The 133,820-nt window shown below is 35.6% G+C and overlaps 6 protein-coding genes across 9 annotated transcripts; all 6 read right to left on the minus strand.

Moving 5' to 3' along the window:
• Positions 1-2,150: 2,150 nt before the first annotated feature.
• On the minus strand, positions 2,151-4,207 carry LOC138314672 (protein yellow-like). The gene has a single exon (XM_069255129.1). It carries the CDS (start codon positions 4,083-4,085, stop codon positions 2,706-2,708), a length of 1,380 nt encoding a protein of 459 aa, XP_069111230.1. The 5' UTR covers positions 4,086-4,207; the 3' UTR covers positions 2,151-2,705.
• A 9,712-nt stretch (positions 4,208-13,919) lies between these two features.
• On the minus strand, positions 13,920-30,185 carry LOC138316474 (uncharacterized). The gene is made up of 6 exons (XM_069258167.1): positions 30,074-30,185; positions 29,229-29,585; positions 23,507-23,764; positions 22,261-22,352; positions 21,822-21,906; positions 13,920-14,939 (listed from the first exon to the last, which is right to left on the minus strand). The coding sequence occupies exons 1-6, from the start codon at positions 30,183-30,185 to the stop codon at positions 14,701-14,703; spliced, it is 1,143 nt and encodes a 380-aa protein (XP_069114268.1). The 3' UTR covers positions 13,920-14,700.
• Positions 30,186-35,297: 5,112 nt separating this feature from the next.
• On the minus strand, positions 35,298-53,746 carry LOC138316475 (sodium- and chloride-dependent GABA transporter 3-like). Its single transcript, XM_069258168.1, has 11 exons — positions 53,655-53,746; positions 53,175-53,307; positions 52,720-52,854; positions 52,497-52,600; positions 51,820-51,944; positions 51,330-51,442; positions 41,002-41,136; positions 40,455-40,557; positions 40,112-40,212; positions 36,940-37,110; positions 35,298-35,465 (listed from the first exon to the last, which is right to left on the minus strand). Exons 1-11 carry the CDS (start codon positions 53,744-53,746, stop codon positions 35,376-35,378), a joined length of 1,302 nt encoding a protein of 433 aa, XP_069114269.1. The 3' UTR covers positions 35,298-35,375.
• Positions 53,747-64,323: 10,577 nt separating this feature from the next.
• On the minus strand, positions 64,324-95,668 carry LOC138314673 (multiple epidermal growth factor-like domains protein 6). Of its 4 annotated transcripts, XM_069255130.1 has the most exons (59): positions 95,588-95,668; positions 94,885-95,076; positions 94,065-94,175; positions 93,665-93,769; positions 93,254-93,355; positions 92,411-92,521; positions 91,999-92,103; positions 91,608-91,712; positions 90,856-90,960; positions 90,583-90,690; positions 90,106-90,207; positions 89,539-89,771; positions 89,215-89,320; positions 88,069-88,170; positions 87,602-87,703; positions 86,870-86,971; positions 86,442-86,543; positions 86,102-86,203; positions 85,630-85,731; positions 84,972-85,073; positions 84,432-84,533; positions 84,003-84,104; positions 83,652-83,753; positions 83,306-83,407; positions 82,967-83,068; positions 82,680-82,781; positions 82,326-82,427; positions 81,885-81,992; positions 81,196-81,428; positions 80,651-80,762; positions 80,056-80,157; positions 79,373-79,474; positions 78,997-79,098; positions 76,694-76,795; positions 76,029-76,130; positions 75,682-75,783; positions 75,319-75,420; positions 74,938-75,039; positions 74,696-74,797; positions 74,499-74,600; positions 73,754-73,855; positions 73,128-73,229; positions 72,908-73,009; positions 72,616-72,717; positions 72,239-72,340; positions 72,013-72,114; positions 71,793-71,894; positions 71,103-71,204; positions 69,768-69,869; positions 69,166-69,267; positions 68,733-68,834; positions 68,381-68,482; positions 68,037-68,138; positions 67,561-67,662; positions 67,266-67,367; positions 66,842-66,946; positions 66,268-66,369; positions 65,530-65,634; positions 64,324-64,560 (listed from the first exon to the last, which is right to left on the minus strand). In XM_069255130.1, the coding sequence occupies exons 1-59, from the start codon at positions 95,655-95,657 to the stop codon at positions 64,412-64,414; spliced, it is 6,447 nt and encodes a 2,148-aa protein (XP_069111231.1). In that variant the 5' UTR covers positions 95,658-95,668; the 3' UTR covers positions 64,324-64,411. The 4 variants fall into 4 exon arrangements, with proteins under 4 accessions (XP_069111231.1, XP_069111233.1, XP_069111234.1 ...); XM_069255132.1 differs by lacking the exon at positions 74,938-75,039; XM_069255133.1 differs by lacking the exon at positions 69,768-69,869.
• A 14,567-nt stretch (positions 95,669-110,235) lies between these two features.
• Positions 110,236-113,357, minus strand: LOC138314674 (major royal jelly protein 1-like). Its single transcript, XM_069255135.1, has one exon. It carries the CDS (start codon positions 113,318-113,320, stop codon positions 112,004-112,006), a length of 1,317 nt encoding a protein of 438 aa, XP_069111236.1. The 5' UTR covers positions 113,321-113,357; the 3' UTR covers positions 110,236-112,003.
• Positions 113,358-130,950: 17,593 nt separating this feature from the next.
• On the minus strand, positions 130,951-132,298 carry LOC138314675 (protein yellow-like). The gene has a single exon (XM_069255136.1). It carries the CDS (start codon positions 132,282-132,284, stop codon positions 131,031-131,033), a length of 1,254 nt encoding a protein of 417 aa, XP_069111237.1. The 5' UTR covers positions 132,285-132,298; the 3' UTR covers positions 130,951-131,030.
• Positions 132,299-133,820: the final 1,522 nt, after the last annotated feature.

The raw sequence follows: 133,820 nt of genomic DNA on the forward strand, positions 1-133,820 counted from the left end.
GTATTGACATTGGATCAGTCAGATAATGCGACAGGCGGAGACTGAAATCAGCCGATGTGTGTTGGAATTCTGAGCGATCGCGCTAAAGGTCTGGTTTAATTTATTAGGTGTAGCGTTTTATTAACAGCCAGCTTCATGTAAGAACAACCTTCCAATATTTGAATGTCTGTATGTTACAGGCGATTGGTATATTCCTGGTGTGTCTCCTTGTAAAAGTGGGACCCATTTTTATAGTTCTATCTCACTGACACAAGCCATCGAATCCTTTTTGGCCTCATTCTCTTTATGTAAAGAGCCTCTCTGGAGCTGAAACTACCATTTTTGAACTATGGTGCATCTCGACCAGCAGAGAAAACCCAGAGACTATCTCAAAGGGGAGAGCTCACTGTTTCGTAAAATAAGAATGATAGCTAGAGTGAAACACTTTAAAATCTAATCACATGAAATATAATTGGGTTTATTTATATGGCTGCATTAACCAAATTTTGCTAATATATTATTACTAATATTATTTTTCCTGCCATATCTTTCCGAAATATTACATGTGTTACAACACTTCAACAGAAGATAATAAATACATAAATTATCTTAAATCAGTGTTCATTTCGTATAACATTTTATGAAAAGAGAATCAGAAGTTAGGTTTTTATTTTATTTTTGCGAACCTTTGCGAGAACAAAAATATGGATTTGATCACATAACTATAACAACATGGTTTTTTTTATTAATAAACATCCTATTAACAACCTCCGTCATGTGAGGATGGCATCCCATGTATGCAATGTCCTGCGTGTATGAAGTGTATGGTGTTTGTTTTGGGAGACTGCGGTATATTGCTGTTGTGTTTTCTTGTATAGTGGAACTCTTCCCTTTTTAGTTCTATATCACTGAAGCATGCCTCCGAAGACACCAAACAACACACTCCGCCCGGTCACATTAAACTGACAACGGTTGAACCAGTCGTCCCAATGTTTAGCGCTTAGCAGGAGCAAAAACTATCAATTTTAAAGACTTTGGTGTGTCTCGGCCATGGGACAGGGCCCAGAGCCTACCTCACAAGGGCGAGCGCTCACAAGTTCATGCAATAGGGCAGCAGGTATAATTCTAACCCCTTATGATACAATTCATGTTTTCGATGTGTTATATAAATATACGATTTTCATGTGTTTGTACGGAAAAGGCATGTCTCATATGGTAGTCGCGATCGATTGTGATTGGGACCAGCATATTGTAAACTCCGTCGTACCGCCAAAATCTACACTTGACAAAAGGTGGTGATATAACGGGGATAGTTACCTGACTCTCTATATAAATGTAGATATTGTCGACTGTTTTCACACGAAGTTGCTTGAAAATCAATATATATATTTATTACCTGATTAGTTAAATTATCTCATAGTTAAATGTTGACGTCATAAACACGACCGTGCCGGATCGACCCAAATACTGGTATTCTTTCGGCAAAAGTCTTTCTCACAAGAAGCTCAGTGATAAGTTCAAGATTGCAGTTCAAGTACTGTTGACTAAAAGGCATGAAACAACGGTATAATACAAATCCTTAGAAACTATTGACCGGCCAATAGTTTGCGCGCGCTCAATTGTTGACGTCACAAACACCGGCGCGCCGTACCCAAATTTTCGTTCGACGAGCGTCATTCTCAACAGAAGATGCGACAACTTTATAATTGCGTTAGAGACTTGATGAAATCTCGGGCCGATGATATTTTTTTGTTACGGAAAGTAGAAGTGCTGTAAATACGGAAAACATCATTCATGGAAAATAAATGTACAACTTCGCACGGCGTTGTACGATACAAATCTAGCGAATTTACAAGTCCATTGTTTGCTTTATTGAACACCGATTCGATGTTTCTGGACTATTCAGGTAACACAACAGTTGTTTCATGCTTTATCAGTCAACTGTCAAAATTCTTTCCCCTCGGCCTCGGAAAACAGTTCATAGGGTTGGTTCCAACACCTCGGAAAAAGAGTTCTGACTTTTGACTGATAAAGCATTAAACAACTGTATACTACTAGTAACAGTTGTAAGATGGAAATAGAGAAATAGGCAGACCCATGGAAAACAGCAGACGACAAAAGGAAATTATACACACAAAAACAATGTGCAAAGGAATGAACAGAAGCGGCAATTTATGTTTCTTTCTTTAATTCATTCACTAAAAACTACATATCCTACCGACAATACATACATGGATCAGTATAGGATAAAGGATTTCTTGACATAAACGAGAAGCTGATTTATGGGAAAAGTATATATTTATAAGACTCAAGCATACAACACAGTATTTAGGTAAAGCTGTGTACTTTAAGGGACTAGACCATAGTTTGTAAATACCACATTATAATGATGAAAAGATTCATACAAACAAATATACGAGAAACCATGAAGCAGAAATAGAGAAATTTACGACGCCTAGGTTGACATTAAAAAGCCTTTCATAAACAAATAACAGTTATGCAAAATACATCGTAGATCGACCCATACACTCAATGTTTACGTAAAGACTGCAATGGTTCTTGATAACGATTTACTGTATTACATTTTGGCCTTTATAGTATTTCAAAAGAATATGATATCATTATTAAAGATAGCATACACGACAATTATTATAAATCAAAGGAGGTTTAGTATTTGCTATGAAAAGAAAAGACGAGATAATGATTCAAGGTAAACAAGTTAATCATTAATGGAATTTTCTTGCAAACACATATCTAAAAATTGAGGTGTAAAATCGACTGAGAGAGTCAGGGAATGCATTAATATTAATTTCAGGTAGCTTTACGTTCCTTCGTCGATCTAAATAGCCTAACTCTCCTACATAAATCTTCCATATAAGGACATTGGGCCCATCACTTCCGGTAAAGTCCATGGATTTCAGAACGTACTTGTGGAGTTTATTCACAGTGAACCAAAGATAGCCTTCTGTGTCAAACGTTAAAATGTCAACAAAGTTCATACAGGTGTCGCTCCTTAGAATTGGCGATACAGACTTCATCATTACGTTTGTAACGGACTTCCGTTGACTTTTTCTATCACGGTTAATGTCCCACCTGAATATAGAATTCAACTCAAGAGCAGGAAAATACAAATGGTTACTACGGCTGTACGCCATCCCTGCTGCCTGAGACGGTTTATTCCCGACTTTACGGACATATCTTGCAAATCTTCCACGCGGCTGTCGCACAACTCGGGAGGGAACCTGGTACAAACTGTACCCAGAAACAGGTCCGTAATAAACATACATCATGTCTGCTGATAATGCTAGGCCGTTGATACCGGCTGATACAGACAGGGTTTCTCCCAATATGGTGATGTTTCCATTGCCGGGCTCTGGTAACATTGACGGGTGCGAGAAGTAGTGAGATCTGTTCCGTAGTAAATCATATACAACCATCCGATATGCGAATGCATCCGAAATAACGGCATATCTCGCTCGTGATCTCCTGTACATTACCACAATATCATTGAGGAATGTGACGTTACGGTTTGCTACGTAGTTAGGGAATACGTGGCGGGTCACTTCTTTCATCTTTTTCATATCGTAAATAACAATTTTGGCCGGACAGAGACTTTGCGTCGGTGTACCATCAGCAGCGAAGAAGTTGATTCTGCCAGTATCAATGATCCACATCCAGCCAGTGTTTGGGTCTATCTCCATACTGTGTACATATTGAAGAGCATGACAGTTCCCGATCTTCTGCATCTCCCAGCTTGGGAATGGTTGTAGCACTGACTTTCCTTTTATCTTCACAACTTTGTTGAGCGTTGAAGGGACACCCCGCCGCCATCTTGGAACGGTTACATAAGCATCACCTTCAAATATTTTTAATCCACTTATAATGTTATTTTCTGGGATATATTCCTCATTTCCAATCGCTACCTGACGTTCTGTCCAGTTAGTCCATACGTAATCAATGGTTGTAAACGAATTCACAATTCGTTTGTTATTGCAGTTTGAATGAGGAAGATCTCTTGGCGTGGCTAATGTCCTCTCTAGTAGTACCAAGACTATTGTCAGTAACAGCTGTTTGAAGTACTCCATCCCGTGATGATTTTTAAACATGTAAACATCACTAGCGTTCTGTGCTTTATATAGATCCCTCGTTTTAAACAATCCCAAAAACAAAGGAAATTATGCCCCGAAGCACTGTCTGTGATACCCTTTCTTACGTTATGTAAACACGTGTTTGGAAATTTTCATTTGATTTCCTGCGTCATTCCTCTGGTAATACCAGTACGAACTACGTATGTGGAGACCAACAAGTCGAGGGATTGACGTTTTACGTACGTGCTGATATTAAAGGATAAAGTTGCGACCAATGCATGATTCATGATCTTTAATTGACACTTGTTCTATCATGGTGTACATTTCGTAATTACCGCACTGTATGCAAACGATATATATAGGAGTTTCACGAAAAAATACAACTACTATCCATATCTGAAGTGTGTTATTCATGGAAACAAAGGCCAGATTTCAACTAAAGAATCCAAAATAATATGATGACGAAAATTACTATACATACAAAATGTCATTTATGTGCTCAAAAAACAGTTAACACATCATGTTAAATACGAGGCAAATATAAACGCATTATACAAATGTAAGCCTAAACATTATGACTAAACGAGACAAGTTTAATGTGTCTTCAGTTATGTTGACATGGAATTTGCATTCAACGTAATGATAGGAATCCCCATAAAACAATGAAAGTGCATGTAACACGTAAATATATCAACTTAAAATACAGAGTATATTATGCAATATGCAAATGCTTTATTCGCATTTCAAAAGAATGTAGAGATTTTTATCTGTCGAATTGTGTATGTCTATTCGTTTACAACAAAGCATATTGTTTCAGTCATTTATTCGTTTAAATTGGTGTCTCGTACACATATGGTCGATAAATTATGGTCAGAACATTAAATAAAATTTAATTGAGAACAGAGATTAAATGTAACAAGATATAACATTTGATAGTGTTTAATATTAAATACACCACTTCATATATATGCAATTTGATTACATATTTGGTAAAACAATACAATTGTGTTTAGTATCCATTGACAATAAAAGTATTAATGTTCATCAAATCATATCAAGACGTTTATTTGATTGATTAAACGTCTCATTAAAAGCCAGTCGTGATGACCTTCCTTGGTGTGTAGCGTGTGTGAACTGTGGTATGTGTTTTGGTCTATTCGCGTTATGTATTCTGGTATAAGTGGAACTCTTGCCCTTTTCATGGTGCTATATCACAGAAGCATGCCACCGAAGACACGAAGCACCACACTTTAGACTTGTTTCCATATATACGAGCGAGTACAGGTAGTAGCGTATCTTTTCCAAGGTCACGACAGGAAAGTGTCTGAACGCATAAAGGGAGGTAACTTGCAGTCAGTATTTCTATTAAAGTTCATAATATATCTTAACGTCCATGAGATTTTGTGATACATAAATAGACAAGAGGCCCATAGGCCTTAACGGTCACCTGAGTTCACATATAGAATGAAGCAAATACATATAAACACTATATACTGGCCCTTGACGTAGGTCAGTGAATTTATAAATTTGACTTTGAAGCATATTTGCTTCCATCGATCCTTGAACTCAAAAGTTTTCTGAAATTTTAGTCATTTTGACCCTGTTTTGTCCCGCCCCCTCTGGTCCCCCAGGCGGTCAGCGAGGACCGATATGTATATTAAACTGCTATATCTCAGGCTTATAACTATAACAAAGTTTGACTAATTTATATAAGATATGAAAATTAAGCAAAAAGTGCTCATTAATGTGCTTTCCCTATATAAGCTATAGTAAAACTGACCCCTCCCAAGGGGAAAAAAAGATACCCCATGGTCATATAATTCACAATTTTTGTAACGGACCTTAAGACCTTTCCATCTATGAAAATTATTTGATTCTACTATTTCCAGAATTTCAGAAGAAAATTTTGTTGAATTTTTAGCCTATTTGACCCTGCCCCTAAGGCCCCTTGGAGTCAGTCATGAACAATTTGCTAAAAGGATTCAATGGCCATCTCATACCGATAATTCTGACAACATTTTCCTATTTCCCTATGTAAATGATAGTAGACCTAACGCCCTCCCGAGGGGGAAACTTGAGACTCCAGGGTCATAATTCACAATAATTGAAAAGGACCTAAATATCTTTCTATCCTTGAAGAGTATTTAAGGTAGACCGTCCCATCTGGCTTCCTCTCAAGGATTTCGTTCATTTTGATATATTTTGATTTTAGGTATACCATGATCAGAAAAACCGCATAAAAGTCATTTGTCACCAGGTTATTGCATCAAAAGTCATGTTTTCTTTTTTTTCTGAAAAAAATGATCTCAAGGAAAATCGTTTTTTTTTTAATTTCCATGAAGATTGACTTATTTTTTTTAATTTCCATGAAGATTGACTTATTTGTAATAAGAAAAGCCAATAAAAAGTATACCTCATCGCATTATTTTTCAAAATATGACCGATTCCCTTCCTAATACCCCTTACATTTTTGCCTGAAAATGTTAAAAAATAGGCGAATCCGTAGCACTTTTCAACGTTTTATGTAATTCATTTACCCTTGTTATTTTTCTATATTTATCATTGTTTGTTTGTTTGATTGATTTATTAACGTCCTATTAACAGCTATGGTCATGTAAGGACGGCCTCCCATGTATGCGGTGTGTTGCGTGTATGTTGTGCGAGGTGAGTGTACTGGGAGACTGCGGTATGTTCGTGTTGTGTCTTCTTGTATAGTGGAACTGTTGCCCTTTTTATAGTGCTATATCACTGAAGCATGCCGCCGAAGACACCAAGCAACACACCCCACCCGGTCAGACGGTAACAGTTCTGATACGGGATTGTACAATTTATATTAGACATTGACAAATTTATTGAAGAAAAACAAAACAAATTTATTGAAGAAAAACAAAACAAAACATGGTGCGAAAGACCGAAAATGACATGAAAACGCTAGTAGAGTTCTTTAAAATTCAATTGAAAGAATGTCGGAAAATTTAATCAATTCCCCCAAACCATCTATGTAAATTGTTGTGTATATTTTTCATGAATTTGAAGAAAAAGGATCGCGATGATTACGAGCGAAGCACTATCCGCGGCATTGTTGCAAGTGTCGAAAGATATCTTCGTCGACACGATTATGGCATAAGTATAACCACAGACACGGAATTTTCAAAACTCCAGAAAGTAATAAAAACAAAACAAAAGAAGCTGAAACGTATCGGAAAAGGCAATTTGTAAAGACGAGCAAATCCAATAAATGATGACGACATAGATCGTCTGTTTGCTTGTGACCAGTTGGGAAATAAATAACCAGACGCGTTGCTGAGAACAATTTGGTTTCTCAATACAATTCATTTCGGTATGCGCGGAGTTACCGAACACCATAACATGAAGTGGGGAGATGTAAGGTTATGTTTTGATACTAGTAATCGCGAGTATCTTGAGTATTGTCCCCCTATGACAGGGGCGACACCCACAAATCCCCAACGATGTCCTGTATCATATTACAAACTATGCAGTGACCACCGCCCGGCACCATACAGTGATCCAGAAACTCTATTTTATATAGTCACAAATACAAACACCACGAAGTCTGATAAATCGTTCAAATGCCAGCCTGTTGGAGTCAACAAACTGTCCAAGTTTATGCCTTCTATGGCAGAGAAAGCAGGTAATTTCTAATCTAGTTGTCTCCCTTCGACCGAGTTGTAAAATAAACAACTTATCGTGTTGCTTTTTGTCTGGATGTTTACTGTACTGTAATGTTAATACACATTTAACACTATGAACTAAATGTCGTATAAAAGGTTTGAAAACCAAAGGGGAAAGTGGGAAACGCCTGACAAACCAATCGGCTAGGAAATACCTGGTTCAGAAACTTTACGACAGCGGTGTTCCGCCCACACAGATCATTCAGGTATTGAACTTGAAATACATGTAGAATGACTGCTAAATATTAAAAACGTTTTGCTGACCTTTATTCAGAACATATATCCCAACAAATATTAATAAAACACGCCAATTTTAAGAATTTTGGTGTAGATATCTATAACATTCTTCCAACAACATAATCCTTTTCGTGATTTTTTACTATGCGATGAAAGCATTTCACAAATTCGTAATTACGTTATTTTTTACAGATATCTGGTCACAAAAACGTGCAGAGTATTAACGCATACTCCTTAATGAATCCCCAACAACAGCGAGGCATTTCGAATGTATTGGCATCAGGAAAATCAAACACCGGTGCCTTGTTCCAACCGGCCAGTTCAAACAGTTTTAGTAACGCCATAGCAGTTTTCAACATTCCACCGTTACAGAGTCCACAGGCCTGTCAGCAAAATCCTCGATGGCCCTGCAGGTAGGGCGTTAGAATTGTACCTGCTGTCCCTATTGCATGATCGTAAAAGGCAACAAGATTTAGGATCTTATCTTTTCTCTTCTTCCTAACCGACTTTATGTTTCCTAATGCCTCCCTTGGCACCGTCTCACTTTTGGCCTTGAGTTGTGCGTTCGCGCTTCTGAGGAAGGCTTTGGGTTCTGTCCCCTGGCCGAGACACACCAACAAAGTCTATAATAGTGGTAGTTTATGCTCCTTAGCGTTCAGAATACGGGGAGTGTCTTTCAAAATTTGAAAATAAACTAACTCGAGTTAGATAAACATGTTAAACAACAGTCATTTGTTGGGGAACCTCTATGTATTGATATCAATGTAATACAGCCTCAGACGACGTAAGTTTATTGCATGAGAACGTCAGAAGGTAGGAGGGAAATACATGATTGATGGTGATATAGCCAATGGCCCAAACAGAAATCACAGAAACCAGTTTCCCGACATAGAACAAAACCTTATGTGACAAGGAGACTGGTCAAAAGAAACATTACCACCACGTTTGAATTGTGAATGTATTTATTTCCCATGCTATTCCAAAACTAGAATTTTGTCAGTATCCTACAGATCCCATGTTACCTATGAAAAACGTGTGTTGAATACTAAAGCATGTGCCTTATTTTCATAAAGTGTAGTACAAATCTTCTACCAGCGACCAAAACTAGGCCATCGTCTGAAGCTATATATAGAAAAAATGCATCACGAAAATCCAATTTCTATTTGGGAACTTGTAAAATATCTAGTTTTGATTACAATAATATAAACAGGTTGGTGACACGGCCATCGATTGTTTATCTGGCGAACTGCAAATATCGGAAAATAGTCTGCAGATGCGCACGAATCAAGCAGAGATGGGTCCAACACGCACCTATCTTAATAAAGCCGCTTGGCTCAGCTATAAGCGGCTTTAAAACAGTTATATGCGGCAATCGATAGTGGGTTTCATAATGTATAAAGTGAGGTGGCGTCAAGGCGTCCTAATAAAAAACGCCCTGCTGGGCGTTAGAATTTGTACCTGCTGCCCCTATTGCATGATCGGAAAAGGCGACTTAATTTATGATCTTATTTTTTCTCTTCTTTCTAACTGACTTTATGTTTTCTAATGCTTCCCTTGGCACTGCCTTACTTTTGGCATTGAGTTGAACGTTCGCCCCTGTGGATAGGGGTGTGATACTTGATTTCTTCGGCGGCATGTTTCAGTGATATAGCACTAAAAACGGTAAGAGTTAACCCTATACTTTGATTAATTAAAGCATTATTAAAAGCCAGTTTCATGTAAAGACGGATTCCCATGTATACGTTTTGTGGCGTGTGTGTGTGTGTAGCTCGAGGTGAGTGTTTTGGGAGACTGCCGCCATGTTCGTGCCCTTTTTATGCTGCCGAAGACACCAAGCAACACACCCCACCAGGTCACATTATACTGACAACGGGCGAACCAGTCGCCCCTCTCTGTTAATGGTGAACGTTAAGCAAGAGCGGGTACTAACTACTTACTTCAAATATTTAGCCTACATCATGAGAATGCTTTTCTGGCCCTGAAGGTAGAGCGTTAGAATTGTATCTGCTGCCCCTATTGCATGATCGTTAAAGGCGACTAAATTTAGGATATTATATGTTCTCTTCTTCTTAACTCACTTTATGTTTCCTAATGCCTCACTTGGCACCGCCTCACTTTTGGCCTCGAGTTGAGCGTTCGCCCCTTCGAGGAAGGTTCTGGGCCGAGACATCCAAGCTATAAAAATGGTAGTTTCTGCTCCTGCTTAACGCCCAGCATTCAGGGAGTGGGACGACTGGTTCGCCCGTTGTCAGTATAAAGTGACCGGGTGGGGTGTGTTGCTTGGTGTCTTCGGCGGCATGCTTCAGTGATATAGCACTATAAAAAGGGCAACAGTTCCACTATACAAGAAGACACAACACGAATGTACCGCAGTCTTCCAAAACTCGCACTTCGCTCAACATACACGCAACACCGCATACATGGGAGGCATTTCATGACCATAGCTGTTAATAGGACATTAATTAATCAACAAACAAACTTGTTGTGAAAATTTATTGTCTATAATGTCACTTTTCATTACATCGCCGGAAACCCACGATTCATCGCTATACGTTTGTGACCCATGGAATGAAAAAGAACCTCCCGTTTTGGTGCTACAAATCGTAGACAATCATATCGGTTCTTTTATCTTTGATATTGGCCTTCGGTCATAGAATATAGCAACAAGTACACTTGTCCCCTTTAGTTCAACATCATGCGTTTCGTCGGGAAGGAAAAGTATGTACAGTTGCATTAGGAGCAACATCTGCCCTGCAGATAGGGCGTTGGAATTGTGCCTTATGTCCCTAGTGCATGATCGTAAATCTTTTCTTTTCCTTTCTTCCTAACTGACTTCGTTTATCCTAACGTCTCTCTTGACACCGCCTCACTTTTGGTCTTTTGTTGAGCGCTCGCACATGCGAGGAAGGTTCTGTCTCCTGGCCAAGACACACCAAAGTCTATAAAAGTGGTAGTTTCTGCTCCTTAGCGTTCAGAATACGGGGAGTAGAGCTACTGGTTCGCCTCATGCAGCATCTTTCAGTGATTTAGCACTATAAAAATGGGCAATAGTTCACTACACAATACACAACATGAACATACCGCAGTCTCCAAAAACATGACCCTGGTTGTTCATAGGTTGTTAATTAATCAAACAAACAAACAAAAATACTTTAAAAGGGACAACAGGGCCACTATACAAGAAGACATCACACGAATATACCGCACTTTCCCAAAAGACCCACTTCATACACGCTGCATACATGGGAGGCCGTCCTTACATGATCATGGCTGTTAATAGGACGTTAAAATTATCAAACAAACAAGCAAAGGTGCAACATGTTCTTTCTTTTCTAGCACCTCATCAGCTAGATGGTTGTGCACCTTGTCACCGGCAATGCGATGATGGTGTTCAAAACTTAGCTTCTAGTGAATCATAAGTATGTGTGACTTACGATTCACCTGTAAAACTTCATCCACGTACTCCATTTCTTGCTGAGCACCCTCCCGACAAGCAGACGTACATGCAACTCTTCCGTTCCCTTCATGAGGATATTATTTCCTATTTTCTTAAATAGATGCAATGGACCCGGTGTATCCATGGAAGATGAATTGCACAGGTTTTTTCCCGAATCAGTTGATGGTAGAGAAAAATGAGTTGATGGTACGGACGATTCAGTTGATTGTACGGAAGAATCAGTTGATGGTTTTAACTCTCATTAAATATATGTGAGACATATAATTACCAAAAGATATTAAAAGTAACTTCTAACAAAAAAAAGATGAAATATCATCTTATGCGATATCGTGGCGTCCATCGTCAGTCCATCAACAATCCAGGGGTCAATTTGGCTATTTATTTCCATATAAACAACTTATCTGGAACTAAGCTTAATGAGATAGCATGCATAATACAATGGTAGCCTCCTGATAGAGATGGGATCCAAAATTGAACAAATCATGGGGGCTGCCCCAACTGGGGACTGATCAGGGGCGGAGCCGAAATGGGTCAAATTTACTATTTTCATACATATGACTTCTTATCTAAAACTAAGCATTGGATAGCACTCATAATTCAATGGTAGCATCCTCATAGGGTGGGGATACAAAAATTATAAAAATGGTTGGGCCGACCTCCCTCTTGTTTGTTACATGATCATATTTGCACACTCAATATTTTCGTAAAAATGGTCTAATTTCAAAGTGAAAAGAAGCATATCACCAACTTCCGGTTCATTGAGTGTCCCACATTGTTTATAAAGTAGGGATAAGCTATAGGTTTTTTTCAAACCACAAGCAGACGCCTGTGGTAAAATATGACCGGATGGGGTGTGTTGCTTGGTGTCTTCGGCTGCATGCTTCAGTGATATAGCACTATAAAAAGCGCAACAATTCCACTGTAAAAGAAGACACATCACATACATACAGAAACACCCAACCTTAAATTACCACGGATAATAATAAGACGTAAATATCTTTACCAAACCAAACCTATTAAATGTGAAAGTCGCTAAAAGATTGTAGTTCTCATCCATTGAAAATAATCTGTGACATCTCGTGAAAAGAAATCAATTTTATGCTAATACATGTCTCATTCAATAATTAGTTCAGGTGATAATGCATCGTCTTCGAAAATTTATAGCCTTGTTTTCTAGATACCGTTCAGATCCATTATAGATGTTGAGTTAAATTCTAACATGTGGACTTATTTATTATTCGGCACGCTTCAAGAGCCAAGGACAAAACTTAGTAAAGTAATTAAGAACGACAAAAGAAATCATTAAGTTGTTGACTCATTTTAGCGTGAAGGTCGTTATTGTATTACTAAGGCCATATTAATAAACAATTAAGGCTAACATTTAATTATTACGTGGGGCTTCAATACCCACATCAATAAACCATCACCCTAATACTCCACTCCGTTGTGCCAAGCTTCTACATGTACTTGACATCCTACTCTGCATCATCAACAAACAGTATATGTTGTTGATATATCGCTGCTGCTATATTACCATAATATCTCCAGTCACCAACCAGTGTCAGGAAAATTGTGATTTCCATGTTGTCCCGAGGCACCCGTTCCCTGCAAACAAATGTAACATGACGAGGTCGTGGCCCAACCCAACGCAGCAGTCTCCCATTCATAGTGATATTAGTAAAAACTATAAACTAATATGTTTCATAACTTTTAATGTTTTATTTTTCTCGAAAAAATTACCAACATTTGGAGAATGACAATACGTACAATGCATATGTTTTAATTTTACATGTACAAAAGGAGCTAAAATGAGTTTCGCACTATTGCCAAGCATCATACAGTTTAGTCTATGAACCAAGATATTGTCTAAAATGCATTACACATTTAACATTTAATTGTTAATAGTAATTGTAAAGCGATTTATCTTAGATCAAATGATGGGCATTAACGCATCAAAACAGATATGCAACGCTTATATTTACATTTAAAGTAGTCAGTATCATTTAAAAAGAAAACAAAAATTAAAGCATGAAAACAAAACTTGTACGTCTGCATATAATGTCCTGCAGGTGAGCGTTCGCCCCTGTGAGGAAGGATCTGGGTTCTTTCCCTGTCCGGGTGCAGTGTGTTGCTTGCTGTCTTCGGTGGCATGCTTTAGTGATCTATCACTATGAAAAGGGCAACAGTTCCAGTATACAGGAAGACACAACATACACGCAATATACGGGAAGCCGTCCTTACATGACCCTAGCTGTTAATAGGACGTTAAAAGGGCAAAAGTTCCACTATACAAAAAGACACAACATGAATATACCGCAGTCTCCCAAAACACGCACCACGCACAACATACACGCAACACACCGCATACATGGGAGGCCGTCCTTACATGACCATAGCTGTTAATAGGACGTTAATTAATCAAACAAACAAACAAATCAAACAAACAAATTTTAGAAGAAGTTCAAAATGTGTTTTCAAGATGGTGGTTGTGGCGGGTTTTTTGGACTCCAGATTGACCCAAAAAATAAAAACACTTGGTCGGGAACCTGTCAGGATCATTTCCTGCAAGTTTCAGCAAAATCGCACTGGTAGAACTTGAGAAGAATTTGAAAATTTGAAAAGTTAACGTACGGATTGACGAAACATGATGACTAAAGGTCATCCTGACCCTTCGGTCAATTCTAACTATGAAGTTGTGAAAATTTTATCTGCTGTAAATTTGGGATATTTTTTCTTTTTCAACCTAGTGATTTACTTCATTCTATAGATCTCTTGACACCAGCATTGTTTAACTTTTGGCCTAGAGTTTATATTTTGGCTTTGTGAGTTCTGCCCTCACATCGTACTCTTACATATGTGTCAGTTTCTGCTCCTGCTTTGCATAAGGAAGTGGTACAACTGGTTTACCAGTTGTCAGATAAATATTGTTCATAGTGGCGATGTGCGTCAGTGAGATAGCACAACTGAAAAGGAATATAGTTCAGTTCCAATATCACAAAGAGTCGCAGAACACTGACTACACATGAGTCCGACCTTAAATGGCCCGGGATGTTAACCAGATCTTAATCTTATCAACCAGTAAAACGTATAATGTGACATGTTGTTCGGAGTGTTTGAAGTCATATTGCACAAAAGAAAAAAGGTAAGATTCCCAGTTTTACAAGACTACGAACGAGCCATTGTCTCCCATATATAGACATTCACACACGCATCAAACTTAAATGACTAGATGCGAACAACATTTAGTTTAATTTATCACGTTTTTCTTACATAGTGGGGCTTGAGTCTGCGCGCAGTTGCAGTCATCCCATAAGAAATTGTACCATGACCCAATACACATGCAGTCGGCGTTGCTCCCTAATGCACCTTCATCGTCCGGACTGTCCTGATACCAGTCATCCATATTCACAGTCGAATTGGAGGTTGCCCACAACCAGGTACCTTCCAAAATGCTATCCGATCCACTAAGCCAATAGCTGCCGTCAACTAGGGAATAAAAAACAAATACAACAGGTTAATGTTTGTTGGGTTATATTATTTTAACGTCCTCTTACCAGGCAAGGACGTGCCAGGTGTGTTGGTGGAGGAAAGCCGGAGTGCCTGCAGTAAAACCACCGAACGATCAGTACCTGGCATCTAAAACATGCATTTATGAATGGTATTACTTTTTTAGATTAACCCCGTCTTTATATTCTCCTTTTGAGGAGTATGTTGTATAGAATCTTTGTGGATACTTGTTTCAGTGAGATAGCACTATAAATGGGCAGCTGTACCAAGACTATACCAATATAATGAGACACAAATATAGCGCAGCCTCACAAACATAGACATTTACAAGCGGAATACATTGCATGAGGAAAGATCTTTCTTCAATCGTGACAATCGCCTCACGTTTATGGCTGTATGCAATGTACTGCGTGTGTTATGGGAAACTGCGGTAGGATTGTGACGTATGCATTGGTCGGGTGATAAGTCCTATTATAAATGATTTCAGTTGAAACTTAATATGTCACAATAGATTATTTACAACAGGCACTGGTTACAAATGAAAGACATTAATGTACAGACCTTGTTCCTCCATTGTTGTCCGTGTGAGAATGACCCTGCGGTCAGCGTACGCTTTCTTTATGCAACGGGCTAAAATTAGCCGTAAATTAATGTCTTTCTTAACCAAGTAACCTCTTCACCGCAGTCAGCATCAGCTACAGTAATGCTATTGAAATACGACTTGTAAACAAACAACTTAATTAACTTGACACTTAATATATACATTTACTAACCGTAAATAACTTCAAAGCAATGTAACTGTAACATTCATAAAATACATTAAAGTTTAATTTGCATTTAACGCTATTTAAGGACGACCTTCCCTGTATGAAACGCGCCATGTGTATCTTAAATTAAAATAGAGAGAAGCTCTTACTCTTGAAAATTTATATAGATGTTGGACTGAAAACGGTTTTGATGCTTCAATGATTTTTGGTACTATAAAAAGCAATCTAATTAAAATACATATTCTTATTATAACTACGTTTGATAAGAGGATCCGACAACATCCCATTAAAGGGACATGAACCTTAAAAAATTTGTTCTGTATGCTTAGATATGGTTTTCAGATGTTTATTGAATATTTTATTACAATGATTGGTTATCTAAAACGACAGGAAAACGTGGGGAATAGTCCGAATACCTACCTCAAAAATGATAAAAATAGACCGTCATATCTATTTTTGGAACACCAAAAGAAAGCTGGCCGAAAGCGAGGTTATAATGAACACACTTGCTGACATAGCAAGGAATATTTGTTTTCCACATTTTAAGATTATTTTCTAAATTGCGATGGTTGGCAAATGAAGTTTAAGCCATATTTGTTATAAAGCAATTTGTATTTAGCGTAAGAATGATAAGTCAAAAGTCAAACGAGACTTTTTATTCGACAACACCGCGAAGTGAGGTTCCTGACTTATTGCACATATGTACATCACGCAAGTATAAAGTGGGGAGTTGCTCCCGTCTCTTGCATTTCAGCGATCCATTTATATTTACCTACTTTTCAAATCGCGCACGTAACTGACTCTTGACGTACACTGTTTCCTATCAGAATTCGTTTGTGTTCGCTTCACCCACGTTTTTTACCCACCATTTTGTTTACATTTGTGCAGTGCATTGTGGGAGGTCACTAAAGTTCAACACTATACTATCGTTACAAAATGCGACCGGGTCGGTTCATGTCCCTTTAAGGGTCACGTCCAGATGACCTTTGGAAATGGCAATAAAATTTGCATTGTCAGACTAACACTGGGGACAAAATAGTTTGAAAAAGTTGTCCGAATTATTTTCATAAACGTAGTCATCTCGTCCAAAGATCGTAACAAAGTAAAACGTTTATGTATATTGGGACGAATGGCGTTATCAATTGACGTAGCAATGTGTAAAAAATGTCATCCGAACACCATGTATGGGGTGTGATATTCTCTATTGAACGGAGTGGTTATAAGGATCTGTATTTCAATTAGATTATATAGAAATGGCAAGAGTTCCACTATACAAGACGATGGAAGATTTTGTTTGAATAATTAACGTCCTATTAAAATACAGCTATGGTCATGAAATATGAATATATCAAATTATCTCCAAGCACGCAACACTCGCGTTATACACACTACACACCGCATACATGTTAATAGGACATTATTTGAATCAAACAAGCGAATTCATCTTCGCCCACTTTAACCACTTATCGAGACCAACGATGTAAACAATTAACACATGATTGAGCAAACTTACAGTGAGTGACCATAGCTGTTAATATAGGGCGTTAATTAATCAAACAAACAGTGAGTGATGCAAGCATCACACGTCCCCTGCCATCAATTACACTTTTCTAATATATGGTCAGATGTTAGTCTATTGACTGCATTGTATGAAGTTTGAACAAATTCTGTCCCAAGTTATCGTCCGGAAACGAGAAAACAAACTATTTTTAGTTACCGTGACTTTTTGCCCCCAAATTCAATCCTAAGTTATGTTTTCACCGATGTTACCAATGTATGAAGTTGAATAAATTCCGTTGATGTGTTCTTAAGTTATTGTCTGGAACTAATATCTTGTGAAATAATCTATTTTAGGTCATCTGACTAAAGTCCAGGATGACCTATTGTCATCGTGTTTCGTCCATTGTCGTGCGCCGCTTGCGTAAGACTATTTCTACAAAACCCTATTCCTCCTTAACCCTTGAGTGGATTACATTCATATTTGGTGTGAAACATCATTGGGGAAGGACAATTGTATTTTATATAAATGAGTTAGGTCCTACCCCTGGGGACGCGGGGCCCAAAAAGGGGAAATTTTCTTATTTTTAGCTTTAAAATCCTACTCCTCCTTGAGCATGGATGACAGCCAAATTTGTTTTGAAACATTGTTGGGAAAGGGCAATTATAGTTTTTATAAATGAGCCTGATCAGACCCCTAGGGCCTGTGGTGTGGCCACCCAGATGGGAACATTTCTTAGTTTTAGATTTAAAATCTTATTCCTCCTTCATCCTTTGATGGATTTCAGTCATATTTCGTATGAAATATCATAAAGGTAGGACAATCATATTTTATATAAATGAGCCTGGTCGGACCCCTGGGGGATGGGGCCCATAAAGGAGTTTGTTTGTTTGATTTATTAACGTCCTATTAACAGCTATGGTCATGCAAGGACGGCCTCCCATGTATGCTTTTGTTTGATTAATTAACGTCCTATTAACAGCTATGGTCATGTAAGGACGGCCTCCCATGTATGCGGTGTGTTGCGTGTATGTTGTGCGAGGTGCGTGTTTCAGGAGACTGCGGTATATTCATGTTGTGTCTTCTTGTATAGTGGAACTTTTGCCCTTTTTATAGTGCTATATCACTGAAGTATGCGGTGTGTTGCGTGTATGTTGTGCGAGGTGAGTGTACTGGGAGACTGCGGTATATTCGTGTTGTGTCTTCTTGTATAGTGGAACTATTGCCCTTTTTATAGTGCTATATCACTAAAGCATGCCGCCGAAGACACCAGGCAACACACCCCACCCGGTCACATTATACTGACAACGGGCGAACCAGTCGTCCCACTCCCTGTATGCTGAACGCTAAGCAGGAGCAGAAACTACATTAATGTACCACTTTTATAGATTTTGGTGTGTCTCGGCCAGGGGACAGAACCCAGAGCCTTCCTCACAGGGGCGAACGCTCAACTCAAGGCCAAAAGTAAGGCGGTGCCAAGGGAGGCATTAGGAAAGATAAAGTCATTTAAGAAGAAGAGAAAAGATAAGATCCTAAATTTAGTCGCCTTTTACGATCATGCAATAGGGGCAGCAGGTACAATTCTAAAGCCCTACCTGCAGGGCAGAAAAATTGAGTAGCAGAGCGAGGTCATAAAGGAGAAAAAAATCTTTATTTTAGTTTTAAAATCCTATTCCTATAATGGATTTAACCCATATTTGGTGTAAAACATCATTGGCAAAGAACAATCATATTTTATATACATGAGCCTGTTCAGGGACTGAGAGCCTACTCCTCCTTAATCCTTGAGTGGATTTCATCCATATTTGGTTTGAAACATCATTGGGGAAGGGCAATCATATTTCATATAAATGCACTATGTAGTCTCCCAAAACATGCACCTCGCACAACATACACGCAACATACTGCACACATGGGAGACCGTCCTTACATGACCATAGCTGTTAATAGGACGTTAATTAATCAAACAAACAAACCGACCCCTTTGGAGGTAGGGCGCAAGAATTGTACCTGCTGCCCCTATTGCATGATCGTAAGAGGCGACTAAATTTAGGATCTTATCTTTTCTTTCTTCCTAAATTACTTTATTCTTCCTAACGTCTCCCTTGACACCACCTCACTTTTGGCCTTTAGTTGAGCGCTCGCCCCTGTGAGGAAGGCTCTGGGTTCTGTCCCCTGGCCGAGACACACCAAAGTCTATAAAAATGGTAGTTTCTGCTCCTGCTTAGCGCTCAGCATAACGGGAGTGGGACGACTGGTTCGCCCATTGTCAGTATAATGTGACCGGGTGGGGTGTGATGCTTGGTGTCTTCGGCGGCATGCTTCAGTGATATAGCACTATAAAAAGGGCAACAGTTCCACTATACAAGAAGACATAACACGAATATACCGCAGTCTCCCAAAACACGCACCTCGCACAACATACACACAATCACTGCCTACATGGGAGGCCGTCCTTTCATGACCATAGCTGTTAATAGGACGTTAATTAATCAAACAAACAAACAAACAAAACAGATGGGCGGAGCTTAGATGGTGAAACTTTGATGAAATTTGGCTTTAAAATTCTACTCATCCTTAACCCTTGAGTGGATTACATCCATCTTTGGTGTGGAACATAATTGGGGAAGGGCAATCAAATTTTATATAAACGAGTACGGTCCGACCCCTGAACACGCGGGGCCTCTATTAAATCCTACTCCTTAATCCTTGAGTGGATTTTATCCATTTTTAGTGTAAAACATCATTGGGGAAGGACAATCATTTTTTTATAAACGAGTGATAAAATTTGGCTTTAAAATCTTACTCCTCTTTAACCCTTGAGTGGATTACACCATTTTGTCCCATTGGAGAAGGAAAATCATCTTTTAGTAACAGTGACCTTTGTAGTTGACTTTTAACCCCAAATCCAATCTCAAGCTGTATTTTATCATATGCTACCATTGTGTGAAAGTTGATTATGTTTTTCTCAAGATATCGTCTTTAAAAGAAAATAAATTTTTTTTGTAACAGTGACCTTTGTAGTTGACCCAATTGAAAGCTGTATTTTCCCATATGCTACCATCGTGTAAAGTTTGATCAGAAAGCATTAATATTTTCTCAAATTATCGTCTGGACACTAATATTTTGTAAGACAATCTTTTTAGCAGCAGTGACCTATGTAGTTGACGTTTTGACCCCAAATCTAGTCCCAAACTGTTATCCTCTGTGTACCTTAGTATGAAGTTTGAACAAATTCCGTTGATGCGTTCTCAACTTTCATCCGGAAACTAAATGGATTCGTAAAACAATCTATTTTAGTTACAGTGACATTTGTAGTTGACCTTTTGACCTCAAATCCAACCCGAAGCTGTATTATCTCATATGCTACCCTGCTGCCCCTATTGCATGATCGTAAAAGGCGACTAAACTTAGGATCTTATCTTTTCTCTTCTTCCTAACTGACTTTATCTTTCCTAATGCCTCCCTTGGCACCGCCTCACTTTTGGCCTTGAGTTGAGCGTTCGCTCCTATGAGGAAGGCTCTGGGTTCTGTCCCCTGGCCGAGACACACCAAAGTCTATAAAAGTGGTACATTAATGTAGTTTCTGCTCCTGCTTAGCGTTCAGCATACAGGGGAGTGGGACGACTGGTTCGCCCGTTGTCAGTATAATGTGACCGGGTGGGGTGTGTTGCTTGATGTCTTCGGCGGCATGCTTCAGTGATATAGTTCTACAAAAAGGGCAACAAGTTCCACTATACAAGAAGACACAACACGAACATACCGCAGTCTCCCAGTACACTCACCTCGCACAACATACACGCAACACACGGCATACATGGGAGGCCGTCCTTACATGACCATAGCTGTTAATAGGACGTTAATCAATCAAACAATCAAACAAACAAACCATTGTGTGAAACTTGATCAAAATCCGTTGATGTTTTCTCAAATTTTCTTCTGGAAACTAATATTTTGTGAAACAACCTATTTTAAGTAACAGTCACCTTTGTAGTCGACCTTTTGACCCCAAATTCAATACCAAGCTATATTTTCCACATATGCTACCATTGTGTGAATTTTGATCAAAATCAGTTTATATTTTTCTCTCATGTTATCGACTGGGAAGGAAATCCGGAGAGACAGACAGACGGGAACAAACGCTAATAGTCCCTTCCGGTTTCAAAGGCAGGGAACTTACATGTATTACTAAAGTCTAAAAAAGAGATAGTTTCTGCTCTTGCTTAGCGTTCTGCAGTAAGGAAGTAGTCCGTATAATGTGACCGGATGGGGTGTATTACTTGGTGTTTTCGCTTTATAAAGACAAGAATTCCACTATATAAGAAGACACAACACACATATACCACGGTCTCCCATAACACACACATCGCACTTCATACATGCGTCCTTACATGACTCAAATTGTTAATATGATAAACTAAACCAATGAAACACGTGATTAAAACAAATTTGATTGTGTCAGCAAAATACAATACGTACACGTGTGATATAAACTAATGTAATTCAACAGTTCACTTCCACTGCGAAGGTTATTTATCAATTTAAGACTATATGTATATTATGATGTGGTAGTAGAATACACGTAATCGTACTTACGACTAGTCGCAATGGATTTAATAAATGTTGTCTCTTCTGTACTGTCCATTTCTGCTAACCTTGCATCCAGTAACTTGCAGTATGCCTAAATCATATAGAAATGAAAAAGTACTATTAAAAAGGGCAAGTCTTCCATTATAACCAGGATACAATATAACAAAAACAATTCCTTTCACTCGTAAACCAGATTAATGAAATATTAAGGTTTAAAAATGTAAAGTTACGTTGTCAGTATACTGTGACCGGGTGGTTTTTTTCGCTAGGTGTCTACGAGGCATGCTTCAGTAGTATATCACTATGAAACGGACAATATTTCCACTATACAAGAACACAACACAGATATACTGCAGTCTCCCAAAACATGCATATGAGGCGGTCCTTACATGACCCTGGCTGTTTATCGAATATTAATTAAATCGAACAAATAAAAAGAACTTACCATAGAATCATCCCACGTCATATAAACATCCGTGAAAAGAAAACATGATGTATGGAATCTGTACCATCCACATGGGCAGCCGTTATCTCTCACTGAAACGAATATATACTATATAAAACTCATTTTAAATTTTCCACATATCAAATAAACAGACTATAATATGAAACTATTCTTAATGTTCTAATTGTGCAGTTTTCTTTGTTAACAATCTTAAACATGCATGAATTAAAGATGCTCCACTGCTGACAAATGACTTTTTTTTTCACTATCAAAAACACGAGCAGACGATTTAGTATTTTTCTTCAGTTACAAAAGTTACTTACTTTACACCATTGCCACCATTGAAAAGTCTGAGCTTCTAATTTTACTTCAAGTTATTAATATGAAGAATAATTAATTGCATCCCGAAAAAATTCTGTGGCACTATATCCTATATGGAATGAAGTACTGATTGAGCATGCACCAAAGGCGAAATAAATTATTTTATATTATTTTTGTGTTAATTATGCATATATATACACGAGTAAACACCAATTATTGTTCATATGAGGAATATCATTTATGCTCTGTCGGCGGTGGAGCATCTTTAAGCATATGAAGAACTTTAAATGGTAAAATGTTTACCATAGCAACTGTGTAACTGCAATGATACACGTCCATCATAATATTAAATATACTCTCGTTATTTGAAATTAAACATTAAATCGCTAAATGATAGCTTTGGAAGTTTTACGGGGAAAAAAACCAACAAATTTTATATGTGTAAACAAAAACTTCATCACATCATCAATGTTACAATGTAAATTTCGTTTAAACAAGCATTTCCGAAATATCAAGCATACCGCACAATCAGTATTAACCTGTTACCATAACAACCAAACACGTGCTTTTACGTATATCGCTGCCCTTCAGGTAGGGCGTTAGAATTGTACCTGCTGGCCCTTTTGCATGCTTGTAAAAGGCGACTAAATTTAGGATCTTATCTTTTCTCTTCTTCCTAACTCACTTTATCTTTCCTAATGCCTCCCTTGGCACCGCCACACTTTTGGCCTTGAGTTGAGCGTACGCCCATGTGAGGATGGCTCTGGGTTCTTGTCTCCTATCCGAGACACACCAAAGTCTTTTAAAAGTGGACAGCGTTAGTGGTAATTTACTTCATTTTTAACTCACATATTATATTATGACTTATACATATTAGTTATATTAAATCGTCACATTCCTAAGTCCTAAACAAGAAAACCCGTACCAATATACCAAATGGCTGTATAATTCTGGGATTGGATTTCCGACATACGAAGGTGACGGTAGCAAAGCGAGGCAATCGCTATGTAGGAGATGAAACAGCATTCTTGCGTTCGTAGGCATTGCAGCATACAGGAATACATGTTGGATTCTGTTGTTATCCCTTGGTCGGATGTTGGTAAATAGTTTTGTAATGATGTCATCTCTTCCCAGTAGCCATCAATACAGTTGTAACATGGGAACATAGAGTGCAGTAGAAATCCTATAACAAAAAAGGTGTCTTTTTTGGCAATACTCAAGCTTTGTGTACGGTTACTTTTTCACCTTAACAATATTGCCCTGCAGGTAGGGCGTTAGAATTGTACCTGCTGCCCCTATTGCATGATCGTAAAAGAAAAGATAATATCCCTAATTTAGTCGCCTTTTACGGTCAAGCAATAGTGGCAGTAGGTACAATTCTAACACCCTACTTCCTAACTGACTTTATCTTTCCTAATGCTTCCCTTGGCACCGCCTCACGTTTGGCCTTGAAATGAGCGTTCGCCCCTGTGAGGAAGGCTCTGGGTTCTGTCCCCTGGCCGAGACACACCAAAATCTGTAAAAGTGGTAGTTTCTGCTCCTGCTTAGCGCTCTGCATACAGGGAGTGGGACGACTGGTTCGCCCGTTGTCAGTATAATGTGACCGGGTGGGGTGTGTTGCTTTGTGTCTTCGGCGGCATGTTTTAGTGATATAGCACTATAAAAAGGGCAACAGTTCCACTATACAAGAAGATACAGCATGAATATACCGCAGTCACCCTAAACACTCATCTCGCACAACATACACGCAATACACCGCATACATGGGAGGCCGTCCTTACATGACCATTGCTGTTAATATGACGTTAATTAATCAAACAAACAAACAAACCTTAACAAAAGCACGGAATATTTCCAAAGTTTGGTGAGAAGTTTGATTTGGAGACGGATATCATATTTTATATTAACTGCTAAATTTCTGATATCTCTTCTCTTCCTAACGTTTCCCTTGGCACTGCCTCACAGAGTTTTGATCTTTGCTAAAATAAATAAGATCTGAGCTATACGAAAATAATATTTGTATTGGTAATCTATTGAGAAAAGTAAATTTGTATATGAGAAGTAATATTACTTGAGTCAAAATTCCAATATTGCACTTTCTAATCACTTGTTGAATTGTAAGATTTTAATTGAATCATACTTTTGTTATCATTAAAAACCGTTCTGATCATATCCCGTTGATAGTTTTCATTTAAAAATACACACAAAAGAACGTACCAGTAGTCGTAAAATACGTGAAGGTTTCTTTACCTTTAAGCGGTACTTACTCGGTGTTATCTCTTATCATGGAAAAATTGTGTTATGTTCACTATTTTGGGTTATATATATGTATTCATAATACAATAATTAATTTTTCTTTGTTTTCATACCAAATCTGGCTTTCTGATTGGCCAATATTTTTTTTTGCATACCACTATGGAAAGAAAAATCCGAGAATGGCGCGAAACCCCGACGTTATTGTGACGTCACAATAGAGACATTGACGTTGCGTATTGATTCGGAAAAAAGAATCCCTTGAAAAACCACTATAATGTTATATTTAAACATACTTTATTTTATCAAATAGAGTATAAGATTAATTGGTAGTATTGATGTCACTTTGTTCTAATTTTTTCGTGTTATGAAAAAAAAATTGTTTGCAAACTTTTGTAAGAATCCGCTACACAGTTTGCAAACAAACAAAAAATTTCATACCCCGATAAAAAATTTGAAAAATAGTGACATCAATGCTTAACTCACGATAAGCACTTTTATTCAGAATTGATTGCTTGATTTAATTAATAAATTATGCAGTAATGATTTGTGTGTAACTTAGAAAAACAAATGCTCTGTATTACACTTACCCGCACAAAAAAGTATATGATAGATCCATGTCAGTCCCTTCATGTTTGTTTTTCCTCACAAGGGTATAGTTCAAGTAGTATTGTGGAACCCAAAAGTACAGACGGTATCGAACACGAAACTAGTTTAGAGTTTAAACTTGGAATGTCAAGCGTTATAACCTTCGCTCAGGTAACAAACTAATAACTTCTGGTAATATAATACTCATCAAGGCGTTATATTGTATCAGGTCGTGCATATCTAATGTTAACTTACTAATGGTCCATTTAAAAGGTGGATCTGCAATTTTGTACTATTGATTTTAGCTTTAGCCCAGAAAGAAAATAAGTGTATGCTTAATAATTTAACGCTCCTAAAGGTAGAATAGCCTTCTTCCTTAAAAATGTAACATTATTATAGAGTGTGACAGCTTGTTTATAAGAAGACTATTGGTATAGTTGAATGTAATGCTGTCAAATGACGTTGACAATACAGGGATCTGAGAATTAGTTAAAGTTCATATCAATATGGACTCACAGTGTCAATAGGCTATTTTAGACGTTCCAAGGTTCTATATCACATACTTGTACCATGCGTATATATTGGGAAGTGTGTAAAGCTCCCAGACACAAATACTATACCCCACCTAGCTTTACCGTCTACACTATCATATTTCTGGTAATAAAAACGGTTACTACCATTGGAAAAGCGATGACCTTTTTTTTCAAAATCATACTACACAACTATACAAAGTGCCGTCAATAAGACGACAGCAGACTCTTGTTGACAAGCATTACACAAAAATTACCTCAATCGATGTATTAATGTATTATGCACAACGTAGAGCGTAAGCATTGTATCTACTTCCCATATTGCACGATCGTACAGACGACTAACTTTAGAATCGTATCTTCATTTTTTTACCTACCTAACTTTATTCTAATCCTAAAGTTAGACGTCCTTTACTTTACGATCGTGCAATATGGGCAGTAAATACAATGCTTACGCTCTGCAGGTAGGGCGTTATAATTGTACCTGCTGCCCCTATTGCATGATCGTAAAAGTCGACTAAATTTAGGATCTTTTCTTTTCTCTTCTTCCTAAATGACTTTATTCTTCCTAACTACTCCCTTGACACCGCATCACTTTGGCCTTCTGGTTAGTATTCCCTTCTGTAGATTTTGGGTTCTGTCCCCCGGCCGAGACATACAAAAGTCTGTATAAGTGGTAGTGTCTGCTCCTGCTTAGGGCTCAGGATACAAGGAGTAGGACGACTAGTTCGCCCGTAATCAGTATAATGTTACCAAATAGTAGATGTTGCTAGATGTCTTTGGTGGCGGCATGCTTCAGTGATATAGAACTATGAAAAGGCCAATAAATAAAGAAAAGTACTCATGGATATTATAGAAAGTGTGTGAGTATGCTTGGACAGAGTAACATTTGACATAGTGTAGCCCTATTGCCGCCCTATACATAGATATATCAATGAACATCAAGATACACAAACAAAAAGATTGGGCGACAATCCCTGTGGACTACAAGTACATATACTACTATCAGACATGCTTGGGTACAGGTGTTAGAATTATAAACAAAACCAACATAGCAAACGGGTGAGAATAAATAAAACTCTCGAAAGAAAACAATATATACAGAAACATTTAAAGGGACAATTCAGTCTAAGAGAACATGAAAATTTGTACATATATCGGAAAAAACCCAGTTCTAATGGAAATTAGATCAGTTGGTTTTACTGTGATATGCCTGAAAAGTCCATGGTTGTGACATATGTGTAGATGTTCAAACTCGCTCGTGTCCGCCATTACACATTGTGGTCGAACTTCTTGTATGCCGAACCCTGTCCCTTGCTCGTAGAGTAATGCAACTTTTGTCTAGAACTGCTTAAATCGCTCTGACAGTAGTGTGTTAACCTTATAAGGTGAATTGTCTTGCCTAAAAATCATTTTATCACCTTCTCAGTGGTTATGTAGTTTATTTGTTTAACGTGCCTGACTTTGGCTCGGGTATGGGTACAGCGTCCATATTGTACCTGCTTAATCGTATTGATCAACGATTTGATATTTCAACGATATTAATTAAAATACTAAACTTTGACGTGGAATTTGTAAATATTTTATGTTATATGTTTCATAAGAAATGTAGAACAGTACATTTATGCCATATTTTGCTTCTTTGTTATGTAAAAGAATTAGCCTGAGTGAATTGTCCCTTTAACTCGACTGAAAATTTTAAACGCAATAGTTATACAATAAATTAAAGATGCTCCACCGCCGAGAGAGCATAAATGATATTCATTATTTGAACAATAATTGGTGTTTAATCATGTATATATATGTCTAATTAACATAAAAAATAATATTAAATAATTTTTTTGCCTTTGGTGCGTGGGCAATCAGTACTTCATTCCATATAGAATATAGTGCCACGGAATTTTTTCGGGATGCAATTAATTATTTTTTGTATTTTTAACTTAAAATAAAATTAGAAGCTCAAACTTTTCAATGGTGGTAATGGTGTAAAGTAAGTAACTTTTGTAACTGAAGGAAAATACTAAATCGTCTGCTCCTGTTTTTGATAGTGAAAAAATATCATTTGTCAGCGGTGGAGCATCTTTAAACTTACTGACAATCTGGTAACAAAATGAGAGTCTGAGAATTGTTAATATATATCTAGATATTGATACCTGGTGGATGTTGACACGGTAAACATATCAATACATATATAATGATACCTTAATAAATGATGACATGGTTTGTTTGAGTTTTACGGCCCATCGACAACTAAGGTCATTTAGGGACACGGTATACATATCTGTATACTGATACCTTTCTAATTTACGACACGGTATACATACTGTATCTATATACTGATAACTTTATAATTAATGACACTGTGTACATATCTATATATTTACATTTTCAATGCAGTCCCACTATGTAACCTTACCGAGCGCAGTTGGCAGTCATATAGACAATGAACTTCAAGCGCTTATCATGACATAATTATCATTGTGACGTCACAATTGCCGTGCCAGTGATCACGGCTGTTCAAATGGCTGTTCCATCCATGACGATAACGAATGATTAATTCATTATAGATGCAAAATTCCTTGGGATTTCGTCATAAAATTGTAACCAAATGTAAATATAAGCATTGGACGTCTTTCATTTGTCATTCATAGCCAATATGAATGCAAACTGGACAGAGGCAAATTCAACATGAAGCGCTACCGCGCTTCATGGAATTTGCCTCTGTCCAGTTTGCATTCATATTGGCTATGAATACCAACTGAAAGGCGTTCAATGCTTAAATACTGATAATTGACGACACGGTATACATATATATATTGATACACGGTATACATATATATACATATACATTTATAATTGACGACACCGCATACATATCTATATACTTATGATTTTGTAATTGTTGACATGGTATACATGTCTGTTAAAATCATAATCGTTGACACGGTATACATGTCTGTATGTACATTACATTGGCTTACCATCAGATGACACATTTTATATCTACATGTATCTGCTATTAGATGACACAGTTAATATCTACATGTATCTGCCATTAGATGACACAGTTTATATCTACATGTATCTGATAATACTATGATGATTACACTAAAAACACACACATGTGTAATGACATGTATATGACTATGTAGATAGTTTAACTCTAGGTGTTTAGTTTGTCTATTTCTTCATGAGATCGAATGAGAATTTTGGGGCTGTTGGTGTTTCGCTTAACGAAGATGCGTCCGTCCATAGACCAGAATGACACGACGTTACCGTCCATCCGAGATTGGGAAAGGTGCTGAATCAGTTCCTGTCTGGCTTTTGTAAGGTCTTCAGTGACGAAGATTTTATTTGCATTGTTTTTAAGAAGAGATTTTGCTTTGTACATTTTGTTCTTAATTTTCCAGTTCCGAAATCTACATATGAGTTGTGCTTTCCCTGCCTTGTTGATTTTACCGATGATGTGGGATCTGTTTATGTCTTCTTCATCAATTGTGATGGCGACGTCTTCATTGTGAAGATTTTCATTAACAAGCTTTACAATAATAGAGTCAGTTTTACGTAGATCCTCCGTGGTGAGAGGCACGTTGTGAAGACGTAAAGAGTTACGGCGCCCATATTGCTCAAGTTCTTCAAGGCCATCAGATAACTGCAATACTTGTTCTTGTAAAACGGAGTTGTCGCCCCTGTCTCATCGTTTCATCAACAGACTCCCGGAAGTCAGCAATGATAGATTTTCCAATTCTAACTGTTCCAATAACGGATTAATGGCCATGTTAATAGCTTACTGAATACTGGCTTTAATAGATTGAGATAATGAGTCACCGAGTAATTTGACGAACTCTGGACTGGTCACTATGCACATAATTATACTGTCCAGATTATCGGGTAGCTGCACTATAAAAAGGGCAAGAGTTCCACTATACAAGAAGACACAACATGAATATACCGCAGTCTCCCAAGACACGCACCTCGCACAACATACACGCAACACACCGCATACATGGGAGGCCGTCCTTACATGACCATAGCTGTTAATAGGACGTTAATTAATCAAACAAACAAACAAACAAACTCGGGTAGCTGAATATCGGGCGTACTATCAGGCTAAGTAATACCAGATAATGACCCGGCAAGTTTAATTCTGGGAGTAAATCTGGTGTCGTCGAGAGGACTTCTGTCCTTACGCTTATTGCTGGGTATAGTGTTATCATTGGAAATTGCTGCCATGATTGGAGTTGTATGATAACTAGTATACTAGCGATACAGTGTTTACATGTAACGGGTCACTGCTTATCAGGTATGTGGTAGCACGTGAGTTACACACACCTTTACAGGTAAACAATTTGGGGTGCGATATAGTCACTGTATACGTGCATAAACGTGTGCCATACAAAAAACTTCCAGGGATTACTTAAACAGTTTCATAGAAATTGTTCAACATGTACAGACTGTGTACCTTACAGACAAAACCATCGTCACCACACACCAGGTTGTAATGTCAGTATTCAGCTGTTTCAGTAGTTTTCTTCCCCTCCGATATAACACGTCAGACACTACCCGCGGCCATCTTGAAATGTCCCCATCGGTATCTTGATGTACTGTACACCTTTAAGAACCAAATCTGACGGCCGCGTCATAAAGCACTAGGTCAATAGATTTGGACCTTTAGACGCAACTACTTTACAGTAAACGTTTCTTCTATATCCGATTCTGCCCTGCAGGTAGGGCGTTAGAATTGTACCTGCTGCCCCTATTGCATGATCGTATAAGGCGACTAAATTTAGGATCTTATCTTTTCTATTCTTCCTAAACTGACTTTATCCTTCCTAATGCCTCCCTTGGCACCGCCTCACTTTTGGCCTTTAGTTGAGCGTTCGCCCCTGTGAGGAAGGCTCTGGGTTCTGTCCCCTGGCCGAGACACACCAAAGTCTATAAAAGTGGTAGTTTCTGCTCCTGCTTAGCGCTCAGCAAAAAGGGAGTGGGACGACTGGTTCGCCCGTTGTCAGTATAATGTGACCGGGTGGGGTGTGTTGCTTGGTGTCTTCGGCGGCATGCTCCAGTGATATAGCACTATAAAAAGGGCAACAGTTCCACTATACAAGAAGACACAACATGAATATACCGCAGTCCCCCGAAACACGCACCTCGCACAACATACACGCAGCACACCGCATACATGGGAGGCCGTCCTTACATGACCATGGCTGTTAATAGGACGTTAATTAATCAAACAAACAAACAAACAAACCATTCACGAAAGAGTTTGTAAAATTATGCACATTGCATGACAGGTGTACGTTGCACGGGGCGTTTTGTCCCTGGTTTAACAAAGGAGGATTTTAGAAGTAGATAGATCTCTGTTGATTGGTGATAATTACTTAACATATATACAAACATGTAATGACAACACAATTGCTCCTTAATATAGACGTTGGTCTCTCTAAAGTTGAAGCAATGTTACATAAGAAATCGGCAAACAGTGTTGAATCTTCTTGTTCGGCGAAAATCACAGCAGGAACACTTAAGTTTATACAAAGTCTATTGTATAGAGATATATTTGACGTGGCCCAATGATAAGTCACCTGGGAATCAGCATACATAGACAACTGTTCCTTGCTTAATCTGTTCGTCAATTTAGCTTACCTGGCCCTAAGGGACGGTGAGCTTATATCATGGCACGGCGTCAGTCTGTCGGTCAACCTTTCCTTTGAATCGTTACTAGTCATAGAGTTCTGCATGGAATGTAACCAAAGGTGGGGTTGCGAAATCCGCCCACGCTCCGATTTTTTTTCAAATTTTTGTGTTTAATATCTAGGTAGATGTGTTTTTTTTAATCTATTCTATAATTATGGAAAAGCATAAAGGCCTATAATGATGGCTATTCAAATCGCTTTTTGTCCGTGGTCCTTCCGTCCGTTAATAATTCTTGTTACCGCTATTTTTCAGAAAGTACTGAAGGGATGTTTCTCAAATTTTATATGTAGGTTCCCCTAGGGCCCTTGTTGTGCATATTGTATTTTGGGACCAATCGGGCAACAAAATGGCCGACAGGCAGCCATCTTGAATTTTGATTGTTAAAATTTGTTACCGCTATTAGTCAGAATGTACTGAAGGGATCTTTCTCAAATTTCACATGTAAGTTCCCCTAGGGGCCTAGTTGTGCATATTGTATTTTGGGACCAATCGGTTAACAAGATGGCCGACAGGCAGCCATCTTGGATTTTGACAATTGAAGTTTGTTAACCGCTATTTCTTAGAAAGTACTGAAGGGATCTGTCTCAAATTGCATGTGCAGGTTCCCATAGGGGCCTAGGTGTGCATATTGCATTTTGGTACCAATCAATGAACAAGATGGCCGACAGGCCGCCGTCTTGGATTTTGACAATTGAACTATGTTACAGCTATTTCTCAGAAAGTACTGAAGGGATCTGTCTCAAATTGCATGTGCAGATTTCCCTAGGGGTCTAGTTGTGCATATTGCATTTTCAGACCGATTGATTAACAAGATGGCCGACAGGCCGCCATCTTGGATTTTGATAGTTGAAGCTTGTTACCACTATTTCTCAGAAAGTACTCAAGGGATCTGTATCAAATTACATGTGCAGGTTCCCCTAGGGGTCTAGTTGTGCATATTGGGGAATTTGCATTTTCAGACCCATCGGTGAACAAGATGGCCGACAGGACGCCATCTTAGTTGAAGCTTATTACAACTATTTCTTAGAAAGAACTGAAGGGATCTGTCTCAAATTTCATGTGCAGGTTCCCCTAGGTCCCTGGTTATGCATATTGCATTTTGGTACCGATCAGTGGACAAGATGGCCGACAAGACGCCATCTTGGATTTTGACATTTGAAGTTTTTTCCCGCTATGTCTAAGAATGTACTGAAGGGATCTGTCTCAAATTGTATGTGCAGGTTCTTCTAGGGGTCTAGTTGTGCATATTGCATTTTAGGACCGATCGGTGAACAAGATGGCCAACAGGTAGCCATCTAGGATTTTGATAATTGAAGTTTGTTACTGTTATATATCTCAGAAAGCAGTCAAAGGATCTTTTTGAAATTTCATGTGTAGTAATATGTAGTAAAAGCTTGAAAAGCAGAGAAAAGATCCCTCTTTCCTTTGTCAGACAAAGATCGTTCTTAGGTGGGCGCCAAGATCCCTCTGGGATCCCTTGTTTATAAATACTTCGGGTATATGGCAAGGGGACCCTTTTTGCCCTCCTTTTTATCATATTTCTTATTTTCTAATTATTTTTGTTGATAAAAGGTACTTCATTCTTTATTTTATATCCATTTTTAATGATATTTTCTAACTATTTTTTCTACAAATTGATTATCAAGCAAAAAATATCATTTTTAGTCAGGATCAAACTTCAGGATGTTGGGTTTGCTCGACATATTTGGCATGTTATCGATTTTGCCCACACTTTTAACCCTTTTTTAAAAACGTGGTGTCCGTCGTCCGTCAACAATCGACCTCTTCTCCATAACCGCTGGATAGATTTCAACAAAATTTGACTGGTAGCATCCTTATGGGCTACTAACTGAAAATTATACAAATGATGGTGCTGACCCCATGGGGGCCTGAGGGGCGAGGTCAATTTGGCTATTTCCATTTAAAAGACTTCTTCTCTGCAAGTAGACATGGGATAGCACTCCAAATGAAATGTTAGTATCCTTATAGTGTGGGGATTCAAAATTGTTCAAATGATGGGACTGACCCCAACGGGGGCTGAGTGGCGGGGTCAAAAGGGATTAATTTGGCTTTTACCATATAAACAACTTCTTCTCTGCGCAACTAAGCATGGGATAGCACCCATAACGCAATGGTAGCATCCTTATATGGTAGGGATTCGAAATTGTACAAATGATAGGGCTGATCAAACGCCCCCCTGAGGCGCGGGGTCAAAAAGGTCAATTAGGCTACTTTTTTCATATAAATTACTTCCTCTCTGAAACTATTATTGGATAGCATATTTGTATGGTATCTATAGCACTATATGGTTGGGATTCAAAATTGAACAAATTTAGGGGTCAGTTTTTCTAATTCTTAGGGTCTTTTTCATAATTACTAAAAAAAAACATGTGAGCAATACAGGCCCTCCGGAAATGAAATACGACAAAAAACCATTTTATAGGCTGAAATTTAGCCAGAAGAATTTTCTAAAAAAAATCAATATTTCAACACCATAATAAAACAACAGTCAGGGATATATCTTTTTTAAACTGACATATATACTCTAAAATTAGTGCATTTTATTCTATTTGGAAATTCGGAGTAATAAGGCGAGAATTTAACTCACGAAGATCTATATTTCTTTGGAACAACATGAATAGGGGATATACAAATAGGCGAGTTAGTTATTTCAATAGCGTTTAAAGAAAGCAATGATTTAATCTCGGAATCAATCAAAACTAGATTTTTTCTCAGAATGTTTTAAATTTGGGATGTGAAACGGATACACAGGAGAATTAAACGGTAATTTAACACCTGTTAACCATGTAAACACCTTATCACAACAACCTATTTCGGACCATTTATCAATGTTGTCCTGAATGGTACCGAAACAAATTGAGTAGTAAATCAAGGTCCTTGCTCTTAATGGTACTGGCTTGGAGGAGGTCGCTATGCTGGTCGACTATTAAAGGAATCAAAGACATCCCAACGCTAGCGAGGTTGATAATACCACAATATCCAAAGGAGCTCATTCCTCGTGAAGCACTAGGCCGTTGAGAATCTGCTGAAAATATCTGTTTTGCTGCACTAATTTCCGCCGTAACTTTGAGATTATCCAATGAATGGCCACTTAGAGCTGAGGTATTTTTCTCCAGACATTTGAACAAATTGAAAGTTTACTCTTACTCTTTACGAATAATCCAGCAACCTCACTTTGATGAAAGGCTATTTGGTGTACAGTCTGCCATGTAGTTCGAAATCCTTAGAATTGATTTCTTTACAATAATAAGACGAACCTTTGAAAAAGGCAGCGGTAGTATCGACAATGGTAGGTTGATTTTGGCAAACCGAACAAAACATATAAGTTTTTTCGTTGTGACTTTCAAATTCAACCCACGGGAACTCTTCCGTCTATGCTGTCTGAAATGTTCTTACTCGTTTTGTTTCGTTTTTTGTTTTAGCTTCATATTTGCTCTTTCTTTTCATTCTTTTTTCCAGTTATCTTCCTCCTTCTCAGCCTTTGGCTCTTTGGCCAATTTCTCTATAAAAAATGTGTCCATTTTACTCGTAGACTGGCGGTTGCTAAGCGTAACTAACATGGGCTGCGTCAATGTCTCACAAGTGCTTGAAAGCAAGCGCAAATTTTTGACAACAGTAGATCTATTTTAAGATTATGGAATTTTTTTATTCGATGACTTGGGGTGCGATTGTATTTACGTACAACTGAAATATTCTACGGTTTTACTGACTAGCATCGGTTTTGGCGGCCACGCCCCAGCTAGGATGGATCTGATGCTTCTTCAGGATGGGTTTAGTCACATTCCGCCATCTCTGCAAAACCGAAACACGCTGAATTTAAAAAAAAACTGTTTTGTTTAATGAATTTGGGATGGCATTGAAAGGATAAAATTATACAAACACTAAAGTAAAAAAATATCTTTAGTACAAATTTCCGACTGACCAAAGGCTGAAAATAGTGGGTTGATTGAATCGCTATTAGAGTATTTGGTCGCTGAGAAAATGATGTTTGCTGCTAATAGGACGTAAGTTTAATCAAAAAGAAAATTATGTATATAGATATATAATTGTATAATAAATCGAGGAATTAATGATCTCGGTGCATTTCATTATCCATTAAATCTGAGTTCTATAATCAACCATAGCCCTGCAGGTAGGGCGTAAAAATCATACCTGCTGCCGCTATTGCATGATCGTAAAATACGACTAAATTTATGATCTTTATCTTTTGGTATCGTCAGCTCCAGTCATATAACACTATAAAAGGGGCAGCAGTTCTACCTTAAAGAAGACACAACACGAACATACCGCAGTCTCCCAAACCACTCATCTTGCACTACATACAAGCTACACACCGCATGTATGGGAGACCGTCCTTGAATTACCCTGGTTGTTTATAGGACGTTAATTAATCAAACAAACAAACCGTAATAAACCAAACCTGGCCTGACCTGCTATTGGGGCTGTAACCACAATTAATGACCCTGGCTTTCATTCAAGGTCACAGGGATCAAATTAAACATCTTTAAACGACTAATTGTACCAAATGATGTTTTTCTACTCAATAAACAAATGACAGTTTGGGCCTATTGTTACTTTTATTTTTTTTTAATTTAACTTATAAGGCATATTATTATATAAATGTGCCGTGAAATCAGTACATGAGTCAGACCATGTAGCCATGTTGTCTACAATTTATATTTATATTTCTATAGTGTTGTTAGGAATTATAAAGTGATTTTTGCAGTTCCATATATCATACATAAAGCATGAAATAATAATTTTACAGTGTATAAAGTATGCGTTGTAATTAATGTTTTTAAGGCATTACACATGTGTGTCCGTTTGAATGATTTTCACAGCTTCTTCCATCACTTTATGGTGTTCAATATAATACCAAATAAACAAGTCAATTAAATGCTTGATTTCACTTTGCAATATCGACGTATTTTAAATTAATAAATAAAAAATAATAACATCGCTTCATATATATAATTTGATCATTTTGATTAATCGGTTTGAATAGCCGCACTATTCTGATGTCTATAAGAAAAGACACAATAGATGTAAACAAACATGTAGACGAACACGTTGTGTTAGTGTTATTTCGGACTGAAGAAGGCCCTATAGTGGCTGAATATATATTCCATAGAAATGATTTTGATTTTACTTTGAATTTATTTTGGCCTTTTATTTCGGATTATTGATATACTAGCTTTATACCGTTTTTCCTCATTATGATATAAGAAAATAATATAACTGAAACTAACACACTCACAAACCCTACCTGAACAAGTGATCCGTTGGCAGTAACCAGCTTATAGAAAGCATAGGATGGGATACACAGCATGGAGGAGAGAGAGAGCATTAGACCACAGCCCTGGGCCCAACCAGGGTACTCGTATGTCCTGTTATACTTGATAGGTCGGAACATTATAATCTGCGATAGAAATAGTCCCTGTTGGAAAGAAACGTGTATGAGTATAACGTAAAATTAATCAATATGATGACAATCTTATATATCAAACAAACATACTTGATACTGAAATATCTTATTGAGTATTTAAGGATCTTCCGAACAGTGATCGAATGCGCCGTTCGCTCGGACCTCTTCGGGTCAATGAATGCATTCGAAACTGCACATGAAAACTCTTTTGTAACTAAGATTATGAAGAATAGCGATCTTTATGTTATCCGTCTAACGATATCTTACATTTTAACGTTAAAAATAGGATAGTATAGTCGATAAACGGCGTATTTGTCGATATTGTACTTAGTTTGGTTTGCCAAAAGCTTGATACCGGGTGAAAATCAAAGTTTGTACGGTTGGTGTAGGTTTTAATTTGGCTAGGCTAATAAAACATGAAGCTACATGTATCTTTTGAGAAGCAAATTACGTAGCTCATAACAATCAAGTGATAAAAGTATTTTCTGTTCATCTTCTTTAAACTGTGAATATTTGACACTTAATATACATGTATATGTTTTAAGGAAGATGCATAATGAAATCAAAATATTCCAATTTTGCCGACCAATCCTCTAGTATAATACTACAGATACAGAAATATTTTCATCTCTCAATCGTCCCACCCCTGCTTTTCGTTCAATTTGTATAAGCCAGCATATTTCATGAATATTGCGTATGTAGATGTCTACATGTATCATGTTAAGCTAATACCATTTTCAATAAGCACTTACAGTTCGGGAAACAAGACTCCCTTTACTGTATACATGTACGATAAGACATAACTAAGCTAATGTATTATTTAGATGTTGAGTGTATTTCCTGTTTTGAGAAAATGCATGGAAGTACTCTGATTCAGTTGATCAAATACTATCTTACGAAAAAGCACATGTAAAAGCTAGTGTCAGCAACAGTATTATATCTGTGATATAGAAACTAAACATGTACATGAAGGCATAGACTAATTATTTTCCTATCTACAGTAATCAGCTAAAAGTAGATCGAGGATTCAGAATAAGAGGTTTTTTTCTGAGGCGTACACTTCGAGTACAGGTAATCTTGAGGATCCAAAACTCTGTTTTAGTTTACTTCGGATAATAAATATATATTTACATGTATTAGATATGCAGATATCTCCTCAAAAACATACAAAGACATACAGTTGTGTATGATGACATCGATCTTATTGACATTTTTGTGGTCAAGTTGAACTTCGATCGTTGTCACGTAGACGCTTTTCATGGCTAAAATTTTAACGCCAAATTCAAATTTTTGCTTGAATATCTGCCTCAAACGACTACTGAAGCTACGATATCTTGACAATGGAAAGATAGATTTTGATAAAATATTTTCCCGCTAAAACAATCTAAAGGGTAATTGAAGTGGAATCTTTACACGGAATTTTCCATAATAATTAGGGCCCCGCATCGAGATGCGGGTGCCCTATAGTAATCAGGTTGTCCGTCCGTCTGTCTGTCCGTCCGTCCGTCTGTCTGTCCGTCCGTCCGTCTGTCCGTTTTTTTTCTTTTGCACATTAATGATGGAAGGGAGTGGAGTATTTTCCCCATATTTTACATGATGATTCCCCATCCATCCTAGATCTGCTTGGTAATTTTTCAGGCTGAAATTAAATTAAAAAATCGGCCATCTTGGATTTTAACATTTAAAAAAATCACAATGTTGTTGCTCTTAACTGATAAACATTTTGTTATAACATTATGATGCAAAGTTGTTCAGAATTAAACAAGGAGTTGACTGTCCAAAGGTAAGGTCATGGGCCAAGGTTACTAAGTCTAAGGTCAAGGTCAAATTTATTTGAGTTAATTGTATGCTCTTAATGTAATGTTAGCTTGGAATCAGGATTCAAGTTAAATACTTGGAAGACTTTTTCCAAAGAATTATAATAATGTACCATCGTCAGTTTCCCAATTAATGTTGACATTAATTATTTATTAGCAACATATAGCTAACACGGAAGAATTCATTGTCAAAATACTACTTTTTCACTTAAGCACGTCAGACACATAGCGGGGCCCTTTCTGACGTGTCAGTGTTCTAGTTTTTCCAGATATATCCAGGCAAAATAATGGCTTATTTGTGCCATTTCTTAGCTTTGTATAGCATCGAATCGGTGGCATACTGACATAAAATCAACAGTTGCAAAAATTTATATCATTAGACTACTTCACTTTATAATGTTGAATATATAAGATGTACTTTATAAAAATATTACCGCCCGATTTCGATCTAATTATATAATTGTGAAAGGGGTATAGAAAGGTTAATTACTCAAAAATTCCGCGGTCAATTTTTTTATATTCTTTAATCGTAACTCGAACAACTGTCTAATTATGTGGACAAAAATAAAGAAAATTAAACGACACAATTATTTGAAATTAGGTATTTAGGTTGAAATTCAAATCTAAAAAATTACTCCTTTTTAGGCCTCATTTATACGCAATCGCGTAAAAAATTCACAATTAATTATTTTTAAGAGTGGAAACGACATAGAGGTCATTGATAGCCATATAAACTTACATATTAAAGGGGGAAAAATTGTTGTTTGTAATATTTCAGTCAATTACCACGCTTTGAAACTATGTGTGTAAATTTGTGTTTTTAGAAAAACAGACGGTAAAGTAGGGTTATTAAGAGTACAGTATTTCCAGAAACGCTCGGTCAAATTTCAAATAAAAGCCTTAATAAACAGTTTATCAACAAATCTTTCAGTGAGCAAAGTTTAAAGACAATTAAACAAGGGGAAATTTTTAGACCGAACTGTATCGAAACACCTTTATATTCAATACTATAAATAGTATTTATTATTCAGTACTAAAAAATAAATCATTTGAAATTTACATATATCACTGTCCTTCAAAAGCAGTATTGTTTGATTGTTAATTAACGGATAATTTGACATTAGAAAGATAGTCTATATAATCATTTCTAATTAAGTTTCAAATGCAACTTTGTTGATTAGCAAGAGGAAACTTACCAGACAAAGCAAAGGCGATATGTACTTCCAGCAGAAATATAAGAAAGGGTTGATCCGGTAACCAATCATTATTTCTATGGCCTCATAGAACCTGTCAGCGCCTGCGGAGAGAAATCAACATTACGTTAAAAGTTCTGTTATAATAGGTAATTGACTTCAAGAGTCGTTGTGCAAATAATAATAAATCCTTGAGGCAGTTATTTGCAATGTTAAATCATTACGCTGTTTGAGAAAATGAAAGTAACACACTTACATTTATTATGTAATTGCATGTACCGGTCAACTATCACATTCTATTCTGAATAAACATGCTATATATTTAGTTGTAGAGTATTAGGCCTACCAAAACCCCAGGATATAGCTATCGTTTCAAAGAAAATGATCCAGAGAAGCACCATTCCACTGGCGGAGTAGTAATCGAAAAGCTGGAAAATGTATATCCCTCCCTAGAAAACAAGAACAACCCTGTTATTAAACTATGGTTAGCATTAGTCATTGTCTATTGTAGAATAACAATATAATTGAATGTATTTCTTGTGCTATAACGATTAAACTGTCTGCATCATAAGATATAAAGTAGATATATCGCATTAAAATTGTTTATTATGCATCGCTTCACAAGTCGCATATTAACATTTTCTTTAGCAGAATAAACCTAAAGTTAAGTCGATTAAACTACACAAAATAATTGGGTTTTTTGTGATATAGTTGCTCAACTATAACTTTAGTATGTTAGATTTATTGTTATATTAATTATCTTAATTCCAAAGGATACGGTAATGGTTTGATATAGAAACACATAGCAAAATGATAATTTGTTACGGGAAAACATTGCATGATAATTTGATTCATTAATGAATCGCACTCGTCACTGCACATGTAAGTCTTACCCTTGAAGTCAAAGACAGTCCAATGAGGAAGGCCACAAAGCAGTAAAGTGCCATTAGCACCAATCGTCTATATCCGAGTCTCAAACGTGGGAAATAGTCTGTTATGGAGCTAACCATTGCCTCAATCGCAACAAACTACAATGGATTAAAGATATTGCAAATCACTCTTAAAACGACATCTTGACAAGAAATTCAGAGGACTTAGCAGACAGTCAGAAACCAGTATTGTGTTCTGCCGCGTCTCCTATTTGAGACGCTGGTCATTACGACTTTTTGTAGTATTGCAATCATCTTTCAGGTCCAAATACATATATTATATATGCTAGATATTGCATATGCGACAAATACTCGATAAATGAAATTAATAAAACTCCAATCAAACTAATTTAAAGTATTTTACATTTTTTCCGAAATATTCTGAATAACGGTGTTTTGAAATTGGCGATTTGTCTTAAATCACGAAGAAACACAATACTCCAAACAAGTGGGGTCGCACTGATTCGTATTCCTACCATTTTCTCTCGCCGCGAACGTTTCTAAATATTTTCTTAGTAGCTATTAGGCTGATCATCACAACACTTTACAGACAATAGAAGAGTTGTGCATTGACTATAAGAATTCCACGATAACCGTCACATTCTGTATTTGTTGAAAATTCATACTAATTTTTCTGAAAAGATTAGTTTCCATGGTAACGATATAGAGCCCTGTATTGACATTTTGATGTTGTTCGACGAAAAAGATAAGATTGTGTGATGGGTGATACCAAACACAATTTCGTTATGATCCGTTGCCATGCTACATATAACAACATGAACGCCTGTGACTGGTCAACATATAAAAAACTATAACGATACCTAGATGTTATGAGCGAATACAATTATATGACTGTGGTTGTTACAATCAGTACAATTCTTTTTATTCTTCAAAGAGTTTCAAAAATGCATAATGATATTAAAACATAATATCAACATTCACACAAGAAGGATTTTTTTTTCAAAACCTAATTTTAAGAAATCTTTAACAGTTAACATTTTTTCATGATACTGGATAATAACAAACAGAGAGATACATTGAGGTAGGGGAACACTTTGCCATATGTCAATACTGAGAATTGACCATAGTTCACTGCAGAAATATGCAAGCATATATGCATTAACCTTTCACCTTTACTATATAAACTAACCATCCCAACCTGAAGTCTTTGACACAGACACCGAAAACGTGATCAATATAACGTATTTAATGTTAACACGGCAACGTCAAATGATCTCCATCAAAATGGCTGTCCTATCTTGTGGAGAATATTGTCAATGAGAAACGGTTTCTCTAGTCTTTCTTAAACAATTGTAATTCATTAATTCAGAGACTTTTAGTTAATTAGTTGATAATGTAAATATAAGCATTAAACTTTCTTCCTATGCCATCTATCGTCAATTTAGATGCCAGATGCTAGCGCGCGTCATAAAATTTGTCTGCATAGCTATTGCATCTTTAAAGACCGGATCCTAAGAAAGTTTACGATATACGAGAAGGGTGGAAAGCCTTAGACTCCAAATTTCTAGCCCTCCTACCTTTTGTGGCTATAAAAAACATTTCCAGTATTTTAATTAGATGGCTTCAAGATGTTTGTCATAATGGGGCTTATATCGCCTTTATGAGGGCACTTTGTATAGATGTATAGGAAGATTTTGAAAGGAAAATTATCGCTCATTCCAACGGTAGTAAGCTTTTTTATGACGATGTACTAGAAATATGTTTTTATATCCGCTTAAGGTACACGAGCTAGAAATTTGGAGTCTAAGGCTTGCCACCCTTCTCGTATATAGTACCATGTAAAGTATGACTTTTATCGTTTTTTTAATCTAGACCTCTTAAACGTCTAGAAATGGCCTTAGGGCACTCTGATGAGTTCATGATTATATAATCTGTACCTAATTCTCAGATCGCTGTGATGTAAACATCTGGTTTAATAAATATATTGTTTAATAAACAAAGTAATTGCATTATCAATTTTGGTATAGATTTATGTTTTGCTTTAAAACGAGACTGGTCAAAAAGAGATACTTCTCTACATTCCCATAAAATATGGAGAGTTGTATCCCTTTCGTTAAGATAAAGCACTATAAAAGGGTAAGAGTTTCATTATACAAGAAGACACAACACAAATATAACACAGTCTCTCAGAATACATACCTCTCACTTAACTTGCACAAGACACCACATACAGGGGAGACCATCCTTACATGATCCTGTCTCTTAATATTTGATTATGGGTCATTTTTCAGAAATTGTTTCTTTTTGAAAAGAGAAACAATGAAAATTCATTATATTTGCTTTAATGAACAAACACTTAAAAAGTAAATTCCTAAACACATAATCTACAATGGTATAACTCAAAAATACTTTCAATTTTTATAGCAAAAAAAACTGCCTTTAAAAACTTCTCGTGAACTTCAGGTACGTTACTTTCACAAATAAACATATTTGAAACTGTAAATGCATTAAGTAGATGTTTAAGGTAATAACTGTATTGAATTAGAATCCACGACGGCAGAAACAATGTGCATCAATGACGAATATCTTTGCCGATTCATTTCAAAAATGGCAAGTCGTATGAACCCTAAAACGTTGCCCTTGCAGGTTTGAAGTGAAAATATTGTACATGGAAACTTATATCGGCGATTTGGCCAAAAATAATCTTAAGTTAAATATGATCACTGTCCACGATTCCTAATTCTTAATAATTAAAATAAATCACCGTGAATTAACTTGAACTAAATGACAGAAATAACAAACACAAACAGTTGCGGGGTACTAAACACACGTGTTTCGTAGCATCGTATCTGTAGGATAGATAGAGGTTACACAACGAGTGGTTGTTGGATATGGAATTTGTTCCACACGAGTGAGGTATTTTTCAAAAGTTACAAAAGATACGAGCTTTAGCGAGTGTCTTTTGTAACTTTAAAAAAAATAACTTACGAGTGTGGAATAAATTCCATATCCAACAACCACGAGTCGTGTGACCTGTTTCTACCACAATTATTTCCTCATAGCCGATAAAAATACGACGAAGATAAGTACGCTATCCAACAGCAGTTTTGGCGCCAAGCAGCGATCACAGCATAGCAAGACGTCATTCGATTATTGATGACGTTGACAAATGATGACACGACACTGAGAAAGACGTAGTTCGGTCAAAGTTCATCGTGTCAGCCAATCAGATTGTGTACTGAGTTTATACCACATGTGGTATAAACAAATTGTTAATCAACAGCTGCATCGTTTATTTGGTACCCTGAGAGTTGAATAACACCGCCTATTGTGGTAGAAATTTTTTAAGATTAATTAGCAATCAAAATTTGTTGTCGCAGCGGCTTTTCATGTCATACTGACATACTTCTAGTTTAATTTCATTATACAGCTTTTGTAGCATATGAAATTCAATCATTTTCAATAACCATGCAACACTTCTAGAAGTTAGATATAAAAGAAGGGGAAGTGGTCGATGTTTGGTAACAGTGTGGACTTTCGCTTCAATTTCACTTAAAATGTATTATGCATGAACTATATACAGCAAGTTTGAACTACAAATGAATTGGGAGTAGTAACTTTAAAGATAATTCCTTGTTTCCAATGCACATTATGTAGATTACAACAATATATGATATGGAAGTCATCAAGTGTCAGAAATGTTTCACATTTTTGTTTCTTTTCAGTTTAGTTCGACAAGATAATGTACATTTTGGACTTTCCAATCTTCAGTCGGTCAGATATCACATACAAAAACATATACCACCACTGATCTTCCTTACGAGGCCAAATGTCTTTTCTCCCGCGATATGTTTCATACACTCCATAAAGAGTTCCTGTTCAGAGACGTTTGTTGCTAAGACTTTTCCAGGATACGTAACTTGATCATATAACAATACCACATGTGATCTAATGTTAACTTTGTCCAATGTAAATGTTGTTTCCTGTTGACAAGTGTCAGTACCACCGGTACCATCTGTTTTCCCTTGGTTTGCATATTCTGCATCTGAGAGGTGCATTTTTCTATTTTCACAAGACCTCCATCATCTGAGGTATCAAGACTAAACTCATCTGTGCTCTCATTATTCAGTGGAATATTGTCAATTATTTCAATTTCAGCCTGTCAGATTGGTGTATTGCTCATACTCCAATTACTTTGTCAACGGGTCACGTGGACAGAGAATGGTTAGGAACCCAGTGTTTTGTAGTCATATCAGTACGAGTAGTGCTTCACATTATAACAGCTGTATCTACAGAATCTTGTTCTCTGGGGAGTATTATTCTATACAGGCCATCTTGAAAACATTTGAAATTATTTTCAAATGATACCAGTTGAATTTTGTTGAAACTTTCCTGATGTGTTCCTGACATGGGGTTGTTCCAAAATCCAAGATGGCCACCATGACACCATTTTTAATTAATTACCTATACGGCTGATGCTAATGTTGAAAGATGACCATTATGGCCCTTGTGCCTCTTGGTTCAAATATTCACTTCTTTTCTAAAGATCATCATCCCATCTTAGCGGTACCGTTTCTGCTTTTCAGTGGCACTGTATGACATGTCAAATCTGAAATAGAAGAACATTCCTGTGTAAAACTTGAATGTGTTTTTAACAAAACCAAGACTGAGGAGGAGATCAATGTGCAGAATGAAAGAAGTTTTGCTTAACCATAGACAGCCTAAACTGAAAATTTGGTAACACTAAAATGAATGAGTTTCCGTGCTATAACTTCTTATATAGTATAGTATCTCTGTGGTGTACCCGATCTGAAGTGGATATTTCAAGATGGGACCGGTTCAGAACGAAAAAGGTAAGTGTCGGTTACAAAGTGAGTTTCTGCAGATATAAGTAGCCGATTTTTCCATAGCATAGCTAAATTTTGAGAAAATTTGACAAGGAACACGCACATCCATTCCTCTTGATCCATCATTACGTTTTATGGTTTTATCACTGCTCAGAAGTGGGCGTGAGTTGCGATTTAAAAATCAAAGCGTAACAATCATTGAAAACATGCGATTGTTGGATGTTTTGATGCTTATATACCGTTTAATGTTTCATCACTTATATCACAAAATGGCGTTTCTACTTAATTCTGCCGAAGCACAATTAATTCGGTCAACTCATTAATTACTTGTTTATGTTAAAACAATTTCGCATTGACATGGAGTGGACCCTGAAAATTAACGACCTTTTAATCGTGGACTCGAAATTTTGGACACGGAGTATACTTTTTGGATATGGAGAGGATACATTTGGATACGGAGTGGATTATTAAAATTGTAATCGATAATGATTACATCCATTCATGTGTACGGTATGATATTCATATCAGTTGTATTAAATTACTTTCGTTTAACAATCATTGTATTTATTAATAATTGATGTTTGTAGGGACCACGAGTTCGATGCAGTAGAAAGGTCAAGAGGTGCGAGGTAACGAAGAGAAGGAAACGTGAGCAAGCCAGATGAACCTTCCCGAAAACCGCTTTTTAGTTTGGGATTTTCACCGAGCCAACGACACCAAAATCCTTTCAGATGTTAGACGTGGACTCTTAAAGACAGTGACTGGTTGTAGTTATGTCCAAATCGCAAAGACTCGCAAAGACATGATATTAAAAAAAATACTCAGTGTTGATCGATACTATGAAAGAATAAATAATTTCATTTGTGAAACAACTTGGTTTCTTTATCAAGTAAATTAACATACATGTACATATGTGATTAAGATTTTTTAACAACAGCAACTTGGTACAAGAAAAAAAGCTTTTTCTTTTTGAGACATGAAAAACTCTTGAAAATACTTCGTTAGACTATAAAGCAATAAAATATTTCAAAGCCATGCTAAAATATGTCATTATGATCCATTATTAATTGTGACGTAACGTAAACTCTGAAAATCAAATAAAAACATAAATTATATGTACAGACAGTCATCAAAGTGACCTGATGTCAAAAAGAATAGTAAAGGACTAGCTATATTTCACTAATAAAAAACTTCTGTCCTGCAAATGTTCCACCCAAATATGTAGATAATAATCATGGGATAGGGTGTTCTTTCGAAATATGTCTTCAAAGTCTAGGGGCCCACCTGTGCTGCTTATCGCAGTGTCGACATGGATATTTCATTAAGCGATGGACACGTCTCTGCTATCGGCCATAGTAATATTTTGTCACAGTTCGGACACTTTAACATGCTTCCTGTCTGTGGCTTTCCATGTGCCTCTTGGGATTACAATCGTCAACTCCGTATCTAAATGTGTCCACTCCATAAAGTATACTCCGTACCCAAAATTTCGAGTCCACACCGTAATTAAAAGATCGTAAATTTTCAGGGTCCACTCCATGTCAATGTGAAATTGTTTTTACATCGATAACTTATCAATGAGTTGACCACATGAGCTTTGATAGAATGAAGAAGAAACGCCATGTTGTGATATATGTGATGAAACATTCGGCATATAAGCACCAAAACGTCCGAAAATTGCATGTTTACAATGATTGTTACGCTTCGATTTTTAAATCTCAACTAACGCCTACTTCTGAGCAGTAATACAACCATAAAACGTAATTATGGATCCAGATGAATAAATGTGCGTGTTCCTTGTCACATTCTCTCAATCTCTAGCCATGCTATGAAAAAATCGGCTACTTATTTCGGAAGAAACCTCGCTTTGTAACTGACACCTACCTTTTTCGTTCTGAACCGGCCTCCATCTTGAAGTGTCCTCTCCAGATCAAGTACACCACAGTGAGTATTTGCATGGTATGTGCTCATAAAAAATTACAAATAGTTATAATTAACTTTTTATGCCAAAACACCTCATAAACTTGCATTTGAATAAAAGTTCTTTCATTGAAAAGAATGATTATTAAAGAAAACATTTTTTGTGCTGTTACCAAGATATACCTCTCCTGTTACTATCAGGCTTAATATATCAATTAATTGTTTGTTATCAGCAATCCTCTCGAAATAAAGGTACTTTCAACAACACTGACATCAGATTACAGCCACAAACATATATGGTTTAAGGTATTTAACTCTTGTATAAATATATTGAAATAAAAACACATTTCCGTACTGTTACTTTATGTCATCTGTCTTGTTACCATCATGGTTTATTTTACAATTTTCTTGAAAGGCAGAGTATGATCATAAATATAACTTACACTAATAAGTTAGTCAGCAGCAATGTTTGTTTCAATTATTTGAAGGCTTTTAACATAAGTATTTAAACATATAGAAAGCAAAACTAAACGATATAGTCTGTTTTGTTACCATATACATGTTTAAACATTCCATTGCGTTTATAGGTCATTTGAGACGAAGTATCATAAGTGACCTTTTCTAATCGCCTTTTGTCCGTCGTCGTCCGTCGTGCGTCTTCTGTCGTATGTCCGTAAACAATTTACATTTTCGACTTCTTCTCCAAAACTGCTAAAGCAATTTCCATGAAATTTTGCACAAAAATTCTAAGGCATAAGGCCAATCAAAATTGGAATTATATGGTCTTCATCCCACCCAGGTGGCTGTGGGAGGGGCCAAAAGGGGGTAAAATTGACTAAAATTTAAAAATTCTTCTTCTCCACTCACAGATGTGGTGGAATCAAATACTCTTCATAGATAGAAAGGTCTTAAGGTCCTTAACATAAAATTGTGAATTATATGACCCTGGGGTCTCTCGTTTCAACCTGGGGAGGGGGTTGTTTACTGACCCCCAGGAGCCTTAGGTGCGGGGTCAAAAGGAGTCAAATGGGACAATTTCTGATACCGACTCGTATATAATAAACTTAACCAATATATCTGAAAAACGCAATATGGATCGTTTACAATGCCAATTTTGTAGCATAAAGATTCGTTGTTATACAGTTATGTTTAATGCTATATATATTGGACCAATTGTAATTCATTATTTCTTATTATATTAAAATCAATATCATTTATCCATTCCGATATGTCCTGATCATAGTCAAAAATCAATTCCCATTTGGTTTGAGAAGTTTTTTCAGAATTACTTGTGTCTTGTAAGATTGTCACTGTGTAGGTTTCTACTCTTGGTTAGCGCTCAGCATAACGGGAGTGGGACGACTTGTTCGCCCATTGTCAGCATGTGACCGAGTGGGGTGTGTTGTTTGGTGTCTTGAACGGCATGCTTTACTGATATAACACTATAAAAAGAGCAACAGTTCCTCTATACAAGAAGACACAACACAAATATACCGCAGTCTCCCAAAACACGCACCTCGCACGCATGCACGCAACACACCGCATACATGGGAGGCCGTCCAGTCATGACCCTGGCTGTTAAAAAGACGTTAATTAATCAAACAAACAAACAAACCATTAGCTGCTTCATGTAATATGCTGTATGAATTCGAGTACCGTGCCCCATCAAACAAAAAACATAACAATTCATGTTTCAAAATAATATAGCAAGTTTCATTAATTATTTTAACCGTTTTTACAAAGTAATTGTTAAGACGCATATTGAAATATTGATTTTAATAGTAGTCCTCGGAGAAAAAAAGTTATTAGTGGAAGCATGACTATTTTAGACCCAGTTTAGCTAGGCAGAGTAAATTGTGTAAAACAAATAACACAAAGAGATTTGACTAGCAGGAGGAAGAGAGGCAGGATGAGTTAAACTTACAATGCTGTGACTATTGGCTGTGGATGTACACATTTTCATACTTTTTTGTGGTTCGGCAATGTCTAAATATCCGGTATATTCGGCGTTACTTATCATCAGATAACTGTATGACTATACGGAATTTTTGTTCTTGTGACCAGACTCATTCTTTCCACTTGCAATGTTTTCATACCACACACTTTCATTCTCATCAAAATGTTACTTAATTTTCTACCAGATGTTGCTGTTTTCAGGATGCAGTTTTCCAAACTGATTCTTAAATGATGCCACCGGACAGTAGGGATTTTCTGTAAAAAAAATTCTTGTCAACAACCTACACCAAAATTAGTTTTAGAATGTCAATATTAAATGCAAGAAGAAACCAAACCAACTTTTCATAAAATACTGTCAATTGAGAATATGGTACAGCTTGAAATTATCTATCGTTGTACAAAAATGAATTTGTCTTATGCGGCATGCTTCAGTGATATAACAATATCAAAAGGGCTATAGTTCCACTCTACAAGCAGACAACACGAATACCGCAGTCTCCCACACTTCATACACTCAACAGAACACATACATGTCAGGCCGCCCTTACATGACAATGGCCCTTAATATGACGTTTATTAAATCAAACGAACAAACAAACCTGGAAATGAAAAGACTACAATTTCTATAGCTGGTCAACCGTGTTGATTTACTTATTTCTGTAATAAACGTACCTGGTTTGTCATAAATCCTCTGTTGTTTGTTATCAACGAAATGGATGCCGTCACCTCTGTGGTTCGATCTTTTTACTGACGACATACCCACATACCCTTGGCCGAGGATGAAGTGTCCTTTTTCAATTTTTAGCATCCGTAACAAAACATGGTATTCAAACATCACCTTTTTCCTGAAGCCATCTGATGTACTTGTAACAAATGCTATATTGTAAAGGTTTTTGCAAGTCCTCCAGCGAAACGCCTATTACAATCTTTCCTCTTCTTTCGTCAACTGGACGAGGACTGCCTTGAACATTTCGTTTGACTTCGTGTGAGTACGCTGAAAATATATTTGCAGTCCATATTTCAATGTGACCATTTCGTCACATTAATTATCGTCTTCTCTCAAATATAGTATAAAATATCTACAGTAAGCTGTTGACATCGTAGAAGCAATTTTGACAACTGTCAATCATATCCAATTCAAGCTTTTACCTCTTGCCTCCAAAAACCCAACAGATGCTTCTACAGTTCTTTTGGCAATAGGAAACGGTCATTTTTCTCCCGAAGACACTTCATGTCATTTTATCTAGCTCAGAAAACCGTGACAGCGTCATTTCAGTGAGTTGTCGTATGCATGTAGGCGGCGCGTTCGGTATTAGGCTCCGCTAGCGGGCGTCATAAATTTCTCGGTAGCAAGCCCCGTTCATCTCGAATCTGATTGGTTCGACGAAAATACCCGAGTGCGGATGTGCACTAGCTTCCAATGGTGCGTTAGTTCGAAAGACTAACACACAGTCGAGAGAGACGTTTAGTGAATGTGAATGTTATATAGGATAAATCATTACGTCACTTCTTTGGGATGCATGTCTTTATGTAAATGGAGAAAGACAATGTAGCCTTTTTGTGTGTGTTTTGTTTTGATTTTAATTGATTACATCAAAACATACCTACCTCACTGTCGAGTCCCAACAACAGTACCATGAAAAAGAAGAGAGCGGACCATAGTGGGGAGATCGGCATCTGTGTGACGGCGTTCGGGTAGGTTATAAAAGCTAGTCCGGGACCTGAGGTACAAATAAATAACTAATTCATGTGATCACAACGTTATCGTTCCGTTAACTTGTGCGTTTAACCTCTTCAGTGACACAAAACTATTGAACTAATTGAAAGTAGTATCCTCTAGTCAGACAAAAGATTCCGTTATTATGCATTGCTACCTAAAATATATTTCTTTTTGAAATCCTTAGCAGCGTCAGTCATATATACAAGCATATCAGAAATTTACAGGCATTTCAGGAATTTAAATTTATTATTTGAGAGATGCTACTTAATATTTCTAACTTACTATTACAATAAAGGCACAGACAATATACACATATTAGTCTTAAGAACTGGTTCATATTCACAACAAAATAGTTATGTACACCAATTAGACGTTCACCTGCATTGGCCACGTCTTCTATTGGAATGTTGTGTTGTTTAGCCATGAATCCGAGAACAGAAAATACAGCGAAGCCGCCGATCAGACTAGTACCGCTGTTGATACACGATACCAGGATAACATCTCTGGAAAATGACAAAATAATTCTCGATACCAAGTTTTCGTCCCTGAAATTAAATCCTTCAGGATACCAGAAGGTGTTCTACAATAGTAAAATGATACTGAAGAACTGTCGTCCCTGAAAAAAAAAACAAATATACACCAAGATAGACCCTGAAATGTAAAACACACGACAGAAAACCGTTCTTAGGTTTTCAGACTGTAGTGTGCCAGGATAGATACTGAAACAGAAATGATTTTTTTAATAATTCCGTGTAGTGCTAAGCTAGTTCATATAAGGAAAAGTATTTTGCTGATTCTACTTATTCTACTGAATGAAAATCATTCGACTCGCTGCATATATAATAAATATAGTACTTAGAGTTTGGACTATGCATACATTACGAATTTTTCATTCATAATGGACCATACCCATAAACTTCGATGTAAAGTAAAGTCGATACCTTTCCTTGTCAACTATTCTCAACGCTATAGTAAATGGAAGCATATGGTTGATAATATTTGATGTTAGGAATCGTACGAAATAACAATATTTGCTTTATTCTTTTCCTACATACCTGTAAATGTTGTTTGAAAATTTGTTGTAACTGCCAAGTGTAACCATAATGTTAAGAGCTACGGCGTATGAATAAAACACCTGTGTGCCTCCATCTACCCAAACCTGTCGGCAGAAAGAATTATGATAATTAAGAATTGATATCACCATATTCTATTTTCAGAAAACGCGTAGCACTGAAACCATTTTCATTAAAATAACGTCATTTCATCTTTCGATCATACCTCTATATCCGCCAGTCTAGAAAGGTCAGGCTTCAGGTAGTAGGCTACCCCATCACTAGCTCCGTCAAGTGTCAACCCTCGAATCAGGAGAATGGACAATATGACGTAAGGGAATATCGCCGTGAAGTAAACAACCTTTATTGAAAATTAATGATATTCTTGAACAGTGTTGTTATTTCCAATCTGATTCAATAATTATTTTAAGGTAAAAACATTATGAGTGTGGCAATAATAAGTAATATTTTACCTGAATTTGTTATGTTATTATGGCTCCATTGACTATTAAAAAGTTAATTGAACTAAAACATATGGAAATATGTGTAATATACCTTACTTGCTTGTTTCAAATCTTACCTTCTTATTCCCCGTCCATTGGACACCTCTCCAAAACGTTAAGTAGACTAAAGTCTAGGGATATATATGTGTGATACATGTTAACGTGTTTCAGAACCTACCTTCCCCGTCCACTTGACACCTCTCCAGACACAGAAGTAGACGATAATCCAGACGATCAACAAGGAAAGAGCAAGTTGCCATACAATACCGCCTCCCTTTGTAATGTCCGAAGACTTTTGCAAAACACCCCGCCTGAAACGATATGGTTATTGAAATACTGTTATTGAATGCAACACATATTTATTTCTTGGAAACTCTTTCACGATAGTTTTCCCTCTGTAATGTCTGTAGACTTTTGCAAAACTCGTTACCTGAAACGACATAGATATTGAAATACTGTTAATGAATCCAACACATATTTATTTCTCGGAAACTCTTTCATAATAGTTTTATTTATGTTTAGATTATAATTTAATTCTTCTTCTTAATTAAACGTACTCGATATTTTATAGTGTCTACACGTTTTCGCATGATAGTGTAAAATGAAACATTAACAGTTGCTATAGTATAATCAAGATATGTATTGTGAACAATCTTACTCCCAAAACTCTATTGCCGGATCAACAGGCTTAGGACTACTAACACCCGCGTCTTCCTGATGCGAGTTGTTGGATGTTGTGTTGAAAATCATATTGTAGGGAACACACCTGATAGAAAATGAATATTTAATTTTGATTATGCTTCAAACAGTACATGTTAAATACTTAGATGCTAGATTTATCCACACAAACATAAAAGCATTATCGAAAGTATATAAAATTATAAAAGCAAGTGTATATGTCATATACCAACACTGACAAACCCATAGTAAACAGGATATCAAGTCGACCCCTGATGTGATTATTGGATTTGAATAATATGTCTGTATGTGATATGTTTTGACTCTTCCTATTAATGGAAAATGGTTATTTTACTCCTGAATTTACTAAACGTCAAGGGTCAACTGGATGCCCTAATATAATGATAAATCAATGTTAGAAAGACATTTGAATCACCTGAAATGCTCGCTATCGTTTATTAAGATTATGATTATTATTTTGAGTAAAATACCTTGGTGTGTTCCAATCGTTATTGCAGTTGGACCAAGGAAGTACCGATGTTAGACTCAAAACGAAGTAATAGGCAGCCCATGCTAACACCATGATGTAATAAGTATTGCCGAGAGTACATGTGATGAAGTTGGAAATTCCTATTCCTGGAATGCAACATTTAATGATTGTATTAAGAAACTATACATTTGTAACTGTGATAGCTTTGAAGGGACAATTCACTCAGGCTGATCATTTTACAGAAACAAGAAACAAAATATGGCATAAATGCATTGTTCTACATTTATTATGGAACATACAACATAAAATATTGACAAATTCCACGTCATTGTTTAGTATTTTAATTGATACCGTAGTAATTGCAAATCGTTGATCAATGCGATTAAGCAGGTACAATATGTACGTTGTACCCATATCCGAGCCAAAGTCACGCACGTTAAACAAATGGACAACATAACCACTGTGGAGGTGCTAAAATGTTTTTTAGGCAAGACAATTCACCTAATAAGGTAAACACACTACTGTCAGAGCGGTTTGAGCAATTCTAGACAAAAGTAGCATTACTCTACAACAAGGGACATGGTTCGGCATACAAGATGTTCGACCACAATGTGTAATGGCGGACAGCGAGCGAGTTTGAACATTTCACACGCATTTCACCACCATGGGCTTTTCTGGCATATCACAGTAAAACCGACTGATCTAATTTCCATTAGAACTGGGTTTTTCTGTTATATGAACAAATTTTAATGTTCCCTTAGACTGAATTGTCCCTTTAATGGTTACATGAAGATTCCTTTGTACTTAAGAGTATGTTTTAAAGAACAAAACGAAAATCCTATTAGATAAATGTAGATGTTACCTTTGAACACGGGACAGATATCCCATGCCTTGAATCCTGAAAGGCTCGTGTACTGTCCAAGTACCATCTCCAACATCAAGATAGGAACGCCCCCAAAGACAACAAATATCAGGAATGGAATAAGGAAGGCTCCTTAAACATTGTGACAAAGAAACTGATAAAATGGTGTTTATGTCAAATTTGTTAATGTTCAGAGAGAATCATTAGATTTCTTTAAAGCAACACCTTTACAGTTTTGTCAATGCAATGATAGATATATATTGAAATATTTTATGTTTATTATAAACATGATGAAAATGCGTTTATATTACTTTTATGCGTTTGTAAAAACCGTGTCTGTTTCAACACGTGCAGCTTCTTCGTACTCATTCGAAATATTAGTTTGGTTACAATTTGTTCGGCATAAGCCACCAAAGTGAACCATGACTTACTATACTTACCTCCATCGTTTTTATCAGTATTCATTATCAGTATAAGCCACCAAAAGGGATATTTATAATAAGCAGTATATGTATACGCATACGGATAAGGAGACTATTTGACTGGGATCATTCATTATTAGCTCACCTGGCCCGAAGGGCCGGTGAGCTTAAGTCATGGCGCGGCGTCCGTCGTCCGTCCGTTCGTCCGTCCGTCAACATTTCCTTTAAATCGCTACTAGTCATAGAGTTCTGCATGGATTGTAACCAAATTTGGCCACAAACCTCCTTGGGGGAAGGGGAACAGAACATGTATAAATTCTGGCTCTGACCCCCCGGGGGCAGGAGGGGCGGGGCCTAATAGTGGAATTAGAGGTAAATATTCAAATTCCTTCAGAAAAGAAACAATGAACCTGTATTCACAACAGGACTTGGCATTACAAACCAGGTGAGCGATACAGGCCCCCTGGGCATTTTGGTTTTTAATTTTACCATCAATTGTGTAAAATCCTTTTCTTTCTATTTTTAAATTCGAAAATTAAATCAACAACAAGATAGCAATTCGGGTCGAAACGTCGCATTTGTACATGCGTGAGTAAAAGTACATGCGTGAGTAAAAGTACATGCGTGAGTAAAAGTATCAAATGTTAAAAACACGTGGCTTTTGACCGCTCGACAGGCCTTTTGCTCTATAGCTATACGGGCATCCTTATATATTTGTAACACTGTGTCGAAAACCACCCTCAAAAGATGTAGGAAGTAAAGGTTTTTATAGAACCGATGGTAAACATGACGTATAATGATCGATCATTTTGTTTGTTTGATTAATTAACGTCCTATTAACAGCTATGGTCATATAAGGACGGCCTCCCATGTATACAGTGTGTTGCGTGTATGTTGTGCGAGGTGCATGTTTTGGGAGACTGCGGTATATTCATGTTGTGTCTTCTTGTATAGTGGAACTGTTGCCCTTTTTATAGTGCTATATCAATAATGATCGATCAAATCAAATACGTCTCCGTACCAGTATACGTATAGCGCTTATTGTAAGTATCCCTAAAGTCAACTATTAGCCACCCTTCTTACCTCCACCGTTTTTCAGTATAAGCCACTAAAGTTAACTTCCTATTAACCACCCTACTTGCCTCCACCGTTTTTATTAGGTCACCTAACCATAGTTCATGCTGACCGATTGCGATAGTCTTTTGTCATTCGTCGTGCGTCGTCAGTCGTGCGTCGTCAGTCGTGCGACGTCCGTCAACATTTCCTTGTGAACGCGTTAACTTTAGTAAATATTAACCGAGCTTAATGAAACTTTGTATGTAGACTAACATTGGAAAGATCTCGGACGACTTGAAAATCAACATGATTCGACAGTGATTTATTGAGTTATTGTCCTTTGCACTAATAATTACTATTGGACCTTGTAAACGCGATAACTTTAGTAAATATCAATCGAACTTAATGGAACGTTGTATGTAGACTAATATTGGAAAGATCTCAGACGAGTTCGAAAATCAGCAGGATTCAACAGGTATTGCAATTTGCACTAATAATTACTATTGGACCTTGTGAACGCGATAACTTGCGTAAAAATCAGTATGATACAACGGTTATTTACGGAGTAATTGCCCTTCGCACTAATAATTACTATAGGACCTTGTGAACGCGATATCTTTAGTAAATATAAACAGAGTTAACATTGGATAGATCTTGGACAAGTCCGAATTCAAAGTCAACCTGATTTGATTGTAACTTACGGAGATATTACTCTTTGCAATAATAACTACTGAACATTGTGAACACGATAACTTGCGTAAATATGAACCGAGCTTAATGAAACTTCGTATGAAGACTAAACATTAGAAATGTCCCGAACGAGTTCGAAAATCAGCTTGATCTGACGATAATTTATACAGTTATTGCCCTTTGCACTAATAACTATAATTGAACCATGTGAATACGATAACTTAACAAATATGCACTCAGCTTCATGAAACTTCGTATGTAGACTAACATTATAAAAGATATCGGATGAGTTTGAAAATCAGCATGATTCGACAGTGATTTACGAAGTTATTGCCCTTTGCACTAAAAATTATTATCGGACCTTATGAACGCGATAACTTAAGTAAATATAAACCGAGCTTTATGCAACTTTGTGTGTAGACTTACATTGGACAGATCTCGGACGAGGTCGAAAATCTGCATGATTCAACGGTTATTTACGGAGTAATTGCAATTTGCACTTGAGCTAATAATTTTTATTGGACTTTGTGAACGCGATTAGTGTGGTAAATATAAACCAAGCTTTATGACACTTTGTATTTAGACTAACGTTGTAAAGATATCGGACTAGTTCAAAAATCAGCATGATTCGACAGTAATTTACGGAGTTATTGCCCTTTGCACTAAAAATTATTATTGGACCTTGTGAACGCGATAACTTAAGTAAATTTAAACCGAGCTTCATGCAACTTTGTATGTAGACTTACATTGCAACTATCTCGGTCGAGTTCGAAAATCAGTATGATTCAACGGTCATTTACGCTCCTCGCATTAATAATTACTATAGGACCTTGTGAACGCGATATATTTAGTAAATATAAACCGAGTTAACATTGGATAGATCTTGGACAAGTCCAAATTCAAAGTCAAACTGATTCGATTGTAACTTACGGAGATATTGCCCTTTGCAATAATAATTATTGAATCTTATGAACATGATAACTTGAATAAATTTGCACCGAGCTTGATGAAACTTTCTATTTAGACTAATATTGGAAAAAATTCAAACAAGTTTGAAAATAAGCTTGATTCGACTCTAACTTATATACGGAGTTATTGCCCTTTGCAATGATAATAGTTAAACCTTGTGAACACAGTTATGTGGGTAAATATTTACCAAGCTTAGTGAAATTTTGTATGTAGATCTATTAGATGTACGTTCATATTTCATGAACAAAAGACAAAAGTAAATTACATAACTAATTTGTATCAAATATTAGATGACAGTTAAGGCCCATGGGCTCTTGTAATCAGTATAAGCCACCAAAATGAACACAAGCCACTCTTCTTACCTCCACCGTTTTTATTATCAGTATAAGCCACAAAAATGAACCATTAGCCACCCTACTTACCTCCATCGGTTTTTTTTTATCACGATAAGCCACCAACGTCAACCATTAGCAACCCTACTTATATAATTACCTTCGCCGTTTTGATCAGAATAAGCCATCAAAGTCAACTATTGGCTACCCTACTTACCTCCAACTTTTTTATGAGGATAAGCCACCAAAGTGAACTATTAGACACCCTGCTTACCTCCACCGTTTTTATAACAGAGGTAGGGGAAGCGCCACAGGTTGCCAAGTCCTACAGCTGCTCCAACACAAGCCATGATAAAGTCTAACTTCATACTCCATGTTTCTCTGACTGGTACTTCTAAAGCATCCAGATCAAATTTCTCAATATCAAGAACTAACGACTCGTCGCCTGCGAGATATATAAAAAATTGCAAATGTAACTCTGCTTTTCCATTCATTAGACTTTTAAATAGAATGACATGGAAATGATAGAAAATGTACAAAACATGTAGAAAACATTACATTCGTCATCAACATAACAGTATTAAAAGTTTCTAAAGGCGTTTTGATATAATGATAAGTATCTTCCTTCTTGAAGATATAGGCTAATTAATAGCCTCATTATACCATTATAGTTATAGTTACCATTATAACATATTATTCGTCAATCTGAGATCTAACAAACAAATGAGATACCGATTTGTACACATGACGCTGATTAAATAGGTTGAGCCTGATGTATATTTACTGACACCGTGAAAGATGAGCACAGACAAGACGCTTGTCCTAAGCTGACTAAACATCATATGTTATTCGCCCGTTGTCAGTATAATGTGACCTTGGTGTACTCGGCAGCATGCTTCAGTGATATAGCACTATTACAAAGGTAACAGTTCCACTATACAAGAAGATACAATACTAACATAGCGCATTCTTCCAAAACACCTCGACTACACACACGCCACACACATCATGCATGGGAGGCCTTCTTTACATGACCCTGGCTGTTAATAGGACGTTAATTAATCAAACAACCAAATGAACCGGCTACGGTGGAGTTTTGAACTTTGAATTAATTGTTGGGTGTTTATTGTCATGATTTAGGTTAAAACCTCTTCTCGAGACTATTTCCCTCCTTTCTTAATTAAACGAGTTGAGTGAGTTGAGTGGTTTAACGTACCGCAACGTATCGAGCAACGAGTTGAGTTTTTTTTATGGTTTGTTCGAACGTCTTGAAAACACTTAAACATACAATCTGTTGTCGATGTCGTTACCCCATCAGCGAATCCATCGAAGCCTAATGTTGTTTCTTAAAAATATTTTACTTAAATATGCATGATAGTTATCTTGATGATGAAAGGCCTTTGATAACGATATTACCGTACGTTCCGCTACATCGAGCATGTTAATGCAAAAATCCCATTTAGATCCGTTTTGAAAAGCCTGTGTGCTACTGGTATATCAATGTTTTGTATGAAGCTGTGGAAAAAATTATACTATAGTAAACTTTGAATAGACATCTGATAAATTCAAACTAAAACATGAATACTCGTACTTAACTGTTTGATAACTACATTCGCATAAGAATTAGCGCATTTCGAATACACGTACTGGAGACGACCCTTTAATAACCCTGATTGTTAATAGAACATAATATAATAAACCAAAGCAAACCATACCAATCGGATGAATTTATATAAAACTAGGTACTTTAACACACGTCACGACAGAGATATATCCTCAGTATGTTGTTAATTTTCCTTGCAATAAGGGGGAATTGAAGAACACCGCAACCTGATACAATGGAAAAATATGTGCACAGAATTCTCATATAGCTAGACACATTATTTTGAAAATCTTTTATTTATGGAAGTATTAAATGAATTATATCATCATTTTTCATCATCATCTCTTTCGCTTTAAATGATTTTAATGACACTAGATATATTTGCAATTAAATATTTCAATTGGTGTATTGATTGCTAAAGTACTTAATGCTTCAGGAACGTTTACAATAACGACAGCTACCTCTATATTTACAACAAGTACATGTTGTGTGACCTAAATAGGTAAAATACATATCGATCTGTTTCCGGTACTAATTAGGAATGCCAATGAATAGAATTCGAAAGATATGCTCTGCATCAAAACGACATCTATGGTTTAATTGAATAGGTATAACTTTACATTTTAATGTTAGGTACCTGAAACCAATTAATTAACTATCCAAAAAACTTCTCGAATGACGTTCTTCTTACGCAGAAACCTTCTATAGATAGCAGTGACAGGTCATAAGAATTGTTACCCAAGACAATCTGTACATTTTGTTTGTTTTCTGTCTGCTTCCTATCTACAACTGCCAGTAATTGAAAATGCATCATCAAGTAACTATATGTGCCTCTTTTCGATATATAACACCGGCCTATAAACCGAGTATCATACTGAACTTCTATGTTAGACCGGTATTACTGAAACACGTAAATGGCTAAGTTTCTGACCTAGTCTATCAATATACAACACTCTGGCGACGCGCTTTTGTTTTCTAATGCTCATTGATATTGATATCAGTGTCAGTAGATTACTGGTACGTTAATATATGAAAGCATTAAAAAGACATTTAATAGGATAAATGGAACCAATAATAACTCATCCCTACCTGTTTTCTCCTCAGAATCCATTTTAGTTTTAGACTACCACAGCTACCACGGAAACCTGTTCAAACAAGTCCGAACATCAATATTTGGTATCTTGTATTGTAGGCGACATCCATACGACGCTTTACTCTCCTGAATATGTTGTTATCGTATTCACCCATTAAAATTTGATATTTCCAGTCGTGTGACTTTATTTTTCTATACATCTGACACCATCTGACGTTCAGTAAATTCATTAGAGTGGAACATCTTTTCAAACGAAGTGTCGGCGAAAAGAAGCATATGTAACTACCATTAACTATCAAGACTAATTCGTCACGAATCTCAATACGTTTGTTGGTTGGATTTTATTTCAACAAACAAACATCTCAAATGGAAGAACGAAACGTATATTAAATTATGTAAACATTTTTGTATTCGTCTCTTCAAAGGAATTATAATACTAAGTAAATGATACGAAGAATTCATTGATTTTGTTCTATATGATCTGTTGATGGGATCTAGATGAATGCATACCTCTTTAAAACAATTGTGACGTCTATATCCGATATATATATTTCTTGTTTTAATAATGTCATTGCTGTAATTTTAAATCGAATAAAATTAGCTTCCGTTGAATATACAGATAAACAGTCAACAAACCTCATTAATACTATACAATTTTTTAATGATACATGGATGATTTGGTTGAGATTTTAACCGAAGCTATTATACATTTGTAAGTATCTGTCAGTATGAATTTATGAAATTGATCATAAGCAAACTATAACTCCACTGGAAAAGTCCCGACATATTCATTCAAGCTATCTCAGGTTCGAAGAGGGTGTGGTTTGGTTTTTCCGGGTACTCGGGCTCTCATCTACCTATAAAGCTGATATGACTTTAAACAACCATAGCTATTAACAGGCGTAAGATCAATCAATGTGTCATCCAGCTGGAATATCACTTTTTATGGTAATTTCGTTATTAATATCTAATGCAACTAACAACACTCGATTTGTTACTTTTTTGTCGAAATAATATTTATGAATACATTGTATTTGTATAAAATGAATTCTCTTTACCTAAATGCTAGTGTATTATTTCACATTATAAAGTTGAAAGGATGGGTAAATACATTTGTTGTGTTTATAAAATACATAATCTAAGACAATTTTTCAGTGTTTTGAAAATTTAATGATCGATGTTTTAGATTTGATAATAAGAAATAACAAATTGGAATCTATGTGCTCGCTCTTATTTTATGCCTGGTACACTGTACAATAGCCAATGCCAACCATGAGCTGGATTACTTATTGTATATGTATGCATGTTTGCTAGACGTTATATTTTCTTATTAAGCTTAAAGTTCTGGACAGGTGTTAATGTTTGTTATGTATTTAACAATATATATATAATGTATGTGTAACAACCACATTTTGGCTAATGAATATGTAAACATTGAAAGACATGTTTATCGATTTTGTAAATGCTAGTGCATTTTAGAAGTAATTGCTATTGTTTACCTGCATGCTTAAACTTACAGCCGTTACTCTTGAATACTGAAAGCTTTTATTTTTAAAGAAATAACCTTGAACAATTTGAAATTGCAATTAAGCCAAGGTGTTACCAAGTTTCATAATTAATTTATATGACTTGAATGCGTTATTGCTTTATGAACATCTTTCACGCAGGGGAGGAGTGTCAATTTGGTCCATTGGGTGCCAATGACGGATAAACATTTATTGTTTTGTTTACTTACAGATACCCGGGAGTTAGGACATCATATGACATATGAGTAATGTCAGGTCAGAGTCTTTTTGGATTTATGGGGGATTAAACAGGAGGGACAATTTTCTTCTATGTCCAGTTTTGCTAGAACCAAATGATATTTTTGAATGATTTTTCATGAATTATATTGCATTTATATGTTGAAAGTAAAACATTTTGGAAAATATAACTGACAAACTGACCTAAATTTGTAAAATGTCAATTATGCAAGAATAAAGTCCATATGGTGCCATAATATACCAGAAAAGTATTATTTATGTCATAGGGTCAAATGATCTACGTTCATTTGTCTGTGTCGTGTATTTGTTGCGTTACCGTTTACAGGGAGTGTGTTCTGATAAATAATATTGGATTGAGTAATATATTTGCATATCAAACAGGAATAAACTTAGGCAAAAAATATCATGGATGAGATGGGATTGGGGAGGGGGAAGGCTAAGCAGTCGTCATCTATATGGTATGGAGAATCCAATGCTAAGTCGTGAAACCCTGTGTGAAATCCATTTACATACAAACGATATTACCTAAGCGCATATTACGTATTAGTTTTGGCTATTTTCATGAAAATTCAACTTATCTGTGACTTATCATTGGTGTGTAACTTTAGTTGCATCCACCAGAAACATCTGCAATAATATTCGTCCACGAAGCACCGGCCCATTCAAGCGTATCGATACAGATTTATAAATGTTTGCCTTTTCTCAGAAATAATGACGTTCGTGAGTGTATTGTTTCGTGGATACTTGGGGAACATTTATGTCATTGACGATTGGTGGCAGTGGAGTTAAAGGGAGCAGTTAAACTTGGTCTTCTGCCTCCAACAAGTTTCCTATGTCATCCCTGCTCAGTCCCTCATTGCCAAAAGCACAGTTGTACATTGTACATTGTTATACCCTTATAAAATAGTTTCTATATAAGCTCTATTGACAAAAATGCCAATAGATGAACTGTTCCGTCGACCAAAGAACTGTTAAAATCGATTGTTAAAATGTGCTTTTGGACCGAAGTGACGAAAAAATGGGGTGTAACAAAACAGTTATCGACTGGGTTTTCGGGCAACAGATGATTTGTTGGACAATCACACGAACTGTTTGTATTCGGTAAAACAAATTAACTGTTGCCCTCAACCCCAGTCAACATCTGTATATTGGTGGAACTTTAAACGCTTTAAGAGTAATGCCTTGCCCATTCACATCACCGTAATCTCCTGTCGATGTTTTGAATGTGCAATTTCATGTTGAAAAATGAACTTAAAGTCCATTCACATTTCCTTGAAATACAACACAATTGTAAGCAAAACAGTCCATGTATTATCCGCCTTCTGGATAGTCTGTTTTATAGAAGTACATAAAACACTAACGATTATGTTCGTGCATGCTGAAATATATATACATTTTTATTATACTAAGAATAAAAGGTCATCGTCGATACATCATATAGAGAAATTCATTTCCGGTTAATAACGTCCACCGCGACCGCTGTGGTCACATACACATCCAAGGTGGCCATAAGGATCCCCTTGGTAGCCAGTGTCACATACACACTTGTTAAGACTGTGGTCACAGTGAGAGTGGGGGAAGGTGCCACATCGTCCGTCGCATGGAACTGAAATTAATATCAGACGGATGTTACTGTACACCAATAAGCTCAGCATGTCTTATATATAGGCAATATGTTGAGTTGGTATTCTAATACACATTTGGGTATAAAACATATTGTAAGTTTTGTTTTGGGAAATGGAATTTTAGAACATATGCTAGGTGCAATGATAAGTCGCAGCATCGAGACGATTGTTAAGTTGACAACGCACAAACCAAATTCGTTTAAAACCGAAATTATCATCTAATAAAAGGTTAATGCGAAGATTGCCAAAGGTGTCTCCCCGAAATGTGTGTGTAAGCTATATTTATCCCATAACTATGCATGTTTCACAATAGAAAAACCATGTGATAAATTCCATAGCAGGTGGTTATCATTTATGTTTATACACTCCAGTGTGTACTGGAGTGTGTAAACACCTACAGCGCCTCTGATTGGTCAATGCCAAGATCTCTTGATTCCGATTGGCTTTCGACTTCAGGCTACTTTCCATAGCACATTTTCTTTAAAACAGCATTGTATAAACTGTATAACAGGTAGATGCTTATTCAAAGTAATAAACAATAGAATATTAGTTAACCATTAAGGCAATATATTTTATGGCGGAAAGATATTACAAATTGTATGGTGGTTAGTTTCATTGAACGAAGACGAGAAAATGGTCAACACGGTATAAATATAGAGTTGAAGTTATGGGATAAATAAGTTCCCCAACGCGTGACTGTTGTTTATTATGTTTATCTAAATTCTCGTTAGTTAATTTTCAAATTTTCAAAGGACACTCACTATAGCTAAAAAAAGTTTTTAAAAATTTGAAAATTAACTACCTCGAGTTTGATATACATGATAAACAACAGTCACCTTTTAGGGAACCTCTATTGTATATTAAATGCAACATTTCTTAATACATTTTTCATATACATTTTGAAATATGTTGTATATGTAAATTAATTATGACACATGCGTGGTGCTTACTTCCGCATTTCTTTGTAGGATCTCCCAAGAGTCCGGGGTTACATTTACATGTGTTACTGACTTTATCACAGAAAGCGTTATATACACAAGCTCCCTTGCATGGCACTGAAAAAACAAGCATACATATTTGAAGGTAGATATATAAAATTAGACATCAGGACATATCTAATCACTCATCCTTAAACCTTTAATAACCTTACGATCAGTGGTCCTTTCAATATTGCTTTCATTCTGAACTTCGTTACTGGTGTTACAATATGTTCATACGAGACGTTTTGATGCCAATCACTAAAGTTTGGCAAATTACTGTTAATGATATTCAGATTTTGTCTGTAAATGCAAGTGCGTTTTATAAACTTGAATTAAATGATATAAAAAGGATATTCGAATAAACGTCAAATGCTAGTTGATTAAACCAAATTTATTTTGATTCAAGCATTCAAAAAAACCTTGTACTGTAAAATTGTTAACTTTCATGGTGTAAAATTTCGCGATTAATTATTGAAAGCTTATTTTCGGGAGTTTATGTTTGCGAATTATCTTTTTAACCTTTGAAAGCATCATTCTTACGATGTGCTATAATACGTAAAGCCATAATTTTGATTAAATTTTCACGAGGTTTTAAATTGAGTGAATTTGGCGACATATTAACCCCCGCGAATATAAACACCTATACAGTATCACTTTATGATACGTTTCATGGTAAGTTTATGTCTTGTACATGGTTGAATTACATACGTTCACATGTGCCGTGGTACATGAAGTAGCCAGAGTTACAGACACATCTATTGGATCCTAAGTTACAGTAGGAGTTACTTCCACATGGGCCTCCGCAGGGTACTATATAACAGAAAAGTTGGTTTGTACACTCATGTAACAGCTTGTAATATCCCAAATGTAGAATATCTCCTTAATAACAGATTTCCTAATTTGAAACATTGCTTGCGTTTGCGTTCGTTTACACCCAGGGGTCGACGCGATAATTTTTTTTTGTAAGCAGATAGTATTTTTTTGTTATACAAATACTGTATTAGTACAATGTTTGCAAAATGGTTATCCGATTAACATGGCTGTAGTTTGTAATTACCAGTATCAATAAAACTATTTGCATATGTGTGTGTATTGATAGAATTCAACGTTTGCTTCTTATATACCATGGAAATAAATAACGTCGTTTTTCATTTGAAGTTACCTACACAACGTATTTGTTATTGATAAATACGACTTATTAAATTCTCGCTAAGGTAAAATAGATTTAATATGTATAAATGAATCAATCAAGACAAGCTTATTGTAAGTCGGCAACACTCACGTGCACAAGGTCCGCCGTGGTACTTCTTGTAGCCTGGGTTACACACACACTGGTTGGTTACTCTGTCGCAACGTTCATTCGATCCACAATGTCCTCCACATGGCACTAAAGCAATGCAACAGTTGTTTACAACGATGGCGAAATTTTATAACTCTTAGATAAGACATTTATAACTTTGAAGGCTTTCATGTAACATATGTGAACTTTATTTCACACTTATCTCACGTTGACGTGGATTGAAGTGACAATGAATATCGTCTTTGTTGTGGATTTGAGGACTACTGATTGTATTTGTATTTACATTTTCACCAAACAAATGTAAATAGGTACATTATTTGGATATGAGTCGCCTTTACACGGTTGTATCTGTCTGAATGATATTTTTATCAGTATTGTGAATAATGAATTATGTGATTCCACTTACACGAGCAAGATCCGTGATATAAAATGTACCCTGTATTACAGACACATTGGTTGGACGAGCGGTCGCAGCGAGAGTTGGGTCCGCATTGTCCTCCGCATGGCACTATATAATTGTATATGTAACATGAGTAAGTGTCTCTATCTTTTACATTTTCGATAAGATTTGTTACATTTGAAATAATAATCGGTATAATCAATTATTAAGTTTGATATTACTATGAAATGCTATTAAATAATATGCTATTCTTTGTAACAACAAATAGGTTAGGTTTTAACTTTAAAGATGTTATACGTACAGGTACAGCTTCCGTGGTAAAGGAAGTAACCTGTATTACAGACACATTGGTTGGATGAGCGGTCACAGCGGGCGTTTGGTCCACATTGTCCTCCGCATGGTACTATATGAATGACATGATAGGTTATGTAAAGGTTTCAAAGGAGATTTGGTACTCTATGGACATCTTTGTGCTACTGTAAAGTACAACTGGGCATATATTTAATATATTTGCCTCCACATGATACTGAGCGAGCAAAAGCAAATTTTTAATCAATCTTCAATTTTCTCCTCTTTGCTTCATGCCGTAATTTCAGAAGTAAAAGTGTTTACCAGATACTACTTAGGAAGATAAAAATGGAGAAAAAACGTGACATATGTTCATCGACACATCCGCCGTGGTACAGGAATCGTCTTGAGTTATACACAAATTGATTCCTTACTTTACCACTTCTTTAACTCAAAGTTGTATTATAAATCATATGGATTAATACTCACAGACACAGCTTCCGTGGTAAAGGAAGTATCCTGTGTTACAGACACACTGGTTGGATGAGCGGTCACAGCGAGAGTTGGGTCCACATTGGCCTCCGCATGGTACTGTATAAACAAAAGCAGACTTCAATTTTCTCTTTGACACATGCCTCAATTCATAAGTAAAACCGTTTACCAGATAGTACTTAGGAAGATGAAAATGGAGAAAAGCGTGACATTATATGCTCACCGACACATCCGCCGTGGTATTGAAACTAAAAGTGTATTGAGTTACACACAAATTGATTCCTAACTTTTCACTATTTTAACTGAAAGTCGAGTTATAAATGAAATGGTTTGATACTCACAGACACAGCTTCCGTGGTAAAGGAAATATCCTGTGTTACAGACACACTGGTTGGATGAACGGTCACAGAGAGAGTTGGGTCCACATTGTCCTCCGCATGGCACTATATATGATAACCAGATTAAATTTTATACGAGCAATGCTTATATTAAGCAAATTATAATGGAAGCATTTTCATCACTTTTTCATCATTCATTTTGGCAGGTTCATGCTTGTGATAATTCATGGACGAAAACGATTTATGTTTTACAATTAGTATTTCTCATTATTTTATTCAGCATTAGTGTTGTTCTCTAAACATCTTGATTAATTAAAATTGGATTTTGATATTCCAGTTACAAGTCAATACTAACGTGTGCATGATCCATGGAAAAGGAAGTATCCTGTGTTACACACACACTGGTTTCTGGTTGTGTCACAACGAGCGTTAGGTCCACACTGTCCTCCACAGGGTACTAAATAAATCAAAATTAGTTTTGTGATGGTAATGTAATACATCAAATTATATGTATAACCTACATTTGTCAATCATATGTATAACCTAACAAGAGTTAGCTGTGTTTAGCGTAAGATAACTGAATGTGTAAATACACTGTATTAGTCATTTTCCACAGTAATTATAAATATCCTTCTAAACTAAACATCATTTTGAACTGAAGCATATCAAAATATTCCACCAGCACAAGATTTATGGTATCGGAACTCTCCTGTGTTACAGGCACACTCCGTCTGGTTTGTGAGTTTCACATAACTTTTACGTTTTAATTGAAATTCATTAATACTCACAGACACAACTTCCGTGGTAAAGGAAATATCCTGTGTTACAGACACACTGGTTGGATGAGCGGTCACAGCGAGAGTTGGGTCCGCATTGGCCTCCGCATGGTACTGATAAAATGAAGAATCAAATTTCACATCAGACAAATCGTTTTCACTTAAAAATAAATTAGTTCCATTTAGAAAGTCGTTGTTTTAATCGAATTGATGCTGTTTTATGGGTGCATGATAGGATATTATAACAATACATTTTTATACTAACATCGGCTCATATTTGATAATATTTCCTTTATATATTACACAAATAAAGCTAATAAACAATTATCGACATTGTTTAACCTCCGGAATAACCAAGAGTACACGTATTTAAGACTCGAAGAGACTTAGTAAAATCATGATATTTAGCAATATTCTTAATATGTTGAATTTGAACTACATATATCAATCATTTGGTGTCACAAATTGTTGCTTATGTGCATGCATTTTATGTCTAAATGAAAAAGGCTAAAACACATGCCCAGTCAAGATCCATGCTAATATACATATAGTACAGGAAATGCATCTGCCAAATCAGTTTTGCAATTTTACAAATAAAGTCAAATAATACTTACAGACACATCCTCCGTGGAAAAGGAAATATCCTGTGTTACAGACACACTGGTTAGATGATCGGTCACAGCGAGCGTTTGGCCCACATTGTCCTCCGCATGGTACTGAAAAAGTGGGAAATTTTTTTTACATCAGACAAATCGTTTTCACTTAAAAATAAATAGGTACCATTGCGAAAATCGTTGCTTTAATCCAATTGACGCTTTGAAACAAGTATTGTTTTATATGTTTTCACATTATGTTTGTCATGTATTATATTGGATTATCATTTGCTGTTGATTTAATAAATACCCTGTCACTCTCTGTGAGGGTGACCTTATTCATTCAATATGGTTGTTGAGTTGTAACTTGTAAGTTTGAAGATGCATAAAATGCAGCTTAGTAGTTAGCTTAAGTTATGTACCGGAAACACCAAATACAAGTTTCATTTTATTAGATTTATGTAAGAATTTGTTAATTATTTCCTTTTCTGTAGCATATAGACTAATTCGAGTTATCCCCCTTTTATGGGGGCCAGTGCTTATGTCATGGCGCGGCGTCCTTTGTTACTTTAAAACGCTACTAGTCATAGAGTTCTTCATAGATTCTAATCAGCTTTGGTAAGTTTGTATAAATTTTGGCTCTGACCCCCGAGGGAAGGAGGGGCTGGGCCCCATAGGGGAAATAGAGGTAAATTCTTTAAATCGCTAATAATGATAGAGTTCTGCATGGATTCTAACAAAATTCGGTCATTAACATCCTTGATGGAAGGGAAACAGAGTTTTAATATATTTTGGCTCTAACATCCCGGGGCAGGAGAGGCTAGTCATAGACATTTGCATGGATTGTTACCAAATTTGGCCAAAAATATCCTCTGGGTAAAGGGAACGGAATCTTTATAAATTTTGTCTATCAGAAAGAGTGGAATATGACAATGTTTAAGGTCTGACAATGTATAGGGAAATTAGAGGTAAGTCTTTAAATTCCTTCAGAACAGGAACAATCATCCTGTATTTAGAACATTTAGAACAAACCAGGTGAGCGATACAGGCCCGCTGGGCCTCTTTTTTTACTAACATCGATTTATAATTGATAATATATGCTTTATACATGACACCAATAAAGCTATTTATCAATTATCGACACTTTTACACCTCCGGAATAACAGAAGAGTACAAGTATGTAACACGACGGGACTTCGAAAAATCATGATATTTAGAAATATATCAAATATGTCGAATTTCAACAACATATATCATTTATATGGAGTCACCAATTGTTGATTTTGTGCCTGTTGCTTATGTCTAGGTAAAAACCACTAAAACACATACCCAGTCACCAAGTCAATTAATACTCACAGACACAGCTTCCGTGGAAAAGGAAATATCCGGTGTTACAGACACACTGGTTAGATGAACTGTCACAGCGAGAGTTGGGTCCGCATTGTCCTCCGCATGGTACTACAGTTAACAAAACATCATATTTGCTTATATTGAAAAACACTAACGTCAGAGACGTCATTCACCAATTCACCAATTAAGTGTTGAATACTTATTATGTGATATGAATTTGATTTTGGACAAGGTATCAGCTGACTTTTAATTAACAATAATGATGTATGATAACTGATATATACCTTTTAAATACATTTTAATAAGTGACCCCTGGTACGAAATGTCAAATTCCATGTGAAACAGACTAAGAATATCATATAGCAACGCTCAGTGTCAGTGAAATTAAATTACAAATAAAGTGATAATAAAATATCGCCAAAATAGTAATTATGTTGTCAAAATATTGATATAGTTAAGGCCAAGTACTACACAGTATATACCATGGATAAAGCTCGTGATGTGTTATATAAATTGTACAATCAATACAAATGTATAAGGAAAATAATATATCCGTAGACGACTATGATATGCTGGAAAAATGCTCAAGTTGAAAGTGGCTTTCTACTTTTTCAAAGATGAATCGTTATATAATTCTATTTTAAATACATTTGATGTAACATTTATTAATCAACTATTCACACTATAATTACTTACACACACATCCACCATGATATAAAACATATCCTGTATTACAGACACATTTGTTACTTGCACTGTCGCATCGTTCATTGGGTCCGCATGGTCCTCCGCATGGTTCTGCAAAATATTTGAATAAAGTGAAAACAAATATTCCAGCAGGCATTTTTTTCTGCTTTAATACACACTTTTTCTTAAGAGTTGTCAATTTTTTGTTAAGTATTTTACTTCAACTTACTGACACATCCTCCGTGGTACAATAAGTATCCCGTGTTACACACACACTTGTTTGAATAGCTGTCGCATCGTGCGTTGGGTCCGCATGGTCCTCCGCATGGCACTGCAAAAATATGGATAAAGTGAAAACAAATATTCCAGCAGGAAGTCTTTATGTTTCAATGCACATTCTTTCTTAAGAAGTGTCCGTTGTCAATTTTTTCGCAAGAAATTTCACTTCAACTTACTGACACATCCTCCGTGGTACAAAACGTATCCTGTGTTACACACGCACTTGTTAGAATAGCTATCACATCGTGCGTTGGGTCCGCATGGTCCTCCGCATGGCTCTGCAAAAGTAGATTCCGCATTATATTTTTGAGATGATATTTTTGTAGTATTACAAAGTATTATGTACTGTTTACAAATGTATTTTGCGCGTGTGATTAACTTTTGGAAATATATCGTCTCAATAAAGTCCAAGTACATTAGAGTGTTATTCTATAAACCGTGGTATCTAATCTGCGTAAAAAGTTATTCGACATTGAAACGCGAAAATTGTTTCCCCGTCTTCGCGTCGGTGCTATTCATGATAGATTATGTACGATTGCCCTCTTATACTTACTGACACATCCTCCGTGGTACACAATGTAGCCGGTGTCACATACACACTTGTTGCTGTAACTGTCACATCGTGAGTTGGGTCCACATGGTCCTCCGCATGGCACTGTCACATCAAAACGTAAAATAAAAAATGACTGTGATTTCAGCCCTAGCTGTAAATAGGATGTTAATATAATATAAAAAAAAAACCAACAGGTGATTTCAGGAGTTTACTTTTTGTAATGAAGTTTTTAGTAGGTTTTCTTATATTTTATGCTTCAGATATCGGTGCCATAAAATGTGCATCTACTCACAGACACATGATCCGTGGTAAACAATATATCCTGTGTTACAGACACATTTGTTGCTTGCACTGTCGCATCTCGCGTTGGGCCCACATGGTCCTCCGCAAGGCTCTGCAAAGTATATACATAAATAAAGTTCTCATGCCAGAACGTTCTGTTGTATATTCAATGTGCAATGTCTATAAATATTGCCAACTGTAAATTTTCTTTTATCGTGTAGTTAACTTACCGACACATCCTCCGTTGTACAATACGTATCCGGTGTTGCAAACACATTTATTGCTGTAACTGTCACATCGTGCGTTTGGTCCGCATGGTCCTCCGCAAGGTTCTGCAATACAGTGAAATGGTTATCAAAATGGTTTAAGTGTTATACTTATGGAATATTAATTAGCTAACCGTACCTTAAATTCATTTTTGATTGAATTGCATATTTTACGATCAATTCGAACCTCAAAACAAATTAATTTCAGCTGCAATTACAATCGACATTTATTCCATATTTTTAATTGATTAACGTTCTATTAATAGCCAAGGTCATTTGAGGACGGTCCCCATGTATGTGGTATATATGTGCGTTTGTGAAGTGAGGGGCGTTGTTGCGTGTCACGAGAGAGTATGGTATATTAGTGTTATGTCTTCTTCTTAAGAGAACTCTTTCCTTTGTAATGGTGGAACTCTTGCCATTTTTAGTTATATCACACTGAGGCATCCTGTCAAAGACACCAAACAAGCATCCATCCGGTCACAACATACTGACATCGGACAAATCCTGTCGTACTACTCTCTTTATGAACCGCGGCATTTGAAAAATATTCCTTTGACATACACACCCGTTGGTTGAAGTATACTTACTGACACAACCTCTTTGTAACATTACGTATCCTGTGTTACACACACATTTGTTGGTATAGCTATCACATCGTGCGTTGGGTCCGCATGGTCCTCCGCATGGGCCTGAAGAATCAAGATCAAATTTTTACATATGTAGTTGCCTGCTTGAAAACCTTTACCAGATTGGAGTATTTCCTTTTGTTTAGTGTGACGACAAGTTCACGAATTGTTGCCTCAGTATCTTATTTTAAATTACGATAGTTGATTTACACAGAAACATTTCGTTTCACAAACATTAAATATCATATATATAGTAATAGGTATGTTCACTATCATCTAGCTAAGTAATGACGCCAGGTGACTTTCAAGGATATTCTTCTGTTGTGTATAACATACAAAAGAAAAAAACAACTTATATATATGGCACTGTCATTATCAGTTGCATCCACATAAGCATCCACATAAAGCATGTTCAGGTAATGGAACATGTTTAGTGTATTTATTGTACATTACGTTAACATTTGACAGTTTAAACGTAACATTTAAGTACCAATTAATTCAGCATTATTCATTGCTTCATTATATTTAATTGTTTTCTCAATGTATCAGATATATAGTCTACTGTGCATTACACAATCTCTTGTAAATGATATATAACGATAATGCCTTACAAATGCGTGTACATCTGTTCGTGGTACAAATCCATTACTAGAATTGTACCACGATGTTTCATTAAAGTCAAATCAATGATTGCAGTAATACTTACGAACACATGATCCATGGTAAAGGGAATATCCTGTGTTACAGACACATTTGTTAAGAGAACGGTCACAGAGAGAGTTAGGTCCGCATTGTCCCCCACATGGCACTAAAATGATAATATAATAATTGTATTGCATTTCATTTTAAGAGCTAAGCCCGATAACTATTTATGCATTAAAATGGAAATGAATTGATACTCACAGACACAGCTTCCGTGGTAAAGGGAATATCCTGTGTTACACACACACTGGTTGGCTGAACGGTCACAGCGAGAGTTGGGTCCGCATTGTCCTCCGCATGGCACTAGAATTGATAATAATTTTACTTTAACTCTTAGAGAAAAAACGCTGTACAAAATATGTTTGATATTTTCTATCGCTCCTTTATGCAATAGCAAATTTTGTGAAAGTCGAATTACAATTAAAATGAATTGAAAATCTTACAGACACAGCTTCCGTGATAAACGAAATATCCTGTGTTACAGACACATTTATTAAGTGAGCGGTCACAGCGAGAGTTTTGTCCGCATTGTCCCCCGCATGGCACTGAAATGATAAAACAATACAATTTTGCTACGTCAAAGTCAAATTGTCTGGACAGCAACCTGACAAAAAAAAAGTTGTGTAACGTCAAAGACAAGACAAATAATTTGTTGTGTGTCTTTTTCAGGACAATTATGACAACTTGTAAGGAAATAAATCTACTCCTGAATCAAACCTAACCAAAAGATATAATAAATGGAATGTTTATTAGCTATAATGTTTAGATGTTAAAATAATGATTACCTAAACAATGAATTATAACTGAAATAAATTAACACTCACAGACACATGATCCGTGGTACACAAAGTATCCTGTGTTACAGACACATTTGTTCATTGTGCGGTCACAGCGAGAGTTGGGTCCACATGGTCCACCGCAAGGCACTAAAGTGATAACAAACATTTTGTGGCGTCTTAGCTAGATAATTATTTGAAAAGTAAGTTGTAGAATTTTTCCTCGCCACAACAAGAAAAAACACTTGAATATGCATGTACGTATATAGGATTATATTCCATTTACTAGAAGATTGGCAAGTTATAGGTAAAATAATTTTACTTCAACCTTAATCCGAAAAGCGTCGTAAATGGAATGATGAATATGTTCACTTGAACATTAAGTTATAAATGTCATTAATCAATACCCACAGACACATCCTCCGTTATAAAGGAAGTATCCTGTGTTACAGACACATTTGTTAAGTGAGCGGTCACAGCGAGAGTTGGGTCCACATTGTCCTCCGCATGGCACTGAAACGACACAACAAAACATTTTGTTTCGTCAAAGTTAAACTGTCTCAACAGCAAGCTCGCGCCTTGACGAGTCGAAGGCTTATGTTGCCGAAAGGTTTCGAGGAATAGATTTTGTTCGCATGTATGCATTGCAGATCATGTTATCGCAAAATATTTGAATCTTTTTTTGACCAAAATGTGACGAGAACGGAATGTTAGATAATCGCTATCTTTCGTATACATTTTTCTCCTGCAATACTCACAGACACAACTTCCGTGGTAAAGGAAATATCCGGTGTTACAGACACACTGGTTGGATGATCGATCACAGCGAGCATTTGGTCCGCATTGTCCTCCGCATGGCACTAGAATGTCAACAAAATATTTTTCTTCAACCTTTAGCCAAAACTCGATTGTACAGTATGTTAAATGAGCTATTTTCCTTGAATACAATAGGAATAATATTTTAAAACGGAAGTCGAGTTAGACTTGAAATGGATTAATTCTTACAGACACAACTTTGAAACGTATTTTTGAACAGGCGCCATTCCATGCAGAAGTGATTATAAAGGAATTGAGGTACGTGCTCACCCACAGTAAAATATGATAATAAAAGGGATGAAATGGAATCACTTCCTTTACGTCATATAATATATAAATATATATACAGTTGAATCTTGATATATGTCAATGCATTAGTCTAAGATCAAAGTGAGTAACATATTTTTTAGCCACAATGAAAGGAAATCATCATCCATCCGACATTTTATTATTAGAATGCAATAGGTATATCACTTATATATAAGGTATATTACTTATATTTCAAAATATTATCTAGTAAATATGTAAGTTAACAGAAAATAGAATAAACAGCCAAATGTAAGTTATACTTACGGACAAACCCCTAATGAAATGAACTAATACTCACAGACACAGCTTCCGTGGTAAAGGAAATATCCGGTGTTACAGACACACTGGTTGGATGAGAGGTCACAACGAGCGTTTGGTCCACATTGTCCTCCACATGGCACTGAAATAATGTAAACAATTAAATGTTGTCATATCGCAATGACACTGAAACTATGTGAACAATGACATTTTAACAGGCTGTATTATAATTTGTCAAACCCAACAAGTAATAGCCAGGATCTACATGATGTGATACATGTTGTATGTAAGTACAAGTGAAATTAATTTCGAATGTAGTCTTTTGTATTTAAGAATGTATTCTTCTGAGGTTTCAGGTTTAGATAAAAGAAGTTATGAGATTTTCAAATAAAATTTATCAACATCTGTAGCAAGTTGCCAGTGGCAATTTTTTTCAAAAAATTTCATTTTTATTTTTAGTAGATTTTCTGACACGGGGATTTTAAGAAATGGCCCATTTGGCGGCCATTTTGAAATTGTGTTTTTTTCGCATTTAGTTGAGCAACAGTTTTATCATTTTTTACTGAAACTGTTTTTACTTAAATCATCACTGCGCCAGAATTTTTAGCTGTGTCGAGCTAGTTTTTGTCACTTTATTTTTACATTGGATGGTAATTTGAGCACTTTTATTCTTTACTCTAAAATACTAAAAAATAACAAATATTGAAATGGGGCAAAAAAGTTTTCTGCCTGATATAGAAAGAACAACCATTTTCCTGTTGATATGCAAAATATTAACAAAAGTTTAATACCAGAACTTTTTTAAGGGTTAAATTTGGCTAAAATGGCTGAAAATGGTGCATTTGGTAGCTAAAAAGCTAAGGATAGGGGTAGCATATATTCTGAGAAAAAATATTAGTCTTATTAATCAAAACTGGTATATTTTTAAAAGAAGACTTCTGTAAAAAAAATTCTACAAACATCCATACAGATCAAAAACCTCATTAGGAAATAATGGCTTTTACCTCTTATGTATATGGTCAAAACGGCAAACAAAAACGGCCATAAATTCCATTATTTTGTCATCTAGGTATCTTGAGTGATATTAGCTAAATAACGAGCACACGGACATTTGGTTTTTTCTTCATTTTCTTTTATGGCATAAACTCCTATTTCCAAAAATCTATATGAGAAAAAAAGTTTAATACGAGAAAATTTTGACTTCTCAGAGGAGTACATCCTTAAAGTTTTATTTCTGGTAATTTTCACTGTAACGATATGTCGTTTTAACATTTGATATTTGAACATGGACATGTAATTTGATGATTTAGCTCCCCAAAAGCATATGTCGGCCTATAAATGAGCCGAAATCTAGGGTTTTGAATAAAACACTTTCAATCTCCGCCATATTCAGTACCTTCGGGTTTTGTCGGAATTCCGAATCGTATCACGTGACTGGCGTCAACACGTCCTGCACGTGGAGATCCAGGTAACTAGCGTAAGCGCACATATGTTTGTTTACGTTTTCCTTCTGGCTAATATGAGCAAATCGTGCTGGTTTATGTCCACAGAGCGATAATTTGAAACATCTCATTCACACATTGCCGTAATTCAATATTGTGTGTATCAAAAATTGTAATGCTTTAGCATTAATTTCTTTGTAGATCCAGTCAGCTAAGGTCGACCACGTGTTTTGTTTACGAAAAATTGTTGACATTTCTCTTGGTTTCACAACTCTCGTATTACTTCGAGATTGTCGCGACGATGTTCGGAAGAGTTCGGAATGATTCGGTATCTTTCGAGCCTATTTTTTACGTGTACACGTTAAAAAGATTTTTTTACTTTTGTAATTAAATACTTCCATTGCTGCATCTTTGTAAAAAGTGGTAAAATTAGAAAGTTTAAACCTCGGACAGACGGAGAAAAATGTGTATAGCACCTATACAGTTTTTACTATGACAAAAAGAGCGAAAGTGATAGACCATACAACTTTGAGTAACAAAGCATTGTATCCGATAATTAATTTAGGTAATACTCCTATTAATAATTGCCTTCGCAAAAGAAATGTTTCAGCCTTTATTTGAACAAATGGATGCTTTGTTGTAATTATGTGATAAAAAAGTGTCTTCAAGTGTATGTGTCTCATGTGAGAGTCTACCAGATAGCCAATGTTTGCTCGCCAAGGCTCGCGTTATAGAATCATGGACTAAAAGGAACAATCGTCATATGCATGGTGCTATATAAATCTAATGTGGTTAATAACGGAATTCATTCTTAATGGGGATGTATCCAAATTTATTTATACGTATCGTATATGTCTGGTAAATAAACCTAAAAATAATGTATGTTTTAAGGAGTACATACCAGTACAGGATCCCTTGAATACAACGTAACCTGGGTAGCAGACACACTTGTTAGCTGTTAGGTCACATCGGGCGTTGGGACCACAAGGTCCGCCACAGGGTTCTGTAATAGAGCCATTCCATTAGTATTCAATCTTATTTTATTGACACATATTTTAAGTCGATGTAAATGAGTATTCGTAACATCTAATATTCACAACATTTGAAGAACTATTTGTATGACTATACGCTATCTTTACTTGCCTGCGAAACTAACCACCTCCGCTTATGACACAACATAATTCACTTCATATTTTAGCAGGTTTGAGTGAGATGACCAAACATCACAAATGATACCATTGTTAGTACTAAACAATACGGTATAGCCTGTCCCTTACCAACACATGCTCCTTGGTAGAGCCTGTACCCTGAGTTACACACACACTCGTTGGATGCTCGGTTACAATAGGCGTTCTTTCCGCATGGCCCGCCACATGGTACTGAAAGAGGTATGGTTTAGATGTCATTTATGATAAAATTATTTTCTGCTTCGAAATTAATCGGAGTAATCCATATGTGCATATATCATCTTCCCTGACATGTAAAAACTACACCGATCAATTTCGAAAGGAATTCAAAAATTACAATATATGAAAAAAATGAAAATGCCTGTTGCGTTATCTGTCCTGCTACACTGTAACACTACGCGATACGGGAAAAAGGATTTAACCTGTATATTTCAAGTTTTGTCTTTTATTTTTCTCTTCTGCTGTAATACCCAACACTGTGAAATGAACGAAATCGTGTGTTTACTAAGTAATATTTAATGAAGGTGGTACATTTTGGGGTGGAGGACCAGCTTTCTGTACCCGGTATTGTCCATATATGCCACTAGTACATAAACAATTTAGTGGAACAAGGAATATCTATTAGATTTAAAGAGACATTAGTTAAAATGAATGTCACGTTTTATATGGTTAGAAAAAACTAATATCTCGATCATTCTATGTAAAATAGGTGTCATCTGGAAAATCCTGTTGATATTACTTCTTTGACCCTTAATATAGGTGTATAAACTCACATGAGCAAGATCCTTTAAACATGAAGTAGCCGGTATCACAGACGCATTCCTGGGATGCCATGTCACAATGGGCATTAGGTCCACATGCACCTCCACAAGGCTCTGATGGATTAGATAATCAAGTTGTTAATCAAGGCACGCAATTCAAATGAACATTTCTTCTGTTCTCATAGTAAAGGGAAATATTATATCAATAAGCTCTCCCAGACGTGAGGAGATACCAGAATCTGATCAAATATATCCGAAATGTCGTTGAATTATTAAACACATCCATGGTATGACGCAAAATACATATACTAATATGGTTAGTAAAATACTGCTTGTTTGTATTTATTCCTAGATGTTATGTATGTTATGTATGAAATATTTTTAATTCGACGGGATACAATAAACAACGGAACCTAAAGGATGTTTGATGACTACATAAAATACTCTCCTTTCATTTCAATTTACATTACTCTTTTTGTTTTTGTTTTGTATTTTACTGGTAATTAAAGTTTGCAATTTGTACCACTGGAATATCTATGTAGGCAATGCCTGCTATATTCTCCCATCGAATTTTGTCAATGAAATTGTTTGAAATTGCAATACTTACTGTCATCATCGATAATGGTAACAGTGGCCAAACTCTTAACACCGATTGTAGCTCCAACTCCAACAGAGACTGACACCAGCCTTACAGAGAAAGACTCTCTTTGTTCATAAACCTGAAAACGTTTAAAAACGATATCATAGCAGTCTCTTAGATATTTCCATGCAACAAAAATGTTGATAAATATTTCATATGTTGCAAACTATATGTACATGTATTGGATTTCTGTGTCTCTTTGGTGCTATCATTCTTCTAAAATGTATAACTTACACATGCAAGCATGTATATTAGAGACTCTCTTGATTTCTCAAAGATACAATTATATAGTGTTTTCTCGAAATATTATATATAACAACTAAAACCTCTCTTAGTGACATGTAGAGTATAGCTTTCTTGTATAGAATAAGAAACATAACTAAATAGTAAACATGTTTACTATTTTTCAACAACACATTTTATTATCACAAGCTTTTTCCGTTGAGTGTTTTTCTTTTCTTTTTTAAATAAAGTAAGCTAATACACTTTGCTTTGCTACACCTATTAGTTACCTGGTCGTTGACGATGCCGACAGAGAGAGACTGTGTTGATTGACTATTTTGGAATGTAACAGATCCTTGGTTAACTGTGATGTCAGACGGGAATGAGGCTGTACCACTCTGGATGACCCAGCTTACTGTTACCATGCCGTATAGTCCACCTGTCCTCTCCAAATCTATTTTTACCTGGCCAACACTTTCCCTTTCTTCGTATGTAATTCTAACAAACTGGACAACGCTGGGCTCTGAAATAAGTTAATCAGGTAATAGTTGGTGAATTACAATGCCACAATAAGACTTATCCAACTACGTAGACCGTCAGGTTACAAATATTAAAAAAGCAAATTAACACAAAGCACAACGATTTATCGAAAGTTGATGAAACATTAGGACTTTGTGAATATATATAAGCACGTAAATACAATACCAACCATCAATAAACAATTACATTTCAAGTATTAAGACATTAAGATGACTTCAAATACCGAATAACACTAAAAAGGATTAACAATTATTCAATAGTTGGAAAAAATGTATTTATCAATAGAGCAAATAGTCCCTGTATATAATGTAGGCGAAGTAAGTTAAGGGGATTTCAAATATCCTTCAAAACATTTTATTTATAGTTAATTCAATACACAAAGAGTAACAATGGAACGACTCCCGTGCGAAAATCGTGTCCCGTTATTATAGAAACCTACGATGGCATCCTCCCTGGTAAGCGTCTCCCATGTAGCCTTGTTTACATTGACACCTGTTGATGACATCGTTACAGTAGGCATTATCAGGGCAATCACCTCCACATGGCACTGTCAAAGTAAACCATAACAAATTTCATCAACTCAAAATCGATGGGACCATTGAAAACAACCATTTTTCATAATTTTCTTTTTTATTTGACATGATTTGTTGTTTTTGCTATCAACAAGTGAACTAATCTAAGGTGCACCTCTCCGGTATTCGATTGTTGTTGGTGGAGAATGTGGTATGTTTGAGTTGTATCTTTTGGTATTACAGGAGGTTTTGACCATTTTATAGTGTTATATTACCTTTGGCAATTTTATATTGTTTTATTACCGTATACTTCCAACTGGAAGTTTTTTGCAGGTGGGGGATAAATAAAAAACAATATTACTACATACGAGAGCAGGCTCCGTGGAAGTTGATGTAACCCTTGTTACAGACACACGTATTCCTTGATTTATCGCAATAGGAGTTTGGTCGGCATGGTCCACCACATGGCACTAAAAAGAAAAAGAAAAGCTCTGTAAGACCTTATACTAACAATTAGTCAGGTTTAGATTTTCAACATAGCAATGGTATGTAGCATCGTATCAAAAACCATTGACAAAAGTATCATAGATGTAGATTTGAACTTCTAGCCATTCTGAAAATTACATTCCTGTGTTTGCTACTAGTTTCCTATGCACATACATATATGATGGAATTTATATATAAAGAAAATATATTTATAATAGAAACGATAATAAACTTACGAGTACATTGTCCATGGTAAATCATATATCCTGTGTTGCATTGACATTCGTTAGTTCCCTTGTTGCAGAAGGCATTAGGTCCACAGCCTCCGCCGCAGGGCACTAAATTGGATATTACAACAATTTATGTTTGACTTTGTTTACAGCATATGACAGGTTATACAGTGTTCATACCTCTATGATGTAGTGACAGTAACCAAGCCTGTGCTGAAGTGTTTACATGAAATTTGCCATGAAAAGGGTTTACCTTCTTAGATTTTAGAATAAATACAGTGTTCGATACTTACAGACACATGATCCTTTGAAGAGGAAGTATCCCTGGTAGCAGACACATTTGTTGGCATCCATGTCACATCGAGCATTAGATCCGCATGGGCCACCGCATGGTACTGGAAACAGAGCATATTGACCATGTCTTTATAGATAAATAACCCTCTTATCGTGATTATTAAATGATTAATTAGAGTAATTGAAACACATCAATATGCAAAAAATGTATGATCATTTAATGACTGTGCATAACTCTTAAAAGTATTAACGTCAACCTTTTATCCTTGGTCTGGTTTGCATGACTACGTATATGGTTAAATGGCCAAAACTTTAATGAATAATTGATGTATACTTACCGATGCAGCTTCCTTTGTACAGAGAGTAGCCCTGGTTACATACACACTGGTTGGACAGGCGATCACAATAGGCATTCTTCCCACAGGGACCACCGCATGGCTCTGTGTAAAATATGAACTATGGCATTAACAAAATGATTGCATTAATAAAAAAAACTGACTGAATTTAACATCAAAACCGTTCAACAATACATACAAAATTCAACATCGTTCCTCTTTCTACATATATTAGTGTTAGTAGACGGCTACACATAAAAAGGTTTTCAATATATGAAAATAATGACAAACATCAAGGTATTTTCCATTATTTCCAGCTGCTTGTAGACATTTTACAATTAAAACTTACCAGTGCATGCTCCATTATAAAGGAAATATCCGGTGTTACAGACACACTGGTTGATGTTCTCATCACAAAAAGCATTGGGCCCACATTTACCGCCGCATGGAACTATATTTAGAATGAATATGGATAATTACAACATTTTCTGTATTGTTTATATTATTTGAACATACTCCCTCAGAAACAAGATCGCTTCCACATCAGCATTCGTCTTTACACATAAGCAGGCAAGGATCAAAATTATTAAAACATCATATCCTTATTTGTATTATATTCCATTTATAGACACTTTTTTTAATTCAATGGACAAATGATTATGAGACCACCCAGACAACCTGTTCGAGCAGATAAACGTACCGACACACGATCCATGGAACAACATGTATCCCTTGTTACAGACACATTGGTTACTATCCTTGTCACAATAGGAGTTTGGGACACAGTGTCCTCCGCATGGCACTACAAGAAGTCAAATGGAATAACTATCAATGTACAGGGCCTTAATACAAACAACCTCTGTATGGCATTTCGTAACCCAATCAAATGTCATTTTTTCACGCAATGGCATCAACATATAAAGCATGTTAATAAACGTGTCTTAACGGCATATGGTGTTGTTTTGAGTCTATATGTTAAAATGTTAATGTTTAGTTTTATCTATAATGTACATAATCAGAATGTTGTTTTCCTGATTTGAACTGGGAATTCATACCATCAACTTTGGAAAATACCAAAATAATACCAATACACAGTTCTTAAAATTTGATCCTTTTGACAAACACTTACGGACACAGGATCCGTGGTAGACAAAATATCCTTGATTGCAGACACACTGGTTTTTTCCTTTGTCACAGAAAGCGTTTGGTCCGCAATGGCCTCCACATGGCACTGAAATAAAAGGCGAGTGCAGACACACATAGAAGGTAAATTAAGGTCAATTTTAACCAAAACAAAATGTTTTACTATTGATCGTATATAGACTAATATATCTAGGGTTTAGGAATTTGCTACGTATATGATATATTATAATCGCACTTATCAACATATTAATTGTCATCTTTAACAAATAATTAGAAATCGACATACCTGGATATATTAATGTTTGTATGTATCAACGCCTATTTTTACCTGTTTAACCGTTTATACGATGATTTTTTTTCTGGCTCTGTTTCATTCGCCATATTTATTATCACTTTTAATCTTTTGATCACTACTCATAAAAAGTCCTAGAGGTTCAACGGAGCCGAATACCCAAGCTTTATTGCTACAGAGAATCGACACATCGTATATATGTATTTTGTATAATTCATTATAGAGCCTACTTACAGACACAGCCTCCTTTCCATACCATGTATCCTGAGTTACACACACATTCGTTGGTCTGGCGGTTACAGTAGGCATTGTTTCCGCAAGGTCCTCCACATGGCACTGAAAAACATGTGTCAGCATGCTTATAAAATATCACTATTTTTTATATCAACTAATAATTAATTTTCTCTTTGTTGCTGGGTTTCTGATTGGCCTGTTCATTTTTTTCATTCCACGTGACGTCACAATAGAAACATTGACGTTGCGTATCGATTTGGAAAAAATAATCCCTTGGAAAAAATAAATGGAATCGTACGTGTAAACGTATCTCATTTTATAAAGTAGCCTGGAAAATTAATTATAAGCATTGAAGTCACTATTTTTTAATTTCATCGGATTCACACAGTTTACAAACAAAATATCTTTCATACTCCGATTAAATTAAAAAACAGTGACTTCAATGCGTAAATAAATTGATTTGCGTCTTACTTGTTTGAAGTATTCGTGTTTCTAAGCATTATTATCATTTTGTAATTCAGATACCATGTATTTCATTTTCATGATATACTGATGGTAAACGGACCGTCAATAAGTTATCTTTCGCCGATACCTTACCCTTTGTGAAGTGTTTTGGAAGATAACAACATGATATCCCATTGTAGTGTGCTATACTTACCAGTACATGATCCTTTGAATAGTACGTATCCTGTGTTACAGACACATTTGTTTGAATGAGGGTCACAGAATGCGTTCTTTCCGCAAGGTCCTCCGCATGGCACTGCAAGGATACGATATGACAATGATAATATATGACATCTGTATCCGTGGTTAGCGTTTTGACGACAAAATTATTGGAAACATGTATTACACCGTATTGTTTTGTCGTTTGTTGTCGGCGGACTGAAACAATATCTCGACATTCTAACACCAGCTCTGACTATTCGGGTTACGTGGTTGAAACCTACGTGGAGCAAATGGCAGATGAACGACTAAAATCAAAGAGTTTTCATATGGGTATTTCGTTTTTTTCCTTAAATGGTGCTTAATTGCGATTCGTCTTTAAATAAGAAACATTTTTCCTGAAGTCAAGAATATTATCAATATTATTTTATATGGATGACGCTAACGGTATTATGTTGCTAGCTTACATTTGCATGAACCTCCGTAGAATATGTATCCTTTGACGCATACACACTCGTTTGTTACCTCATCACAACGGGAGTTGGCTGGGCACTTTCCTCCACATGGTACTACAAAGTAGACATTGTAATCTCAATTAAACAACAAAAATATATATTCATATACTCTTCTTACTTAATACTTTTTTTACAATGCATTTGAAGAAAGACTATATCAATATATCTCATAACGACATGCTAGTATGTATTTTGAGTGAAGACTGCATCTGAAGATATCATGTCGACATTGTAAGAATTTGTGCAGTCTTTGATATGTACAATGAGTGATAGACCCAGGACATCGACATACCAGTACATGCTCCATGGAATAGGATGTGTCCTTTGTTACACACACACTCATTGCTCCCCTTATCACAATAGGCGTTCTTTTCGCATGGTCCTCCACATGGCTCTGTAATATAAGAGTATAAAATGAAACTACTGTTAAAGAAATTATATATTTCTCTAAAATGTGCTGATATCGTATAGGATTGAAACGTTTTTGCTGTAAGATTATTGTGCATAATTCTTGTTCACCAAAATATTCTTGATATTATTTTATCTTTTGTTGAAAATAGACATTTTAGCAACCTAACGGTTAATAAATCTATAATATATTGCAGTATGACTCTTTTTTATGATGTCTAGACATATTTTTTGTAATTGTTTTTTTCCAACAGCAGCAATATATCAAGACAAAAACAGTTAATTTATTTAATTAAACAGTATGAAACTTACCCATACAAGATCCATGATAAAGGACGTATCCCTTGTTACAGACACATTCATTCCTGTTCTTATCACAGTTAGCATTGGGTCCACATGGTCCTCCACATGGTACTAGAACACAAATGATATAAGTGGAAACAGTTATAACACTTAAGGTTTGTTCCATAAGTGAGATACATCTCAGAGCGTAGAATAGGAGGTGTAGAAGGGGAAAAAACCCTGTCTCCACCAAGATCCAGTATATCATTAATGCCTCTCCACAAGTGTTTCATGCTGTTACTACTTCGAGCAAACTATAATTTAATTAAAGTTACCGTAGATGAATGTATATTGTAAACTGTTGTCAAAAGTGTCCGACTATTTATTCAATTACTTTGATTTTACTATGAAATAACTAGAATGATATCTTATACATTCAAAAGGTGTCCAAATCACAAGAAAATATATAAAGTTGGTTGGTTGGTATATAGATTAACGTTCTATTAACAGCAATGACCATGTAAGGACGACGAACTCTCAACAGAAGGGAAAAAAGTGAGTCGTTAGGGAGACGTTAGGAAGAAGAAAGTAAGTCAGGAAGAAGAGAAAAGATAAAATCCTAAATTTAGCAAATAATTATGCTATTTCATGATATAATATGTGTATTCATTCAAATCATTATTATTATAGTTACCAAATAAAAACTTGTGTAATTCTACATGAAATACCCATATTATATATCTTATATGTATATATACTTACCAACACATGATCCTTTGAACAACATGTAACCTGACAAACAGACACATTTGTTGGATTGGTTGTCACAACGTTCATTTTGTCCGCACTGTCCACCACAAGGAACTAAAACCCAAAACAAGATTATAACACACACGAATAACGTATATTCGATCAGTATGCTGTTTTTACACGCATTGATATTGTCTTTGTCACATGAACCAGATTGGTGAAATAAGTGAAATGAAATATTCATTAGGTACATTTCTTATATATATTACACAATACACATTATTTATACCAAGATTGTTGACTTTCAAACATTTTGTTTTTTTCATTAACTGACCGTATCAAATATATAATTATTATCAATAAAAATATTAACTCGAAACTAGCTACTTTCTATTCAAATTCAGATATATGCAAATGGTGTTGATGCAAACAGGGTATAGATTCTGAAATTGCGTCAATGACTCCAGTATGATACTTACGAACGCATGCCTTTTTGTATACAATGTAGCCGGTGTTACAGACACATTCCTGTGACTGCATGTCACAATGTTCGTTGGCTCTACAGGCTCCTCCACATGGTTCTGTAAATATTTTTGGAAGATGATGTACATTTTTTTAACAGCCAATATCAGCCCATATATGATTTTAGTGCATTACAAATTACATTTAGGATATTGTAAAGTATATATCTTTAATGCATTTGCTTTTAATCATTTTCAGTAATAAGCACTGTTTCCATGAACACATGCTCGTATTATGTCCATGTGATAGTGGTGCCAATTTTATCTCAATGAAGCATTCTTTTTATGATGCCGAAGATCATGCCCAGTCTGCCAATTTACAACATCACACATACGCTATATTTTGGACGTGTGGGTACAACGACGGACTCTATAACCTAGAGACCTGCTAACAGGTGTGAGTGATTTATACAGATTAGATAAATTCTGAACTATGCACTGAACTTCTGTACACAAGTTAATGAAATTTGGGTATAAGGGTATTGGGAATAGGGATTACAAGATCGACAACGTCATAATATCAGTAACATATTAACATTTATTATATCTTTGTTTGTTTGATTAATTCACGTCCTATAAACAGTTTTGGTCATGTAAGGACGGCCTCCCATGTTTGCGGTGTGTTGCGTGTATGTTGTGCGAGGTGCGTGTTTTGGGAGACTGCGGTATATTCATGTTGTGTCTTCTTGTATAGTGTAACTGTTGCCCTTTTTATAGTGCTATATTATTGAAGCATGCCACCGAAAACACTACGCAACACATCCAATCAAATTGCATTATACTGACAACGGGCGAACCTATCGTCCAAATCCCGGTATGCTGAGCGCTAAGCAGGAGCAGAAACTACCACTTATAGACTTTGGTATGTCTAGACCAGGGGGCAGAACCCAGAGCCTTCCTCACAGGGGCGAGTGCTCAACTAAAGGCCAAAAGTGAGGTGGTGTCAAGGGAGACGTTAAGAAGAATAAGTAATGTATTAAGAAAGAAAAGATAAAATCCTAAATTTAGTCGCCTCTTACGATCATGCAATAGGGGCAGCATGTACAATTCTAACGCCCTACCTGATATCAAACATAATGTATTTATCTAAAAGGACTAACTCACCGTCTTCACTATCAATGGTTACTCTAGTGACGGTAAGAGACCCCAGGGATCCACCATTGTTAACTGACGTCAGGGACACGGTGAAGGACTCGTCGTTTTCAAATTCCTGAAATGAGTCAACAATTATTAAAGACGTAAAATAAATAAAATTCAAGATATATAAAAGCTTCCATTTTCCTTTCAGGAATACGTCACTACCTTTATCCGTGATATAAAGACAATCATGTTTTTTCATATTTTTGTTATGCAATAAACAACATTCGACATATGTGTACAATACAAAGATTTAAATGCGATGCTGTAAAAAAGAAACCCGCCATGTACCTTATCATTGAGGATCTTGATACTAATGGTTAGTTTGTTGACCCCGCTTTTGAAGTTCAATGATCCCTTGTTACCGACGTAGTCGCTCTTCTCAGTAGCAGTATCGTCAGTAGCTATCCAGGACACAGTGTTAGAAGTAGAACTTCCGCCAGTCCTGACAACATCTATCTTGACCTGTCCAACAGTTTCTTTGACAGAGTAGGAGGGGCGTACCAGTGAGAAAACGCTTGGTTCTGAAACATGAATGATTGTTCTGTATAACGTTCGTCGTGGAAGTGTCAGCGTCGTGTTTCAAACCGACTTCTGAATTGTATAAAACAAATACGTGTTATAGAGGAACTATTTCTACTGTTGTATTTCTGAAGTTATCATTTAATAATTTTTTTAAATAATCCTTTTCCTAAAGAAGTGATAAATATACTAATCTTATTTCAAGAACTATTATTTAGCTTTGGCGAAAATACATATATCCCTTTAAAGTTTAAATTGAACACAAATCTTTGTATTATGACATATTTATCGATACTGTATGATAATAAAAGAAAGGTTGCATAAAGTGATACTTACTATCACAACCTTTGAGTGGGTTGCCGAAATATCCAGGTCGGCACTCACATTCATTATTGTCATTACAGAAAGCATTCTCCTTGCATTTGCCTTTACATGGCACTGTAAAATAGGTCACATCACAATTGCAATCACATCAATATTATGACCAGTATATGCGGAAAAAGGCCTAATTCAAATGTTTATTAAAAGAGGAATATTGATGTTTTTATAATTTTCTTTCATCTTTTCTAACGGTTTTATTTAACTAAAATTATTGTATGTTTAGTTGAATAAAAAATAGAAATGAAATGTAATACGTTTATCAATGTCATTTCCATATATCAAAGAATAAGGAAATAGATAAAATACAATATGTAGCTTTTGTTGCATATAGCTTTAATCGCTGTATCGTCGATTGCTATGACACATTTCCATAAACGAGAAGACTTGTAATGAATAATTGATATCACAATATAATACTTATAGATGTCTTACCGTCACACCCTTTGAAGGGGTTCCCGACAAAACCTTTCTTGCATCGACACTCATTCTCTGGCATAGCACAATAGGCATTTTTCTTACTGCATTTACCATCACATGGCTCTGGACGAGAGAAGTTCAAACACTTTGAATTTGAAAGAACATTCAGCAAAATGAAGGGTTTTTTTTCTTTATATTTCCTCTGATGAGTGTGCGCCATGTTCATTATTCAAAATGCAATGGTAGTTATATACATGCATAGATAGAGAAAAACAACTGTAAACTTACTTCCGCATTTAACATATGGATCTCCCACGAGTCCTTTCTTGCATTTGCAGACATTGGTGTCAATATCACAATAGGCATCTTTAACGCATCTATCGTCACATGGCTCTGTGGACATTGAGAGTAACAATATCATATCGCTTGTAATTGTAGAGAGTAACGCATGATTAAAAGATTAACCTGTATAGATATTTTATGTTATTGAAATATTATGGAAATATAACAAGACATTTTGAGTGCATGAGAATATACTCATATTTTTGTGTTATATCTCCATAACATAAAAAAAAATAAAATCAATTCATATAATTCAATTTCAAATACTGTAGACAATCTCTTCAATATTCAAAATTAATTGTTTTTTAAACTGTTTTTTATGAAATCATTACGCCGTTATATCAGCCAATCTGAAGCGACGTTACAAACGGCGATGCCATTTTTTCCTTTATGGGCTGTTAAAGTAAATTTTTAAGCAAATGAAGATGCTCGTTACAATTAAAATTGAATTATATTATTGTCACATTACGTTTATGAGTTATTATGCGTGGTTGGTGTAATTTACATACTGTTTCTGTATTTGTTTATGTTAACTGATTAAATCATAATCATAAATTCAATAATCATTGTGTGAAAAGATAACGTTAATTAGTGACATTATACACATTTTTTATTTGCTCTTGTTTAATTGTTTCCTATTTAATATATACATTGCTATATAGTATAGCAATAGGGTAAATAAAGAAGCTGTAACTTACTCCTGCAGCCGACCATTGGGTTTCCGACGTATCCTTTGTTACAATAACACTTGTTATCTTTCTTGTTACAGAAAGCGTTCTCTCTACAGGCATCATCACAAGGCTCTACAGATATCAAATAAATGAAGTTAAATACATTTTAATACTAAATCAAGGTGTGAAATAGTTTGTGTATTAAGTAGGATGTATTCATGAATGATCAGTCTGATATAAGTTACACACATTACAGCATCAGAGCCTTTTTTATAGAATCAATTTCTTACGCATTGTTAAAACGGTTATAATGATGTATTAACAATTTTAAGTCTTAATAGGAATTCAAATACTGATTACATGAAAAGCATTCCTGTCTGATAAATGTGTATTGACGATTAGTAAGAAAATCACGTACTGGCACATCGTTCGTATGGATTTCCGATCAGACCGGGGTTACAGTAACATTTGTTGTCTTTGGCTTTACAGAAGGCATTGTACACACATTTTCCTCCACATGGAACTATCAAAAAAATTCTTAATTCCGTATATCAATACATAAATATAAATTATAACCTTTTTTGAACAGGCCTATATAAAGTATATCGTTTTGAATTATCATTATGTTATCGATGTAAAATGACTGTCATGATAAGGTTTGAAAATGTTTGAATGTTTATAATTTACCTTAAACAGTTATTAACATTTCCTTTGGTCGATCTCAGAAAAACAACAACTGCAATTCTAGCTGTCTATGACCTTCATATCATTCTGTCATTTAAACGAGTGTGTGTGTATAATAACGAAAACATAGGGCACAATCTACTAACCGGCACAACCGCCATCCTTGTAAGCATTACCGACGAAGCCTTCATCACACACACATTTGTTAGATTTAGAATCACAGTGCGAATTCGAGGGACAGCTCCCGCCACATGGAACTGTAAGCAACACGTGTATATATATTATTTGACCTCGAACTCTTCTCACTCGAATAAATTATCAGGGAATAAGTTTTTATGAGATTAGTTTTAAAGTACTTTTGAACTCGAGCTACTTTGCGTAGTACTTAATGATAACAGAAAAAATATGATTAAATATAAATGATTAAATATTAAAGCACTTGAAGTGAATACGTCATTGTTTTGTACGTTTCATGATATAAAACCCACACAAAGGAATGTTATCAATCACCTGTATTGCAAGTAGTTCCTGTGTCTAATTTATTTTTTTGTTCTTGTTTTTTAATGCGGAACAAATTTTGAGTCATTCGAATACAAGTCAATTTTGATAAAAGGAATTGTTTTGAAAACGAAGTGATTATGTCATGAGTCTAGTTTCAAATGTTTCATTGTATCTTCACAATAATGTTGGGACCAAAATCCTTAAGTTTCCAAACCAAAACATGTAGGTTGCAATGGTAATCTGGTACCCAGATTCAAAACAATACATGTAGGTACACAGATTTCAATATCAAATATAATATATTATTTATATTATTGTACATTTCACATGGTTTATTAACAGTCACTTTGGACAGATAATGGTGGCTTCTGATTGGTCAAAATTTAGATATCCCAATGAGGTGTATTAAGGGTATTGACTTATTGGCATAAGGTTACAATTATAAACGAGCTAATATACATTAATACCATAAAGGTCGGTGTACTTACGTTCACATCCTTTGTATGGGCTTCCGATGTAACCAGAGTTACATTCACACTTGTTGTCACTGTTACAGAATGCGTTAGCCTTACACTTGTTGTCACAGGGGACTGTGAAATACATAAAATTAGATGCTTAATGACACAGGAGACTGTGAAAAACATAAAAGTAGATGCTTAAGGACACAACGAACTGTAAAATACATAACATTAGATGCTTTATGACACAGGGGACTGTAAAATACATAAAATTAGATTCTTAATGACAGGGGCTTGTAAAATACATAACTGATGCATAAATATACAAAGATACAAAAATCCACTATATACGTACAGCGCAACATTGATCGGAAAGCTGAATTAACGACAATATCCGTACAAGAAGCTATATATATTTTCCTGGGGTGAATATATACTTACTGTAACATTTGGTTGTAGCACTTCCACTGTATCCCTCCTTACATTCGCATTGGTTGGTCACCTCGTTACAGAAGGCGTTGTTGATACATTTACCCCCGCATGGAACTGAATACAAAAGTGAATTTTACTTTGTAGTGTAGCTTCTTGTTAATAAATACGTATGTTTACTGAGTTCATCTTATAAACATTTACATGACAAACACAATTTGATAATTTTGAAAATCCGACATTTTGGGCAACAAGTATTTGGAATAAATCTCATGGTTTAGTCAAACTACTTGACCATTCTATTGCAGTTCAGCATTATATCAATTCTATAAATACACGACCTAATGGCAACATAACTCGGGTTAATGTAGACCTACTATTCAATTATATACCATAATTAATAAAAACCTACCGTCACAGCCTGCACTTGAGTAAGGATCACCGACCATGTTATTCTTACAGCGACACACAAATTCTTGCACGTCACATTCAGTGTTTGGTCCGCATTTATCCCAGCATGGCTCTTGAATTCAGAAGAACGTCATGATATAATATCAAACTAAGACAAAGTTGTTGCTCATATAATGTATTGAAATAGTACATGCATTGAGGTAAAAATAATTGATCTGAACTAGGATTTAGAAACAAAAATTCCATTTTCGAATTTCACGATCATTTGATGGAATACTTAAGGCGCGTATTTGTCGTGATGTTGTTGATAAGTTTTTTTTATTAATACACATTGTTCTTATTGTATCTCAATTATCTAAATGATGCGTAATATGTAACCCAATGTAGACGGCAAAACTGTTTAATACACAGCACCAACTATCTTTGTGAATTGCCTACGTATCCGAAAATTCATCAGCCTTCGTTTCATATTGCATTCCTTCATTCGTGATTCAAATAATTGTTATATCAATCGAAGGAGTATTACCATTGTTTTGGTTTCGTATACTATGTGATGCATGACTTTGTATTTCTATCTATTTCAAGTTTTTCGTGTTGCAATGAAACAAACATAGGCTTTGTTTACTGTAATACTTAAAGATTGAAATATATTCATCTAAAGTGAAGGATTTTTAACGAAATACTTAAAGATTAAAAGTGAAGGTTTTTTTTTAAATTAAGAAATCGACTAAAATAAAAACAAAGTACGACAATGTGGATACATGGTTCAATCGAAATATCTTTTTAATGAAAGGGATGAAAGAAACTGCAATCAAACTTACGAACACATGGGTGTTGGCTGTCTCCTTTGTAGTTCGGTTTACACACACATCGTCCGTTTATGAGGTTAGCGTTTTCACAGCACCAGGTTTTAGTTCCGGAACCTCCTCCCATTCCACTTCCCATATCACCCATACCGACCATTCCGCCCATACTACCCATACCGCCATTGTAGTTATCGTAATGGTCGGCCACTGTATAACAAACAACAAGACCAATACAGTACAATCATAGTGCGTTGTTTTTTCCTAGTTTTCATATCAAGTAAAAACTAATTACATCTTTCTTGATGTACCGAAAAGTTGGTTGAATTCCCATAGGCATTTGCGAAAAACTTTTCACGTTTCATTTCTATATACTTGATCTTATTTTCATAAAACATTGCTATTTAACACTTCAAGAATAAGCAAAGAAAAAGAGTAACTGACGGAGGAAACACTATCAGTTACAGATTTATGCAAACAATTTACAATCTATTCAGCTTTCATATAACAAAATTATTGAAATATTTTCCAGTAATTCAACATTGGAATTCCATTAAACCAACGGAGTTTATATCAATTGTCTTTGTATTTCAATGGTTATTAACTATGTTTTTAGCTATAAAACACGCTACATACAATTCAACACCGAACACCTAAACTGAACAGTTTTGATGACGGCAAAGTAAAATTAAATAATAAAATTAAGTTTATAGAGACTTACAAGACGAAGCGACCAACGTCAGTGTGACGATCCAGAGGCCGAAACCCTGAGACTGTTTGGGGAAAGCCATGATTGAAAGTGGTGATTGAGCCCAACATTGAGACAGACAACTCTCTATTTATATTGAAAATGACAGCTTGTTTCAAGATCATATCGTGTCAGTATCGGCATCTGGTTCTAAAGGCCATTTTACGTGTAATTTGCTTCCAACAAAAACTGATGTCATTTAGATGAAATATAAGGCTTTAGAAGAATATGATTATGCAAAACAGTATACAATTAATGAGAGTATTATACAATATCATAATCGCCTTATTGCGAAAGGTTTCCAACAGATGTGATCAGAACATTTTGCCAACGAAATGCGTTTTAAAAAAGTTCACTTGTAATAATCAATAAAGGTCACATTGAAGGTTTTTTTGCTGAAGTGAATACCAATGCACAATTTTTATTGGAAAATCAATGAGTACAGTCTAGGAGTGTGACTATACACAGTTGTGCTGTTTCACACCTTTTTCCATTTTTGTACCTTTTTTCTTAATCAATATGATTTTAAAATAGCAGTTACTTACTTGAGTATTTTGATTTAGATAAGTCTACTGTTTAAGTTTTATTTCAAATAACATTCTATCATAAGTTCGCATTATGGCATCGTTAAAACCTAGTGTTTTGGGAGACTGACATCTATGTATGTTTCCCTGTCGCGCATTATGTCAACAATGTCAACGGTTGAACCAGTTTTCAAACAAGCTAAGTGTTGGTTCCTTCTTAAGTTAATTTTGATAAACGTGATGTTAATAGCTGAGGCGTTCGGCCTTCGGTAGTAATGTAATTCATTTGGTGAGAGCGCATGTGGTTCGGGAGACTGCGGTATGTTAGAAATGTGTCTCATTGTCTCAATACCTGATCCGGCGGTTAAGGCACAGAGCAATGCTGAATTGAAAGACATCTCAAATTTTAACTGTGATGCATCATTCACTTAAACATTGGTGTAGATTATTTTGCATTTACCGTAATTGTAAAGCATTTCTTTTGAAATCTGTATCACATAGCAAATGAATTCAACGATACAACGCATACAAAAAAAATACCCCTGAGTGTCACCCATATTTAGGTACCTGTAATAAGTAAAAGTGGAACTCTTGTCATTTACTATAGACATCGACCAACACATCCCAGTCAATCGTCTTATGCTCAAAACGGACATTTGTGCTGATTCATTATATTAACATAATAGGGCTACAGATACGTACATTATTTATGTTAATAATTCAATCAACTAGTTGGAATTTTTTGCTTTAAACGCATTTCACAAGCGATAGGATATTTTATATGTGTTTGCTATATTCCAACTGCAACCCTCCAGGAAGCGTAAATAGCATATGATATTTGTTATACCAGTAGTTGATTGTTATCGCTTTGAATAGGTATCATAATATTTTGTTGGGTTTTCCTTTTTTAAACATTTTGTTTTAAGTTGGGTTTCGGCGTTGGTCAATGTCATTAGCATATTGTTAAAATAAATATTCTATTGGTTTGGTTAATAGATTTAACGTCCTATTATAATTAACTGTCGAGACATTTAAGGACGACCTTCCATGTGCGCATTTTTTTGCAGTGTTTGCATTTCTTATTTTTTGTTGGATTATTTTGGGTTTTTTTTTAATTTAATTATGGTCTATTAACAGTTAGGGTCATGTAAGGACGGTAGCCCATGTATGAGGGACATACCCCCACCCGGTCACATAATACTGATAACGAGCGAACTAGTCGGCCAACTCCCTTAATGCTGAGAGCTAAGCAGGAGCAGAAACTACTACTTTTAAGGACTCTGGTGTGTCTCGGCCATGGGACAGAACCCAGAGCCTACCTCAAAGGGGCAAGCGCTAAACAAAAGGCCAAAAGCGTGGCGGTGTCATGGGAGACGTTAGATAGAAGAGAAACGGTAAGATCCTAAATTTACGATCATGCAATAGGGGCAGCAGATACGATTTTAACGCCCTATCTACAGGGTAACGGTTGGAGGCTGCGGTGTATTCGTGTTGTGCCACCGTGTACTGGTATTTTATTGGTACTTCAATAATATAGCACTATAAAAACACAAGAGCTCCACTATATTAGACACAACAGGAATATACCACAGTCTCCCAAACACGCACTCCATACACACACATCATACCGCATACATTGGAAGCCGTCCTTATTTGACCATGGCTGTTAATTTGGCGTTAATTAATCAAACAAAACAACACATTTCAGCGCATTTCGTGATAGACAATTTTGCGATAATCTCATTTTGTTTATCGTTTTGTAGTCATGATGGCGATTGTGCGATTTATTTTGTAACCTGTTCAAGTGTTTGCGCTCTAATGCGAATGGGCCAAAAATATACGTTTACTGAATTAAATTAATTAAAGAAATAGTCATACATTCGCTTATTGTTTACACTTTATCATTTCGCTCTTAATATGAATTAAACATCAATTTCTATGAAATAACCTGTTTGTTGCGGACAGAAATACTTAAAGTTGTACACTGATATGTCGGTATAGCATATATTGGAACTTTAAAGATTCGGTAGCTTTAATCTTTAGGATGAGGCAAAGCGTTATTTGCATACAAGGTTTTTTTATGAAGTCATACACAGATGGTGGTAATGACATCAATCAATCACTGCGACGTAATGATCTTTAAGGTTTATTGAATGTACGTAAATATTATTGGCTCTCCACTTAATCAATAAAACTACAATATGAGGATATTTTTTGACATTTCAAGATTTATTTTATTCATTCAGAAGTAATTTAATCAGGAGAAGCGTTCCTTTCTGAAAGTGGAATAAGAAGTAAGGTAAGTCTGAACTCCAATATTAAAGAATGGAACAGGTCTTCAACGTTTTAATGAATAAGGGTTCCTGGCGATATCGATAATGTTGAACTTTAATATAAAATATTCGTTGGTTTGAACATAATTACCATTAAAACGACAACTTTATATGATTTGTCTGTTTGCTTACTGAAAATATTACATAATGTGTACAGCTATGTAATTGGATTTTACAGGCCTTTTCGGTTATTATACAGCAACAACAAAAGTAAAATATGTCACGTGGTGTCTGTAAAAAGTAGCCACGCCATACAGAGATAAGTCACAGCCATACTGATTTGATTTTATAAGGAAACTTTTCTGCTTCAATCCGTCGTCCTAATGCCATATTAACGAAGTTTTTAATTCAGTCTGTGGAACAAGATACTAACCATATTTATCATGAAAGCTTTGTGTGTACCTCAGTATTTAATATTTTCTATGAAATGTTCTGTTCTTACTGACCCTATTATTCCTTACACTTCCCTAGACACTGCCACACATTTGTTAAACTTTTGACTCTTTGAAAAAGCTTTGTATTCTGTTTCCTGCTCTAGACACAATATTGTTTTATCATCCCTGCATGTAGGGCGTTGGAATTGTACCTGCTGCCCATATTGCATGATCGTAAAAATCGACTAAATTTAGGATCTTATCTTTCTAAATTACTTTATTCTTAATTTAGTAATTTAGAAAGAAAGAGAAGATAAGATCCTAACGTCTCCCTTCACACCACCTCACTTTTGGCCGTTGGTTGAGCGCTCGCCCCTGTGAGGAAGGCTCTGGCTTCTGTCCCCTGGCCGAGACGTACCAAAGTCTATAACGTAGTAGTTTCTGTTCCTGCTTAGCGCTCAGCATAACGGGAGTGGGACGACTGGTTCCCTCGTTGTCAATATAATTCGACCGGTTGGGGTGTGTCGCTTGGTCTTACGTGAGGTTCGACATTAGTCTGCGAACTGGTTCGCCTGTTTTTAGTATAATGTGCAGTACAATGTCATTGGCAGGCCCTAGTATGCTTCATACTATCAAGTGGGTAGGAATGCCACTATTTTCTCTCATACCTACGGATGTAATGTCGGTTTATCCATTGCAATACACTCTTGTCGTCCGAGGTTGTATTGCATGACTTCCTATGCAATAAAGTCTCTTGCATGTAACGGTGTTTACAAAAGGCTGAATTTCCGGGATATGTTAACGCGAATTTCAGAAAACAGACTGGCAATATTGTAAAGGGCACAAATAGTTTGATTTATGTTTAAATATCGTTTAGAGAACAGTTTTTCAGTCGTAGTTTTCAAGGAACTAATTGCCGTAAATAAATCAAAATGGGGGAATATCGGTAATAATAACGTCGATGTATGAGAGTACAATACCCCTTCATATATGGATAGAAAGAATAGGAATATTCTTCCCTCGGCATCACAAAATATTGTATAACCCTCGGCAAGCATCGGACATTACTATTCTGAACTTGCGGTAGTTATTGACTGTGACGTCATATGTTTGCGAGTATAACGCCATAAGTTTCGGAGAAAACGACATAAATTGCGCTCACAAAATAATGACGTCACCATGGATACTTACTCGCCAGGGAACTAATTATGTAATATGCAAAGACGGACTATTTTGTTACTCTCCGCTAGAATGTCCCTATCCTTTCTATTTCCATATAAAATATTTTTATGACACTATCAGAACAGGATCATAGTTCAATATCCCAAAACTCACAAACACTGACAGACTCGCTGCCATTCATCAAAAATATCACTAAACTTTGGTATGGATATATTTGTAATTAACAAAGGTATTTTAACTAAACCAATGTATTCTAATAGACGAATTGTGTTGAGAAACTCAACAACTTTTGGCTAGTCTAACAATTTTCAAAACACAATATATCGCAGAGGACAGTTTGTCCATTAATTACTTTGTTTTGTGTTACTTACACGTTTAAAAATCAAACAACTTAATCATTCACCAAGTTTGTTTAGCATATTAACGATAAGTAACTTAAATTAAAATATTAACCCTTTTAAATCTAGTGATATTTTGCATACTTGCAAAATAATTATCACACAGTTATCAAAAATGTACATTGTATTTGCATCGCGGCTAAATATAGGTCTTGCTGTTACGGCGCAATGTATTTTGCTGTTTGTAGAGTACATTGTACGACAAAATAGACGAAAAACGTAGTACGTTCCTGAAAAGACGTGCGCCAAGTTTGGAACATATGTCCACGTCATTGTGTTTAGATGTGACTGTAGAAGGTTTTCCTACCATTTTTTCTGACATCTGATCAGAATTTGCTTCCATAGTAGGCATGTGGACGATCACTATATTTAACGGAGACTCAAAGAATAAATCTAAACTAGCTTTATAACTTATTTTTGTGTACAGAATTCGTGAAAACTGTATTACGTGGATATATTTGTGAGTGCTTAATTTCGCAATTTGCATGTATGAAACTTTCGCGATTTTTTACGATAGATATACTTTTATCTGTATATATGGTAGCTATATGTACTGAATGTATACTGTACAGAGACTGCAGTTAGTTTTGGTGAAACATCGTAAAAATAACAGAAATAGAAAATCTTGTTAAGGTCTTTTTTATTAACGACATACATAAAAAAATTTGACACTATGAAAAGTGAACACATAATTATGAAGTACAATTACTTCTGATAACATGTTTCAACAAAGATGGGACACAAAAAATAGGCACCGATGACGATAATATCCAGCATACATGGTAAAACTTTTGTTTGTTTGTTTGATTAATTAACGTCATATTTACATCCAGGGTCATAAAAGACGACCTCCCATGTATGCGTTGTGTTGCGTGTATGTGTGCGAGGTGCGTGTTTTTGGAGACTGCGGTATATTCGTGTTGTGTCTTCGTGTAAAGTGGAACTGTAATCCTTTTTATATTGCTATATCACTGAAGCATGCCACCAAGGACACACACAACACACATCCACCCGGTCACATTATACTGACAACGGGCGAACCAGTCGTCCCACTCCCTGTTTGCTGAGTACTATGCAGGAGCAGAAACTACCACTTTTACAGAATTTGGTGTGTCTCGGCCAGGGGACAGAACCCAGAGCCTACCTCACTGGGGCGAGCGCTCAACAGAAGATCAAAAGAGAGGCGGTTTCAAGGGAGACGTTAGGAAGAACAAAGTCGATTAAGGAGAGAAAAAATAAATTTAGTCGCCTTTTACAATCATGCAATAGGGGCAGCAGGTACTATTACAACGATATGTTGCAAATGTCTGACATCATCCCATCCAAAAATGTACAAAGTGTTACGCGCCGGGGAAATGTTAGGGATTAAGCGGACTTCGAATACAGCATAAGATGCGTTTCACAAATCTGTGATTTAAACTTGAAACTTAAAAGTTTAATTTACTAATTACACATAAATTCCTTTAGTTGATGTGACAATTTTATTTATGTATAATATCAGTTGGATTCATGACTATATAGCATATAGGAATGCATTTTAATGATCTCAAATACGTGTGTTATATACTTTGAGGAACACTAAACATGAAACTAGTTTGGAGAAAAACTGTTTACCTGCTGTAAAACAAACATTTTTTCTTAAAACCATTATTCCAATTATGTTCAGATGACATAATAACATGAATGAGTACATTCGTATCATATAAATAAAGTTTTTATTATTATTACTATTAGAATGGGACGTCCCATATACTCCTAATTTGCATGTTATAATCTACAACCGCCATTGTTCTGTCAAGGTAAAAAGAACTAGATGTGTATGCATATATAAAGTAGAATCCGGTCATACCAGCGCTCCTACTAGATGCTATAAACATTAGTAATCATAAAGGAATGGTTAGTTGGTGAAGAAATATGAACTGAACCCTGTGGAGTTAAGACAAAAAATTTACAAGGTTAGGACGGATGCATAGACACTTTTTAGTTCAAGTACACCTAAGAAGTGATGTATAGGCATACACAAATTCCCTAGTTTTAACATGGTCTTTCATTTCAACAAATTTTATTGACAAAGATGTTTCAAGTCAAATGGATTAAATAATAGGCAAAGCCTAAATAAATTCTCTCCAATGGTGGCAAAAGTAATAGTTTAAACTTACATCAATTATAGATATTATATTTAAGTTTTGAAATGATTTTGTACAACAATTAAAGGGAACATAGTCTTAAGCCTTAATGCTTTGGAAATCAACAAGGGTAGAGGTCTTACGTTGAAAACCAGGTTGTCCGTGAGATTTTATAACATATGGTTAAATATGGGTCATTGATAAAGCCTGAATTATATTACATGTGTTTGACTCTTTAACACAAGAACGATGTATGATCAAGCTCCGTAACGTGGTACGGGATTGAATATATAAATGTATTAGAGCGTAAAATGTGGATATAACGTATCCAATGCTACATGTTCCTATAAATAGGATTAGTGTATAACACATTTTTTGTGGTGAAAGGTCAATAACAAAATGAGTCAATGCGCAATATCAACCAAACCGGTCTTACTTATAGCACACAGATACGACAAAACAACCGGAACAGGAAATAAATAGTGGTAGCTGTTAAAATAACGACAGTGATGATCAACAAATCTGGCAGTCTCTCTTAATTTCCAAAATACGGGTTATTTAATGCTTCACAAAACGCGAACGAGTCAGTTACGTGAAAAAATAGGAACGTTCGTATAGACTATAAGTACTTTAGGTAAAAATGTACTCAGTAATGTAAATTTAGTTTACATCGTGAAATAAAAGCTACCTATATTAAAAATATATATAAATAAAAATTATTTTTCTTTTCTGATCTTATGTTAATGCGTATTGAATTCTAACGTCTTCAGCCTTATATTGCGTTCTGACAAAGATTCATAATTGAGAAATGATTTAAACTACCATGCAAATACAATATTAAATTTATTCGGAACGATAACTTCAATGCCCTGTATGTAGAAATATACATAGTTGATAACAATACCTTACTAATGCCCATCATGGTTAGGATTTTATCGTAACAATGTGGATGAAATGCGACTATATACGGTTTATCTTTGTAATATATACACCTAAGCCTATATTACACGATAGATACACAATGTGTAATAGTCTCCCACGGTTTCCTTAATGAGATCTGTATCTGGCTTTTATCACTTACTCGGACCTTTTGTCATCCGTACCTACATGCAATATATTATTTGTTATCGTTAAAATGTATTGTGAAAAATACATATAATATATAAAGCGATGCTATTATATTCCTATTTAATCGCCATACAGTGTAAGGATCATCACAATTATTTTGTGTTTATTTATAAGATTCTTCATCATATTAACAAACATTCCAATCTTAAGATACATAGTTTGTATTTAGTTTTAATAGAAATCTATTTTCTGCGTACGCTTAATCTCAACGTGTTTAAAAAACCTACGTAGATCACACGCACTTCATACACGCACCACACTATATACATAGGAGGCCGTGCTTTCATGACCATGGCTGTTAATAGGATGTTAATATATCAACTAACTACAAAAGTATACAAACTAAAAACAAGATGAAAACATGCTAAGTCGACTTAAGCGTTATTTTAGGCTCCAGTTTTCTTGATATAATAACAATGATATTGTTTATTGGGGAGGTACATAAGTCACTGGTAAATGTTAATATTCAATCAAGAGTATCATATCACATTACCTTTAGACCAGGTATATATATTGATAAAGTCTAATTGCATGGAATGACATTTAAAACAACTGACTAAAATCCACATATTATATGTTTTGAAACGATTTTAGACAAATTGAATGTACATGTGTTGTAGTAAGCTCTTTCGCTCCTTAACAAATTGATAGTCAGTCAATAACAAACATGCTTTACTTTCGGTTACGTGAAATATCGTGATGTTAGCAGTAATGTTCAAAGTGTCGTTAAGCTCCATGTTTTGGAGGGATTCATCTATATATCATTTTTCCCTCGGAATTTCATGTTAGTTTTAAAATATTTATCAACATTAGCTTCACCTATTTTCGTTAAGTTTAAAACATACCTACATGTTGTCTTTCTTCATAATTTCCCTTAATCAATGTACGTATACTATTAAATAAGCATTTAATAAGATAAAACATTTGAAAATGCATGCCTTGATTACCAGGAATACTCTTTAAGTTTCCTCGCATCATATTGTTTTCATTGATATTAGAGTAGGTAAAATGGGGTATTCAAATATTATCAACTAATTCACCTTTCCGTGTCTTATTGTAAATCTCGTGGGGTTAGATAACGAACAACTCTTGAAATATACAAAAATAGTTTGAGATTTGTATTTGTATTAAATGTATATGATCACAATCCAGAAAATAGTTCACTCAATATCAAGGGTGTTTTTTTGAATTTTTTCTGAAATTATCCATTACGTAAACAGGACAATAGCATGCTTCAGCAATATAGCTTTAACATAACAGGTCAAACAAACCATAAACGAAATCAAAAGATCTGTTATGAAACATAGGTCAATATCTCAAAATCAATAATATTTATCATACCCATTTTACAAATATTAAGAAACTATGGACTGTTTCTGTTTTTATTGACAGTATTGATCAATATTACATTACGCTTAGATATCATATATAACATTGAACGTGGAAAGCTCAAAATGGCCTTACTTAAGTTAAGCAACTGTAATAAATAAAGATATTAAGAATAATGACATTTTATACAGAAGAAAATTCCTTTTTCGTGTTTAAAAGACATTTGTTGAGGTGTTCCAATTAACTTAGGGATAACCAAGACCCCGTAAAATTATCTTTTTCTTGTTTATTTTACATAATTAACATAAATATATTAATATAAAGCTTTGTTCATCAACAAGCAATATTTATAAAAGGCGAGTAGATTAAAATTGTCCATACTGTTTCCATGGACATTCTTCTTTCCGTTGCTATCTTGAATACCGAAATATGTAATTATTTGTGCTGGTGAATTGGTGTGAGTAACTGATGAGTTTAACATATTGAAAAGGACGGCTTTTGAGGTAAGTTTGTTTCTGATGTGTATGTATATTAAGTGTGATTCCAGCTTGAACTAATCGCTAATTCAATTTTTTTCTTTTGTTTTTGTTTTTGCAGATGAAGTCAAAAGAGTGTGGCGGAATTGCGGGAAACATATTAGACATCAAAATAATTAACAGGTCATATTTATCAAATGAAATTGACTGAAGGGAAATAACTCGCATAATATTTGATGGTAAAACGGAACATCATTATAGAAAACACAGTCTTGCTACAACTTCGTATTTATGCATCGCTCAGCGAATCAGCATTGACTATCCAAATGATGACTGATTAATTGACGTGGCTCAACGTCCTTATTCCGGTTATAACGAGGCTAGGATGGGTTTAAATGTCAGACACTTTTATTTACATTCAAACCGCATATTTGCACGTGTGTATGTTATATATATATGTACATAGGCAAAAAACGTCTCACATTTATGAGTTCATAACATTACTAGCATGGTCATGTTACCAGTCTGAATAGAATACAATGCTTGCACCAGTAACCTGACCTTAAACTTGTATCCCAATCATGGGCAAGAAGCATTTATCACTTGAAATCCTGACCATTTGAGTTGAGATAAATATTTAAATAGTTTGTTTATAACTACCTGGGTCCGCGGTGCCCAAGATGTCTCGACATATTACCACACGCCTTCCACCTCTGGGTCGCGAGTTCGAATCCCAAGTGGGTCAAATGTCATGTACTGACCGCTGGTCGGTGGTTTTTCTCCGGGAACTCCGGCTCTCCTCCACCAACAAACCAGGCACATACTTAAATGACCCTGGCTGTTAATAGAACGTTAACCTATTAAAACCCTTACAACTACCTTTTCAATTGTAAGCTATACTATTTAAATATAGCCTCCATTGCTTTATGATGACAACATTATAGTGATATAATTGTAAGAACCATACTCAAAGCCGCCTTCACACGTTTTGCTTTAGGGCAATTAAAGGAGCAATCTTTCATTTCTAAAACATTTCTCGTTGTCCGCATTTACAACATTATTTTTTTAATCAAATTTCCAACAAATTTTTATTATAAAATACCAAACAGTTTCACACACATTGAACGGACGGACATGATATATTGTCACTTCACTATCAAAGCTGATGTTATATGGTATAATGTTATGATTAGGTGTGCTCCCATCCTTGACTTGTTAATCCCGGATTCTGTTTGAATGCGTGATTTATATTCAGCCTGGAGCAATTTACTTTAGTGAGTTACTTTTATTTACTTGCCAAACATACACCAACAAGCATAAAACACATTTATATTTCTCACTCTAGATGTCAGTTCTTTTGTTTGCTTCTACTTTCTAATTTTATTCTTACAATGTAGATACAGAATTCATTAACTCAATTATTAGTCTTTAAGATAATCAACACCAATTAGCAGAACTAATGGGCATATAACCTGTAACATGCTAAATCTATTTTTTTAAACTACGATTTTTTAATATTGGAATATCTAAACCTATTTAAGGTATATATATAATGTGCGTACTGATATATCAACAAAAATAAACAAAAGCAATAACAAAAATTATGATTTTTTAATATTCTAAGCGGATTCACACAGTTTACAAACAACAACTTACTCTTACGCCGATGAAATTAAAAAATATTGACATCAATGCTTAAAAATATCCTATATAAAAATATGATTATTAATACAAAAAATTAAGATGAACACGAAATACGCTACGTATATTATTTTGTAATTATTACTAATAACCTAGAAAAATAATGTTTACTTTTGCTATATCATTTCTTGAGTAACTAAATATAGTAAATAACTAGATACTAGACCAATCACTTTTGCTAACAACATATTTAATTAAAACAACTAAATTTCATTCATTATTTCAGTACTATTTCAACAATTTCTTGTTCTCTTCCCTAAAAGTGATTATTATACACAACACAATGCAACAAATACTACTATGGTAGTGTATCGAAGCATTTGAATGCATCCTCAGCATTGACAGACGAAATGAATTCCTATGTACTGTACATTGCGAAACTATATTAAAACTGCAATAGACATATTTGAGTCTGAATACCAAAAAAAATTTGACTTACCATTAGATCACTTCTAAAGTGACTTTACATGAGTGATGATGTGAAATATCAATATCTACAAACAAGCATACAATTTGGATTTTGAACATACGTCGTTTAAGAGGAAAATCTAGACTGAAAAGTTGATAGTATAGTCTAGTGTTTCATCTGGCAGTGCACAGTGGCTATCTGATACCTATCAGAAAGCACAACAAGTAATATTCACTGTCTTTATATAGTAAACGTCAACAGCTTGTGCTTATCACGATTCATTTATCTTTAAAGGATTAACCTGCTCAATTAAATCATATATACAATTCCTAGTCATGCGTAAATCTATATATCTTAAGCGGTTTATGCAAACGAGTGGAGGTTTATGTAAATTAGTAGCTTAGTACATATAACGGTTCAATGAACTCAACAAGAAGTGTTTATGACACAGCTTGCATCGGGATTGTACTTCTACTCTGTTGATAAATCTATCGTTGGAATTGATTACAACAAAACTGAATAAATTTAGACTTTGTATTTCTTTATTCAGTCAGCTTTTAATATATACAATCATATTTATTCGCAAACTAATACATCCATTAAAAAGTTAGCGAATTACTATTAAATCTTATTTTTACTATTTTTTTCATTTTATTTAGTATGTTATGTTATGACTAGATTACTTATCTAAACGTTTCATTTGCCTAACTTTACTGCGTACAGAATAAACATTTATACATATATCATATTTACATTTTGTAACAAGTTTTTTTTCGTCAGCTGATTACTTTCTGTGTTTCAATAAGAGTTTAAATGCAATTAATTTTCGGAAAAAAATGTTACGCTTTCATTTTTGTGTCGCCTGCAAAGCAAGGGCGACACTTAAGTATCACTATGTCGGCGTCGTCGGTGTCGTTGGCGTCCGGGAAACGGTTTCCGTGCAATAACTTAATTATTTATTGACCAATTTCAACCAATTTTGGTGTACTGCTTTATATCAATGAGATCTCGGATGACGTTGACAATGGTCAAAATCCGTCAATATTTGCAAGAGTTATGGGACTTTAAATTTGTTAAAACAGATAAATCCATGGTTCCGCTCGATAACTTAGATATTTATTATCCATTTTCAACAAAATATCATAAATTGCTTTACATCAATGAGATCTCGGATGAGTTCAATAATGGTCAAAATCCGTCAATATTTGCAAGAGTTACGGGACTTTAAAATCGTCAAAACAGATAAATCCATGGTTTCCGCTCAATAACTTCATTATTTATTGTCCGATTTCAACCAAATTTGGTTTATATCAATGAGATCTTTAATAGGTTCGATAATGATCAAAATACGTCAATATTTGCAAAAGTTGCAGGACTTTAAAATCGTCAAAACATGGTTTCTGCTATATAACTTTAGTATTTATTGTCCTATTTCAACCAAATTTTGTGTATTGCTTAAAATTAATGAGATCTAAAATGGGTTCGATACTGGTCAAAATCCATCAATATTTGCAAGAGCTACGGGATTTGATAACTTCACCTAATTATTAACAATATTTTCAACTGTAAATAACTATTTTTGTGATGCTGTGCAGGCGACACATCCACTTCCGTGGAGTTCTTGTCGTTTTGTAGGTAAGATTGTGTGTTCGTTTTAATGTTGTGCCGCTTTCGTTGTTAGTTCACATTCTTTAGGACGTAACTTAACATTTGAATATGTTAATTAGTACTATTCTCCCACCTTGATCCGTATCTTACAGTATAAATAATCCGTCTTTAGTAATTATTTTTATGGCGTACATTAGATGGAAAGGTGAACTCCGGGATCATGTACTTACAATTTTTTCTCAGTCCCTATATACACCTTTACTTAATTGCCTTGGATAGACGAAACATGAGATTTCTGTGATAGATTGACGAAGTTTTACGAGTGGTTATTATGATATCCTCGCGATTTTTCATTTGTGGTCTTTGGTCAAGCTTGATCAATTGTACCTTGATTGTGTAGCTGATGCTTGATTCTCCTTAGATATGCTAGCTTTTCCAAAACAAACGGTAGTGATTATATATTACTATATTCGCAAAAGTAAATGTCCGGAAATAACACTGAAGGAATGGCGAGGATGACATATATATTTCATTATGATTATATTTATGCCTTATTACTTTTAGAAATTGACACATCGTCGACGACTCAGGGTTTATCACGTGATCCGTGTAGCGTAATGTAGTACAGTCAACCCTGGGTCTCTGACGATGAATTAGGCAGTGCGCGACAATTATATACCACCCTGTTAATCAGTATCAAAGACGAAAAATCGCAAAATGTTCTACTCGCTAAATAAACAAAACTACAGTCGTAAAAACAGTATCATACTTGAGGCAGAAAGTGCTGCCTACATCCGTGTCTCCATTTAAACGTTTGTTTTGACGATTTTTGACGGTTTTTGGCGATTGTGATTTGTTTCAAGTTTCAATAGATGTCTTTCTATCCATTATCATTTAAAGGTATATACACCTGCTAATCGGGTGTGTAATCTTTTTTTTGTCTCTCTGGGTGATGACTTTAAATCCAAAACATCAAACTCAAGCTATTATCTCAGAATTAAAACGCTGTTGATTGTAATGTAAATTCTCAACACACAAGCTTAAAACAATCGTTATGCGATATATGTTTATTACTCTACATTTCTTTTATAATTTCCCTCTTTTTCATAATACTTCAACTAATGAAACAAATATAGTATATACAAATAACATATACATTATTTGAAAACATATCAATAAAAAATCAGTGACTCATGTTTCTGTTTAGAATACAAAATAAAAATACTTAAATAATAATCAAGTATAAATGAAAAAAATAGAATTTCTAAAAGTTACCAACATATATTTGAGAAAATACAGTACTTGTTTCCTCCAGTTTTCACACTCTTCTTCCATACGCAAAAATGCATAACAAGATACAGAAATCGTATACGATATCGAAATACTTAAATCAAAATGTTTACACCTTCAATTTTATTTCACTTTAATTTTCAATTACCCTAATATGTCAAGAGCATTCAATGAATATGATTAAAAGGTAGGCGGACATGCGAATATATTGCATTATTAAGTATTATTATTTTTACATTGTTCGTTTGTTTATTTTATTAACAAAACGAAAATCTGCATTGATGCAGCTTTTAAGACATACTTTATGAATGGTAAAAAGAGTTCGTTCTAAAATACGTACTATGTTTTGAAAGGCATTTAAAAGGTTTTGAAAGATAAAAAGTTATTCCCACTTCACTTTAAACAACAATCCTATGACAAAGTGGATAAAATGATAAAAAGGAAACAATTGCAAAAGCGATAAAATCACATAATACTAAGATTAATACCTTGTGGTATAAATATATTTCTTTTAGTTACATAAAAATGACATCGAGGTTCACATATGAAATGAAGAGTTAATATATCGGAGACCTCTTATTTAGATCCACGCAGTGTAATTAAATGTGCTCTATATATATAGTCATGTTGGTCATCACTATAAAGAGACCAACTGTTGTCCTTTTTATAGTGCTGTCTCTCTTAAGCATGTCGCCGAAACACCAAACAAGTAAACCAAACGGACAAGCCCTCCTTGTCGCTAAGCAGAAGCAGAAAGATCCTGACGTGTGTAGATGTTACAACATAACGACAAACACAGGTCTTTACCTTTTTATCTGTGATGGTCGGTCGTGACTACGGTCAACTAATCGGGGTACCTATGTAGTTAAGTATAGAAATTCCGGGAACAAAGATGCACATGTACCACAACAGACTATACCCCCATATACCAACGATGCTTAACTTAAACTGATCAAAATGGGCACCTTCTGCTGCTGCAGACTATGCTTAACAAGTTAACATTCAACTTTACATTTTGAATTTCTTACGATGTATTGAAATTGATCCGGTTTTACTGAATTTTACAACAGGTGATGAAAGCGATCTCGGTTTCATGTCGAGAATCTACGCTTAATTAATAAATATGCGGATATTTTTTCAAATACATTTTCCTTATCAAACATTTAATTATTTGTTGAATGTGATCCATTCAAAATATATACTCTACTGAAACGTAATACTATCCTTCATGCAAATGATTTTTTCACGTACTATTGGACATATTCCTCTGATATATACACTACTGATACATTACAGTAACAAAAGATAATATACAAAATAGACAATACAACAATTAGTAAAACATGTTAAAAATAGCCCAAGTCCGTTACAACTGCATCTTCTGAGTTCTATAATGTTCAACTTAATATCGGTACAAATCAAGCTCCGGATTACAACATTTAGAAAAGTCATGATTATATTGAGGAAAACCATAAACCTGGTAATATAATCATATTCAGGCATTGAGGATTTTAATATTTTTGCTTTCCTTTACGTATGCCAGAAAGATAGCCCTTTGTGCCTGCCGGAACTTTCATAATCAGCACATTCGAGCCACTATTTCCAGAGAAGTCCATTGTTCCCAAAAAATATTTGTGCAACTTGTTTGCCGAGAACCAAAGGTTTTTCTTTTCATCAAAATTCAATATGTCTACAAAGGTGACACAGGCTGGGTCTCCAATAAACGTCTCCACAGTTTTCATTTCTACCTTTTTGAATGATTTTCGCTGTCTCCGTTTATCCTTGTTAATGTCCCACTTATACACAGTATTATCGTCTAGTCCACCAAAATATAAACTGTGGTCCTTACTATAGGTCATTCCAGCCGCATGCGCTGGTTTGGAACCTACACAGCGAACAGATTCGGAGAATTGTCTAGGCTTCCCTGGTTTTCTCGCAGTTTTAGTAGGTACTTGGTAAAGATCGAATCCCGACAGACGGCCGTAGTAAATATACGCCATATCCGATGATAAAGCGATTCCGTTGATTCCATCATTAACTGATATCGTCTCGTTGGATATAGTGATGTTGTCCATTGCTCGGGACATTGATGGATGTGAATAGAAATGAGACATGCTCTTCTTTCTGTCGTAAACAATTAAACGTCCTTCGAAGTCGTCTGTGATGTACGCATAACGAGCCTTACCCCCGTGGTACTGAATAACAATGTCATTTAAGAATGTTCGGTTCCTGTTAGCGACCGAGTCAGGAAATTCATAACGGTCTTTCTCCTCATCTTTATCGATATCATAGATTATAATCTTTGGTGGACAGATATTCTGAGTTGGAGTTCCATCAGCAGCAAAAAAGTTTATCCTGCCTGTATCAATTATCCACATCAATCCAGTGTTTGGGTCGATCGCTACGCTTTGAACAAATTGCAAAGCATGGCAATCACCTATGGTCTGATATCCCCAGTTAGGATAAGGCTGGAGAACAGAAACACCGTCTTTCACGACGATCTTGTTGAGTGTTGACGGCACTCCGAGACGCCATCTTGGAACGGTCACGAAAACAGAGTCTTTGTATACATTCACCCCGCTGATGATGTTGTTGGTTTGGATGAATGTCCCGTCCATTATAGCATCTTCTCGTGCAGAATCAGTCGGCCACGCGTAGTCAACGACAGTGAATGCATGCTCGATAAAGTCTGTGCATGGTCGAGTTTGATATGCCAATGAAAGCACAACAAATGACAGAAGAAGAAATAACACAGACATTGTTGATGGATGCTGTCGTGCTAAGTTAATGAGTAACTCCGATCTGATCCATTTTATATGGAAACACATCCGTGTATCTAGGAAAAAAATCTGTTCCTCTTTTGTATTCAAATAAAACATAATTTGAAAGTTACAATAATGAAAACATACGTAGGAGGGGCGGGCGTATAGGGCTGTGATGAATGAAATCACACTTTAAATCGGAGTCACCATACATCCAGATCTTTATATGGTAACGCTATAACTGTTATAGCCAACACGGATGTCCTTTTACACTTGACATAGAAAGACGTCATTGGGGTAATACAGGTAATAATAACTCGCCCCACGAAAAGTGACTGGATACGTATCGACCTATCCTCAGAAAATGCTACAGTACCCTGACTAATTGGTACGTTTGTATTGCTGCTAGCAAATCAAAAGAACCCCTTTTTACCGATAAACTTGTCCTGGTATAGTGTCATTACGTGAATTAATAAATACATTAATTTGAGAGGTTATGCGAAAAACGAAAAACAAAGTCTGTCTTTCACCTCCGGGACAAGATAACTAAAAGGCAAATTAAATTAATTGTAATATGTCTTTGTTCATCTCACAATTTACACTTGTTATATCATAAAAGTATACAACAGAACTCCTATATGCATTCATGTTTTTTAATTTCCATCTTCCTTTCATGTTTCAGTTCTTTTAAAAGTGATTGTTCACTCCCCTGTTTTGTTCAATTCAACTGTATGGAAAATGTTTTAACATTTAAAATATTCTGAATTCATCGAATTTATCCTTGCACTGAGAAACCAGTTCTGAAAAGACGAGCATTTTTTCTTTACCAGGGTGGACCCTGAATTATAACAAAATATCTACAGACGATAAAAAACAATAGCATGCACAAGACAAGGATTCGTTTATGTTAGTAGACAATGATCGAGTGGAGAATGACGAATCGTAATGGTTACAGATAAAACAAATGAGGGATATATTCTTCTCGTTAACGTATAATATAATAGTTTTGACTGTTCACATATTGCTCATACAGTGTATATAAATAATATGTTTTATTGATATAACGAAAATATATAAACTGCGTAAATTCAAGAATTGTGTGTGATTGTCAATTTAATCAAGGGACATCACGCATAACTGTAGATTTATTTTATTACAATAGTAACTTTAGTTGTAAACATTATGTTGGTTTGTGTTTCACAGCCCATCGACGGCTGAGGACATTTAGGGCCAAAGATCCGATTTGAAGACAAATAATTGATGCATCTAAAAGATCAGGATAATACATCGGCAAGTAAGAACTAAAACACATATTATATTTTTTGAATTTATAAAAAAGATTATTTGTGATAAAAAAAGTTATGGCTAAAAATCATGCACAATCTTGATGAAACGATGCAATGTTGAGTTGGCACGATAAGATGGGCAAACGTTCGTATTTTCTTAAAAATGCATATAAAATGATATTAATTGTCAAGCAAAAGAGTACGCTTAACACAACAAATTATCTTAGAAGGTAATATTATTTAGTAATTTATCTTAAAACCTAAAATTAAAATTTAAACAATTGAAAAAATCCAATATATGGGTTAAATGCAAATTTTCTGTGACATCACAAAAACGCTACTTGTATTTAATGTCTTCTTTTATTGATAATTTCATTATCGTAAAAGGCGACTAAATTTAACATCTTATCTTTTCCATCCTTCCTAACTGACTTTATCTTTCCTAATGTCTGTCTTGGCACCGCCTCACTTTTGGCCTTCAGTTGAGAGTTCGCCCCTGTGAGGAAGGTTCTGGGTTCTGTTCCCTGGCCGAGACACACCAAAGTCTATAAAAAAAGTTGTTTCTGCTCCTGCTTAGCGCTCAACCTACATGGAGTAGGACGACTGGTTTGCCCGTTGTCAGTATGATATGACCGGGTGGGGTGTGTTGCTTGGTATCTTCGACGGCATGCTTCAGTGATATAGTACTATAAAAGGACAAGAGTTCCACTATACCACTATACAAGAAGACACAGCACGAATATACCGCAGTCTCCCAAAACACGCACCTTACATAACCCTGACTGTTAATAGGACGTTAATTGAATCAAATAAATAAACAAAATTACTGTGATTTCATGTCTGAGGGAAATCTTCACATTTCATTACATGCTTGCAAACCTACAAGCGAATCTTAAAATACATGTACACTGTAAAATACAGTATGATAAAGACACAATCATTTCTGTCCCATCTGGACTTTGTTTTTTAACTTTCAGGATCTGCAGTAGTACAACCATTCAGGTCACATCAGAATGACACACTTACCTGTTGTCCTACCGCTGATTGGTATACTGAGGTTAGATTATTGTATTGTATAATTCAGCAAACCCGGACACAAGTTAACCTATTGAAACCAAACAATGTACGTAATATGTCACATTCTTACAGCCAAGCAACCGACCGAACATGTCCTGTAAATTCATTCTAAATATCACATGTGATTTCTCTTTTAACTACGTTTAATACTTTAATCATAGGATATTGCGGTCTTATATATTTTATATATGCATTTGTCGAAACTCTAAAGATGTGAATAAAATAAAATAAAAAGAGGAATCCGTTTATGATATTGATGTTTAGTTTGGCCAACGTGCGTTAATGCTGTCAAAACCTTGCGACTTTAAAAATTGTTCCAGCATATATGGGCTATATTGTCTTTCTCTGTACACTTGTTTTGATCTTTGCTTTATTACTAATTTTGTGACGTAACGTGTAATATGAACAATCACATTAATTATTCAGTATCTATAATAGGTTTGAAATGATACGGAAATTATAAGCTATACAACACAGGGAAAAATTACAAAAATGCAATAGGTTTACCGAGAATGAGAGTTAAGCGCAATTAGGTGCGAATCAATTTTTAACATCCATGCAAAGTGACAGACATATCGACAATTACACTACTACACGCTATTATGTAAGATCTTTGATAATCAACGTTCGTTATAAATTCAAATCTGTCTATAAAGATCACCACCCAAAGGAAAGAGGAAAACGGCCTATATAAGCAGGCTGTCTTCATACACAGGCTGAATTCTGTTGGGAATTGGTCATTTGGAAAATTAGAAAGTGGTCTTATTAAGCAGTTGGTCTTTATACACAGGCTGAATTCTGTTGGGAAATTGGTCATTTGGAAAGCTAGAAAGTGGTCTTATTAAGCAGATGGTCTTTATACACAGGCTGAATTCTGTTGGAAAATTGGTCATTTGGAAAGCTAGAAAGTTGTCTTATCAAGCTTATCAAGCAGGTGGTCTTTATACAGCAGTGGTCGCTAATTCAGCTTTTACTGTACTTTACCAACACTATAACCTGCCATTGGAGCACACTTTGAATAGCGAGGACACGCATGCGGATCGTGATTACGTTCAGAACATATCACAAGTATGATTCATAGGTATTATTAAACTATATTTATTCTTCCTCATTGGATCATTTTTGATCAATCATTGAACACATAAAAAATACACTAAATTATATAGCTAAAATTGACAACAACTTATGCAATACAGGTACAACTGTCGTGGCAATATAAGATGATTTGATAAGAATAAAAATATTGCTTTTTTGTATCATGTTTGTTTGATATTGATATAATAATCAGCATTCAAATCCAATTAAGCTATTAAGTATCAGGATATCGATATACGGATGTGGGGGCAATTATACCATAAATAACTGATAACGAATACTAGGTGTGGTAAATAAACATTTGAACATGTCAGACACGAACCATTCCACTATGTACAATATAACATATGAAATCCAAACGAAAGCCGCGAGAATGGTATACTTGTGTAAAGATGTAAAACAATTAAATCTGTTTTAACATCGAACATGACAGGTTAACATGTCAAGGGAATTTGTTTTCGTGTTTTTTCAACGGTTAAATTTCCTTATAATTATTCAAAATCGTTATGCGGTCGCATCGACAAATTCAGAATGTTTTTAAAGAATAATGCGGCAAATATTCGCTTGTAAAACCTATATGTAACAACGTAAATTTCTTAAAAAAAAAAAAAAAAAAAATCTACATAACGAATTAAAACATTTTATGTTATGTATTCCTCCACAGAGACATACTCCCTTAGCTGCTAGAGAGAAATCTCTACCTATCATAGCCAAAACTGACACAAAACTGATATGGAAATAAATAAAAGGGAATCGTAAATTTGTATGAAAACCTAAACAATACAGAAGTCTAGAATAATATCTAGAATTTGATGCAAAAGGAAATGTTTTGGCCTTTTTCCTTTGGGAGGATGAAGGACAGACTAAAGCTGGTAAAGAAACTTTCAACATATTACCAACGATAATTACAGATGAAACTACCATTAATGTTCTGAACAAAACTAAATCCGAAGAAAGTCCTTTGTCTAGATAACATGCATCCAGAGTTCCTGAAGAAAACATATTTTAATATAGCAATCCCATTCGAAATAAATCAAACCACTAAAGTGGGAGTATTACATTACCACCCCATGGAAACAGACCCGGGTTTGTGGTATCTACAAGAAAAAGACAACTTCTGTCCCGTTAACCTTATATCGATCTATGCAAAGTTACGGAAACAATAAAGGAACACATCAACAAATAATCTATTTCATCACCACAATGCAGCTTAATAGTAGAAATGTCATCCTCACTACAACTTTTAGAAGATAGAGACTATAATGCAAGGATTCGTAATGGACGGTATGTACATCGACTGCCAAAGGCCTTTTGACCACACAGACGCTTATCCACTAGTTAAAAGCTACGTGCATACAAACTCAAAACTTAAACGGAGATAAAAGAAATAAACTCTGAATTGCCAGTTGTATCGTCAGGTATTTCACAAGGCTCAGTTCATGGTCCGTTACTCTTAGTGAATGAACTTTCAGAAATAGTTAATTCGGATATGTATTTGTTTTATATACAATAAGGACCACCAACCGGCACCATAAAACTATTCTCAGACAAATCTTATACTCAAGTATATGATTTTACAAAGACTTGAATTAAAACTATGTCGAAGATAAATTTATGGTGTTGGGCCCGGGGATGATTAAATACACGATCATGCAAACTAGATGATAATTTTAGAACAAATTGATGGAATTTGAGCTTCACAAAATTGTAGAATATGAGAATATACAGCTTGGGATTGAATTCGGGGTCAAAAGGTCAACTACATAATTATACAAAGGTCACTGTCACTAAAATAAAATGTTTCATAAATTTTAGATCTGGATTATAACTTGTGAATACATTAACAGAATTTGTTCAAACTTCATACAATGATAATATAACTCAGCAATAACAACTTGCCATATATTAGAAAATCCAATTGACGGCATTGACATGCGTTGCTTGAAATACTTACTGTAAGCTTGTTTAAATACAGAAAGACTCAAAATTCTAAACCTACCAACGTTGTCGTACCGAAAGATTAGAGGGATATGATTTAGTTATACAAAATAGCAATTGGTTTCTATGATTAATAGACTTGTTCATTCTTATAACTGAAGTAAATGTTTCAACTAGGCATAGAAGATGAAATACGAAAATGATCTTCCCACAGTAATCGACAACACTATTACATTATAACAATTTCACAAATAAGAAAAGTGAAACTTTTTACCCAAAAATGTTGATTCAGCACCCATCATAAATTGCTTTATAATAGTCTGGATAAGCCAGCCAAACCTATAGTAGCATTTTAAACAACAACCATGTGATATACCTTTGAAGTATGGAGAACATTAAAAACTTCTACGCAGGTATATTCTGAAGATAATATCAGTTATGCAGTGATTACACCAATGGGTAACACGTTTAACTGATTCTAACATGACTAAGTAAGAGGTAATAGGATGGAAAGATTTAACAACATCTTGCCAAGAACAAAATACTTATATTTCTACTTTGTTCGGGTAACATCTGTATATATGCGGTGGTATAGCTGTAACAAAGCTATTTACTATCCTACTGCATTAGGATATATTATGTTTTCTATCTCTGTTATTTAACAAAAAGCTGCATAACAGAAATATTTTTATCTATTTCTTTAAAGCTAAAAACGGCCACCAGTATACCCGACATGTATGCTGTAGTGCGTGGTACTATTGTATATGGTTTTGTTTATAGGGTTTAAAGTCTCCATGTGTATAATATGGTATTCTTACAAATGTCAATGTTTGAAGACAGCGGAATTGATCTAACCATGTACAAATGTACAACATTTAATCTAATTTGATCCAATTGACACAAATGTATGATTTGAATTGCTATCAAAAAGATAAGTTACGAGGCTGTATTCTGAAAATGTAATTGTGTGATTAAATCATCATCCCCGTTATAACCAAGAGGCCCAGAGGGCCTTGTCTCTCACCTGGTGAGCTTTTCTGCCCGAAGGACCGGTAAGCTTAATTTGGCTTATAGCATACTGGAACAAAGTTTGTTCAAATGCCTAAGTTATCTAAAGAAGAATCAGATCTTTTGATAGGGAACATGTTATATCAAGAGGCCGGAAAAACTTTGAAATTAATGAAATTAATAAAATCAATGATCAGATGGATGTACTTGAGAGTGTTTTTAAATGTTTCTTGGGAAATTATGGGATTTTATTGTAAGATCATTAAATTTAGGCTATCGTACAGGGCAAATTTCTGTAACAGAATGAAAAGGAATTATAACTTGTATACCAAAGGCAGATAAACCTAGGCATTTCATTAAAAAATGGAGAAGATCTATATCCCTTTTGAACATTGTTAATAAGATTGCATCTGGTACTATTGCTAATAGAATCAAACACCCTTAAATCCTTACGGCCTAATAGACAGAAGGCCTATTAGTCCGAAGGTCATTTAATCCGAAAATCAGTAAATGTTTCAAGTTATACTATTATTATAATTCACGTTTTTTTCATTCGATGGGTTTTGTTTTACATTTTTTGACACAGCTTTAAAATAATTAATCTGTCAATTTATGTGGACGACTAATTGTCATTTTCTCATGTAGCATTTCATGATCAAACTTACTTCAAGATTTTAAAAAGTCATCAAAAGAAATAAAAAGTTTCACACATTGTATAAGATATCTCATAAGCATACCGTCCATGAATTATCTTACATGTACAAGTTGTCCAAATGCAAACCTTATGTGCACTGTAATTTGTTTGTATAAGAATGAACATTGCTCCATGAATCGATGATGTATATATATATATATATCATCAAATCTTACCGAAAAAATGACGTTTATACATATACCTGTAAACGTCGCTTAATTTATCAATTATGGAGCCAATCAAAGATTCTCAATTTCTATATTAGATATGTTGTTCCTTTGATAAATGCCAAAATAAATATGATTTATGTAATCATTACAAGACACGAAGAACGGTGGGTACATGATGTCATCCTGAAAAGCTCAACGTTTGCGTAATGACGTTACCGAAGGTATATTGACACGATGTGTTAGATATGCTCTGAATTTGCTCTTTTCCCATTGATTCATTACCTAAACATTGAGTTCTTCAGGGTGACGTCCTGTAGCCATCGTTCTTCCTGTAATTAATATATCAATCGGGAAATTGTTTTGACATTTCTTCAAACTACATACCTAATATAGAAATTATCATTCTGAGGCTACATTATCAGTCATTGTTAACTTCTACCAAGGCGCTTTAACACCATATGAACCTCAACAAAGGTCCATAATTGATAAATATGTACTTAACGACTTATTTTTGCGTTTCCTTACTCCTTTCTTTGAGCTTTTCTCCCCTTAAATGATGGGAATTATTCGCATAATGATATCTGTTGGGGAAAAAGTTAACAGGATTACAGTGTAGATATAAAATGTATGTATTATTAAACATCAAATACGTTTACTTATTTCAAGATTATGCTCTTTTTGAAATTCCCTACACTTCGTTGTGTATTAACATTTTCAGTGTCAAACCTATAGAATCACAAGTATATCTTGGAGAGTTTACTACAGTCTTTTGTATCGAAAGCTGTAATAAATGCTTGTTTCATTTCGAGCACTACATGTTCGCAAAAAAATCCAGCTACGTTATCTGTTGTCGGACTATCGAGTCTTCGAACTATTGGGCCGAAGGGATATAAGGCGGTTACCGATTTGATAAAATCTGTTCTTATTTAATCGATCATTGATGACCAAACTGCTTTTATTTCGCGGCGTTGGTGTAAATACTGGATTAAATATATGATATGATGCATTATACGGAGGAAAATGTCATACCAAGCATGCTTTTACTTATTGATTTTGAGACGGTCTTTGATTTGGTGTATTTATAGAAAAAAAAGATATTTTATTTGGGTTTCGGAAATAGTATTATAAACTGGTTTAAAAGTGTACCTTATAATGTTCAATCTGCTATAAATCGAGGTGGATTTTTTTTGTATTGGGAGGGGCTTCCGTCAGGGGGATCCAATCGCACTGTATGGTTTATTCTTTGTGCTGAAATTCTTGCTTTAAAACTTAGAAGAAAAGATATGAAAAGATATAAAAGGTCTGAAGTAAATGTTGAGAATTGCCTTATTTTGTTATCCCAGTATGCAGATGATACTTCACTCGACGGTTCGGAGAAATCTCTATAGCACTATAAAACGGACAGCAGTTCCACTATACAAGAAGACACGACACTAACATACTCCCAAGACACGCATCTCGCACTTCCCACACGCTACACACCGCATACATGGGAGGCTGTCCTTACATGACCCTGGCTGTTAATAGGACGTTAATCAATCAAACAAACAAATAAGGAAATAGGGATTTATATAGGGATTCACACCATCAAATCAAAAGTCTGCAATTATTTTGTCAACAGCAGCCAATCAGAAAAGATACTGATTCTATTAAGGATTCCTTGTCCCAATAATAAGGCAGTATATATCATAGTTTTAAAGGACCAAACTTCAATAAAAAAATATGAACTCCAAAATAGACATTTCTAGAAAAAAAAATCCCTAAAATAATTATAAAACATAGCGATAAAGCTTGATATGAGTTACAAGCATAAAATAAGCCAATTTCTTAGCTAGCCTAATTGATGTACCTGTCGTAGATAAATAATGATACACAATAAAATGTACATAATACTCCATATACGTTTTATATAAGCGGTGTTTGTAACCACATATACATAGATATTATATCCAGGACGCATATGTTCTTGATTATGTTATCCTAAACCCGACTAGCTCGTCTAATGTCTACTGGTCAAACCCACTTTACAAAGTTTTGACTTTTTCATGAAACCTGCCCAAACGAATTAAAGTATGACTCCTAGCAGATTTTTTGCGTGTACGTAAATGTATCTACTAATTGCGTTATGTCTGAAATCGATCGTGTGACATAATGCAAATGTATATACCGTTGCTTAATTACCAGTATATTTGTTTGTAATTTAATTCTACTGTGATTGGGCGTACTTGCAAAATAAATCATGCACGGGTCAGACGAAAAAATAGACTGAAGATATCAAGTATCGAGATCAGAAAACCTCCGAATTATCAATGTCATGTTGCGTTAATCTCTATACCTGTATACTGAAGTAACTAAAACGCGTGGTCAACTTGCTAATGAGGGTTTGACCAGATTACCCAAGAAAGGTGTGTAGGGACCTGTCACGCTTTGTTGATAAGAACACGTCGCGTGTCAAAATATAAGTCCAAAGGTAAGTTAGCGATGGACTATCATATAATTGTTGTATAATGTCATATTAGTGTAACAGGAGAAGAGAAAATGCAGCGGCCAGACCGGAATTCGAACTCGGTACCATCCGCACACTACCCGAGTGCTCTACCGACTGAGCTACCTGGTCACCGATGATCGGCCCAGCCTTATCCCGCTAAATTTGTAAACATTCATAAATCCTTGGTGAACAGTAAAATATACCGTTTATACATAACATGTAACAAGGCTATCAAACACTACATGTATACACTTCAGAAACACCCATGGTTACATTTGCCCATCTACGTATGTTTCTGGTTACATAGACATGTATGTTAATACCAGAAACTGCAGAAGTATTTACAAATGGCATATTCAGAAAGAACCATGCAAATGTAATGAGCAATGTCCGAATTTTGATATTTCTGATACAGTTGCTAGATATCGGATATCCAATTCTTTATGAATTTTGATCGATTATCGATCATTATATAATACCAATAAGGTGACGCCTTTAGAATGCTTATACATACATGTATGTATTCTAGCCTTACAAGTGTTTCAGTTGCAATGTTTCCTAATATATATCAAATCGTCATCGCAACTGTAAATATATTTGTAAAATTCTTGTAACCCCATTATATGAAAACATACGTATCCCCCTTTGTGCTATAACCCTACTACCAACACTTCACTGCCGTTGTCCTCATGACATCATATCAGCGTGAGCGGCCGATTCCCTGATTAACAGTCGATGTACAGGTAAACATCGAGCACTTCGGAAGGCAGTATCTCGGTACTGAAGTGGCCGATTTTGATTCGGTTTCAACATGTCAGGAGATTAAACAGAATAACATATCAAAATATAATTTTCCGTTCCATGTTAACTTTAAGTTACATTGTGGAAAGGAAAAATTTGAATTGTTAGGTATGGTTTTAGTGTAAATCTCTATGAAATGCTATCTTAAATACCTATAGGAAAAATTCAGATTATCAAATCCCTATTTATCTCACAAGTCAACCATCTTTTTACATCTCTACCCAAGCCAGATTATTAGTTTATAAGCAAACTTAATTCGGTATTTTTGACTTTTATGAAATGGAAAACCTGACAAAATTGAAAGAGAGACATGCAAATGCAAATCATGCAAATGGAGGATTAAAAATGATAACTTTCGTGGCTTTTACTAATTCTCTTCAACTTAAATGGGTAAGACGACTCTATCAGACTAAAGAGAAATTGCAGATAATTATTCAAACTTTTATTAACATTGATGTTCTTTCAAATTGTGGTTCGCAATATGTAAAGATGTGTGAAAATAAATGTAACAATTTATGACAGTGATATTAAGGTGGATATGAAAATTATCTTCTATAACAAATATTATCGGAAAGACGTGTGCATCATAAACATTGTAAAGAGTGTAGGAGAAAGTTTATTTTACACCTATCAAGAGTTTATTCAGATTTACCAAGTAAACACAATTTTTTTCAGGACCGAGGTCTTGTTTCAGCTAGCAAAAAGCGAATTTCTTCATATGCTTTACAAAGAAAACAAATTCATTATCCATAAATGCCTATTAATCTGCAACTTTTTCTTAGAGATAGAAAAGGATCAAAACTGTACAATTATTAACAATATAGATTATACAGCTCGGTGTAAAATATACAAAATTCCATTTATTGTTACAACAAATACCAAACTTCAGTGGTTCCAATATAGATTATACCATTATATTTTAGCAATAAATTCATTTTTATCTTCGTGTACCCTGAGCCTGAAACTAACACACACATATTATGGGAGTGAGGGGAAGTGAAAGTTTTGACACATACTAATTCCCTTTTCTGTTTACAAAAAATCCTTCCTTTTTGGACTCTTGCATGAATATTATCTCTATAGCAATAGAATGGACAATGAAATCATCATATTTATAAAGCAATACATTTACAGAATGCGATGTTTATACATTTCATTAAGTAGCAACGTCCTTATCAACACAATTAAAGACCATTATAACTTCAAAAATATATTTCAAATAGTAAAGATGAAAAAGTAAAACTTCAGTTTGAAAATGAATGGAGAAAATGGGGTAAATTATCAATTCATAATTGCACTTTGTTACACATTTCATTTATTATAAAATAATGCTTGCTCAAATGAATGACCTTGACCTTCATTCAATGTTAAATAAGTAAAAAAATAGGTTAAACTATCTAAACGATAGTAATGTAACGGATTTACCGATGTTTACCGGTATTAAGCCCTGTCCCTTCTTACGCAGGAGGTTCAAAGCCAAGATTTGTTCCAACTCTGCCCTCGGGGTGTTTCTGGTCAAATTTGGTTACATTAAACACAACACTAATCTAGTATAAAGAATATGAATTAATAATCATTTGTCATAATAGTGTAATAAAGAGTTGCATTGTACTATGTCAAAACAATGCTATTTTTATAAATGTTGATACTAGCTTTCAATTATTTGTTATCATTATGAATATTTGAAGGGTCAATGTCAAGATTTATACAAATTCTGTTCCTCTTACCTTTGGCTGAATTTGGTGAAAATCCGTGCAAAATCTCTGAGAATAAGCGATTTAAAGAATATGTGGACGGACGAACAGACGACGGAGGTCACGCCAAAGAATATGCTAAACGACTCTTCGGGTGGTGTGAGAAAAAACATGTCCTGCATAAAACATTTTATCAGAAACATAGTAGAAATTGAGTATGTGGTGTGCTGCGTGCGATGGGTACATAATTTGGAGGAGTCAGAGAAATAAATCCCAATTACGCGTACACCTTTTATCAATTAAAAAGTGATAACTGCATTCAGTTTGATGTTATTTAAATTCAAGACTAAGGGGATTTTAGTAATATATAATTACCTGGATAAATTCCGTACGTGTTTAATATTTCATTTGATATTTCAACATTTAAGACATATTGACCTTCACCGTCATTAATAATTAAACTAACCACGCCAGCATACAGGGAGTCGGACGACTGGTTCGCCCGTTGTCAGTATAATATGACGGGTGGGGTGTGGTGTATGGTGTCTTCGGCGGCATGCTTCAGTGATATAGCACTATAAAAAGACAACAGTTCCACTATACAAGACATAACATGAACACACACCACGCACAACATACACGCAACACATCGCATACATGGGAGACCGTCCTTAAATGACCATAGTTGTTAATTTATCAAACAAACAAACAAACAAAAGCCGGCGTGAGGTTTATCACATCACTGACATCGAAAGAGTGTTCATCATGACGATCTGCAAAATTTCGTCTGAACACTGTCAGCATGTTTGTTCCATCTTAATTACTTGAAATCTACATTAAATTATCACGGTACTTGGCTATGCCACAACATTTCGCAATAGCCTCAGCAGTGGATAAAACTTTAACCATTTGATGGTGCAAATACAGCAGTCCTGTGGACCGGTTACTATTGTTACATGAAAACATGAAATGACGTAAATACCAAATGTAAATCCCAGCAAAAGTGGTGTATGGTTAACTCTATGGTGACATCGTCTTTAATGGCAACTATAAATAGCCTTCTGTGAGTAACTTTTGTTACTTGTTGTTTAACTTTTAAAGATGCAAACAACGGAATATGCGTTGAAAATACCAGGAATTTTTCATGTTTGGCGTAATGAATTGCAGTCGCTGTTTTTTCCTACTTTATTTCAAAGTGACTGAAAATCATAGTAGAATGATTGCAATAAAACGTCGAGGTATGAGAGAAAAATACTCTTTTATATGTGGATTTGAAGGATAGGTATGTTCTACCCTCTGGGTCACAAAATGTTATATATCGTCACCTGTGGTTCGATATATTGTGTATCAACCCAGTGTTTCCAGTTATAAAAAACATGGCGTTAATATTCCCTCCGTAACGTCATTACCAAACGTTGAGTTCTTCAGGGTGACGTCCTATTGACGTCTTCTTGTTATTAACTTAGGACTTTTCGTTTGCCATATATAAAAGGAACTAAATATCAAAATAAAAATTGGTAGATTGTTGGCATAGGTGGAAGATTTCCGCTTAATTTTCCGAAGTTTATCACGTTTTGACAGAAAAAAATCGTAATTGAGGATAATCGCCCATACGTTCACGAAAATAATGAAGTTCATTCAATTATGAAAAATCAATAATGAGTTAACCGTGATTTAATGACATAACATCATTTAAATGCGCGTGTGAATGTCCATGTCGAGTATGGGAGAAAAAAATCTCTTCATTTCACCTATTAATAGGGGAGGAGAAATAGGTTTCCATGTACCCCTCGGCAGTTTTTTGAAACAGTTTTTTTAGGACCGGTATGATGTCTAGTTTCATTTTATGTTTGTTGCCATTGACAACTAATGTCCCATGGGGGTCATATGGCGGCCATCTTGGATTTCAATTATCAAAAATGCCCAAATGACACATTCGCATACATTGTATATGCGCATAGAAAGCGAACCAGACAACAATCAGAGGCAAATAAACACATTTTTAATATGATTGAAACATGATGAATACGATTAGATCATAATAATGACGTTACGTCTTCTCATTTTTGTGAAATGACGGGAAAACAATGAATTTTTTAGGTTTTTCACCAAAAAAATCGATAAATGTCATATTTTTTATCACAAGTAAAAAAAATCCTGACGGAGCATGGCCTCCTGAATTAGCTTCCACGCTCGTGAATGGAGGCTGGCGCAGGAGATTGGCTCTAAGTGGGAAAACCAGAGGAATATCCACCAACAGAAACGACTAGAGCTCCGGAAACCAGGATTGTCTTGGTCACAAGAGCGCTATCAGAAGGAGGGGAAAATGATGCTCCCGAAACTTCTATTAGAACCCTGCCCACCAGGTTGAATGGAGGGAATGCATAAGCATGTTTCCCCTCCCAATCAAGAGATAGAGCGTCCACAGCCCATGTCATTTGATCTGGCACCGGAGAGACAAAAGTGCACAACTAGTTGTTTAGGGAAGTGGCGAAAAGGTCTACATGTACATGAGGTCTGTTCCACACCTAGCAACCGTCACAACCGGCTTTCGGCGCCTGGAAAGAATATTCGCCAGAGCATTCAACCTGTCAGGAAGATGCTTGACTAAGATAGTCAATCGCATTTCCTGACAGAAGAGAAGAACACGAATGGAGAGGGCACATAGGACGTGGGACTTTGCCCCCCATCCTTTCTCTCCAGATACGCGACAACTGTAGAGTTGTCCGTAGTCACACAAACCACCTTGGAATGCAGAATCTTCTGAAAAGCCTGAAGAGCCAACCGAACAGCCCTTAGCTCCAGCACGTTGATGTGCTCGGAGACCTGATCCCCAGACCACTCCCCCGACTGGCAATGGCCGTCGAGGTAAGCCCCCCCCCCCAACCTGTCATCTGTGAACAAGGTCATAGTGGGAGCTGACTTGGACAACGGAACTCCTGGAGAACATAATCTTTCAGAGTCCACCACCGAGCAAACTCCTTCATGGACTGGTTGAGAGAAAGCCACGCCTTCCATTCCCTGCGAGAAAGAACATCTAGAAAGGTCTGACGTGAAGTCTCTCTAGGGGGACCACATCTGCCAGGGAGTTGATATAACCCAGAAAACTGAGAAACTAACGCTGGACGAATGACCAGTCAAGAGTAGGTCAGAACAAGATCTATGGCCTTCTCGGAACTTCTCCAAAGATGAAAGGGCAATACCCCGAACTGTGTTGAAACGGTTTCCAAGGGAGACAAAGTCCTGAGAAGAAAACGTCGGACTTCTCTCTGGAAGGAATGAAATCGACTTTGAGCAAACAATTCAGGACCAGACGGGCGTTCCGCTCCAACGATTCCTTGACTAGGTTGAGCATGCGGGAATCGTCGAAATAGATGTGGACATCCTTTTTTCCTGGAGCTCTGAAATCCTACGCCAACCTGCAGCAGTTTCATGAGAACCATAGGAACAGTCGTGAGACCGAAATGATTTAGTTTTGTGATAATGAGCTGTGCCATACCATCGTGTCTTCAAGACAAAAAAAATCAAGGATAATAATTCGAACAAGTGATACGTTTTGTTCTGGCACGAGTTGATATTTATGTAAAAAAAAAATTCCAGTTGTTCACTAAAAGAGAGGATTATTACGGTGCTAACCACGTTCTAGTTGTAATTGGGGCCGCGGTGGCTGATTGGTAAGATGTTTCGACATATTACCACAAGCCCTCCACCATTGGGTCGCTTGTTCGAATCCCATGTGGGGCAGTTGCCAGGTATTGACTGCTGGCGGTGGTTTTTTCTCCGGGAACTCCGCCTTTCCTCCACCAATAAACCTGGCACATCCTTACGTGGCCTTGGTTGTAAAATGTAATTTTAATTGGGAACTGTCTGAATCATAGATCAGGTAATTTATGTAATAATAATAAAGATTTTTTTTTCTCTATGAGTAGTGTTGGGAGGGGGATGTCCACGATTGTTCTGCTAAAAACACAAAATCCTTTTAAAATACACATATGTTTAGATAAGAGTCAGTTCAATTCCGTTAAACTGTTACAATGTGTTTTTTCCTTTCGGGAGGGGGATCCCTCTCTTTTTCCTATCTCATTGATGCAATCTATCTTTTTATAGTACACATGTGTTTACACCAGGGTAAGTGCAATTGAAAATGATTGTTACAAAGTGTTTTGTCAATCAATTTTTTTTTAAATTATGACATTTATTGATTTTTAAAGGGAAAAAGCTGTTTCATTTTTTCCCCAGTCATTTTACAAAACTGAGAAGACGTAACGTCATTATTATAATTCATTGTATTCAACAACTTTCAATCATATTTAAAAATTTGTTTATTTGCCTCTATGTGTTGTCTGGTTCGCTATCTATACGCGTATATACGAATGTGTCATTTTAGCCATTTTTTGATAATTTTTTCGGGAGGGGGGGTCCCTCTCTTTTTCCGACATCATTGAAGCAATATATCTTTTTAAAGCTCACATGTGTTTACAGAAGGGTAAGTGCAATTCGAAATGACTGTTACAAAAGGTGTTTTGTCCATCAATTTATTTACTTGTGATAAACATTATGAAATTTATCGATTTTTAGGGGGAAAAAGCTGAAAAGTTCATTGTTTTCCCGCCATTTCACAAAAATGAGAAGACGTAACGTCATTATTATGATTTAATCGTATTCAGCATGTTTCAATTATAATAAAAAAAAGTGTTTATTTGCCTCTGATTGTTGTCTGGTTCTCTTTCTATGCGCATAAATGCGAATGTGTCATTTGGCCATTTTTGATAACTGAAATCCAAGATGGCCGCCATATGACCCCCAAGGGACATTGGTTGTCCATGGCAACAAGCATAAAATGAAACTAGACATCATACCGGTCATAATAAAATGTTTCGAAAAACTGCCAGAGGGGAACCTATTTCTCCTCCACCACTATTTCCCTTCTTTTTTGATACTTCTTTCATATGTTCACACTAGTTATTAGTAAACTAATAAACAAGAGTATCATTGAGTTATAGTGCCAAAATTAGTAGATAGTAAGAAAGAATGTAAAATTCTAAGTTCATTAATGTTCAACATAATAATAGAACAAATCATTACCTTTCTTTTGAGCGCTTGCCCTTGTGAGGTAGGCTCTTGGTTTTGTCCCCTGGCCGAGACACACCAAATTTTGTAAGTGGTAGTTTCTTCTTCTGCTTAGCATAAAGAAAGTGGGGCGACTGGTTCGCCCGATGTCAGTATAATGTGACCGGGCGGGGTGTGTTGATTGGTGTCTTCGGCGGTATACTTCAGTGGTGTACCACTAAGAACACACATCACAAAAATACCACAGCCTCCCGAAACACACACACCACAATTCATACTCACTACACACCGTATACATGAGAGGTCCTTACATAATCCTGGCTGTTAACGGGACGTTAATTAATCAAACAAATAGACAAACAAACAACCAAATCATGCTGAGAAGTCATAATTATATTGAGAAAAACCATAAACATGATTATACAATTATACTTCATGCATAAATGTTAATTGGTCTAACAATCCTCTTTATATTGCTTTCTTTTACGTCTTCCAGAAAGATAGCTTGTTGTGCCTGCTGGAACTTTCATAATCAGCACATTCGGGCCACTAGTTCCAGAAAAGTCCATTGTTCCCAATAAAAACTTGTGTAGCTTGTTCACCGAGAACCAAAGGTTTTTCTTTTGATCCAAATTAAGCGTATCGACAAAGTTTATACAGGACGGATTTACAATGAACGTTTCCACAGTATTCATCTCTACAAGATCGAACGTTGTATCTTGGTCCTGTCTATCCTTTTCAATATCCCACCTATAAACAGCGTTATCGCCTTGTCCTCCGAAATATATACTGTCGTCAAAACCGTATGTCATTCCATCTGCATGCGCTGGCTTGTCCCCTACCTTCCGGACAAACGAGTGTAAGTCCTTCCCTGGTTTGCTTACAACCTTTGTAGGTACTTGGTACAGGTCGAATCCCGAAAGACGACCGTAGTAAATATACTTCATATCCGATGATAAAGCGATTCCGTTTATTCCGTCATTAACTTCTATCCACTCGTTGGAAATGGTGATATTGTCTATTACTGGAAACATGGATGGATGTGAATAGAAATGAGACATGCTCTTCTTTCTGTCGTAAACAACCAAACGTCCTTCGAAGTCGTCTGTGATGTACGCGTAACGAGCCTTACCCCCGTGATACTGGATAACAATGTCATTTAAGAATGTTCGGTTTCTGTTAGCGACCGAGTCAGGAAATTCATAAAAGTCGATCTCCTCATCTTTATCGATATCATAGATTATAATCTTCGGTGGGCAAAGATTCCGAGTGGGAGTTCCATCAGCGGCGAAAATGTTTATCCTGCCATTATCAATGATCCACATCCAACCGGTGTTTGGGTCGATCGCTACGCTTTGAACATATTGTAGAGCATGACAATCACCTATGGTCTGATATCCCCAGTTAGGATAAGGTTGGAGAACAGAAACACCGTCTTTTACGACGATCTTGTTGAGTGTTGACGGCACTCCGAGACGCCATCGGGGAACGGTCACGAAAACAGAGTCTTTGTAAATATTCATCCCGCTGATGATGTTGTTGGTTTGGATGAATGTCCCGTCCATTATAGCATCTTCACGTGCAGAATCAGTCGGCCACGTGTAGTCCACGACAGTGAATGCATGCTCGACAAAGCGGTTACAGGATCTTTGGCTATATGCCAATGAAAAACGCGCAACAATTGACAAGATAATTAACAAAATAAGCATCTTTACTGTATACCGCAGTTGTCAATCTATAAAATGGAACCCGATTTCATTCTTTTTATACTGAAATACATCCTTAAGTGACTATGTAATTTTAAGGTATTTTTTTATCTCTGGATATTTACTCAACAGTTCAAGTAGTAATAATTCATCAACATAAATGTGCAAGTAATGCAGTTCAAGTAAAGGGTGTCCTAATTAGAAACCTTTTATAGGTTTTATAGTCCTGCCACCACATTTTATCCAGGGATAAAATATACGGATGTGTATGTGATATTGAATTTACAAGGACGCATTATGATACAGTTGTAAGAGCTTGCAAAAACTTCAAATGGGTTGTTTTTCATAGCGTCCTGTCTATTGAAGGCAATTGATGTTATGCCGGATCTATGAATGCCGTAATTACTTGCGTAATGACCGTTTATTTAGTTATGTTGAGTTAATTCCAAAGTTTCTATTATAGCTTATTTTAATTCTGCAGACTGTCCATTGTTGGCAGGTTATCAGCTATTATCTTCAATATAGAAGAACCATTGCATTAGAAATACAACAAAGAGCCATGTTTCTCAAAAACAATCCTATATTACCCTGGCTGTAAATAGGATGTTAATTTAATCATACAAACAATAGGATCATTTTAAAAAAAAAAAAAGGCTTTCCTTTACTGCAAGGTGTTTTACGTATATGATGCCTAATGGTTTTTGGAGATTGTGGTATGTGACATTAAAAAACGTGTCGTTTTTACAGTGCGAATCTACTGAAGAATGAAGCCGAAGACACTAATCACGATCAAATCATGCTGACCACACGCAAACAAGTTGTTCCAATTCTTTTGTGCGGAGCACTTTTGTTTGTTTGTTTGTTTGATTAATTAACGTCCTATTAACAGCTATGGTCATGTAAGGACGGCCTCCCATGCATGCGGTGTGTTGCGTGTATGTTGTGCGAGGTGCGTGTTTTGGGAGACTGCGGAATATTTATGTTGTGTCTTCTTGTATAGTGGTTGTGCGGAGCACAAAGATGGAGCAGAATATAATCTTTTATATGGTGTCTCCGCCAAAAGACACAACCTAGAGTCTTCGTCACAGAGGCGAACACTCAACTCGAGACCGAGTGAGTCGGTGCCAAAGTGGCGTTAAGAAGAAAAATGTAAGGTGTTATGTAAGTTATGAAAAAGACAAGATCCTATTTTGGACTCCATCAAAGGACTGGTTTGTCCTTTATCAGTACCTGATGTCCCTATAGCATTATCTTACCAGGCGCCTAAAATTAGGATTTTCTCTTTTCTTTTCTTTCTTACTAACTTTCTTCTTCCTCATGTCTCCCTTGACAGAAAGACACAACACGAATAAATGGTTTCCCAGCACACTACATAAATGCAATACACCGCTTACACGGGAGGCCGTCCTGACATGAGCCTGGCTGTTACATCATATGTATTAGGATGTTAATTAATCAAAAAAAAAAAAAAAACTATTACCGGCCAGGTCATTGCCCTGTTAGTTTGGTGGTTGAATAAGATGAAAGTTTAGGAAAGTT

Source organism: Argopecten irradians, chromosome 2, assembly GCF_041381155.1.
Source record: "Argopecten irradians isolate NY chromosome 2, Ai_NY, whole genome shotgun sequence".
Taxonomy (NCBI): domain Eukaryota; kingdom Metazoa; phylum Mollusca; class Bivalvia; order Pectinida; family Pectinidae; genus Argopecten; species Argopecten irradians.

Bases quoted from the DNA above. Each gene is read 5' to 3' on its own strand.
- LOC138316475 (XM_069258168.1), bottom strand. From the start codon at position 53,746: ATGATTTTCAACACAACATCCAACAACTCGCATCAGGAAGACGCGGGT. The intron at 53,308-53,654 runs GTAAGATTGTTC...ATATCGTTTCAG, and splicing joins CCGGCAATAGAGTTTTGGGA to GCGGGGTGTTTTGCAAAAGT. The intron at 35,466-36,939 runs GTAGGGTTTGTG...TCGGTTTTGCAG, and splicing joins CCAACGGATCACTTGTTCAG to AGATGGCGGAATGTGACTAA.
- LOC138314675 (XM_069255136.1), bottom strand. From the start codon at position 132,284: ATGCTTATTTTGTTAATTATCTTGTCAATTGTTGCGCGTTTTTCATTG.
- LOC138316474 (XM_069258167.1), bottom strand. From the start codon at position 30,185: ATGGCAGCAATTTCCAATGATAACACTATACCCAGCAATAAGCGTAAG. The intron at 23,765-29,228 runs GTAACGTCGTGT...TTTTTGTTATAG, and splicing joins TTCCCAATCTCGGATGGACG to GATTTCTACTGCACTCTATG. The intron at 22,353-23,506 runs GTACGGGTTTTC...TATTCGTTTCAG, and splicing joins TACAGCCATTTGGTATATTG to TGAGAGATAACGGCTGCCCA.
- LOC138314674 (XM_069255135.1), bottom strand. From the start codon at position 113,320: ATGTGTTTCCATATAAAATGGATCAGATCGGAGTTACTCATTAACTTA.
- LOC138314673 (XM_069255130.1), bottom strand. From the start codon at position 95,657: ATGGCTTTCCCCAAACAGTCTCAGGGTTTCGGCCTCTGGATCGTCACA. The intron at 83,754-84,002 runs GTACGTTTATCT...TTCTAAATATAG, and splicing joins GTTCCATGGATCGTGTGTCG to TTCCATGCGGCGGTAAATGT. The intron at 79,475-80,055 runs GTGAGTTTATAC...TACCTCTTTCAG, and splicing joins GTTTAAAGGATCTTGCTCAT to TACCATGTGGCGGGCCATGC.
- LOC138314672 (XM_069255129.1), bottom strand. From the start codon at position 4,085: ATGTTTAAAAATCATCACGGGATGGAGTACTTCAAACAGCTGTTACTG.